Source organism: Apostichopus japonicus, chromosome 11 (assembly GCF_037975245.1).
Source record: "Apostichopus japonicus isolate 1M-3 chromosome 11, ASM3797524v1, whole genome shotgun sequence".
In the NCBI taxonomy this organism is placed as follows: Eukaryota; Metazoa; Echinodermata; class Holothuroidea; order Aspidochirotida; family Stichopodidae; genus Apostichopus; species Apostichopus japonicus.
The window spans coordinates 12,002,110-12,134,916 of NC_092571.1; the positions used below are offsets into that span (position 1 = coordinate 12,002,110).

Consider the following 132,807-nt stretch of genomic DNA (forward strand, 5'->3'; position numbering starts at 1 on the left):
GATCTGAAAGAAAGGTGGCTGGCCTAAAATTAAAAAAGGGTTTAACAACGAAGTAATAAAATAGCAGCAAATGAAAAGGTTGGACTTACGAAGTAGGCCTACGGCTCTTGGCGGTCTTTATATAGGACCGGTCCCGCTGAGACTGGACTCGGGGAAGGTCGACGTGGCCCTACCAATTATTAATGAGCTTGGGCCTATATTGATGTCCAATTCTAGAGAAACTACGAAAGAGTCCATTTGTCCAACCCCCCCCCCCGGTCTCAAAACAGTCAGGGGATAGGAAATTAAGTGGTTGAACTTATTACAGATTGAAAATTAATAAACTTATCAAACATGTTCAAGTTTATATTATCGTAAAGCTTATGCTTTTTTGCGTAATTAAATCCAACCATCATATTTGGCTTATATATAGGCTAACAGCGAACTTTGTTTAAAATAAGCCCTCAAATTGCTAAGAAAAATATTGCTTCCTTTGGCAGATAAACTATAGTATAAAGGCATTGAAGACTCGCCCCAAACCGCGTGCCGCGCTCTGAAAAAGTTAACTATCCGTTGCTTGCAAGTGAAGTTTTTTTCTTGTTGCTACAAAATACAGACAGTAATGAAATGTGATACCTTGTTATTTTTTATCTGGGCCTGAGATGTCCATCGATGCTATGTACACTGTGTTGTGGGCATTGACCGTAGCTGTATATATTGACTGTACACTAGTGTCTAATTACCGACGGTAGCAAGCTGTGTGTGTTTTCTGAGATCGATGGTGGTGTCTAACACTTCTGTTACACCTCATTCGAAACTAGGTCAGATTACCGGCATGAGACGTTTCTTTGTGCGCGAGTCTTCACACCCTTTAAGGGTTGTGTCGGGGAGCTGTCATGGTGTAAATATGTGGTATGTCATAGAGCCACTATAGATCTGAAATCTTTTACTCTCTCTTCATTTTTCTCTTTTCAAGGTAGAATGTTAACAGTGTTAACATTTTGAAACCAATGTCATCATTAGGTCATGAACGTGTAGATGTTCTATATTTTAGATTCAACAACTGTGAAATCCATCTCAAATTACAGAAAATATACATTCTAATGCACTTAAAACATATAAGCATTGAAGTGAGTAACCGCATAACATATTTAGACTTGCTCAAGTATTCTGCCTTGTATACTGTGTAAAATACCCCCATTAAATTTAGAATGTGTCCCAAATGTAATAAGATTTTTCTTAGATGTTTGGGGAATTGGTATGACGATTATCGCTATCACATAGGCCTATACCGTCATTAATGATGTAATCTGTAACACCGGTATCTCTTGAAATGTGGAAATAGCGTCGACGCGAAAATGTCGGATTTCTTAGATAATGCATATATTTGATGCAATTTCATTCGTTCATTTTAGAGGGCATATACTTCAACCAGTTATCCCATAACTGAGACAGCCCAGGCAGGATCGGTAACTGGATGCGCTGTTTTTCGGCCTCCCTCCCGCCGTTTTTTCCCTCAAGTAAGTGGGTCCGCGAGAAAAAACACTGCAGTCATCCATAGGTGATGTTCAGTGGCGTAGCCAAGGGGGCGTGGGGGGGGGGGCGACAGCCCCTCATGAAAGCTTGTCGCCCCCAGTCGCCCCCCACTGGGATTTTGGGTGTCGAAAAAAAATTACATGTGCGAAAATATATCATTGGTCTGAATGGTTTCGAATCTCTATGATGACCACTCATGAACGACCCTTCGACCGCGGACCGGCAGTAGGCTATAGTTTCTGAAAAACCGGACGTGAAATAGCGCATAGGCCGGTTTGTCACTTCTTGGACGTACCCTGATGCTCTTAAAACCGCTAATAAAAACAAATTTTCAAGAAAGGAGACAAAACTGTCGCTGAGAATCAGTCTATCACAACTTTAATAATGTTCAGACGCAATCTTTGATCATGTCAGTTTGACATATTGTTCGGTCATTCAGTATGTTACTTGACTGAAAGCCCAGTCAATCTTTCCTTATTTTCCACGCGCAATTTGCAGATTTGTCGAAAAATGTCAATGCCGGTGTCAAACTCACAATTTTGTGATATGACTCCCAGGACGGCAAGTCGAGAAACTCACATGCAGTCGCGGCGGATAGCTTTCTTCGCCTATAGTATGTCTGGACATTTTGGGGCATCGTTCCTATAGGCCTATATCTGAGTCCCTGGGGTCATTCCTTGACCGACTTGATGCAATATAATGTGCCCATTTCGAAGTAAATGTATTCACAGATGGTTAGTTGCCATTGGTTTGAACAAATGAGGGGTATTCTATCCTGAAACATAGAGCAAAATGGGGTTGGGGTTTCCAGTTCGCCGCATCATTTGTCAACTTGCACTGGGTTCTAATGTAGATGTCAATTGGAATCACTAATAACAGAAATAATCCACCAAAAATTAAGGCCGCATGAACTTTATTGCAGATTTCCTGAGTGACGAATTTGTAATTTTCTCCCGAAATCACGCAACTAGATGGCTGCTATCCAGCCTGGCAAGTGCCATCTCCAGCGATCTGGCAGATATAGAAATCTGAAATTTTCTTGGTACGCTGCTCGCCAACCGATGGTGGCGCTCCGCTTAGATAGTACTTGCGGCCGGAATACTCGAATCGATTACGTCCCCCCCCCCCCACGTTTCAAATCCGATTGACGCCCCTGCTTACAAGGCTTGGGAAGTGTCATTTCCGACGATCTAGGCGGCCTTTTTAGCTAAAAATTTCGGTACGCTGCGCACCAACCCATGGTGGCGCTCTGCTTACATAGTAACAAGACGCCCTCCCAGGAAATGGTCAAGCCCCCCCCCAGCGCCCCCCACTGAAAAAAATCCTGGCTACGCCACTGGTGATGTTTTAAGGGTTAGCTCATCCTGAAGGGGGGGGGGTTCATTCTTGCCAGGTCACGTGGGACAATCCCTATAGGTTCTTAGCTTCGTTTTACGTAGGTCTATATTATCTTTTCGGATGCTGCCTATTGGTGAATTAAGAATCACCGGTAAGAAGTTTAGGCATCTTAGTCCGGACGAATATGACTTTTCTTGATGCTACGATGGCCCAGTGATGAGGATGATGGAAAATTTCCAAATAATATCTAAAAATTTCGCTTACTTTTCCTGACGGTGTCGACTTTTTCCTCATAAATTTGACTATTTTAGTCTTAATTTTCAACGTATTATACCGAATGTTTTATCTCAATTTTAATATTTCGACAATGAAGTACTCCAAATTAAGGCATTCTTATTTCGTCTGTATTTTCCAATTTTGGACTTTGTTCTGGAAACTTCGAACAATTACTGGTATTACTCGCAATTACGGCTTTCATTAACAAAATTTCGACATTTTATCTCGAGCTTTTGGATTATCTCAAAATTCCAACTTTTTCTCAAGACATCTACTATTTCCTCCAATATTATGATATGAATATTTCCATTTATTGATTGAAATTGCAATATTTAATCTCAGAAATTTGATTTTAACATAACAAGAATTATTGCAACTTTCCTTTGCTTCCCGAGCTACCGTAGTTATCCCTTCACCCAAAAGCATCATAACCTACCTAATATTAGTTATGTTACAATATAGGCTATGATATAACCAGTGGCGTACTAAGCGGGGAGTGTAAGGGGTGGGGGTCCGCCCGGGTACCAGTCAGGGTTGGGTGCCATGCCACATATTGATCATACAATTAGTTCAAACATTTGCCAAATATAGCACAATTTTGAATCCAAGCCACCTTACATTAAAAAATATTACCGCCTCCCAGTAGACCCCCCTCTCCTTCCCCAGGACAGCATACTCTTCACGGGGTGACAAAGGAAGGATCCATTCTCAATCCCAGTCCACTTAAATCGAGACTGTGACCGCATAATTATGACGATTTATGTACTACGCATGATCATGTTTTCCACGAGAACTTTTCAAATATGGTTTGAAGGCCACTCCATATATGATTGATATCTAGTTAGCGCTTTGTACTGTGCCCATGGATTAAAATTTGATTTGGAAGCACAATTTTGAAATATCGCCCTCAGTTTCATCTTTTTCGCGCGCTGGCTTTTCGTGAAGTTTTGAAATCACGGACTATGTTCGCTCTTAGTTTAGTATTTTTTTCTTATTCATTTATCGTTATTATGTTAGTTTACATTGTTTACGATAAAACTTTTCACTTCTGCAGCGTTTTTCTTTATTGTATTGTTTTTAAAGTATTTTGTTAAGTTAAATCAAAGAGTAATTTTTTGTTGTTTTGAGAATTTTGTTTCATGTGCTTTAAGTGGATGAATTCTTTCTTCATTACATTTCTTTGCATGAATATGAAAGTGACTTTCTGCTCATAACAGTTGCTTATCGCCGTCTTTTTGCCTCGATGGCCGCCCATAAGTGTTGACACCAAAACGGATGTATGAGGTCTCAACAACGGCATCATTTTAATTGTCAGCATTTGCAAGAAACCGCAAAAAACATCTCTAGAGAAAATAAACATTGTAATAAAATAATATTAAAATTGACTCATATGTGGTTCCATGAGGTTAGATTGGTCTTTATCAAATATACAGTCTCTGTGAGCGGAAGGAACATTACGATTGCGAATCAGGATGGGTTTGTTTTTGCGTAGCTGTTTTGGAACTAATTCATCAGAAGTCTCAACGATGATGGTTGGTTGTAAACACCTGTTAATATTAGTGAAAACAATGAAGTCATATATTTGTGTGTATTTGTGGCGGGAGATCTTGTTACCTTGGAAACACAAAGATCAGCTTTCATTCAGAGATGTCACATATTCCATATTGATGCTCCCTTTTCACATTCTTTGGCAAGAATAGGACAACATATACACAAGGAAACTTAAACAAATGGCTGCTGTGTAGAGTTTCCTATTTTGATAATAAGGATAGCAGTCTCATTTACAAGACTTCAGGTTCTAGGTTCGGATTTATCATGGTCATGAACAAATTCCTGTTTTCACTAGAAAGAAGTGATCGTGTCCAACACGTCGCTGGTGGGAATATTCCACTATTTTATAGGGGTGCTTTGTAATTGTGTACAACACTTCACATTCCCTATTTTAATTTAGTGACTTAATAATATTTACATTATTCATCCTTTCGCCTTTGCCAATCTTTAACCTTTGTTAAACTCAACGACCACCTATTTTCGAATGGTAACGTCCAATAAAACAAGCGTTCGCGAGTGGGACAAGATCTGGATGAAGCCTAGCTATGTAATGTCTGTAAGGTTCTGTAATTCAAAATACAAGTTTAAAGGCATACAAGGTCAACTGCTTTGAAGAGCTAGGGATTTACATCTATCATTCCCCCGTCGGATTCTTCCATTCTGTTTTACAGATTTACTGTAACTAAGAAATGTAAAGTGATATTCTCAATAATAATATTAAAACGAAAAAAGAAACAAAATGCCAGACTACTGTTCATATGTAGATATCTCTAACTAACATTTCATTAAGTAAATGACGGGTTTACGTGAAGATTCGCTCTCAAATTAAACTGCGGATGACAATACATAAAACCATAAATGGAAGAATCCAACCGGTGAAAGATACAACTTGATTCAAGAGTGTACCCTGAAAATGTGTCCACTGTCTCCAAGATGGAGTAAGTTTCCCCCAAATATTAGAGCCTTGTCTGCCAGAGACTTTAAAATGGGGGAGGGAAGGAGAGAGGGGGGGGGGAGGGGACACAGTGCTGCCTACCAAGACTTCCTACAACAATGGTCAGAACTTTCGTTCAGCTTGTTGAAGCTTGAGTAATATTCGGCGAAACTCTCATATTTGAATAATAACGTTTGGTTTGAAAAACAAAGACAAATTCTTCGTACTATTGTAATTCATGATTCTTAATTTGAAAAATTGGTTTATAACTGATTGCTTACTCATTATCAAAACATTTATACCCCCCCCACCCCCTTTCTCTCTCACTGCCATTAAACAAATATGGAACAAAAGCAGTATGGAATTATTGATGACAGTGGTAATATTTGGATTATGAAACATACAAAATGAAAACATAAACATATAAAATTGAAACGTCTAAAAAAAAAAAAAATGATTTTCATTATTACAGCATCAATATCAAATGTTAATTTAAAAAGTAAAAAAAATGGATTTTCCTTATTACAGCATCAATATCAAATGTTAATTTAAATAGTAAAAAAAATGGATTTCATTATTACAGCATCAATATCAATTGTTAATTTAAAAAGTAAAAAAAATGGATTTTCATTATTACAGCATCAATATCAAATGTTAATTTAAAAAGTAAAAAAAAATGGATTTTCATTATTTCAGCATCAGTATCAATTGTTAATTTAAAAAGTAAAAAAAAAATGGATTTTCATTATTACAGCATCAATATCAAATGTTAATTTAAATAGTAAAAAAAATGGATTTTCATTATTACAGCATCAGTATCAATTGTTAATTTAAAAAGTAAAAAAAATGGATTTTCATTATTACAGCATCAATATCAAATGTTAATTTAAAAAGTAAAAAAAATGGATTTTCATTATTTCAGCACCAATATCAATTGTTAATTTAAAAAGTAAAAAAAAAATGATTGTCATTATTTCAGCATCAATATCAAATGTTAATTAAAAAAGTAAAAAAAATGGATTTTCATTATTTCAGCATCAGTATCAATTCTTAATTTAAAAAGTGAGAAAAAATGATTTTCATTATTACAGCATCAATATCAATTGTTAATTTAATAAGTATAAAAAATGGATTTTCATTATTTCAGCATCAGTATCAATTGTTAATTTAAAAAGTGAAAAAAATGATTTTCATTATTACAGCATCAATATCAATTGTTAATTTAATAAGTAAAAAAAATGATTTTCATTATTTCAGCACCAATATCAATTGTTAATTTAAAAAGTAAAAAAAAATGATTTTCATTATTTCAGCATCAATATCAATTGTTAATTTAAAAAGTTAAAAAAAAATTCCCCAAAAGTCATAAAATGACAAGGAACAGAAGGAGAAGAAATATAAAAACCATGATCAGACTACTGTTACATGCATAATTTGTTACTGTTACGATATCATGACTGAAAACTTCAAACAAAAAGAAAATTGATTATGATCATCAACTATCGCCAAATACCTCAAAGTTATAAAACAAATCAATTCCCCCCCACCAAATAAAATTCCAAACAGTGCTTTAGTAACCAGTGGGATTAAACATCCCTCCCCCTCCTACACCCCACTATCTGGTTCATTCACAAACACTGAGGTTGATGAATTTGGGCAGAAGATTAATTAATCGTTTCTGACAAAGTCCAGGATATTTCGGGGCAAGTATCGACAGATAAAACTGTTACCGAAACAGCAGTGCGCAGGAAAACATTCGTAATGAGTAAAGATTGCCTTCTTCAGCGACATTTTGGGATTTTGAAATACACAGAAGACTTTGTCCTTAATAAAAATAGCATTCATCAAAATTACTCTCCTGTACAAAGGACACCCTCTAACATCCATAGAAGACTCAAGGACCTTCCAAGTCCTTTTGTGTTAGTTCCAGAAAACATATCCAAAGATTGCAAAGTTTTTTTCTTTTTGGGTTCCATTGTCATCGTTTGATTAGCGGAATAAACTCATATGTCTGGTCACATGTGGTTCTATATGCAAACCATCCACAACATTTGCTTGAAATTTAATATTAAGCAATAAGAAAGTTAAACCGGTTCTGTTGACAGTGACGTAGGTACCAATATCATAATTTGTCAGGGATACATTTTACGAAAAGTCACCCCAAGAAAGAACCTGGGCACGAAACCCCAAACAACGGAACGACCGATCCGCTGCCCTCAACCCCAGTCCCCCTTGCATAGAGACTGTGACTGTGTGATCATTGTTGGGTGTGTAGTACGATTCCCGTAGAATGTGAACATAATGCTACACATGACAAGTTATCCCAGAGCAGACACACCTTGGAATGTTAAGACTTCACCGAGAAGGAATTTTTCAGCTTAGATCTTTCTAGAGGGCTTAAAATTTTACTCTTTAGCCTTATTTTATTTTTTGGCGATATTTTGTGCGTGCATATTTTGCATGTAGTTTATAGCTTTTTTTTGTGGTAAAATGTAAGGCATGAGGTAAGAAGTAAAACAATAAACCTCAAGCAAACTTAGATACCTCCAAACATCACTAAATAGTTGTTGAATAAACTGAATGAAAATAAAATAAAACTGTTAGCAAACTGCTCATCCACCCACTAGAGGAGCCTGTGTAATAGAATGTGTAAAAGTAAAGTCGGCCTGACGTTTCGATCCTAGCAGGATCTTCTTCAGATGCTAAAGTGAGTGAAAGCGGAAAACTTTTGATAATTGCTGTATAATAAATGAATATTTAAAAAAAAATTGAAATAGAGTTGAAATTTTTGGTTTTGTCCAAATCATTCTTTGTTTTTTTTCCAAAGAATACTGGAGTCTTGACGGACGGATCAACATGAAGATATCCAAAGATGTAACATAGGATAGCTTACGCTCAGTATAATGAAAGAAGAAGTTTTGGCACGACCTTCCTCTCGCCATTCATCGCAGCAGATAATCACCTTTAATCACAAGCTCGTTAACATCTGATCCATTTCCGTCTCGTGGGTCTGACTATGTTTGCTCGATTTTGTTTCCGTTGTCACTGATCCAGGTTTCCGTCCCCAGCAGGTGAACCGACTGGCAAACTTTCTCAAAATTCGGTTTGGGATCACGAAAGCCTACGGGAGGAACGTTAGAGACCGACAGAAAACCGTTAAAACTCGGACATTTATCAAATAACGATAACCGTCTTATCCTTGGATCTTACAAACGATCATTATTGTCACTTTCCCCAGGCATTCGACACTCTGCCATACAGAACTTAACCGAATGGATTTTACTGATGTCAGCAACTCATAACGCAGACAGTCTCCACTGGGAAGAGAATTAACACTACAGAAAAGTGATACAAACTAAAGCAACGTTTTTTTTCCCTACTCGATCTCATCAAATTTTAAACACCGGAATGAAACTACGCGCTGGAGCCCGATACAACACTGAGTAATTCGTCGGAGCTACGTGACGTATTAATGGAGTGTTAGATATAATAATCGAAGAGCGCCTACGTACAGAAAGACAAAATACGTTCACAATTTCCTTTTTGCATAAAGGCAGAGGGCCTGATGTTTCAATCTTCTTCAATGATGAACTGGAACGAAAACGGTTTCAGGACTCGTTCAAATTAGACGAACGGAGAGACAACTAAATTGGACCAGTGAATAGAGTAGAAATAGTCAATGATAGAGATAAAATAACTTGGGTGACGCAAGGGCCACAGAGATAAACTGTGCAGAAGGGTGTCAAAATGTGGGTTAATTAGGGATTAGGTGAATGGGGGGGGGTAAAATGGGGGGATTAGGAAAGAAATAACAAGTGAGTGTTGTGGAAGGGCAGAAAGTGTGATGAAGAGTAGAGGGTGAATGGAGGAAGGCATAGAGGAGGGGGGGGGTGGATTTCTTTATTGGATGTTTGAGACCATCAATGTCAGGCCCTGAAATCATTTACATTTATCTACACAGGCTTTTGGCAGTAGATGAGCAGTCTTTGTTAACAGTTCTTACTCTCTGTCATAAGTCAACTGAAATGATATCATATTTTTGGAGCTACCTTACCTCTATCAAGTAGGAAAGTAAGGCATTCATTCCAGCCAGCAGCAGAAGGGAAGCTCTGAATCTCCAATCTGGAATGGCAACGAGCTGCAAAAAGACAACAATAACAACATAAAGTGTCAACATATGACAACATAAGTAAAAACCTAAAACTGGTAATGATGAATATGTAAGACTGTCAGACTATGCCTCAGTTTATGTAACTATCCTATTTACATGACTTAGATAGCAGTATTACAATGAGTTGGAGGGGGAGGAGTAGGGAGGGAGTGGAGGTGTAGGGATGGAGGGGGAGGAGTAGGAGTAGGGATGGAGGGGAGAAGTAGGAGTAGGGAGGGAGGGGGAGGTATGGAGGGGGAGGAGTAGGGATGGTGGGGAGGAATAGGGATGGAGGGGGAGGAGTAGGGATGGTGGGGAAGAGGAGGGATGGTGGGGAGGAGTAGGGATGGAGGAGGAGGAGTAGGGATGGAGGCGGGAACAGGGATGGAGGGGAGGAGTAGGGAGGGGGAGGAGTAGGGAGGGAGGGGGAGGAGTAGGGAGGAGGGGGAGGAGTAAGGATGGAGGGGGAGGAGTAAAGATGGAGGGGGAGGAGTAGGGATGGAGGGGGGGAGTATGGAGGGAGGGAGAGGAGTAGGGATGGAGGGGAAGGAGTAGGGTGGAGGGGGGGACAGGGATGGAGGGGGGTGGAGTTCTCATCCATGTGATTCCTAATATGACCTTCCACTGAAAAAGAAATAGTTACACAAAAATAATAATAGAAAAAAAAAGATAAAAAAATTAGTACGTACACAAAAATATCAAAATGCTAACAATACAAAGAAATAAGAGAGAGAAAGGAAGAAAAATAAAAAAGAACCTATGATGGGTACTAGATGAACAAAGGTAATTTGTGACAATACATGGTAAGATATGTATTAACACTCATACCGATAGTTCCAGGGGTGGGGGTGCTTTTACGAAGAACAAGTATACATAAAGTTGAGAGAATATTCAAATGTTCTTTGAAATGGTTGTGGAAAACAAAATTAACCTATTGAGGCAATCATCCAGTTTATGCACGGTGGTTCTGAAGGGACAGACGATCTGTAGCCTTTAGCATGTTAGTGTAACGATACAAATCAACAAATTTGTATAGTTCAGTCCAGTCAGTTGAAGAATTACGCCAGTCTTACATCTTGACGAAAATGTGATCAAATTGTCGAGTGGCTGCATCGCACGTAACCTCGACGACTTGTCCAAAAAATATGACAATGAATAATCAAAATTATTTTAGTTGCACTAAACTTGACAACACATTACAAAAATATTCTACAAGATGTCTGTAACTTCAGGACCACCCTATTTGTGGATGGGTCTGCCAACAATATTGATCATAACAAAAAGACAGTTAGTAGTAGTGTCTGTATACCTGAAATACAGTGAGTAGCCACTCAAACGGCCAACAGATCATAACAAAGGACACAGCAATGAGACAGATGACCGCTACCATGTACAGGCCTGTAAAGGAGAAAGTATATGAAAGGTAGGGTATGTATGTATGTATGTATATTGGTATGTATTTTAGATCCTCCGGCAAGCAGGAACTCGCGAAGAAGCCTCATTGGCTTATCAAAGCCGCAAGCTGACCGAAGTCAGTCTCTTACATTCATATTTAACGTCCATGATTATGAATTGTCAACAACTCTGTAACTGGACGACATACATTAACCTTGGAGTGACTCGAACTGGGGACCTTATGATTGGAAGGCACCGGCGTTAACCACTGAGCTAAAACTCCTAGAGCTGACACTCCTAGAGCTAACACTCCTAGCTAACACCAGCTAACACTCCTTGATAACCATATGTAATCTGTAACCATATGTAATCTGTAACCATATGTAATCTGAAGAAAGGTAGATGAGTTGTCATGATCCTTTGGGAAGGGTTTTAGTGGGGGGGGTTCCCCTACCCTTTAAGGGGAAACAATGTTTGCATACAGCTGCAAGAAAATGGTACCAGATTTGAAGTGGAAAAAAAGAAGTTAAAAAGCAATCAGAATTGTTGACTGAAGGTAGGGTATGTATGTATGTATGTATTTTAGATCCTCCTGCAAGCAGGAACTTGCGAAGAAGCCTCATTGGCTTATCAAGGTGGCAAGCTGACCAAAGTCAATCTCTTAGATTTATATTTAACGTCCATCATTATGAATTGTCAATTGTCAACAACTCTGTTACTGGACGACATACATTAATCTTGGGGTGACTGGAACTAGGGACCTTATGATTGGAAGGCACTGGCGTTAACCACTGAGCTAACACTCCTTGATAACCATATGTAATCTGTAACCATATGTAATCTGTAACCATATGTAATCTGTAACCATATGTAATCTGAAGAAAGGTAGATGAATTGTCATGACCTTTGGGAAGGGTTCTAGTGGGGAGGAGGGGAGGGGGTTCCCCTACCCTTTGAGGGAAAACACATTTTTTGCATACAGCTGCGAGAAAATGGTACCAGATTTGAAGTTTAAAAGCAATCAGAATTGTTGAATGACTGTTGCTATTGACAACTTGTGTTTCTGTGCTCAAATCATCATTGAGAAAGTTTTCCACTGTATTTATTACTAACTGTGTCTGAATTCTCTAATAAATCTGGACATATTTTTAAAATTGTCTAGGTCCATCTAAATGCTCACGTAAGATAGAATTAATGAAGACGTGCTACGGAAAATCCAGGCAAACGGTTTCCATGGTGAAAAGGAGATGAGGAAAATCTCTGAGGTAATATTAAACAACCTGGATTATTCAGTGCATATTGTGTATTTCCAGATAGCCATGAGAAATAACATGAAACTGAAGATACGAAGGCATCATAGTTATCTAGCAGAAAAAATGCTATGGAGCTCTCTAGAAATGGTCACCATTATCAATGTTCACAGACGTAAAAATCCATAATGATAGAATATAAAACTAGTGAACTAAAAAAAAAAACCCTACCCCGTTCCCTTAATCCTCTCTTTGTCCCTCCACTGTTTATCTCCTACCTCTCCTCTTCCCCTGTTGCTTTCCTCTCTCCATCCCTTGTCTACTAATCCCCTTATATCTATCTCTTTGTGTTTACCATGCTCATTAACCTGTCTGTATTTTGTGCGTGTTCTTGTCCCTTCTGTTACTTGTCATTTAGCCTCTGAAGAAGATCCTGCTAGGATCGAAACGCCAGGCCAACTTACTTTTACACATTCTAAAAAAACAAAATTCTAAAACAACAGATATAATGACACATCTCTCTGAATTTTACAATTTATAAATTTACAGTTTCCTCTTTTGATGAAAACAGCACTACACAACACTTTACTCTCTTCCTATAACATGCACATGTTTCCATGGAAACAAGTAAGTACAAAAAAAGAACAAAAAAAAAACAAAAATGGAAAAAACAAGAAAAAAAAAGCACATCTTACTATTAGTGTAAATAGGATTTCTGTAAGGAGCACCATTTGAAAAGAGAACAGAATAAATCAGATACTGGAAACAGGATACGGTGAACACCGATGTATTTTCGTAGGAATGTACGGTGTGGCCAGATGGCTCATGAAGTTCCTCTGCACCCAGATACCTATAGTGCAAAAAGAGCAAAATTGAATTTACCGATTATCCGTAAGATACACAAAATTTACTAATATTACAATAATAAAGAGACTTTTAAAGATATACTTTCTTTAGAAACAAATTTCAGAACAAAATGTTTTGAAATTCTCAAAATTCTGTTCCTCAAACACTATCAAGTACTTATGGAAATTGCAAAAGGGCCTATCGGAAAAACTTCCAAAAATGTTCGAATTGTGCTTTCTCATTTGTAATGAAATTTGATTGATCTGCTACTGACCTACATTTCTCTGAGCTTTTTAAGTGAATCTAGCTTCCAGTGAATCTGTACTCGTATTTAGTTCACATAGTTCACTGTACTCCACCCTGGATTTTGTACTCCACCCTGGATTTTGTAATCGCACTAATATTCGGGTATTTGAAAACCTAGTGTAGATACTAGTATAGGATTATGCACTCCTACTCCGGTGTAGGGCTTTGTAAGCCTACTCATAGTCATATTGAGGGAAGTTCTAATTTTTATTGTACTCATGCCGTTGTTCTCTCGTAAATACAAGTGTACTATGAAACAATGCCTACAATACGGCACTACAAACTATGGCCTTTAACATACAGTACCAAGAACTGTTGTACTCTCCTAATACCAGTTTACCATGCTATACATATGCTACTACGAATATAGAGTTAGTCTTTAACATACCAAGAACACTCCTGGACCAATAAGAAAGCTGCTACCTGAATTTTCATACCGAGGGGAATTGTCATTTACTTGTACTCATTCTGTTGTAATCCTATTACAAGTTTACCATGGAAGTATCACTACTAAGAATATAGAGTTAGTCTTCAACATACCAAGAACATTTCTGCACCAATTAGAAAGCTGCAACGTGAATATTCATACCAAGGGGAATTGTCATTTACTTGTACTCATTCTGTTGTACTCGTAGTACAAGTTTACCATGGAAGTATCACTACTAAGAATATAGAGTTACTGTTTAACATACCATGGACACTTCTGAACCAAAAGGAAAGCTGCGATCTGTATGGCTGCTTGGATGGCAACGTGTGATGCAAATGAAACGATGATAGGAGATGACATTAACTTGGTCGGAGGTCTAACCGGAGTTAATCTCGAATTAGCTGGACTCCTTGCGACTGGAGAAAAGGAAAGAAATTTATGCAAAACATGTCGTAAAAATGTATGTATTTGTAACAAAACTTTTCTTTCAGAGTTACAAGTGATTTTTTTTCCAGTAAATTTGAAAAATGTTTGCCTCCCCCCCTTTCCTGATGGTACAGCCTTCGACCTGATGACTTGAAGATGAACGATGGAAAACTGACACACGGTAATTATAAACAATTTTGAAACATAGCTAAGAAAAATTTGCCTGTAATTGAATTCGAAAACCAGTGACCTCAGGACCTATATCATTCACTTTATACTATACTCGAATGAAAAGAACAAAATGTAACACAATGAAAGTATGATGCTAGATAAGTGTAATTTGCAATGATGGAATTAAAACCAAATAAACCATGACTATACAGGAAGCGGATTAAGGAGCAAAGAATGGATTACATATGCTTGTAGAACTGATAGTTGTTAAGGGGTCCCAAGTCTTTGTTGAGGCCGGAGATGTGAGACTTAATACGAAAGATCCAATCGATTTCTTTACATTTACATTCATTAGCAGATTTGAAGTTCAAGGCTATTAAAATACATTTTACGTTTTTGAGAGAATGACTATGAAGATTGAAATGTTTCGGAAATGGGGAATCCTGCAAAATTATCACAAATAGAATTTTTGTGATTATTAAAATGTAAGGTATTTACATTTTTGATAGTTTTCACTCACATAATCTCAAAGGTTCTATTGTTACAGCCAATGCCTTAGACTTAAATGCATTTGCTCCCACCCACATGATTATGAACACCAGGTATCCATTTTAACTGGTTATATCTCAGATTCAAGGCACCAGGGGTGCACTCTGTACAATCATAATACTTGGGTAATACGCCCTCACTGACTTTTATACAAAGCCAGTTTATACGCATTCACACACCAGTAGAATCACTGTGGTCGAGTGGTACGGACTTCGGTCTGTGACACAAGATCCGGGGTTAGATTCCTACCTTCGCCTGATGAGTCCCAAAAGAACGCCAGATGCAATCATTCAAATTCAGCGAGTTAACTGCAATATTTTATAGCCAGGAATTTATGGATGTGTTTCATTCCACAAGCGCTATATTTTTGCGTATTTTTTTAATCTCAGACGTTGCCACTTTTCAAAGGTTATGATAGTATTCAAGTTTTAAAGGTGGGAGGGAAGGGGAGGGGGTTATGTTTGCATACTCTATGTATGGCGTCACAGATTTTTCTTACCAGGAAATGACAACAAACAACATAACATTATAAACACAATCAAAGCTGTTTGTTCTCACAAAATATTAACATTCAATGTGAATATGTATTAAGCTGTGTTATCACATTTTTTAAAGCAATTAACACACCAAAATCAAGAAACTCAAAGAAAAAATCTACTTACAGCACATTACCAGGACGATGCTGAGGAAAATATCAATGTACAGAAACTGGAAATCCCCCAGGTACAGTACGACCTATCAGAGGTAACAAATGGAACCATTGGAAAAATAAATTATTAAGGAAAAACAACTTTATTATTAAACGCAGACATGTTAGCATCAATCTGGAGAACTGTTTCATTTGCTGTGCTCTTACTATGTAAAGTAATCTGACAGGTTGTGACCTACTGTGTTAAGTATTATGACAGGCTGTGACTTGCTGTGTTAAGTATTATGACAGGCTGTGATCTACTGTGTTACGTATTATGACGGGCTGTGACTTACTGTGTAAAGTATTATGATGGGCTGTGCCTTACTGCGTTAAGTATTATGATAGGCTGTGACTTGCTGTGTTAAGTATTATGACAGAGGCTGTGACTTACTGTGTTAAGTATTATGACAGGCTGAGACTTACTGTGTTAAGTATTATGACAGGCTGTGACTTGCTGTGTTAAGTATTATACAGGCTGTGCCTTACTGTGTTAAGTATTATGATGGGCTGTGACTTACTGTTAAGTATTATGACAGGCTGTGACTAACTGTGTTAATGAATTATGACAGGCTGTGCCTTGCTGTGCTAAGTATTAAGACAGGCTGTCACTTACTGTGTTAAGTATTATGATAGGCTGTGACTTACTGTGTTAAGTATTATGACAGGCTGTGACTTGCTGTGTTAAGTATTATGACAGGCTGTGCCTTACTGTGTTAAGTATTATGACAGGCTGTGATCTACTGTGTTAAGTATTATGACAGGCTGTGACTTGCTGTGTTAAGTATTATGATGGGCTGTGCCTTACTGTGTTAAGTATTATGATGGGCTGTGACTTACTGTGTTAAGTATTAAGACAGGCTGTCACTTACTGTGTTAAGTATTATGATGGGCTGTGCCTTACTGTGTTAAGTATTATGACAGGCTGTGATCTACTGTGTTAAGTATTATGACAGGCTGAGACTTACTGTGTTAAGTATTATGACAGGCTGTGACTTACTGTGTTCAGTATTATGACCGATGTAAACTGAATCATACTGTACAGAGCCATGAACTTGAAAGCTGCGAATGAAGTAGTCAGAGCTGCACGGCCCTCCCTTCAAAAACGAAAAGAAAAGACAATATCAAAAAATGATGAGAAAGTATCATGATTTGTTTCCTCTGGTTGTTTTATATAGGCATCTCACCCACAACCCACCCGCTCCTCCCAGCATGACAACATTTACTAGGGTTCAGAACTAAAAGTGGGGCTGGATGGTGCAGTCATTAGAGCACAAGACCTGTAAGACATATAACACTCACCTAATCAAGGTCGGTATGCAAGAAATGTTCTGGACTTTGGACGTGAAAGGGGCCGCGACCGATGCCTCTTCCTCAGAGAGGGCGACGCCGACATGAGCCGTCTTGAGGGCGCCACAATCGTTAGCTCCATCTCCACACATCCCGACGACCATCCCCTTCTGCTGCAGGAGGACGACGAACTGCATCTTCTGAGTCGGAGTCATGCGGGCGAAGACGACCCCACTCTCCAGCAGCTTTGTTGGTATAAAAAACGGGAAAAAAGAATACATTGAGTTTATCATCGCTAAACCAAAAACTGACTGTGAGGTTGTCTAAGGTACATATAGCTATCACATTCAGAAAAAGAAATCTTGCGTTGTTGAGTCGAGCAGAGCGAGTCCCATTTCTTGGTCCGATCTGTCGAGATTTCCCTTTGGATATTACGGAGCCGATTATCCCTTGACTATCGCCCTCTAATTGTTAATGATGTACTCCTCATTTCGATTTTTCGTATTATATCGTCTAGTTTCATTCAATGCTTTACTTTTGCTCTTTGGACAATGTGAATAGGCAAGTTCAGGTTAGCTCCAGGAGCAGAAAGTCAACTATCTTAAAAATCAGCCTGGGTAAAAATGATAAAAGTTGGAGTTTGAACTTTTAAGGTGAAATCCTTTTGTCATCTCACTTTCAAAAATATCCTAGATGTTGTCTGAGACACAACAAGTCCATTGGCCCCAACAGGAGCTACCATTTTAGGTTACAAATCTTTGAAGGACAATCAAAGTTTTCCAGTATTCCAGGAGCAAAATTAATGCTCAGCATCTGTTTACATAGAGCAGATTCATAATAAACTCTCTTGCACACATAAATGTCGCAAATAGCTTTCCTAAAGTATGTAAGCATATATATAAATATTTAAATATATATATATATATATATATATACACACATATATATATATATATATACACACATATATATATATATATATATATGTTATTGGAATTGTAGTGAGTGGGAAAATCCACAACAGTGAAAAAACTTCCAGCCTCCACCGGGATTCGAACCCGGGCCTCCCGCTTTATATGCGGACACCCTAAATATATATGTATATATACACATATATATATACAGGTAGGAGAATTATAGGTAGGAGAATCACAAAAAAACTGTCGACTTGAGAAAAAAAAATGAGCACCTCTTCTAGAATGTGTGGGTGATGCTCCTTTATGATGTCAAAACTGGGGCCATCAGTCACAAAACCTTTAAAGGATGGTGGCATCAGTAAGGGATCTCCCAGAGCCTGCAAGGGACATGGACAGGATAGAACACGCAAAGTAAGATTGCTTCAAAAAGTAATCAAAGATAAGCATACATATATTGAGGGGAAAATACAATTCATGAAAAGCTAATAAAATATCAGCTTTAGTTTAATCACACGTCTTCTTTGTGGGATCAATCAAAAGTAATTGTTTCCTAGGCTCCCAGTTCATGATGTAAGAACAACGAACATAGATACAACATACATAAATAAAACAACACACATCATTGGCAAATATATATTTAATAAAAAAAATACATAAATACTTGCAAATTGCTAAAATCTGCTATGACATATAAACTTCATTCTATTTAGCAAAATTTTGGATAAAAACGTAAGTTCAGAGATTATAATCATGTGGAAATAATGATCGAAAAACGTTTTTTTATGATTTACTTTTTCACAAAATTCACACTTGGTGATGATTGTCACTCAGTATCAACTAGTCTGGTTCAGCAAAAATAAAATCTCTAAAATAATTGTCACAAAGAATAGAAAAAAAAGTACCGATTTTTCTTTTTTGGATTTTGATTGGTCCAGGAGGTCATATCTAACTTCTTTATGCACGGTGGTGCCATTATTTTGATTTTCTGTGAGTATCCTGTACACATTCGCACACTGTTGAAACATGCCGCTCTCTTGGGCTATGTGTATGGCAGTTAAGATGTTGTCACCTGTAAAATTGTAATTATTTAAGCTAAAATGATGATAAAAAAATACATCTTCTCAATATGTGTAACTGCACAGAATTTCATAGCTCTAGGTATTAATTAAAAACTTTAAAATAGAGTAAACAAATTGTAAGCATTCCTCTTTAGATGTTGATTTCAACATCCGATTTCCATAACCAACGGGTCAGTTTTAAATTAAAGCAAAACATGATATTATGATGTTCTGATTTTTTAATTTTCATTAAATTTTTGTTTATTACAGATTTTGTTACTTATTCAAGGTATCCATACAACCGTAGCTAACTTTTCACTATTTGCAAGCTTCTACAAAATGAATTAAAACAGTTGCATGAGCACAAAATGTTTATTAGAGGGGGGTATCCACCCCATAAGGTGATGTAGTCAAACTATTACCAGGAATATGCTAACACTGCCGATCATACAAATATACATATTAAAACCTATCACACATTTGTTGACTTCATGCAAGGACTTGTGCATGTCACGCAAACCAATTAGTGTCTATATGCTAACCTAGTATTGCATACAATTTATTAAAGAGAGTTTGTGTACATTCCTGTGCCCAAAGCAAACCACAATTAGTACTAGATATGACTAGACTTCACAGATTCATAGATAACAAAGATGTTCTTCCACCCACCTCCCCCCCCCCCCCAAAAAAAAGAGAGAAAACAAATTGGTAAAAAATATCTGCTTTATGCCAAATATATGGATAGAACAACAAACAAATGCTAAATGTATCACCTGTTACCATGACGAGCCTCTGAACACAAAAGATGTGATTAATTTCGGCACACAAAATCCTAGACATCCTAATTCCACACCTACTCACTGTGCCCAGCCCCAAATTGAGTCCTACGTAATGCCATTAACAGCCAAGGATACCACAAAGAGTTTACACAGAGCAACTGTAAATGTTTCAACCAAACCGTTACGATTATGTGTTTGCAATGGAGCGATTGATCAGTGACAAAGAATAATTTATCCTGAATTTGGCAGAGCGAATATTTTCGTACAGTGAGTCATACCATTTCCGGTATGTTATGTGAATTTAATTCATAAATGTGAAAATTGCTGTCCAAAATGTGAATAATAAATTAGTTACTCTGTGCTTTATGGTACAATAATGTGAGATGATGCAGACTATTAGAGTCACCCAATCCCAACCCCCCCCCCAACCCCGTCTCCACTTCCCCTCTTTTCAACAGAACAATGTCCGGTTAAATGCCTCACAGGAAATTATTTTCAATGGAATCATCCAAGAAGTTAATGTAAGATGGCTTACCTGTTAACATGTTAACCTATCCTAACCTTACCTGTTAACATGATTGTCCTCTTCTCAGCATAGTGAAGCTGATGGAAGACTTTCACAGTTTCCGGTTTGAGTTGATTCTGCATCACCAGCAGCCCGACAAAACTCAGCCCTGACTCTAATTTGGTCCTGTTATAATAAAAAATAGAAAGTTCAATGATTTCATTAGAGAAGAAGGTTCAAATCCAACGTAATGCACACTAACATGCAATGGGCATTAAAAAATTTATGTGCACCCAGCCATAACAATAACCTTTATTATAGAGATACGGATGGTATCAACAAACGTCCCCAAAACTGCTAAGCAAACTTTTCTGCCTCCGAAGAAGATCCTGGTAGGATAGAAACCATAAGACCTACAGGCTTTGAGCAGTAGTGAAGCAGTTTGTTCACACTTTCTTCTTACCTGTTTCAAGCAAACTTTCCTTTTTCTGGTATATATCAGAGTAATGACTATATAATGCCTATATATAATAACACACTACTTCAAATTGCCTTTATGTGTTATGTTTCCATGATAGGAAAAATCATGTCAATTTTATCAAGAAAAGTAAAATCATTTTTTTCTTCTAAAATTGCAGTTCTGACATTTCATTAACTTGGCTGTTGCCTACAGATAATTTCCATAAACTTTGTAGAGCAGTTAACTTCGGTATTAAGCGTAACATCCCTTCAAGAACAAATCTGTTTTCTTAGCTTCCTAGGTACACAACATGTTACATACAACATGCTTGTTTTTGGGGGTCCCATAGTCCTAAATTATCACACACAAATGGCTCTTAATTGGTGGACATAATTTCGAGATGCATTAGTCTGATACCTGTTCGTCTGGTCTGCCTCTGTAAACGTAACATCTGTAGCTAACACTTTGGTGGCGAGTCCAATCACCCGAAAACCTTTCCTGGTATGGCTTTCCAATATTCCCTTGAAATTGTGTGGAACTATATTAAAGCAAGAAAGAATAAATATAAATAAATAAATATAAATAGTAAATATAAATAAATAAATAAAAATAACTACAAATAAATATAAATAAATAATAAACAAATAAATATAAATAATAATAAATAATAAACAAATAAATATAAATAATAATAAATAATAAACAAATAAATACATAACTAAATATATACATAAATAAATGAACAAACAAACAAACACAGTGTTATGGTGACAAGTGTCAGTGTGTTGCAATGTTTACTAATTTCCAAGAACTTAGCACTGCTCACTCCAAACTGTGTTTTTTTTGGGGGGGGAAAATCCCTTAAATCTGATTAATAGAAGAACAATATGGTCACAACAATATGCTATATGTTTTGCAAACTGATGCTTTATGTCATCAGTGTTATGGTCGAGTGGATAACAGTGGTGACATTAGAAGCAATGAGACCTAGCATCATAGGGACGCTGTGGATTGGATCACTAGTTGCAAGTTTTCATTCAGGAGAGATTAACGGTTTTCCATCTGAAATGGTCTTCCACATAGCGGGAAATGAACAAATTCCAAAATGCACTAAAACTGTGCATAGGATGGACCATCGACATGAAGTGTCTGTAACAAAACCAAATTTGGATTCTGCCTACATTAATGTGTGTCTGCTTAGTGTTGTATAATAACTGCCTTCTAGGCAGCGTTTTGTTTGCATGCTATAAAACAGTTGTTAGGTACAAATATCAGGTATAATAGGAACCAAACATCAGGTAAAAATTATTACCATTATCATTCCTTTTTTTTTTTGGCATGTGGGTAGCCCAAACATTTTAGCAGGAAAGCTGTTATATGTGAATGGCCTTTGCAAGTTCTAATTAACTGTTTCCATTCCACAGGATAGAAACTGTCAGTGATCCATTCAGCTTTTCTGATTTGGTAAATTCTCTCTTTCACTAAAATATTATATTTTTGCATGATGTACAGAACAATGTTACTAGGTGCATATGGTTGAAACCTACCAGTTTCAGGGTCACACAAGGAGGCTATTTTCTCTGGTGCACCCTTCGTATAGACAGTGATTGGTGATGTTGCATCCGTCCTGGCTAAAACACTCATTCGCTGAAGAGATGATACAAATGGGAATAACTTTACCACTTCCAGGGTTCCCTGATGAAGAGAAAAACGAGAGATTATCGTAGACAAAGGAAAAAAAATTAACAATAAAAAAGAAGAGAAGGGATGCAGGCATTCCAACGGATAATTAAAAGAATGATATATATTATATTGCACATCATTACTGGATCAAACAAAGTGGGCAGGCATTCCTTTCTCATACGAAAAGAAAATGACAATATTAATAAATCGCACACATCATATTCGGATGAAACGAAGCATGCAGGCATTCTTTCCAACAATTAAAACATAATTACAAGACATGTTACACATCATAAATGTTTACAGCTCTATAAAGCGTGAATAGAAGCATAACACCTGTGGCGCATGAGTCATACATTGCTGCAGACAGACTTGTATAGAATTCTCCTCTTAGCAACCACCTGATGATCACTATGATCAGTATCCATATGTTAAGTACTACCTAACACAGCAAGGGACTACTGTGTATTGTGTAATAGTTTCCCTGTTAAAGACTATGCACTGTTAAGGCCAACGATTGCTACCCATCCCGAATGTATCTATAGATAATTTGGGTTAGGGGTTGTAAACATTATACCTTCCTACAGATTTGAAGAGGCTGGGAACACTTTTGTTGGGAAATTTATTGTGTTTTTGTGTCTCTGTGAGAGCCCAAGTACTGAAAAGGGGTCAAAAGTGACACATCTCCAAAAACACTTCACACCTACACATAACTTGGGTCAGGCACTGATTTGAATGGGGAGGAAAGATTGTGATAAGGTAAATGATGGCATCGGCCTGAAATATGCCCATCTATGCCTTTAGATGGTATGTTGAAAGATTTTTAAAGCATTGCATGTTTAGCTTACTTCAGGTAAATTTATAGACCGACTTCATTCGATATGAATATCAGATACATCGTTTCAGAGTTCTAGAAAGATAAATATACATATGGGATTGACTACAGAAGGACTCATTAAAACAGGACTATAAATACCTCATGAACTTTGTGATTTCGGACAAGAAGTCTCTTATTGGCGGCGTCTGATTCGCTATTCTCTCCAGTTGGCTCCATCAGCGCCTGTCAGATGTAATCATTCAAGACATTTTTAAAAAATAAATCAAAACATTTCTGCCCAAAATGTTGGATCAAATAAGGCTCACTATTAAGGCAATACTGCCTGTTCTTTCTCTACTACATAAATAAGAAAGCATAAAGTTCATGTAACATTTATACACTCCTTAAAAATTAATCTGTAAAAGAGATTGTAAACAAGAAATTGGTTCCTGCTAGGGACGAGAGATTCTTAAGTGTTCAGCTATAAATAACGTCACTATCATGTTGGTAAGCTTGCAGCCATCGTCATGCCAACACATACCTCTTTTGTTTTTAACTTAGCACCTTCGGACAGATGATTGCACCATTTGTTTCCCTACTTTAAAACAGTTTCACAATTTTGCAATTTTAGCAAATCCACTGATTAATTGTGATGGATTCATCTCACCGTTCTGTTAGTCTTACGACAGCAATGTTACCAAATGTAACACACACCTTAAAAATTGCAAATTGATAAAACCATGACACCTTTCGAGAGTTCTTCCACCACAGGAAACCTTTATGAACCCCCCCCCCCCACTTTCTCGTATCAATAAAAAAAACTTCTCATAACATGTAATATAAAGAAAAGCTGACTTTTCTCTCCATTTTAAAGAACCATAACTTTACCAGTCAAGCTCAATAAACTGCATTTGCTATTTTTCTATAATTTACCATAAAATCTTGTTGAAAATATACCAAAATCAATACGAAAAACAATCATGCTTTTGATACCAATTCGTCAGAAAAATATACAGCTAGCTGTATAAACAGGTCTATATCTGTGACATACAACTAATTGACACATAACTGTGTGTGTAGATATATCCGTCTCTCTGTCTGTCATCCTATACCCTTCCCTATCATGAGGATCTTGAATAAATTGCAAATAAGAATGTCTTCAGAGAAAGATTGAGCCTTCCCAACACTCTCCCCCATCCCCACCCTACTAGATGAGTTAGCTTAGGAGTGTTAGCTTAGGAGTGTTAGCTTAGGAGTGTTAGGAGCTAAGGAGTGTTAGCTCAGTAATTAACGCCGGTGCCTTTCAATCATAAGGTCCTGAGTTCGAGTCACTCCAAGGTTAATGTATGTCGTCCAGTTACAGAGTTGTTGAAAATTTACAATTCATCATCATGGACGTTAAATATGAATCTAAGAGACTGACTTCTGTCAGCTTGCAGCTTTGATAAGCCAATGATGGCTTCTTTGCGAGTTCCTGCTTGCAGGAGGATCTAATATACATACATACTATCTTGAGTGAAGACTTTGTAGAAATGACACTAATAACAACAAATGAACATCTAAAAACACTCCTCCCATTCTTCCCCTGTTTCTTCAATCTGAATTCAACGATGTCAAGCACTCACCCAGTCGGTAGCGAGAAACATCTTTATGTCCAACGGATCTCCAACCAGTTCTCCTTTGATGTGTGTCAGAGTGTGACAAGAAGCCAGTACCGATAAGGCAGGACCAGTGGCTATGTCTTGTAGGGTTGTCAGCAAACCCGAAAGACTGGTGAAAGAACGGCCAGAAAAAGGGGGGGGGGGGGGAAGGGGTGGAACAAACAAAACAGAACTACCATAAAATATAGAAGGTTTTAAATACCTCCAGATGATGGCATTTTCACTGTAAGTTGTTGGGATAAACATATAACTTACGATTTATAAACAAGTAACAGTATATAAACTTTTCAAGGGTAATATCTGGCATTAAAAGCAGAGTTAAACATAGGCTTAAGCTCCTTTAAAGGCATTGAAGACTCGCCCCAAACAGCATGCCGCCATCTTTAAAAAGTTAGCTTTCCGTTGCTTGCAAGTGAAGTTTTTCTCTTGTTGCTACAAAATGCAGACAGTAATGAAACATGATACCTTGTTATCTTTAGCTGGACCTGAGATGTCCATCGCTGTACTGTTTGTACACTATGTTGTGGGTATTGACAGCAGCTGTATGTACTGACTATACACTAGTGTCTAATTACCGACAGTAGCAAGCTGTGTGTGTATTTTTTGGGATCGATGGTGGTGTTTAACACTTCTGTTACATCTCATTCAAAACTAGGTCAGATTACCGGCATTAGACGTTTCTTTTTGCGCGAGTCTTCACACCTTTTAAGCTTGCATTTTGTGCTACACTGACATAATCTGCTATCCAAAATTCTCAATAATTTTGCTCTTTCTTATTGTCCCTTTTGGCCGTCTGTCCAATTTAGCTGTGTCCATCTGTCTCCTTGTAAATTTGTCTTTAATCCATTTTTGTTTCAGTTAACCTCTATTAGAATTAAGATCTTGCCAGGATCGAAAATCATGCCCTCTAACTTGTCTATCTTTACCTCTACGGATTCTTTTTTGCAGTACATAAGCAGTTTGTTAACAGTTTTGTTTTTCTCTCTCCTGGTAACCACACTTGATGGTAAAATGTATGTTTGGTACATGAAAAGATAATGTGTTAATACTCCAACAGGCTAACAATCACCAAATATCTGAACATGGACAATACATAAATTCAAATTAGTTTTTAATTTATATTACAACACCTACCGAAGAACTTTTATTTTGCATTGCTTAGGAGTTTCAATAAAAAATTAAAAAATAAATAAATATAGAACATAAAGCACAGTGCACCCTTGCTTACATGCACCTGCACTCTACTAATATTACAAACTCAACCTAGTTATTCCTCGCTTGGTTTATACCCGGAAAAAACGATGATTTTCCGGGTATCACTTGATCTACGAAGAAACCAATGCTGTCTTCCTTTATCTTCTTCCTCAAAGCTCTTCATTAGCTAAGATAAAGAAGATAGCCTTGGTTACCTCGTAGATCACGTGATACCCGGAAAATGGCCGTTTTTTTTTTCTGGGTATAAACCAAGCGAGGGCTAAACCAGGTTGAACATCATAATGAATTAAGAATAGCAAACAAAGTGAGATAAAGCCAATAAGTATATTACCTTCCACCTATAACTTGATGAATGCCAAAGAAATCTAAACCGTCTTCCGTCAGTGTGCCAGTCTGTGCAAAAAAATAAATAATTGTGCTTGGCAAAGTGATTGGTAATTTAAGTCAAATGTGCAAAACCTAATATTTGAAATTTTTAGATATACTAACAAATATTTAAGGCATTGCATGCAGCTCCACAAGCAATGCCTTTAAATCTTTGCTAGTATAACTAAAAAAAGAATAAAATACTTGCAAATGATGAAAATTAAAGCAAATCTACCATTGATTATATTATATATTATATTATACATTAGATAATATAGGTCTGCAAGTAGGTATTTGTCACCAAATAAATGTTGATTAATATAATTATATAAATTATTAAATATTGAGTCCCTTCTCTTTTGAGATGTTTGTTAGCTAAACACCTTTTATCAAGTAGCATTGATCGCAAGAAAAATGCTGACAAAGTTACCAAGAAAAATATCACAGAGAATTAAGACTGCACAAAGGGATTACCCAAATTCTTAACAGAAAACCATGAAAGCTAAAAACCTCCCCACTCAGAATCGGAAACTGATTTGCCACTCACAGAGAGAATGGGAATTGTTCCATTTCTCTTGGGTGTCAGATAATTGGATTTACCTTATCAAAGCAGATAACATCCATCATACCGCATAGATTGATTTTCGGTGGATTTATGCAGAAAATGCCAGCGGCTTTCAGACGTAGTTGAGCGTATACCATGCCAATGGTGAGGGCAGCTGGCAGGGCTGGGGCAACTGCTATGGTGATGACATCAGCCGAACTAAAGATGATATCTCTCACACTAGCCTATAGGGCAGCAAGAAAAGACATTTGTTTCTGAGAAATTTTGACGATGTCATTTAAATTCAACTCTGTCGTAGAAATATTATTTTGCTCTGTGGATAATGAATGACTGAAATGTTATGAAAAAAAGTGAACATATTTTCAGCTCAATTGTTTTGATGATATCATTCACTCTGCTGTTGCCAGAAACCTTTGCAAAAATATCACCAAATATTAGTATTTCATATCTCCGCAATACAATTTGCTATCATGATGTGGTTTTACAGAATGATGCAGGAAATTTCCAGCAATTTGCTACGCAATCGTTTCAAGCCACCGGAATATCCATTCAATACTCATGTGAAGAGTGTCACGGTGATAAAATGTTGAGAAGTTAATCAAATTCATTAAGCACCTTACCGTTTGTCTTTAACTTTGTTGCAAAATCTATGAAAGTATCTTTGTTTCAATCAATTACAATCTTACTTTGGGTAATACTTGGTAGATATGATAAAATCAGGGGTGGATCCAGGATTTTAAAAAGGAGGTGATGGTCGTTGGTCAGGGTGATCGTTGAAATCAGATTTTCCCCAGGAAGAAAAAAAAACTTTAAATGTTAAAAAGTGCATACTAAGGAATATTTAGGCTATCAAGTTAGGTCTATAATTAGGTCTACATGCAAGGTTGTGCTAATAATTTCTGTTTAAAGTTTTATGTGGATTGAAAGAGTGAAAAAGGGGGGGGGGGGAAGGTGGGGCTGTGCACCCTCCTCATCCTCCCTGGATCAATGCCTGAACATTGTTGACTAGACATAGGAAGGATGTTTAAGGATGAATATCTTGCAAACCAAATTAGATATAAAAAGATAATTTCCACTGAAACTTTTCTAGCTTGTTGGTTTTATAACATTCCCACACTAAACAAAACTATCCTACACCAGCCGTATCTTAGAACAAACAATTTTGAAAAATAGGGAAATATTCGGTAAAAACATTTTGGTGGAAGATAAGTCAGATGTATCACCTCGTGCATCGTAGACAAGATGATAGCATCGTAGATAAACCCAACAGCAGCTGAAGAAGAAGAAGAACAAGAAAAACAATTAATGTATTGCAATTCTCTTCAGAATCTGACACATATCATCACAGTCAAGTAATTTCTTGTTCAACAGACAAATTCATTGTTCTTGGGAAGTAATGTTTCTCAACATGCATGCACACTCTGAACGAGATAAACTGCAAATGTGTCTGACAGTGAAACGTCAAAAAATGACTCACTATTCCAACCCACATACATACGTAAAAGCAGCTACACAAGTCTGTAATGTAACTGAACCTTCTGTTAAATGAACTTTGACCTCCAGCAGAGCATACAAAGTTCCTGGAGGGTAGAGTGTATGAGGGGCAGGGGGATGGGGAGAGAAGGGAAAAAGGAGAGGGGAAGGAGTGAGGTGATGGGGAAGGGTTGAGGTGATGGTGAAGGGGTGAGGTGATGGGGAAGGGGTGAGGTGATGGGGAAGGGGTGAGGTGATGGGGAAGGGGTGAGGTGATGGGGAAGGGGTGAGGTGATGGGGAATGGGTGATGGGGGAAGGGGTGAGGTGATGGGAAAGGGGTCAGGTGATGGGGAAGAGGTGAGGTGATGGGTAAGGAGTGAGGTGATGATGATTGAAGTTGAGAAAAAGGGAGGTGCAGTGAAGGGGAGAGGGTGGAAAGGTGATGGAGGTGATAAGTAGAAGGGAAGGCAGAGAAGGGGAAGGGAGAGGTGATGGGGAAGGGAGGAGAAGGAAAGGGTGGCATCTACATTTTAAGTCTGAGACACTACTGTTTTCCTCCTGCAGATACCATGCATATGAGTTCTACACATTATGATCGATGCTGACCTCAAACAAACTTTGTCTTGCATCAAATAATTTTGTTTCTGAGCATCTGTATCTTTGAGGATATATTTCTATGAGAATTGTAAATGTCATGTAAGTTCAGAGAAAAAATCATTTGAATGTAAAATATACAACAAAACTATTACTAGACATCATAATATTTTGCTATATGAGTGTGTTCGTGCCTCGAACAGGAAGAAACAGCTGCTAGTTGGGCTACTTACCGACACAGGATAACAACAAGACAAAGTGCACTGCATCCCGATAAAGCTTAATAGTTGAAGGAACCGGATATAAAATGGAATGAACCAGCTTGCCCTTCATAGTCGCAAAACCTAGGACAAAAACAAATTGAAATCTTGAATTTTTGTCAAACACATTCAAAGAAGAAAAAAAGGGACGTTTGAATACAGTTAAGGAAACTGTCAGTCGCTTCAAAGTTTATCCTTTCGAACAGAATTAAATAGTATGAACAAGTGGCAGGGCTAGTACTATTTAAAGGGATACGATTGTGGCACACAATGTCAGACTCATTTCGAAGAGACAACATCTCAATATCTTGTCTGTCCCTATTAAACCTGAGAGATGGTTGATTGAATGAAACCTATTTTGTCTGGCTCAACCTTCAACCATTCAGGAAGTTCTGGGCAAATGATCTTCAAAAGCTTTACTTCAGGCTAATATGATCATGTTGATTTATCCTTGTAACCTTATTATTTCTAATCTTTGCTCGACTGTCAATGTTCTCAGCATTAAGAATTGCATCAAAATGCATTTCTTTTGTAGAAATTTTATTTTCCCTCTTTGGATAAATGATTGCATTATAATAAAGAAATCTAAGATCATTTTCAGATGAATTGCCCTGATGACATCATTCCTTCTGCTGTTGCCAGATGCATTAATTCGGGGAATAATTTATCCAGTATCGCATCGCAAAATGCTATGTAAACTGGGCAATGTGCTACACCAGTGCAAAGATGTATAGTATGTAGGCCTATAGAGTGCAAGCTCAGTGGTTAACGCTGGTGCCTTCCAATCATAAGGTCCCCGGTTCGAGTCACTCCAAGATTAATGTATGTCGTCCAGTTACAGAGTTGTTGACAATTCATAATCATGGACGTTAAATATGAATCTAAGAGACTGACTTCGGTCAGCTCGGCTTTGATAAGCCAATGGGGCTTCTTCGCGAGTTCCTGCTTGCAGGAGGATCTAAAATACATACATGTGTTGTTGTACACAGAAACCATAGTTTTTTTAAGAGACAAATTCAGAGCCTCCAATACTGCTACACAAACATTGAACCCTAAATTATTTCCTGTTTACAAAGTATCACAAAATTTGAAAATTAATTTCTTTGCAGTACAAAATGTTATGAGGATGTGGTTTTCCCTATAAACATGCAGACCATTTCTTCCAGCAAGTTTTTAACTTCAGCTACCAGAAAATCCCTTTTAAAGGGTGTGAAGACTCGCGCAAAAAGAAACATCTAATGCCGGTAATTTGACCTAGTTTCGAATGAGGTGTAACAGAAGTGTTAAACACCACCATCAATCCCAGAAAATACACACACAGTTTACTACCGTCGGTAATTAGACACTAGTGTACAGTCAGTACATACAGCTGCGGTCAATACCCACAGCACAGTATACAAACGATACAGCGATGGACATCTCAGGTCCAGCTAAAGATAACAATTAAGGTATCACGTTTCATTACTGTCTGCATTTTGTAGCGACACAAACAAAACGTCACTTGCAAGCAACAGAAAGTTAACTTTTTCAGATGGCCGCATGCGGTTTGGGGCGAGTCTTCAATGCCTTTAAATGAGGAGTAAATATGGCATTGGACAGCTCTCTACTGAAGAGAAGTTAGTTGCTACTAAAGAGAAGTTAGTTGCCGTTAATAGACCCACCTGTGTTCGTGACAACTGCCAGTAACTGTTCTTGGCTTCTCGTCTGTATGACTTTAGTTCCACAGAGGAGGGTGTGTCTGAGGTGAGAGGCAGTATTGTACATCTCGTTGGAATCCTTACTGTGAGGTATATAGGTTTTTGTCACAGGAACACTCTCACCTAGTGTTTTTGGAAAGACAAAAAACAGATTCACACAACTCTTTGAGAGGAATATTAACATGAGCACATGACAAGTTTTTTGTTATGATATGGTGCTCTGCTCACGGCACTGTCTATATTTGGTAACCTTTGACCGGGTGGCATATCAATCTTTGAAGTTACAATAGGTGACATCATAATACAACAACTTTAAAGGGACAATAAAGTGAAGATTGCCTTGTATTGTTTATGTTACCATGGGAACTTATCAATACAAAATTGTAAACAAAATTTATGAATGTTTGGCAAAAAAGACAATCAATTACAAATCAAAAGTGCTTAAACATGTGTTGGTAGATTTTGAAGCTTCGTGTCCATTAAAATCTAGCATTTTTGGAGACAGTATCTTAATCCCTTCAAGAACGATATCACTACTATGGAATTGTGTTTTATTATATGATGTAAAATGCTTAATAACCATCAAACCTTAGGTGACCAAAAAGCTAGATGGCTTTATAGTTATTTTCTTGCCACATTTTGCATGGAAATATTAAACAGTAACACAAAAAAAAAGATTCTTATGTGTTGACCATTCCTGATTTCAAACTAGATTCTTGCACAAATGGGGACCAACCAATATATCAAGTAAGACATTTATCACTCAAGCTTTACTTTTGTGGTTATCATGTCTACACAGTTATCAGACTTATATTAACCTAGAATGAACTTCAAGATAGATGTACCTGTTGAGTTATCACGCTTTCAAGGTTTTCAGGCTGTGACCTCAAATGACCTTTGGCCCTTCACAGAAAAGAATAGCGTTCTTGTATTCAAGCATGAAGTTAAATCCACTATAAACTTTTTGAATTTACAGTGTTTACAAGCAGGTGAAACATAAACACACACACACATACACTATCACATAGATTCCCTTTGCCTTACATGGAGTAGGTTACAAAAATCCCTTTGTATTCTTTGATTATAAAAAGTATTTTTACATTTATTCAAGATGTAACATATTTTGACACAAGAGGATATTGAAGCAGTCCTCCAAATTTAATCTCAGTTGACATTTTGACAACTTTAGAGGGCACTTAAATTCAAAGGTAGCTTTCATTGCTGTTGACATTAATTTTATGCTCCACGCTTTGTCACCCAAACATCTACTAAGGTTGAATTGGAAAATCACAAATTGGACCTTGCGCTACTGGAATGATATGTCAGTTATTAGAGGTACGTTAGGGGGAAGTATCTCTTGCAGTGGAAGTCAGTCCGAGCTCTTACCAGTAAGCATGCTCTCATTGACTACACAGTTGCCTGTTAGTAGCACTGCGTCACAGGTGAGGGTGCACCCACCCCACGGAATCACCATAACATCACCAGGGACAATCTCACTTTCTGGTATATCAATCTCTGAAAGTGACAAAAATAGAATTATGAAAATACAATGAAAACTTTAAGTAATGGTTTGCCAACCCAACCCTGCCTGCACACCAACTCTGCTAGCAATTTCTAGCAATCAGAAAATTCTCTGTTCTGGTTAGTCTCTGTTAATGATTTGCTTAAATAGCATAAAAAACTGAATTCATAGAGAACTTCCCACCAGCAGAATAATGGTTAATGCCAGCATTACAAACAGTAGCTGTTTGCATTTTGTGTTAATTTTAATGAAATCTGTGGTAATAATATCAATACTAAAAATTATGTTACAAATAATTTCATTGGCTCGACTAATCATACTTTCCTTTTCAAATAATGAAGGAAAATATCACAACTTTTGAAATTTCTGATTTGACTTTTGTATGTGGCTTATAGTGTTAATGTATACACCTAATGTTAATTTACAAGGGACATTCTTGGGGGGTATGTTCTCGTTAATATTGTCTTGTATCATTGTGTTATGTAAGACTTTGGTAGCATTGTATGGGCAGGGGTGCAACCACCTATAGTGCTTGGGAGGGAGGGGGGCTTAGCATAAAGCATCTAAGCGCCCTCCCCTATATGATATAACATTTTAGCTCCCAACCCCCAAAGACAAACAAGATGAAATATTTATTGTGCTATGCAGTTTCACAGAATAGACATTACACAATAAAAGGTGGGTAGGTGGAAGTGGCAATTTGTTTCAAAATTCAAGGTTGGAGAACTTTGGATGAGAATTTTCCCTCCCAAAGAACCAAAGCCCACATACCCCCCAGCCCCCATCACAAACTGAACTTTGACACTTAGGGTAGGTTGTAACACAATTTCAATTGGCGAATGGTCTCCCATATTAATTCATACACGAATGAAACAAGTGTAACAAGTAAAACGACTGATCTATTCGGTTAACACTATTTTGTTTATCAATGAGAATATTAAACTGCCATACATTCCAGGCAGTTTAACAGTAGCCAAATGAGTGCAGCTAACTACAGAATATTTTCTTTTTCTTCATAGAAGGGGTTCCACACTATAATTTCACCTCAGTGTAGGAGTAGAGCACTGAAGTCCCACCCCTACCCCACCCCCTGACTATATAATATGTCTGCTCCATCAAGATATTGGTTGATAATTTCCAAGTCAGGTTTTCTTTGTACCAAAAGTTAACACATGTATGTAAATATGATAACAAGATCCTAAAAAAATTTGTACTTACAAGAAGGGCTGAAGCATTTGGGAGTGGGTTTAAAGAAAAACTAATTACACAGAAAAACAGACCACATGAGGATTTCTTTTTATCACTCACGTTTCCCTCCACGAAGTACCGTGACCGACATGTGAGATGCTACCATCTTTTTCAGTGTTGTCAGTTGCTAGAAAAGAGAAAATGAAATTGACCTTCTGAATAAATGGATGGCATTTCGCTCTCGGAGTAAGGAAACAATAATAATAATAATACATAATTTTTATATAGCGCCAAACAAACTATGAAATAATTCTCGTAGCGCTTACATAATAATAACAATTATAACATATATGCTTTGGTGAAAAGATACGTTTTGAGAGCTGATTTGAAACCGTTCACAGTATTGCACATTTTTACATGTTCTGAAAACAATAGAACTATATTTCCATAAGATTTCCATACAAATAAAGTAAACACGTTCTATGTTTTTACAGGTTTTACATTTATAGCTATGATCATTACTTGCTATGGGGTTAGTTTATGTTGCTATGCAGCCAGGTAAACAGAGAACTAAGGTTTTCACTAAGGTCGGCAGCGATCCGATTTGCAATGTTGAGCAATGTTCTGCTCCCTAATCTTCTAGTATGTGAAACTTGTCTTCACTGCCTTCAACTGTTTATTCAAACCATATTTGGCAGCTAGTTCTATCGTTTTATATTTAATTCATATTTCCACATGAAGGAACTATGCCTTGCATAGCTCCAACACAATTCGACCACGCCCCTTCCCCACTGTTTACACTGATTGTAACATCTTTTTGATTTCCTAACATTCCAAAAGTTTGTTAGGCCACAAAAGTTGACTTAGATCGTTTCATGACTGTTGACAGCAATAATACAATCCAAGCAAAATATATAGAGCGATTCAGTGGCATGTTTGCCGGTTACCTTATTATGCATTATTAAACAAACCCTTGTGTTTCTTTACAATGCTATAAATTCTCTTATACTCAGTATGAAAGCAAGGAGCTTTTCTATTTCAAGCTAAGGTAATTCAGTTCCTTTGTGAGTCTTGTATATGAACACCAAAATGCAACTCTGTTTCTATACTTTTATGGTCGGACCTTGCAGTTTGCTTCTCACGTTATATACTGTGTCTGAGTCAACAAAGAATTAAACAAGTCTATGGGAACCATTTTAAGAGGTGCATGTGTTGTCTTTTGCCTTACTGTACTTTGACAGTGCATAACAATGAAGTTACATTATTATCCTTAAAACTAAACCACCCTGCTGTACTCCTTAACAACCAGCTCAAAATCCAAATGCCATCACAAGAGTTGAAAATACAGTGCATTTCTTGGTTGGAAGTGTAATTTTTTCACATTAGACTACTTTAAGTGCAGGAAAGAGATTACTTCTATTCTAATATAACTACACTTACTGTCCTGAATTTTCATTTGATCCACATTTTTTAAGACTACTTTAATCTCAGGAAAGAGATTAACTTCTCTTTTAATATAACTACACTTACTGTCCTGAAGTTTAATTTGATCGAGTAAAACACCTACTCTTTGAGTTTTTTTAAGACACTCACCGTTCTGGTTGTATAGAGAGATATTGAGATGGAGAGAACTGAGATGACCACTATAACAACGGAGTAGATAACGTATTCATTGAGACACCACACTGTCACCGAGAAAGCTTGGAACACATAGAACGGATGAAGAGCCTGAAAAGAAGATAAACAGACGTAATCTTCAGTTTGTCGTCTGTCGCCAGTGTTGCTGCCCTCAACATGCCGTGACACTTCCATTAAAACCATCTACCATTAAATCCGATCGCAACAAAAAAAAACGGGGGTATTGAGAGCTTCTTAAATGCATACTCATGCTGTTACTATTTCAGAGTAGCATAACGAATGTCTCACAAACGTGTTCTTCTGACGATATTTTGAAAACATTTCCACTGCCGTTTATAGGAATAATCACAAAAAGTTAAATAGTAACAACCATTTATTTCTGACAATTAGGCAAACAAAAAATAAAACAAAAAAGCAATGAGAAATTTTGGTGACAATTGGATTTGAACCAGTTACCTCTGGAAGTACAAGTCCTGTGCTTTTATCAAATCAGCTATTTAGTCCTTAGTTGATGGCAATTTCCCCAACAGCAAAATAAGCCCATTTCTTGGTTAGGGGATAGAGGAGGGGGTGGGGTTGTGCCACTCAAAATGCCATAGTACCTTGCATACCATATGACAAGCATTCACACACCAATTTCATGAAATAACTGGTAGCAATCCAATTCTAGAAAATATTTCTAGTGCTCTTTTCAAATTTATTCATAATTTCCCAATTTTCCATGAATTTGTTCATCGACATACAATTAGGTAAATTATGATGAAATTTTAAAGGAAAGGTCTGGTTGTCTACTAAAGATGCTAAGTTACTGAAAGTACTTTAAAGGGTGTGAAGACTCGCGCAAAAAGAACGTCTAATGCCAGTAGTTTGACCTAGCTTAGAATGAGGTGTAACAGAAGTGTTAAACACCACCATCAATCCCAGAAAATAGTCAAAATACGCACACAGCTTGCTACCGTCAGTAATTAGACATTAGTGTACAGTCAGTACAAACAGTTGAAGGTGCATAGTAGTCTCAAAGAATGAAACCCAGGGATAACAGAAGGTAAGTTATTATGATAACATTGATAGTTTTATAGCTACTTATTACTTCTAAAGGATTAACAGGTGATATGACAAAACAGTGACATGCATTAATAAAATGATGAGATGTGTCTGATGTTAAAGAAGTGTAAATTATTACAAAAAGTCTACAAAGAAAGCCAGTGACCTGGACAGTATTTCAATGGTAGGGAGTTCAAAATGTCAATTTCCCCCAGACTGATTTTGGTGGTGACACAAACCTTTATGGAAGGGCCAGAGGAAAATCAAAGGATTTATGAAAGAGAGAGTGGGGTTGTTGAAGCTAACTCCCCAGAAGGGGGGGGGGGTCTGGGAGATATCCCCCCAAAAAATTAAAATTTCAAACATTGAATTCTGAGGTATATTTACACCATCAGTTGGCCTATAAGTAGCTCTTGTGATAATATATAGGCTTCTCTTGGGTCTTTTTTGTGTGAGGTTGGAAAAGGGAGTGTCTAATTTTTTAATCTCTCCACTGAACCTACTTCCTCGCCTAACAATAAAAATAAAAAAAAGGAAAAAAGAAAGAAATCAGGCAGGGCCAGTGCAGATAACAGCATACATGTGGATGAAGGTATACTTACCAGGGATCCTGGGTGGACTGCAGGGCATGAGATAAAAAAGGGTTGCCTTTTGACAAAATCTCACAATATTTGCATATAATGTGATGTTTATTTACAATACAATTTTTATCACAGATCTGCATTATAATATCAGTTTTATTTAGAATGAAAAAAATCCCCCCTAAAAATCTTCTATAAATATCCTAAATCCAACTACTTCCCATTAATAGTAGCATCATCATGCTTAACAAGTTTCTGTGTTAAAATGAGATTCTATATGCATTTTATCGCTTTTTAAAATTTCATTGTTTCCAAAATTTGATTTGCTCAGTTCTGGTTGTTCAAATTCTAGATGCTCAAATTTTTTGATTTGATTTTTTCCTTTGTTCAATTATCTTATCTTTCAAATTCAAAAAATGTTACTTTTTTTTAAGAATACTAACTCGTAATTTGGAACTTAACTCTGGCACCACTATCCCTGATGGCAGCAAATTTACATATGATCCAATTAATCCACTTCAAGAAACTTTCTCCGAGTACATACCTCTTGAAAGAGCATCACTAAAATCGGCTTCACTTTAACCACAATCTCGTTCTTGCCAAAAAACTTGAGCCTATTTGGAAAATTATTAAACCAAATGTTGTAATAAAACATAGTACAAAGATTATACAAGATAGTTGACTGACACTTTCAGACATCCTTCAAAATGTGAAATTGAAACGTCACAACAATGAAGAAGTAAAAATCTTTGATATCATTACCAAAAATTAAAAAGAGAAGCGATTTAAGATGAAACATAGGACAGCACTTAATGGCAAAAATGCAGTTATTACATTTTTGCTGTCTTTGTAAGCATTACCTTAGAGTATCGCTCATTTCTTTATTCGTTCCGAAAGCGTAGGTTATCAGTTAAAGAAGAATATCACCGGTTCGTAATATTTAGGCAAACTTACGTCGTTTAACAGTTTCAACGAGTACAAGTACTACACGTTTTCACTCGCTTTGCTGCTATTTTGATCTCGGGTCATGGAAAAAAGCCACCAGATTGCAGACCAACAGAACAGCACTTTACTTCAGACAATAGCTTCTACGTGTGATTGCTTGCACAGTCAGTTCTTAAACATATAAAAATGTAACCATAGACAAAAAATAGATAGATAAAAACAAACCTTTCTCTGACATCGTCCTCCTCCAGACCTTGTTTGTATTCCTCGTGAAACTCTGAACATTGGACGTCTTTACTCATTCCCCTTCATAAAAGGAGGGAAAAAAGGGCTATTATAGCTATAATATATATATTGTTTGTTTCTGAGCACATACTTAAGATTGCAATGTAATATACATGAAAGACAAATAATTCCATAAGATGAAAAGAACAGGAAGCAAAGGGTGGGTAACAGGAGGGTACTTATGTACTGACAAAGAGCTGTATTGTGACGTTACATGTATTCTTGAATTAATTACTTCTTGTACCATCCCATTGGTTGTTTTCTCATTACAATTGTTGGCTTGGCAACAAGAATTTATTGAACTTAGAAATCCCACTTTCTTGTTCTTCCTCTTTTGATTTCATTTTGCTCTTTCAAGATTCGCTTATAATTTCCGACAAGTGAGTCTTTTGTTTTTCTGTTGATCCATTTTGCTCGCATAAATTATTTCAGGACAAAACTTACCTGAGGATGAAAAACTCCTGTTTGGTGTTGTTCCAAATGTACTTGATCTTCTGAAGGTGAAAGTACACGAGCATACCGTCCACGGTAACGACCTCTGACCCCGCAACGACTGACGAAGAGCTGGTTAACAGGCTGTGGTTTGGAATAGGGATATAACACTTCTAGTAGGCAGAAACTATATTGTTTTTTTGTGAGTCATGTTTCCATATATATTTTATTTTATAAAGCTTTAGTTTCCCATTCTTTGTAGTGAAGAAGTTATTTTTTCATTTTGTCATCTAAATTTCTCTTTCTTTCTTTGAAAGCTGAAGCTTAACAACTTGACTGACTCCCAAACCACATACATTGATCTACCAATGAAATACATTACATATACAAAGTTTGGACCAGGCGCGTAACAAGGAATTTGCCAAGGGAGGGGTGAAACTGTGGGCAAACTATCAGGAGACGTAGATACGGCATTGAAAACTATCTAAGCGTAGAGAAAATTTTGGCTGAAAATGCCTCCCAGATCGCTGGAAATGGCACTTCCTAGGCCTTGTAAGGTGCATCTTAGCATTTTCTCTTTTGAAATATCATAAAAACCTTTGCCCCCCCCCCCTTGGCTACGCGCCTGGTTTGGACTAGTCAAACCAGTAGCACTAAATCAAGACAGGTGAACGCAAACAACGCTGCGTTCGCTACACTTGATATAAGAAACTGAAAAAAGTGAAACGGAAGAGTAAGAAACGAAAGAAAAGAGAGAGACTCTTAAATGTAAATACCTCTTCTCATCTGCACCATATACTTCCTTAACCAAATGTGAGACATACTTCATTCCATCAGCAGTCTATAAAAGAAAGAAAAAGTAAGACATTGAAATAATCCAAGTATCTTGGAAAAGGAATTTAAAATAAAAAGAGTCTACCTCCTCTAATTGGTATCTATTTTTCTATATATCTTCTCTCATCACTAGCTGAGATTGATATATTGATTGACCTTGCTTATGTGGTAGATAGTCTGAACTCTGAATCCTAGCTTAACATACAGTACTGATTTCGCTTAACTCCCGTTAAAATTCGTTGAAAGAAAAATAACCGAAATTCTTCGTTTTTCATCGAAATTCGGCGATTTTTATCGATTTTTGTCGTTTTTTATCGAATTTTATCGATTGGTTATCTCAGTCATTTCCTTCGTGGAATTTTCAACGGTACGTTGAAATTCTTTTTTAAACGAAATAGAAGGTCAATTTGTGGTTACAAGAAATGTCGGAAAACGCGTAACTTCGTTTATTAATATCAGTTAGACTTTAGTTCAGTCGTTTGAAAGAGGGAATGTTTTCGAAAGCATTATCATGCTTATATGAGTAGTAACACTCAAAGAAACGTGTAATTAAACTGACGGGGGACGTTTTCTGACTGTGAACCCCAAACACAGTGACATAAGTCTTAACTTCGCCAGGCCTTTAAAGAGGTTGCAGTCAAAGCTATGTACCACGAGGCACCCTTCCAAATAAGTTGAAGTTCTGTTTAACCATTTAAATAACAGTGAATGGACATATAAACTTGGTTTACTTGCAGAATACAAAAAATAGTTATTTCTAAGAGATGTAAATTTGTTTTTTTATGAGAGTTGAAGTATGAAACTTTGTTTCCGAGCGAAAACATGTTACTTGAAGCAAAATAAAGATGCCCCGCCCATTCTGCGAGGACGCTTCCATTTTTCAAAAAGGCGTTTTCTCTTTTTATTTTTTCTATTTTGTTTACATTTTAAACATGAAAATTATTTAAAAATATGTGAAGAACTTAGTAATGTACTGCAAACTATCTATAAAAAAACAGAAAAACGATGTTTTAGGCATGAATAATGTGTTCAATATAACTCAAGTAGTAGGCCAATAGTCATAAGCTCATGAAAGTGTCGTCAATTCGTTTTCCCAGTTAATATTTGTGACATATATCACCCGTGTACATCGATCAATGGCATGTTGAAATCCCGTGTGAAAATATGTTGACCCCAAAAGACGCAAATGGTCGTTCTAGAAAGTACCGTCATAACATTAACAACACAAGGCCAGTTTGCTCTCTCAGGTCTGCACGTGTACAGCCATTTTTTTCACACATGGTATTATGCTGTGCATGCGTTGCGGGCGGGATTGCGGCAAACATAAAAGAAAATGAATGAAAATGAAAAACTTACGATATTTTTCACAAATATTGATGCTTAGATAAGTGCTTCCTCACAATCAACGGCCGCCTTAAAATTCGCTCCGCTTACGTAAAACTTCTATATATATAACACATGGAAAAACCCGAGATTTTACACACATAATTCCCACTGACATTGGTCACAGAACATAAGTAGGTCATTGAACTTTGCCCAAGTTCATCGCACCATGGGAACAACACAACAGATTGAACATGATGTTATATCTCCCGCCATCTGGACGCCGAGTGTAAATTTTGATGTTATATGCAAAATATGAATGGTACCGCGCAGCGCGATTAAAACTTAACCTATTGCGACACAAATTTTGGCTGTTGTTGAATTAACTTTGTATCTAATGTAAGGTACTGTATCATGTATGTGACACAAGAGAAAGAAAATGAAATCGGAGGCTGCTCAAACCAGTTTCAACTTGATTTTTACAACCCATCGCACAACACGTGCGTGCGTAATTTGTTTTCTTAACATGACTTTTAATAAGTAAGCAGGAAAGGTGGGTAAGTTTACTAATTTAGGCGAGTTTTTGTTAAAAATCTTGTGATAGATAGACAAATATATTGTTTTTTTCTTCAAAAGTTACGATGTTGCCGAAGGCCGAGTGATATAAATTCAGTGATCTGAACTTCTGAACACCACGAATACTGATCATGTGTGTTATTCTTTTCAGCAATTATTACACGAAAGGTTCGCAATATTATTGGGCCTAATTAGTAATTAACATACATTGATCGAGTGTCTTGTTGCATGAATTGCTACCTGCTGGGGGAAAAACCTTAATTATTGTACTCATTATGTCCTATTTTCATTAAAAGTCGAGTGACCGTGCGTCGAAAAAAACCGCGATCGGGAAACGGCGTTTAAACGTTAAACCGACCGGCAGGCGATACGGTGAAACGGTTAGCGAAATATCTGTTGGGTCACACCCTTACTTAAACACACACAAAAACGACCTTATTGAATGAAAATATACTAAAAACCATATCGCAAAAACACAAAATCGCATATAACTCGAAAACGGAAGGAGATATCGACTTTTGTCGGCTGTATAGGGATTTCCTAAACCGAATTTTGATGCGCTCTATCCACCTGTGTCATTTATGAGCTTCTCTGACGTAAGCTGCAGTACGTAATTTCTCTATACCAGTTCCGCGAAATTTATTTACTGTACGCAATAAGCATCGTTCGCTATGTTTTCTTTCACAACGAATATTCAAAGTTGTGCTCCACACGCTTCACAGATATTGTTTTATGTCGTTCATTTTCAATTCTACTTTAAAATTACCATTTTCGAACGATGCATTGCATGCTTTATTAAACATTCCTGATTAGTAAAACTAAGGAAGGATATTCAAATATGTATTATTTTCATTTGATATGATTTTATGAGCTGTTCCACTTGAAAAACGATGATAAAACCGAAAAACAAAAACATTTACTTCTCATGTGACGCATACCGGGAGACTCATAAAAACTCCCCCTTCTCATTAAATTAAATGTACATGCCGTCAGGCCAGTTGAAAGCCGTCAGGCCAGTTGAAAGCCCTCCCTACTAATGTTTGATCAGCTCTTCCCAATATACAATACTCAAATAAGCAATGAAAATGTATTCATTTTCCACAGATTTCTACCCAACGTGGGCCCCAAGTCACTGCTTTATTTTCTTAGTAGTCATGGATACAATTGTTTGCAACTCTCTTGCTGGCCAGGTGTTTCAAGTTTTATTAATAGCACGACTTCTGATTGGTTCATTCAAGATAAACTTTCTATCCCTGCTGGATTGTTCTACTTATAATATGAATGAATATTTGGTTTTCAGGTAACATCCATTCCATTACGAACAGTAGGGGTAAAATAATGTTTGCTTCTAGAGGCAGCCAGCCAAAGGTTCAGATAAATACTATGCTAATTAACAGATGGTAGGCGTGAATTTGACAAAGCCAGGTTTATGATTGGACTAAGCCTCTCAAAAAAAGTTTGGTGGTGGGGATATCCAGGGTAGGGAATACACATGTTAGCAGCAAACTGCAGGTGGCCCAGACCCAGGCTGCGACCTAAATACCAGGGCAGTCCATCTGCATTCGCGGGCAACTTACAGTAACGGGTTAGGGGGAAAATAACAGGATGTTTTTTATTTTTGCGTGCATTGAAGCTGGGGGAGATTTTTTGTACGGAATGCGCTCTCAGAAAAGTTTGTTTAGTGAGTGATGTTCTGTAGTAAACGGTACTGTAGTACGTCAAGTAACACAGGAATTTATTGGAAATAAAGATCTCTTTGATATCCAGCTACGACTGTTTCATTGTGGATATTTTTTTTATTTCTAGTTTTTCTGACGCTGCGTTCCTTGGTGAGCTAACCTAAACTTATCTTAGTTTAATACTAGCCTATACCTTAAGAGTCGTAGAATGTGCTTATTACGATCGATCAAGACTAGTTTTTACTATCCTAGCCAAATCATTTTTCAAACACCTAGTAAAGAACTTACTCTATCTACAATCAAACTTTTGTAACATTTGTAATATTCCTCTACAACTTCTGGTAGAGTCTGAAAACGGCTGTAGTTAAACTAAGGATTCAACGCAAGTCACAACCTTGATATGTCTAGAATAGCCTTTGCGGTTTTTGATCGCGATAACTTTCGTGGAATTTTCGTTGAAACTTCATTGACAACCCGTGCCCGCAGTAGTCTAAATCTTGTCAACGAAATTATTCGTTTTTAACCGATTTTCAACTTTTTTTATCGATTTTCAACGTTTTTTATCGATCGTTGATTTTTTTTCAACGGGAGTTAAGCGAAATCAGTACTGTAAGGAGGATCCAAAAGAGAAACAGATGTGCCACAGCACTTCAGTGAAAGCATGTGCGCTAGGTTATTACAGCTTCATTAGGAGTATGGTACACTGACACTTGCTGTAAACCCACACCAACTCCTCGGTTTCCAGGTTTCAGATCACCTCTTGCTTACCTATCTCCACAAAAGTTGACTACCGAGTGACCTACGAACAGGGAAACCTCAAAGATTAGAAAATGGCAGGAACAGCAGACAGGACATGTCCCTTGGAACCCTCGTGGTTAAATAACCGGGATTTCTTGCGTATCCTTAATTATGACCGGTCAAAACCACTTCCCGCAACACTGATAAATGTGAGAAAGATCATTTTCTTTGTCCAGTAATGTCATCGTTACACGCTCAGACCAAAGTTGCCAAAATTACCTTGACCAGAACGCTTGTGGCTGTGTCGATGCCTCCGATGAGGTCATGGGTCATCAGAAGCTTCCAGTCCTTCCTCCAGAAAAATATTAGGTAGAGAAGGCCTGCCGAGAGAAATCCGAGGGTATACCAGAAGATCTGCTTGATGAGGTTTGCCCGGTAAAAGTAGCACTCCTAGATAAAAATGAAGAAGGATAGCGTGTAATTCATATAAGGCAAAACAGGGTTTGATACCAGCATGGATGTGCCCACGCTGGGCGGCAGTGGGTGGCCCCGCCCAGCACTAAAAATGACCGCCCAGCACTGACTTAAAAATCATGAATTCCGCCCAGCACTATTTTCATCTAAAATCCCGACATTCCTAACAATATATTCAACATAAATTGGGCCTAGCCTATGCCAAAATCATACAGACTAATAATGCATCAGTAATGCATGAGAGAAACATAACTTACGGCTCTCAATCGGTCCCTTCTCTCTGAAACAAACTAATAACTTTTACTAGGTACGTAATATATTTCACTAAAAAAAAATTAAGAAAGGAAATTCTTAGCAAAACTAGTACTTGTGTACAGTATGTGCTTAAAAAGCTACACAAGTGCCAGCATTTTGGCATCTGAGCACCTTCAAAAATCAAAAAATTTCTCAAAGGGGAGGGGACACCCCCTCCCCCTTTTACCCCTCCCCCAGGACGGCGATCAGTATACCCGGCACTCAGGATATCCTGGGCACATCCCTGTACCAGTCATAGAGGAAATAAAGGTTCAGTCACTTAATTTATGTCATTTTCAATGTAAACTCCTGCTTTTTTTAAGTGATGTAACATACTTGGGTTTCCATGACGACAATTTTACCTTCAAAGTAGAAGCAAGCCAAGACTGGCAGTCTTTACAAGTTCTGTTTTGTGACAGAAATGCTTTCAACTGATGTTCAACTAAAAACCTAAATATCTAGGAGAGTTTCCTGAAATTTCTTATTCTGTCTGTCCATATATATACTTTTGTCGTCCTTTTTTTAAAACATGGAAGAGAAAAGACTTGGGCCGGACTGCAGACTTCATTTCCGAGCTCGGTTTCTTGGTATTTTTTGGTTGATAGTGCTTTAACATTGCCCAAAGCTACACTGATCTCACATGACCTTTCATAGACCGAGTTGGATCCTTCATGAATCTGAACACACAGAGGACAGCGTGCACATGGAGCCAAAGTAAGGTTTGGTAATGTCAGTCACAGATGACATTTCAGTCCTGCTTAATTTTTACCTGGTATGAGATCTGTCTCACTTTTCACTTCTTACAGTAGTTCTGTTATGACATTTGACCTCCTAACACAGACTAAATGCAAAAAATCCCATATATTCTACTACATGGGTGTATTATTCAGTATGGTACAGTTAGGCCCTTCTTTATCATACAATCTCATACTTGGACTGTATCATACTGTACAACTGTACATACTGTACAACAATCTATTTAAATATATCTCATTCTCTGTGGGCTTTGGGGGGGGGGGGAGTTGCATTTTACCTGAATTCATACAGTTCCAATGACCTAATCTGATCTTCAGATATATATCGAAACTCAGCAGCTTTACACTGTTCTACAGGCAGTTTCAGCTAGGAAATCTCTGGGTAAACATTCATAGGGTTTAAGGTTCACTCAAATATCAACCACAATCCTATAATGCAATTGTTTATAAAACTTATCTGACAAGTTCCTTATCACAATCAACAGATCTATCTAACCTTTAGGAGTAACCTCTTTCATTGGAACCTATTTGATCTACCTTTTAAGAATGTTCAGAGCATCCAGTCTTCATCAATCATACATATGACACAAAAGTTATTCTCAAAGCTATTAAAGTTTTGTTAGCATCATAATAAAGGCAGTGAATGGCTTTAATATTACTTTACATCACAGTTTACATAACACTATAATGAACACTAACAAATGCACCTAACTGAACAACAAAATTATTGCCATCATGTGCATACAGATGTATAGTGTATACATGCTTTCAGAAATTCTGCAGTATCAATAAATTAAATAACTGTAGGGTAGAATTGTATGTACATTCAAATACAAAAGTATGCATTGAAGGGTTTGACATGCACTCAACAGACATCTCTATGGTAACAGAATAATAACTTGAAACTAACTTTGCATACTGGAATTTTTTCTTCTTTCTTGTTTACCTTTTGGGGGAGTGGGTCTACTCGTTAAGCACATTAAGTTTTTTTTCTCTTTGTACATTAAAATTATATTTATTGTAAAAAAGCATACATATTCAACTAACATTGTACATTGTCTTATTGTACTATTGTTTCTCATGCTTATTTATATTTAATTATTGACTATGATTTAACCTTTTGTGTATTCTTTGTTAAAAACTATTTTACTATAATTTACATATTTCTGAATTTGTTTTGGACTATATGCATTTAGGGCTTTAATTATTATCGTATAGTCCGGGTGTTTTTTTATATTGTTGCTTCTAGGCTTTTACATTTTATGCCTTATTGGTTCTATATAATATTTGGGTTTTTGTTATCATTTGTTATTAGGTCTACATTTGTAAAGCGCTTTGAGCAGCTTTGCTGATTATGCGCTATATAAATTTTACTTATTATTATTACATTAAGAAAAACAAAATGAATGAAACGAAATGAAATTGAATCACGAATTAACAAATTACAACATGATCAGGGATATTCTAGCATCAACTGGCTTTTATTACAAACTGGCTTCCACCAGTCACGATGGGTTTAACGATAAAATGTTCGCCAAAAGAAAGCGCAATTGATCTAACTCCCAGCAGTCTCAAATGAGATATAACATATTGAGATTTCTTTATTTGGACTATTACATTAAACACAATAAATTACAGTATGATGCCACAGACACAGAGTAAATTAACATTGGACAAACATTGTGAGTACTGTTGGTGGTAATAATGAGGAGATAGGTAAGTGAGAAAACAAAGTATTTAGGGAGGGAGGGAGGGAGGGAGGGAGGGAGGGAGGGAGGGAGGGAGGGAGGGAGGGAGGGAGGGAGGGAGGGAGGGAGGGAGGGAGGGAGGGAGGGAGGGAGGGAGGGAGGGAGGGAGGGAGGGAGGGAGGGAGGGAGGGAGGGAGGGAGGGAGGGAGGGAGGGAGGGAGGGAGGGAGGGAGGGAGGGAGGGAGGGAGGGAGGGAGGGAGGGAGGGAGGGAGGGAGGGAGGGAGGGAGGGAGGGAGGGAGGGAGGGAGGGAGGGAGGGAGGGAGGGAGGGAGGGAGGGAGGGAGGGAGGGAGGGAGGGAGGGAGGGAGGGAGGGAGGGAGGGAGGGAGGGAGGGAGGGAGGGAGGGAGGGAGGGAGGGAGGGAGGGAGGGAGGGAGGGAGGGAGGGAGGGAGGGAGGGAGGGAGGGAGGGAGGGAGGGAGGGAGGGAGGGAGGGAGGGAGGGAGGGAGGGAGGGAGGGAGGGAGGGAGGGAGGGAGGGAGGGAAAGGGGACACATTCTTTAATGCCCTGATTGATTTACTGTAGGTCAAGGGAAGGGTGAGAGGCAGATCCAGAATTTGATTAAGATGTTGGTGTGGCCCCTGGGGGTTACGATGAATGAAGAGGACTCCCATGTATATGAGGTATGACATGTAATAATAATAATGATAATAATAATTTATTTTATAAAGCGTAAAATCCACAATGTGCCCTAAAACGCTAAGTGGTGAGGAATATTTATACTACTAACTACTGCAGATTTAAAATTATAATACAGTTCAAAACAAAGAAGTGGCTCTAATTCTTCCCTCTCTATAAAATGTAGAGCATCCCCACCCTCCTTCTTTCCCCTGCCCTTACTGATGTTGGAGGTGTAGGCCATGGCCACCCCTCCCCTGCCCCCTTTGTGCAAACATTCCACTGATTCTGCATTGTTAGTCTCATGACTGCATGTGATAAAATTCAAGTCTAGAATAGAGGTCGTCTGCACTTACCCACGGTGATTCATTCTCATCCCTTAACACCCGTCTTGGACTTTTTGCACCCGTCATAGTGTCGCCTGTCATCTAAACTGCATACTCGGTTATAAGTCTGTACAGCCTCTGGAATTCTGAAATTAATAAAATAGTACTTAAATAATAGCACCTTACAAAATCATGGAATGATCAGAAAGAGACATCACTTGATGAAATTTACTCAGTACTGGGCGAGTGTCTAGACAAATAACCAGCATAAAAATACTGCACTTTTAAACTGATTTCATTAATCAGCAATCAATAATGTGTAGAGATAATCTGGGAATGTCGGTAATCATGTAAAACGAGTGTCGAGACAAAATGCCAGGATAAAATACTGTACTTAAAATTGATTATTGGACCGTTAAATGATGTCTAGATATGTTGTGAATGTCGGCAATCAAGTAAAACGAGTGACAGTAATATTACTAGAGACAAATGTTTTCGTCCCGATCGAACAATTGCGTTTTTTATATGACCTTTAACTAGTGTAGTTGTGAAGATGCGATATTATCACTGCCTGTACTTTGTAAATGCTCTACACAATATATATGGCGGATGCCATCCAGTGCCCTAGGTTCGCTGTTTTACAGGGGCGGCCGTCCGACCTTTATTTCGCCTGCCTTGCCACTCTTTCCTTCTCGCCAACTCCGTATATAGTACGTTGATGCTTTGACCTGCAGCGATTTCACCAGCTACCCCAACTCTTCAAATATCCTCGCACATGTAGTGTGCATATCTCACTAAATTCCACGCAATTTGTATTAGGCCTGTTCAAATTTCGGAGTTTCAAACTGCATCATATCACCGTACCTACAACACATATAGCCCTAGTCAAACCTTGAGAGTATCTTGGATGATTTATTTCTGGCATAACATGTTAGCGGTCTTTATGGTCTAACAATTCTTAACAATGCTGAGCGAGGTTTGTGTACATATTCCATTAACAACACAATCCCTTTCGCAAATTGAAACTCCGAACTGGATTGGTGTTATGAATGAACTTGATTGGCGGGTTAAGTAAACTATATATAGTTCAGTGAGTGTATTGCCTACGTACTTCAATATTGTACCCTTCTTGTTACTCACGAGGTGCAGACTACATCCAACCATAGAGCAACTGATCCAAAATTTACCCTGGATGCTTTGCAGTATTTGGAAACAACCAACTCCACGAAAATTATAGTATTTAAATAACATTTTTACGCATTGTCGAAACTTCAATGACTACTTTTGACGATGTATGAATACAGTAGTTTATACACACGAATCAGTGTTGCACCAGAATCATAACTTGAAGCACCTGGTCAAAGGGATCGCGAAAATTTACGTAAATTTGCAACGAAGAAAAAATTAAACTGTGGTATAAATGCACATTTTACATTATCAATTCTCAATACGGAGAGAACCAAACATATTGTGAGATGAAAAGTCCTTTTCAGTATCAGAGATGTTGTGGTAGCTTCCCGCAAAATTCATAGATTGTCTCAACTCATAACTTTCTGTGATAAACCAGTTATTCAAATATTACGTTAACAACGTCCTCTGAGTTTTATCAACTATCTTGTAAATATCATTAACAACGTGATTTTGTTAGACAAATCAAGTTGGTAACGATATTTACATGGCTGTTACTACAAATCAGGAGGTTAATGATTTGTTTCCCCTTTTTCGTGTTACATAGTTTAACCATCATGCTTTGCGTTCATTGAGCACTGAAGATGCAAGCATGTTTGGACACAATGGGTAAGGGACTATTAGCCAGACAAATCGCGGGAAATTTGAGAAAGCATCATTGGCTGTATTTAGCATGAAAATCTCTGTAATAGATATGTTGAACATTAGCTCTGCACGGAAGCAACTTGCGGTTGATTGTTATATTTTTTTGAAAAGAAAGAATGATGTTCGTTCACAATGTGTTAAAACATCGGAACTTTAGATAGCAACGAAAGTATAGACATCAAGGTGAGTTTAGACATCAACGTGAGTTAAGATATCAACGAACAACTGCAACATGGTAAAATAGCGGCAACAACTGTAGTTTAGACAGCAACAAACTTAGTTTAAACAACGAAATAAGGTTGCCCTTTTCGCGTTCCATACAGGAGAGCCATTAGGAACGTGAAAAGAGCACAAAAGGAACTGATTGAGTTTGATACTGTTAACCCGAGAGAAGCATGGGCGAACATCGGGAGATTACCAACTACAAAGGGGTGAAGAGGTCAGCAGATAGTGATGACGCAGAGCTGCCAGAAAAGCTGAACGAATTTTATACGCGGTTTGACAAAGATAATAACAGCCAACCATCTCCATCCAACAACACAGATGTCACCACGCCATTTGTCATAGATGTGACCTCGGTGAGGAACAATTTCAAACGACTCAACGAACGGAAAGCTCCGGGACTCGATGGCATCACCCCAAAACTGCTCAAAATATGCGCCGAACAACTTGCTGGCGTCTACACTGACATATTCAATTGGTCGCTGAGCACGTCAGTAGTACCCCGGTTATTCAAAGATGCCATCATAGTACCCATCCCAAAGAAGGGCAAAGTATCTGGCTTGAACGACTATCGACCGGTTGCGCTTACATCTGTACCGATGAAAACATTTGATCGTTTTATCCTGTCTTTTATCAAATCACTTTTACCCGAAGGTTTTGATCGCTCGCAATTCGCCTGTCGCACGAACAGATCGGTTGAAGACGCTATTTCTATATGGTTACATGGGACCCTGGCTCACCTGGAAAGGAAGTGTTCCTACGCCCGCGTACTTTTTATCGATTATAGCTCAGCTTTTAACACTATTATTCCTTGACAGTTACAATTTAAATTATTGGAACATTTGAAATTCCCTCCTTCAATTTGTAATTGGATCCTGGATTTCCTTCTGGAACGCAAACAGACTGTGAGGGTCGGTAACAATTATTCAGCGGCTGTTGTTCTCAACACGGGCACCCCAAAGGGGTGTGTACTATCGCCACTGCTGTACTCCCTGTTCACACATGATTGTGCAGCCGTCCACCCAAACTCGCGGATCATCAAATTTGCAGACGACACCACAGTGACTGGCCTGATCACAGATGACGATGAAAGCCACTACCGTGATGAGGTAAACCTTCTGGTGAACTGGTGCCACGATAACAACTTAACTCTTAATGTGGACAAAACTAAGGAACTGATTGTGGACTTCAGGCAGAACAAAAACACAAAGGACCCTCTGATCATAAATGGTTCTGCTGTAGAGCAGGTGCACACATTCAAATTATTAGGCACATTCATTATGGACAATTTGTCTTGGAATGAAAATTCAGATGAAATATTGAAGAAGGGACGTCAGAGACTATTCTCTTTACAGACTCTTAAATCTTATGGTGTTAGTGATCTTATTTTAGTGAATTTCTATCATGCAATTATAGAGAGTAATTTAACAACAAACATTTTAGTCTGGTTTAGTCGTGTGAGTCAGAGGGATCTAGGGAAACTACAGTCAGTTATCAGGAGTGCTGAGCGTATAATTGGCACTAGTCTACCATCCCTCCATTCACTGTATCAGGAGCGAGCACCGAGGCGTGTAGATTGTAGTATGAAAGATCATTCCCACCCAGCATTTGTGCATTTCAATTTCCTCCCCTCAGGAAATAGATTACTAGCTTTTAGAGGTTTGAAGCGTTTTACCAACAGTTTTTATCCATCTGCAGTGAAGATTTTCAATGCGCATCATAGTCGCTAACTTATTTTTCACTCCCTGTATCTTATGTCTTATATGTTCTGAATTCTGTTTTATATGAATTAGCGCTCTGTTTATCGTACTAGTGTACATGTTATGGTTCATGCCGTACATATTTCTCATCATTCGTACTTTTTTACATCGTCACTTTTATCGCAATGTTTTTATACCATTGTCGATAGCCTACCGGTATTTATTACTCATGCAATATCACTTCTATATGCGTTTCATCGTTATGCGTTTTCAATTTCATGTCTGTTTTAGAGCTCTTGTGTTTGAACAATTTCCATTGTAATGCATGTGGCTGAATAAATCATCTATCTATAGACATAACAACAAAAGATGAAAAGTGTGTTGTCAAACTGTGTGACCATTTTGACACATCTAGCAGTTTTTTGGCGTTGCTATGGGTAACCAGTATATAATACCTTTCAATCGTAATGGAATGCACTGACTGAATACACTTACGGTGCCATAATTCGAATAATGAATAGACGTCACAGATACATTGGCTTTACTATACACAATGTATCCAACTAGTTTATCCTCTGATGCATATCATGAGTCACAAACTACTATTCTATTTCTACCATAAAAATGAAAAAAAAAGTCCACATAATTATCTGAGATTTTAATAAAATTATCAGATGCGTGAGAAAATCATTGTTGATACCTATTGTAACAACATTGATAATATTATACAATAGTATACCCTGTATAGGCAATGCGATAAAAGCAATAAATATGAAAAAGTGGAATTATGCCTGTTTGGCTTTCCATACGTATGTGTGGCACCCTCTATTTTTTTTCCTTTCATTTCTTTGTATTCTGTTCTACTGTATTTGTGTGTAAAAGTAAGTGGGCCTGACGTTTCGATCCTAGCAGGTTCTTCTGAAGAGGCTAAATGACAATTTAGCTATTTTCTACATATCAGGACCCATGATGCTGGGCTGCAGTCACCCAGTTTGGGACCATATCTATTTTCTAACATTGAGAAAGCGATGTTGGTATCATAGGATTGGACACAAAACTCATAATGTTAATCCTCGTCACATTTTTGTCAAGTTAACGGTCTATAGGAACCCACGTGGCGAGTTAATTACCTAACTAACATATTTGATATCAACTATTTTGGGGAATGATTGATAACTCTCTGCTCTATTCCGGATATTACAAGTTCCTGCAGAACGCGTGTGACCTTCAAAAGTTCTGTGATTGTTACATGTTCGCCCAACTGTGGATGAATAGATGTTGATCAAGTTCTGCTGAGTTAATTGTCAACCACTCACAAAAAGTTTAATCAAATATGATATGATATACATGCATGGATGATATACTGTATCGACATAGGTGGTATCTGTCGAATTAAATTGAGATGTATTGATTTATAAATACTGTGGTTTATCAAAGATAGAACAAACTGGTGACAAACTTGGTGACGGACAGACAGTAAAATTAGACAAATGAGCAATGAATAGAGTAAAAACTACACAAATCAACAAAGGAAAGGTAAGATCAAAGGAAAGAGTCATGGAAGGATTAAGGGCTGTGGAGATAAACCTCTGAGGGATGTAACAATTAATGGGATTAAGGACTGAGGTGATAAACTCTGTTGTGTCCCTGAGATGCAAATGTTGAAAGTCCCAATAAGAGTACTGAGACATCAGTTTCATCAAATTTTATTTTAAAAAATGGCCTTCATGGAGGTATGCGGAAGAATTGAATGGGAAGAGCAAGTTATGAAAAACTTGGAGAATTCATTGAACAATGAGTAAAGCTATCACTTAAAAATCTTCCAGTGCATCATCATTATCCCACTATGCTATAATTTCCATCAATATCATTAATTTTTATTGTTCAATATGCCTTTGCAATCCTGGTAGTTACTAAGGAGATGAATTTGAAGAAAGACTAGACTAGTTGGACTAGATTGACAGCCTACAGGCTTTGTCGCTTAGTTGTGCAGGCCTGGCTTTGTTACTGTTGGACCCTAGCCGTTATTTCTGACAGCCAAACCTAACCTAAGTTACTATTTACTAATACTAGCTTTGGCCTGTGTCATGTTGTTCCTTAAAGTAAAACAACTGTCAATGTACAGTTGTTAGGCCTTTGAGTTTGAGCTGACCGGCGGAAGTTTCTTTTGCTGAATCAGCAGTTACGCACGTGAAGTTAATGGTTCAGTTCAGCCTCCCTGACTGTTAACCCTAGCCAAACTAAGAGTAAGACCTATACTAAGGAATGCCGATATACACAACTAAGGTCTGCGTGAGACACCCTAGGGGCCTAGGCCTGTCGGCTGCAGGACTGACTAGGCTAGAAAAAATATAGGCCTCACGTTAGGACTAAGCCAGAATGTCGAGACGAACATGTTCCTTTCATAACAATGTCTCTCTTTAACAGTATTTAAGTCATTAACTCAATTGATTTACCATGTGAAAGGTACCCAATCACTCATCCATTTCCTTCCATCTGCGCAAATGGATCTGAAGGTGTTCTGTGTGAGTGAAGCTATAACCAGGTGAATGAGACACAGATACCAAACAACTGGTTCCCGAGCACGCAACTGTTTACAATTTTTCACGTTCAAGTGTTTACACCTTCACCCTTGTGCTAGCACTACCAAGACCATTTTCCTGCGGATCATTGGTGCACATTGGTCGAAGCGTACGCTTACGCATGTGAGGTGAAAGGGAAATTTCCCCAAAACAAACTTTTGTAATTCATGCAACAATCATGGGTCTGACGCAAGTATTATATTAAACTTTAATCGCTTTTAGCTCGTCTAAACGCAACCTAGCCAACAGACTTTTGGCGGTTACAAATTTAAACGAAATTATTACTCACCAGTTCGTTTTGCACAGCAAAAAATAAACTCCGGTCCACTGGGCGATTGGTCCGTTGCGAAATAACTTAATAGGAAACACAGGATCCAACCATAATGAAAAGTATGTTCAGATCCTTCACAAAATACGAGAAGTTTATGTAACGAAATAAAGAACGCGGTTCCAATAAAGCAAATCTATAGCGGTCGCATAGGAACGTTTCCCAACTTGATGAGAATTATCCGATCGAAAGTAATAATGATTATTATTATAATTATCGCCTTCAGGCGATTAATGTAGGCGATTAATGTAGTTGGTAGCTCGTCGTGTTGAGCGGTCGAAGTCGAAAGTGGTGTAAGTTCGAACTAGCAATACCACAAGGGTTATTGAGGGCGTTATCAGTGACGGACACAGTAGCGGTGTCCAATTACGCCGCTACATACCCACGTGGGGCCCAAGTGGGTTATCCATTTGCATGGTGGGTTATTCATGGATCTGGGCTAACTTTGGGATACAGCTGCACCCATATGGGCAGTCAATGGGTTTTATGTAGGCAAGAGTGAATGGGCTATAATACTGATAGGATAAAAAGAGGGCCGACATGCAGGGTTCTGGAAGTGTTTTATATTGAGCCTATGTTTTAATAATGGCGGGTTCTGTATGGGGCCAAACTGAGACCCATGAATGGTATCCCTTAGGGAGCCCATGTGAACACCATGGACAAATCCACATGGGCAGTCCAGCTATTTTCCCATATATTCCCATAGTTATCCCATATTGAGCCCACGTGGAACCCAATACTTTGCCCATAAAGGCCCTACCAATGTTTAAAAAAAAATCAATGGTGGGTTCTTTGTGAGGCCAATTTGGGACCCATTAATGTTAGCCCATAGGAGGCCCTTGTTGGCAACACGGACAAATCCACATGGTGCCTACATGTGCAGTCTTCATGGGACCCATGAATCTGTCCAGACTTAGCCCATATAGGGCCCACAACAAATTGTTGGCTGGGAAGCTTCCAAACCCATGATTCGGCAAGCTTTAACAGTGGGTCGCGAATCGCGTAACAGAAACCCTAAAGATAGGGATGGATAAGTTACGTGTATCATAATGCGCTATACTTGCTTGTACAGGACTTTGAGCGTACTTTTCTTACTACCTTCAATTTCAGCGTGTGTCATGCACTTCGGTTAGAATCTAAACCCTATATATTGCTGTTTATTATTCTGTGACAATGTCTGCCCCGCCAAGGGCGTAGGAACCGGGGGGGCTGGGGGGTGCCAGCCCCCCCAGTGAAAAATGTGGAGGGGCGGAAGTATCATTCCGCCCCCCCGCTTCGCAAGTCAGAAAACCCCTTTTTCATTTTCAAATGAGAAAAAAATCTCATTTGGAGCACCAAATTGCATCTAAGGCCAGGTGAAAATGCAAAATTATATACAAAATGGAGTGGGTGGGTTGAAGTGTGCTTTATTGCACCAAATTGCATCTGAGGCCACCTGGAAATGCAAAAAATTTCCAGTCTTCAGCCCCCCCCCCACTCAAAAGTACCTTCCTACGCCACTGTGCCCCCTATTTGGAATAAGCATCAATAAACTTCGAAAGCAAAGATATTTGAAAGAGTCATACGGATACATCTTGGAGGTTACCACTTTTCAATGAAATTTCAGGGCCCGGTCCAAGAGTGACAGCTAGGGTTCTTCACCAAGTAGGTTACTCTCATCCAAACTGCAGTTGACACAATGCACGATAGTTCACAGAATGTGCATGCCTGAAGTGATTACAAAGCACAAAAATTACAGAAATAACCCAAAAAGACTTTTCCCGAGCGGATATCCAAAATACCCGAACAGGTTTTTACAATATTCACTTTTAATTGTAAAAAAAAAACAATAAAAAATTGAGAGAGAATGTGAAGAAGCACATTTTTGTTGACACCTCGTTAATGCCGCTATAAAAGACTGCACAAATTCACCAAAGCATTAATTTCCATAACGTTAAAGATAACCGAATGATAGCCTACATAAAGGCGGCTGACAAAACATTTCTTTCTCTCGATGCCACGGTCCACATTGACCTGTGAGTTGTTAATGAATTCAAGACAGACCCATAGGAATGTAAGCACAACATGTTCAAATATATAACTGGCAGTTGGGACTCTTTAAACTGAACTGAAAAACCTGATGTCGGAAGCAACCCGGCCTTGGGAACCCCTGGACATTGGGGACCCTGGTTCAAAGGACTGCTTGAACCGCAAATTGCTACGCCTGTAGTCTGTAACCGTCAAACTTGTTCTCAAATATTTAGCAATATTAACTTAAGAAAATTGATTTTCATGGCAAAGGCATCATCGATCTGTTTTCTGGAAGTTGGAGAGGTAAACTTAACCGATAGAAGTGCTTCATGAACGCAAATGCCGCCCTCTTCTGGACGTCTCATTTTCATAGTAATGGCTAAATTTGCTTGTTGTAGTCTGAATTCTAGTAAGCTGCCATTAGCCTTTTTGCAATGTATTATTTTTCGATTTTATGTTAAAGCAGACCCTTAAGTAGGATACCTCAGTATTGTGAATTAGGGTGTACCTCAGTATTAAGGCATGGGTACCTCAGTACTGTGAAGGAGGGGTATCTCAGTATTATGAGGTATGATACCTAAGTATTGTGAGGTACAGTACCTCGGTATATTGAGGTATGGGTACCTTAGTATTGTGAGGTATGGATACCTCAATATTGTGAGGTTTGGTACCTTAGTATTGTGAGGTATGGGTACCTCAGTACTGTGAGTTATGGGTACCTCAGTATTGTGAGGTATTGGTATCTCAGTATTGTGAGGTATGGTAACTAAGTTATGTGAGGTACAGTACCTCAGTATTTTGAGGTATGTGTACCTCAGTATTTTGAGGTATGGTACCTCAGTATTACCAGTCAAATCTGGTCAACATGTACAATTGCCCCTCAAAGTCCCCCAAACTGAACCAGTCATCCCCTTATGCTTTTCACAGAAATGCTATAAAATATGCCTTATGTATTTAACAAAACAAGGCAGAAATTCCATCTCTTAAGATGGTATCCCATGGTTCCAAGGGTTTGTTCTTTACTTACCGATCCTCCAGCCAGTGGACATACCCAAGTCTTCACCTAAATTTGAACACAAAAGCCAACAAAAAGGAAAGAGAATCTAAATTGATGACATTTGCAGTATTTGTATTTAGTCCTTAATCAATATTACATAGCAATATTCTCATGTATTATCTTTTCTTTTTGTTTTCCACAACAATTTCAATAAATCATTACCGAATCTAAAGAATAACCTTTTTACGAAGGTACTTTAGACCAGAACCGTGGTATGAAAAACCAAATCAAAGATGTTCATTGTTAAGTATACTGATAGGCTCAAGGCTTCCAAATTCTTTCTATTTTACTCGCTAAATGCCAATGGATTTTTCAAATTGCCAGAAGAGGAAAAAAGAAACTGGCATTATTTTGCCAGTTGACATAAAGAACATAAACACATGAAAAGTTTGGTAAAAAGGCCTCAGTCCAAAAACTTAGCATGAGTTCCATACCTCACATAGACCAGTAATTACTGCTTAATATCAGACAATATTATTGGGCTTCTCTCAAATGCCTGTATAGTCACAGGCATGTCATTCGGGAGAACACCAACGAGAACTTGATTTCATCCAGTTGATTTATTTACGTATACATATAAAATGTATGGCGTTTCAGTTTTGACATTTTCTCATGATTCTAGTTATATGGCCCTTCCAGAGTATGTAAATCATATTGTAAGACCAATTCAAACATAACGTGAGAAAATGACTGGAAGAAAAAAAACGCTTACAATTTTTTAAATTCTTTTATATATGAAGTTTTACCTGCATGCAATAAATTAAACTTCTAACAGTCATTTAAGGCATGTGATTACACACTCGCACGCATCAAAGACGAGGCCTGATTAAATCTGCTTTTTTAAGGGCAAGTACAGTCGAGGAAAGGCAGTTTTATAATTTCTGTTCACCAAAACGCACCAGAAAATATTAGGCAGAAAAAGATAAGAAAAAAAAGGAAAACAACAGAATTAAACTTTTCAGAGTGCAATGTACCTAGTAGTGTGTGAGGATTATCTGACAACCAGGACCCAACACAAAAGGTAGCTTTGAAATGATGTTACAATAGTTTCAAAATCCTGTGAGGGCCTTGCTCAGCCTGTGACTTCATTATAATAGTGAACTATTCTTAATAAAACAAAGAAATATACATCACTGATTCTTATGCAGGAAGGGAGCTGTATGTTTCTGTGGGTGGGGGGATGGTGGTTGGTATGTAAGGTCTACTCTCCTCTACATTTAATGGTCATCTTCCTACAATGCTCATTCCAATCAATAGGGGGTGGGGTGGGTAAGACAATACTGGTGAAGGGTACTAAGGTGGGGGGGGGGTGTAGAGAGTGGGTGTTTTTTCCACATTCCCTGACTGATAATGTCACTCTAAACAAGTCATGTCAAAAGATGGTTTCCCCAACATCTATGACAAATAAAGTAATGACTGATAGACCAAGCTGCTGCATTTTCTGGAAATTTAACTGAAATATGTCAAGAACATTTTTTTTTATTTTCACAGTTTCCCATAAACCTGCTCCTACATAATTTTAACATCCGTAAGGCAGTTCATCTCCACACAAACAATTCTTGTAATTTCCTCAATGTTTACGACCACAGCCCTGAATCACATTGAGTTTTACAACCTGACGACATCGTACAAGTGCGTAGTGATCCGATAATGTTGTTGGAACACAATGTCCGATGCTGAATTTTTAATGCAACAGTTGCGACGGGTAGAAGCATACTGTCATCCTTGAGAGCATATTTCCCTCTGTCCTTCATCGAATCAAGTTATATTCTAACCTGACATATATCCCTTTGTCCTTCATTGGATCAAGTTACATTCTGACCTGACATACTAACAACTGGATCCATGGAATCGAAGCTCGCCAGCTCAGACCCGACGGGGCGCTGTCCGATTAGCCAACTGGAGTCGTTTCTCCGTGCCGATCAATCTTCCCTCATCAGAGGGAGTCTTCGTGTCTCAGGTATTCGCCGATGTCCGCCTGATGGAAGACTACTATCTGTAAAGGATCTGTATGTCTGCATTCCTGAGTGGTCTTAGCCGCAACTCCAAAACCCTGAGGAGGTCAAAGAAAAGATTTAAGATTTTAATTTAAGAATGAATTTCAAGAGCAGCATTTATATCATACTACAAGCCTGCTGTTCTAAATGATGAAGTTCTCTCAGAGGATGAAATTTTGGGAAGAATTGTATTTCTGATGATGTACCATTCTTTCAAATTGTAGAATACTTGAGTAGTGCTGGTCTAACTTTCGTCTGTCTGAGATGTGAGATATTCACCCATCTTGGAATTGACTTTCCAGCAATCACTTGATGATGACATTATCTCCTCATTTCAGGTGGCCTACTTGTTTGTTTGTTTAACACATTACTTTAATGCCTCATCATGCATCCCATTCCAAACATAAACAAACCGATCTCTCCCTCTACATTCTTGTTTTTGGTACCAAAATGTAGTTAATAAATAACTCGCATAATGAAGTGACGTCAGACAGTTGCACCCCCTACACCCAACATCAATTAATCAATTTATCAAATTAATGTTTTTTTTTAAATTAGCCATGTCTTACCAGAGGCACATCACTCATATAATAAAGTGACGTCAGACAGTGACACTGCCTACCCCCAAACATCACTTAAACAATTTATCAAATTAATATGTTTTTTATTGTTAATTATCCATGTCTTACCAGAGGCACATCACTCATGGAATGAATGACCACTCCTTGGTATTTTGCTGTATTCTCTGTGATCCTGGCTAGTCCAGACTTTAAGACATGGTTTCCATATAGGAAGGATTGCTCAGAGCCGGGCTTAACCCACACTTTGAACTGCAGAGGGAAGAAAATCAATTGTAGCAGTAAAGTCTGATGATGGCATTCAAAATAAAAAACTCATACATGATTACTCCTCCTTACAGCATGATATCACCAACAGAAATTAGCCTACATCACATCCTTATCAAGTGGTAATTTTCATCAATTCTTTGCTCATTTTTGAAAAGAATGAGCAAAGTTTGAGAGATTGAAAGTCACAAATGTTGACATACGCATGGTTTCTCTCAATATAAACACATTCAAGTGAACTCAAGACTTTATACTGCAATAGTAGTAACAAATCGTGAGCTACTGTCTGATTGGATGAGCTGAAACTGTTGTTTCATTCAAGGCCAATGATCATAACAAATTAACAATTAACAGTTCATTGGCGCTTCTTCCAGTATTCAGTAGAATTACTCATATCTTATTGCTCAATAATTCACATGGTTTTGTGTTTCACTTAAATCCTATCATAGTTATGGTATTCAAGGAGAATTTTTCAAAGACAAATTTGATTCAATAAATGCAAGGAAATCAGGAAGATGATACTTTCTTAAGAAGAAGATGAAACAGAAAAGGAAAGAAAAAAAGTCCTAGGCATCTTGTGCAATCAACTCTCTTTAATTCTTTGTCAGCCTCCAATGGGGAATAGGCCTCTGGGGACTTATTCATAAACTTATATTTGGGGACTTAATATGAAATACAACCTTAACATGGACAGAAAGGTGTTATGATATTTTACACTGGTTATGTATACAATTATGTCACCAGTTTAAATTTTTTGGGTGAGGGGAATGGGGGGGGGGGGGGAGGGGGGATGGCTTGGCAGTAGCTGTAACCAACACCTGTCATTTTATACCAATTCTCTGTACCCTCATTTGACTGCAGATGCAATACAGAAGTACAACTACGGACATAAAATATAATTAAATATTATACAGATATTATGCAAATATTATGCAAAAGTCACACCTACCTTTGCATATGGAGCTAAAAATTCTAAGCATGTTATGTGAAGTCTAAACTTCTTGGTCTTTGTGATCTTGCCAAAACATGTTCCAAAGGACACCAAACCCTTCTGAGGCATAGTTCCGGCCAGTTTCATAATTTCCTCACTGCAAATAAATAACACAACAGTTCAAGTCACTACATATATTCCTTTATATTATATTGTTAAGATTACATATCGATGATTGCTACTTGAGCTAAAGTTTCCCTGTTTCGTAGATCTATCTACAGTTGCACCAACGTTTCACACCCACCTTTCCAACTAGCAAAAGGCTTTCTGCATGCCTCATAGGCGAGACGTAAAACCTGACAATCAACTGTTGTTTATATGATAGAGGTCTTTGAGTAAAACAACTCCCTCACACATCTAAGACAAATCTTTCACCATCTGGGAGATATTGTGCTTTTAAAGTTTGTTTCTTGTTGTTTTTCTTTTCCATACTTTCAAAGTAGAATGTTAACAGAGGTCAGGAAGTGAGCTTCAATAATTTAGATACAATATTTGCAAAACCCATGTCCATTGCAGAAAATAAACATTGTCAGAAATGAGGGAGAAAACGGTAAAACTTGAAACACATGAGGATCGATGATGTCATATTTAGACTTGATCAAGTCTCCAGCCTTCTGTGTGAAGCAACATTAAATCCATGATATCTTCCAAATGAAAAGAAAAAGACTGATTTTAGCTGATTGGAAAAGACAAATTCAATGTGTTTCCTACTCAAGAATGGTGGCATGTGGCAGCCATGTGCAAAGTTATTTCAGTTGGAAAAAACACTGAGATCCAACTAAACAAGTTATCTAGAAATTCTTCAAATGTATCTTTACATCAGTATTGCTAGTAATATCATCACAGAATTTCTCAAAGTCCATAAACTATACACTTTGGAGTTTGACTGCTGTAGTTGATAACTACAAACAAAACCCAGAATGAAAACATTTCATGGTTCCTTGCTGCTGCTCATCGACATGATTAATAGGGAACACTCCAAGTACGTAATGATGAAGCAAGATCAATAATTTCCTTTTGAAGTTACTAACCATACAAACTTGTAACCTTAATAATGCAAAGCCACACCTCCTCATAAGTACAGATGTTATCAATTGCAAGGCACATCAGCATGTATCTAGTGGTCTACCAATATCACCATACCAAGTTGAAGAATCTCCAACTTGTTCAAATTAAACTTTGCAATTTGAAGATTTTGATGTTTGACCATATGAACTCATTAATATTCATGATATGAGCACCAAAATCAATAGGGTCTATCAACTTGTTATGGACCACGCACCCACCAAGTATGGCATTGATCAATCATTCCCTTGTCGAGTTATCGTGCATACAAACGAAAGTGTCACACACATACACACCGACCTGACTACAAAGGTACCTTTGCTTTCAGCAAGGAAACAATTATAATAATAATACAATAATGATAATAATTATACAAAAACAAAGAATTTGGGCTTACCTTGCATAGTATATTCTGTCTTGATGTAGCCTAAAGCAGTATTTCCCATCTGGTCGGTCAATCAATAGTTGAATATTTTCACCAATGCTGCAGGAGAAAAGAAAGAAGATGTTAAACCTATTGCAATGACTCTATGATGGGCTAATCTTATTACTATAAATTGCATTGAGTACAACTACAAGGTATCCTTGCAATGTTGAGAGATTTATGGCTTTGTTTGATACGATGAACAACCATAAGACAGTACTTAAGCAATGACAAATTAACAGTTCTTTTTGTGTACGGACAGGTTACCAACAACTTGGGTTCTCTATAGCCATATTATCAGAAGAAAAACATGAAATCTAAAAGACTTTTGCATTGGCTTACTTTGGGTCACTAATAGTATGTCTTGACACAGAGATCTCTCACCTTGCCTTCCCAGGTAGTGACAGATTGACAATTGGCTACATAAATTCATGCACTTCTAAAATAATTCTAGCTTCAGTTGGGTTCTTTCTTAAAAGCTAATGAGATACCTATATTAATCTCTTTCTTTGCCGAACCCATGACTGAGTTACACTTACTGGTACAATTATAGAATACAGGGCCATTCATTAACTCTTCCCAGCATCCGGATGCGCGGATGCGCGGTGTGTCTGTACATGTCCGTACACGTATGACGCCCTCTAAAATTCCATCACGTATTTCATTTTGACTCCGTATCCGCGCATCCACCCTGGGAGTACTAGGAAAGGACTTAGATAATTTTCGAAAGTTTCCCCATATACGATACACCATCACGTATTTCATTTTGACTCCGCATCCGCGCATCCGCGCATCCACTCCGGGAGTACTAGGAATGGACTTAAATAATTTTCGAAAAGTTTCGACACATACCATCACGTATTTCCAATACTGAAAGTCACGTATGTACGAAGATATTCCACATCAAGAGTGTGTCGTTCTTAAAAGGCATCCGTACATGTGTGACGCCCTCTAAAATTCCACCACAGAAGTACTAGGAAAGGACTTAAGAAATTTTTGACTCCGCATCCACGCATCCGCGCATCCACTCAAAAAGAAAGAACTGGGACTTTGACATTTTATACTCACATACGTACTGGGGTGAGACTGAGCATCCGGATGCTCAGATAGTATCATCGAGTGGCCCTGTATTCTATAATTACTCCCACTTACTTAGCCTAGGCCTAAGAGTCTGATCGATAGACCTATTCTGTGTTATCCTTACACCATTTGCCTTTTCTTAACTATTGGTGTTAAATAAATCAATCAAGTCTTATCGTTATCCCCATCAGGCCGAAGTAGCACTTTTCAATGCTGAGCATATGTGCGCTAATTTTAATATCGGTAGGATAGCCTAAACCTGTACCAGGATAACATAAGCCTAACCAGTATAGTCGGCAACGTCAACGGATTAGACTTATGTCAATTTCCTTGTCTGAAGTGGTTTAAGGATTTGAAAATTTAGTAATGTACTGTTCACGTACTATTTTGATAGCTTCTCAAACAGAATTGTGGTTTCTTCTTCTGTCAAAGGCCTCATCTTGAAGGAACGATGTAAACTTTCGTTGTACTTAATTCGTGTTGAGTATTTTCACGTGTATCTCACGGTATCACCACAGACTTGCGTAATAGCACACGAGTGGATGCGTTTTGTTCTCTAAAACGACTGGTTTTTGAACACTAGTTGCTTTCAATGACATTGAACCTTGACCGGGTACCATGGTATCTAGACGCTTTGTTTATATGTCAGTTGCTATACGGAAGTGTATTGACGATATATGCGATGTGAATCTTCTCGTTGCCCAATCATGTAATCATTTCGTACTCAGAACTTGATTGGAGATTTTATTTGGTTGAATATACGAAAGCGGCACTCTAATTGAACAATGGTTGCTGAGCTAAAAGACGGTACCAGTTTTTGAGGCATCTTATTCAGACATTTATAGCTGAAACGCCAATACTCATCAGAATGTGGCTCTAGGCCAGTACAGTAGTACTAAGTACTATACTACTAGCCTACTACTTACTGCTATATCGAAATTGAGATCGTGAGGAAATTTGGCGAGCAACCCTACTGTAGGCCTAACTCAGGCGTCTCCAATGCAGCAGCCTAACTGACTTGACAAGCTATTTAGATTACAAAAGCCCTGCAGGTTACCAAGTGGGCCATCTTTGCAAGACAACTTAAGTCAAATAGCAGATCAGGTTATTATTGAACTTCAGGCTGATTTTGGGAAGATTGTACGACTGATGAAAGCCTCTCGGCTTGAATAATTTCTTGATGTTATTGTACCCAAAGGGTCAGGCCAGCATTCAATATGTAGAGTTTGATCATCAAGCCCGTCTGAGGTATTTTCACCTCAACAATGGCAGGTGCATCAGTAATACACAGGGAAGCGACAATGTCCGCTGTTTCCATCAGTCGACCCATTGTGTTTGCTCCTCGACCTTACAGTAGCAGGGTTCAAAGTGCAAGATTGCTTATTTCTCAAAATAATGACTATTCCACAAATAGAGGATGCCTTACAAACGAGCCGTTCCCAGATATTCAGAGGTTAAATATTTCACAGGCAACGGGCAGTTCTAGCTTCTCTAATGGAGTTACAGAGTCTACGATGAAGGAGAGCAATTTCACAAACTGTAGGTTGCTCCAGCGACTTGCGGCTAGTGCGAAAGCGAGAATATCAAACAACTCCATCAATAGTCAAACAAACCTTGCCAGTCCGGAAGCCAAGAAATCTAAGTGGACGAATCCTCATCTGCATATTTCACAAGGAGACATTGCCACCGATGCTGCGTATGCAACAGTACCACCCTTAACTGAGCTTCAGCGGTTGCCACCAGCTAAAGGGGTCAAAGGTCAGTATACATCCTGTACCATTCTGCATGCAGGGTTTTCAAAGAGTCAGTACAGTTGAAGATCGACTCAATTCTCGGTTAATTGTAACCATCTAGGTTTCAGACCTAGTCACGTTCTAGGAGACAAATTTATTGAGTAATTTCTTCAATGGAGGAAGTATGCCTTGATTAATATTTGATTAACGTCTCAATTTAGTTCAAATAGATTATTAAGCAGTTGTTTTGTGTCAACTGCTCTTCAGATCAACCGTAGGCCTGAAAATAATGACTTTTGATTTCATCACTGTTACAGGTTTGACAATTGTTCATTTCACATTTTTTGTTTATTTTTAGACTTCCTGTTAACCTGTTTCTTGTTTCAAAATACTTGGAAAAACTTGAAAATGAGTGTTTTATGATTAAATTTATTAGTATCAGTAAAATAAAAAGATGGTGTATTTTCATTTTGTCTCTTTAACAGACACAAACAGAACTTACAAAGCCAAGAGGTCAAGATCGCGGAAACGTCGTTCGAAATTCAAAGCTCGACCATCTACAAAACAGTCAATATCAAGCAACGATGAAACAGCATCCGATCATCTCCAACCAGCTACCAGTAAAGTTATTCCTACATTTAGCCATCGATTTACCAAACAGAGGAGACGGCAGCAGAACACACGCCTTCCCGAATCATCGAACGAGACGGAGCAGATACAGTTCAGCCTCGCCGGTCATTCCGAATATTTCAATAAACCAAACTTAAATATTAATTCAACTTCCAGTTCGAAACACACCCTCAGGAAGGGGAGTGACGACAGGGTCAATGGTAACGTTATGCAAGAAGCCAAACTACGTGCCATCTATGAATCGTCAAAGGATTCTAATTCTTCCACTACCGATGGTGCCATCAAGATAAAATTACGGAAAATCTTCCAATCTGAGAAACAATCCGGTTACATCACTCAGTGTGGACGCATGTTACCGTGTGCGCCACCGACGTCCCCTACTCCGTTGGTCTTGGACAGATATGAAATAGTTCCAAGTCTTGCAGATCTCACGGTACGTTTACTTTAACCTTTCAGAAATTGTAGTCACTAGTAATGCACCGGTTATGTAAATATACCAGCATCAGAGTTTGGTCTGTGTAGGTTAACCAAACCTTATGACATATAATATATATATATATAATTGAAAATCCTAATGAGTTGGAAAATCAAGAACAGTGAAAAACTTCCAGCCTCCACCGGGATTCGAACTCGGGCCTCCCGCTCTGTATGCGGCCCCCCTTTATATCTTGATAGATTAAAAACAAATTTACAAAGTGTCAGAGTTATTAGATTGTTGTAACAAAGTTGTAACAAAAATACAATCAGAAAACTTTCTTGACCATGATTTGGTCTTTTCAGATCAGAGCATGTACTAGTTCATTCTGGATACCAAGAACAACTAATGAAACCCAATTTGTCATGACTTTTAAAGGAATTAAAATTAAACTGCTAATAATCATTAAAGAATCTGTCTCATTACCTGAAGTTTAACGTTTACAACTTACTTCTTGCTTCCCAAATCTCTCGCCATATTTAAGAAAATTTTAAAAACACATCTTTTTAGATTCTCTACGTGATTTTGTCACGTTTATTTACTTGTGGTTTTATCTAGACTGTTACTTTTGTATAACTCTATTTAATGTGCTTATCCTTTGTTTTTTATAGGTTTTTGTCTGTTTTATGGCCTTCTCATGTTTTAAGATTTTTGTGTTCGTATTTTACATACTGTTTGATTTTCGTTTATGTGTTTTCTAGACTTCTTATTCCTTTGATTTCTCTGTCTGTTTGTTTTAGGTTTTGTAAAGCGCCTAGAGGCCTTTTGGTATTTGGCACTATATTAAGAACTTATTTATTATTATTATTCCCATCTGTTACTTCAGAGCAAGATGCTACACATTCCTATTCGATGACATTTTAGAACAGTCTTTTTGCAGACACAGCGTGCAGTAGCTATTATTACTTTAGGAGTTTTCTGCAAATACTGTGCAACTTGTCGAGATACACAATACATACAAAGACAATTACATTAATGACATTTAAGTTATATTCATCATTTGAAACCTTATTATGAGAATTGCCCTAATTATGTCATTTTTAACCTCATTTCTTTTCTACTGCAGAGCCAGCAGTCGATTAAACAACGCCTCGCCGCTTTGGAGAAGGAGAACAAGAAGAAAAGACAAGTTCAGGACCAGGAAAAGAAACAAAAAGAAAAGAACGTCATTCAGACCCAATTTGAGATTCAGAGGGCTCGCACGCGCCAGGAAATCTACGCTCTCAATAAAATTATGACTAAGCTTGAAAAGGAACATTTTAAGAGATTCCATGAGAAAATGAAGAATAGATAAAATGTCCAGGAAGTGATTATGAAGACAAAACTACTGTAGCAGCTAATGTGCAATAGAGGAATCGTTTCTATGGTTACCAAAACAGTTCTTTCAGTCCTTGATCATGTTTTTTTGTAAATATAATTTTTATAAAAAAGAAGTAAGATTATGTCAAGTTATGACTATTATAATTATTATTTTTATCATGGGTCATTCATATTTATTTTGGTCCTTCCCAAAGGCGTGACAAAAAGGTTGATCCTCTTATAAATAATTTTCTGCAAAAGTTGTTTACATTGACCAACATTATTATGATTTATTAATTATACATAATAAACTCTTTCATCATTTTCCCTTGAGCACCTGCATGTGATAGCTTGGGGTCGGGTCATGTGACAGTCAAGCTAGTGTCCCGTTAGCTTATATCTTGGTGCAGTCCCATAAGGTATTGAGATGATTCATGCTTATATCAATCATCTCCATTCAGTGTTTTATATTTGCTTGACTTCAGATCTGAATTGGTAGTGTCTAGGATATATTATGCAACTACAATATCAAGTCATTTACTAATTTTTTTTACAAGTTCATGTCAAGGTCTGAACCTAATGTTCATAACAAGTACTTGTGTTGCTGTGTTGTAGATCTCTATGGCGGAAAACTTGACAGACTTATTATCTGAGTAACTTCACTTTTGAAATTAAGTAACTTGCATCATGACTTGTTACAATACTGTATGATAGTGACTTGCTACAATGCAATGACTTGTTAAAAACTGTGCGATGACTCGTTAAAAAAACTATGATAATGACTCGTTACATTAGTGTATGATTATGACTAGTCACAATACTGTACAATAATGACTTGTCACAGTACTGTACGAAGATGACTCGTTACAATACTGTACGATAGTGACTCTTTACAATACTGTACGAAGATGACTCTTTACAATACTGTACGACAATGACTCGTTACAATACTGTACGATAATAAATCGTTTAAAATACTGTTGTGAGACGTGAACACATATATTTAATGAATAATGTGAGAACTAATTAACCAAAATGTGTTGGTAGATTTCTTGTTCATCTCGCCAATGATTTTGCTTTGCACATATCCAGTTGCACTCATGAAGTGGCCCACTGACTGTTGCTTTAAGAAATGGAAAAGGGTGTTGAGGTGGAGGGGTGTCAAGCTACTTGATCTTTTTACACGTCATCAAGCATTCCAAACCTTGCAATTGTAGAACATATATGCATAAATTATGAAGTAAATCCGCTGAAAAAATTCTCCATTATCAAGATTTCCATCAATTCACCAATCCTTTTGTTTTCTTCGATCATAGTCTTACGATTAAATGATATCACAGGTAATTTGTCTTGACTCAGTGATGCGAGTCTCATTTATCCATAAATTACGATCCGCAATTCTTTTCGAACTCGACATAAGTGTGATGAGAACATGGAGAAGACCAAGTGATTATACTTTTGGTTTGGCATCAGGACTGAACCTTGCCTTTTAAAATAGATTAGTTGTTACTATATATTGACATAACATTCCACTGTAAAGTCTTTCCACATATCCAAAAGTATTATTCAAATTATGCAATCATGAAATTCAAACATTTTATCATGAGTTATGAATATTACAGAATTTCATAATTTAGTCATTTTATGTAAAAATCAAATCCTTACCTAACATGATTTCTACATTTTTCAATGAGTTTATGTGAATATAAATTTTGCTCGCTTTTGACTTTTAGATTCATAATTCACTTTACGATGCTAAGAGATTTGAAACTATAAGACACATCTTAAGATTATTTTGTTTTCGGACAGCAGTGTGTACAAAGGTTAGTCCATTAATTAGAGGTCAAACCTTTAAGACAGTTTTGGTGCTGTTGTCTTCAAGATAAACGAAAATAAAAGAAAATATTAAAAGTATTTTTCTCTTCTGTATTATTTTGAGTTTGTTTCATCACACCCCCTGAAACAAATCCCCTCTAATTTGATATGTTAAATCCCAGATGTATTTCTCATCTCTTCTTGCCATCTTCCACCCCCCTTCCCCCCATATCAGGCGACCCTCCTGCGCATGTTAATGATTTAATTCCGACTTTATTTGACTTCACTGTAAAACTGCTGTTAGCAGATTAGGATGTAACTTATTCGCCAGTTGAAAGCATCACTTATATCCCAATGTACACCTCATGTGTGTATGTGTAGGCCTATATATACCTTTCTGTACAAACATATATACATAAACACACACACATATATATATATATATATATATATATATATATATAAACATATATATATATATTTATATATATATATATTATATAGATATATATATAACTATATATATATATATAACTATATATATCTATATATATATCTATATAATATATATATATATATATAGATAGATATATATAGTTATTCCCCCTTGTACGTGGCCTCTCTCTCAAGCAGCTCCTCTGCCCATGAATTTAGTACAATGAAGGTGTCACTTGGGCACTAACAATATATGAACAAGACTATTTGCCAAGGATGACATCCCATGCCTGTGGTGACAAAGGAAGGAGCTGCCTCTGGTGCCAACCATTCTTGGTACACCACTTGACAGAAGAATTGTAGTATCGATGTGACACATTAACAAACTAATACTTCCAATTGTTAGGTTTTTTTTTCCTTTCAGTATTATTAACATAAAGAACATTATTAATATTGGACATGGAGTGATAAGGCCAAAAAGAAAAGAAAAAAGTATAACATGTTTCTCATCCCCGACCGCATCCTTGTTTGGCCCCATGCACTTACTTTTGGTTTTGCAAACGGTCGAAAAATGCATGATTTTAACATCATATGAAGGTATCACCTTAGAACTACCCCTATGTGAGTGTGTGGATTGTACTCAAAATACTCAACAAAGAAAAAGTTCCAAAGACAGAAAAAAATACAATAATATTTGGACTGTCGGCTGCAGTCCATGTATACAAATTGATACTCTAAAAAAGAAATATGGCCCTTCCTCCTTCCTTTTTGGAAAAAATATTCCTTTTCACTCAGCCTTTTGCACTTGAGTCAGCATCGAAGAAATAACAGTTGACACATAAATTACCAGTTTCTATGACCACAGATATAGGAAAATGACCCTTCAAAATGTCATTACAAGAGAAAGGCAGTACCGATTGTACGCCAAGTCCTATTATCATGGAATCGCAGAGTCCAGCATACAGAAGAATGAATAACATTGGTCTCTTTCAAACCATCAAAATGTATTTCATTTTCTTAAAGCAATATATTGCATTTGATTGCCTGGTTTCATACACTTTTTAACGAAATCGTGTTTACAGAATTTTGTTTAACATATAATTATCATATTGATGAAGCTAACTGTAAACAAGTTCAAACAATTTCTGACAAACTTTGTCACTCAGACAACTTTTCTATTTCCATAGCATATAAATGTCATACAAGTCTAAGCAAATACTAACAACAAAAAGTCTTAAAGTTTCACATATGCTGCATTGCTATTGTACAAGGACAAGGATTTTCATGTTAAATGCAAACTGCTGCCTCGTAGCAAGATTCTGGGATCGGGTTACAACAATGTCCAATCACCTGGCTAATTCTTCTGCATGATTGGAAAAGATCTCATGTAACAAACAATTATGGTGTATATCATTTCACTTCAGCTGTTTTATTGTGCGGAAAAAAATTCAGAAAAAACCCACCTTCTGATACAGTTGTCAATGGGAACCCCTGTTGAACCCCCTAATTGATCCAGGGCCATTAGAAATGCTGGACATACATGTGTCCGGTGAGTGGTCATGCTGGATGGAAGACAGCTGTGCTCTAAATTGCCGGACTGTCTGGCCTAATGCGGGTAAACCTAGTACAGTACCAAGCTGTATATAAAATATGCTGAGCCAACTGGTTAGGCTCAATAGTCCGAATTACTATTGACTGTTAGGCAACATATTGATATACTTCTGTCTTTGGCACGATTCTAGAAGCCAAAATCAAACTTGATACCTGCTTGAAGCTACGAAACTTCATTGTAATGTGATGATGAAGGCTTTGAAAAAGCTCTAGATTCTATCCACAAATGCTGCTTAATGTGACCATTGACAAGCTTAAGGAATATAAAATATGCTCCACCAACTGGTTAGGCTTAATAGTCTGTATTACTATTGGCTGTTAGGCAACATAAAGCATCTTAAAATTGCATTATTGAAAAGGCACTGAAAACTTATTACTACGCTTTTCTTATAGAACACTTGAAATATTTTATTCATAACAGCTCAGAGAACAGCATGCCTATCGCTTATCAAAATATTACACAAAGTATTTGCAAATTACCCCACTCACGACTGCAAATATGTATAGCAGTTCTGTGCAGAGTACAACCATCATCATTCTAATGAAACTCGATCCAAACAAAGATTATTGATATTAAACCAAGATATTCCCCTCTGCATAGTGCTGTTTTTTGCTTCTCGCTTTACTGATACAAAATGAGCAAACTTGGACCAACTATGACAATGTGGCTAGATCTTGACAAAACAAAATGGTGTCCCATACACGCAATGATATTAAACAAATCGCACTATATACCATCTTTTCATTCCCATTTCTAATTAAATCAGTGGGGTTTTATTAATAATTTCAAATGCATGCTACCAGAGGTGTGCCTTATATTTTCGGTGTGGTGGTTCAAGATTGAGCATTGTGGCCCTTTCCCATTTCCTAAGGTGACCAGACATCCCCGATTTCTGGGGACAGTCCCCAACTTTCGGGACAGTCCCCGATTCCAATGTTTAGTCCCCGATTAACAAGTAGCCCCAAAAATGTCCCAATCACAGAAATTTGCAAAAATACAAGTTTATTCACAACAAATTTAGAAACGTTGCATGATCAACCTTCCTGCCTGTTATACTTTTAATTACACGTATATTAGAAAACAAAATAGATGTACACAAATGCCTCGCACAGATAATCGAAGCAAGAACTACTATAATGTAGGGTAGGCCTATCCAGGTACTCTACCAGACTAGCACTTTTTTTCTCAAAGGGGAGGGGGACAGCCCCACCCCTTAGACTCCATCCCCAGGCCAAACATTCCACCTTCAACATTTTGTGCCAGATTCAAAATATGGTCACCTCACCCCTTACCTGCATCTAATCTGCACTGGATGCAAAGGCATAAATGTAACATTACAGACACTGCATCATGCTATATATGACATTGAACTGCCAACAAGAAACACCACTAGTTTATGAAATAAAACAGACTAAGGCATAGGTATGTTGTTACTCATTCCTTTATTCGTGCAAACGAATGACTGGCAGTTGTGATCCGTTTGCACCAAACTTAAGTACAAACCCTAGTGGGGCCAACAGACATTAGGGGGCCTAGGCCCTGGTTCTATGAACCACCTAATGCTATGCCTCTTAAATTGGCAACATATGAGTCAATTCAAAGTTGGTATATTCATAATTTTCTCCTTATCACATAATTTTCCTAAATTTTGATAAATGTGTAAAGTATAACAAGTCGACTTCACTGTCAACATCCTGGTGAATTTATTTATTTTTATTTCAAAACCTTTCCTTAATTTGACAATTCTTGATTATTTTCATAATTACTTTTATTTTGTGACACCTTTGTTAGCTTGTCTATACTAAACATGACAATTACAGAGATACATTAACATGCAATCAAAACCGCTCGTCTCAACTATTTTCACTTTTTGTTTTGGCAACTCAAAATATACTTTATTTCTTGTATAGATATACGTATAAATAGCTATATACATGTATGTACTATTTTACACTTTTACTTACGAAACTGATTGTTTTTACAAGACTTTCTCTTTATCTTTTTACAAGAAAAGCAGATCTTACTCAACATCACAGAGATCAGAGACTTCACCTTCCAGCAGAAGAAAAAAAACTTCACATCAATATGACGAAATGTTTCCTTCTTGCTGTGTTACCATCACTACTTTACATATTATTTGCATATGCAATAGCCTTCCCCCACCCCCCTGTCCCGGCCCCACTCCATGAAAAATAAGACTTAGAGATAGAAAAGAGAAGCATAACTTTGCATCAACAACATAATTAAACAGAGAGAGTTGTTTGATAGCAGACAGCGGTTTCATATAATGCACATTTGTGATTACCGTGTTTATCGATACCAGCCTGATTATGTTGTACAGACAACAGACAGAGGTGTTGTATAATGCACATTTGTGATTACCGTATTTATCGATACCAGCCTGATTATGTTGTCCAGACAGCAGACAGAGGTTTTATATGATGCACATTTGTGATTACAGTGTTTATCGATACCAGCCTGATTATGTTGTCCAGACAGCAGACAGAGGTGTTGTATAATGCACATTTGTGATTACAGTGTTTATCGATACCAGCCTGATTATGTTGTCCAGACAAAAGACAGAGGTTTTATATGATGCACATTTGTGATTACCGTGTTTACTGTGTTTATTGATACCGTGTTTATCAATACCAGCCTGATTATGTTGTCCAGACAGCAGACAGAGGTGTTGTATAATGCACATTTGTGATTACAGTGTTTATCGATACCAGCCTGATTATGTTGTCCAGACAACAGACAGAGGTTTTATATGATGCACATTTGTGATTACCGTGTTTACTGTGTTTATTGATACCGTGTTTATCAATACCAGCCTGATTATGTTGTCCAGACAGCAGACAGAGGTGTTGTATAATGCACATTTGTGATTACAGTGTTTATCGATACCAGCCTGATTATGTTGTCCAGACAGCAGACAGAGGTGTTGTATAATGCACATTTGTGATTACAGTGTTTATCGATACCAGCCTGATAATGTTGTCCAGACAGCAGACAGAGGTTTCATATAATGCACATTTGTGATTACCGTGTTTATCAATACCAGTCTGATTACGGAGAAAACATCATGTTTATTTCATATGATACATATTTCACAAGTATTATCTTACATAGTATAAACCAGACAAGTTCTACACACTAAAAGCTAGTAATTGTCTAAATCCTGACAAATTCAAGCCAAGCAACGTGAGTTCTTCCTTTACGTATAATCACCAGAGTGCCTTTTCCAATCGAAGCTAAATATCATCTTTTGCTCTTTTCAAATTTCTTTATAAATTCCACATATATATATAAATTATTATTTCCTTTGGTCATTTACGTATATAGAATGAGACAACAAACAAACTTTTTATGACATCTATGATGCCACGTTAGTCTCACCATTGACCACTGTATCCATGCTTAGTCTTGCTTTCAAAATGCTATATTTTTGCTCCTTTGAGCTGAAAAGGCTTGCTGCTCATACATATATATACAACATATGAGTGTGTGTGTCTATACATAATTCTGCACACACGTTTGTAGTTTATGTGATCACCCTCTTAGGGTAATCAGCACTTCTGAAAATGAGTTGATGTCCACATTAAATGTTGTTAAAAAGAGATTGCATTTAGACGAAAAAGAGATGTTTAAGTGAATTTTTGGTATTTAGTTTTCAAAACTTGTGCTTTTGTACATCTTTATTAAGTCTATAGAGATTTTGTACACTTATAGGTTTACTTAATATCAAGATTTCTAGGTTAATCCCTTTAAAGTTAACCCACAAGAAACAGATAATCCCCCCACCCAGGAAACCCACACTTTACCCCCCTTCCTTCTTCCTACTTCCCTCAACCTTGAACACTCTTTTATGCACAAAACTATCACCCCTCACCTCTCCCCCACCCCCCCCCCCAGAAAAAATAATAATAAAACTTCCAATCCCAAAGAAAAATGCAAGTCTTTTTGATTGATGCAACATACAGTACAGCTTCCAGTTAGAGATTGCACAGAGCTTGATGAAGATGAAGGGTTGATTTCACGTCAAAGAAGTTTTTTAACCGATCACAAATATGAGAGTAGTATTGAAATCTTTCTTTCTTCTGAAGAAGTTTGCTGATGTTATGACAGAAGCCCTGTCCCTGAGAAAAGATAGAAGAACAAAACCAACACTGTAATGATTGTCACGAGTATGCTTGACGCAAGTCTAACGACTATCGTGCAGTTGGATAAATTTACTGATGAATATTCATTTGTTGTCTGTTTTGCTCATGAAGTTCAAATTAGTAACATACGACATTCTAGTATATGCTTTGTTTAATTCACTGATTGCTCTACGGGCATCAATGGAATTTTGTGCAAGTCTTTGTTTAGATTAATTTGCATAAAATGCAGGTAAAGCAGGTCAGGGCGTGGTATTCGTGTTTGGTTATACAATATTTGTTTATACAATGCGTACATTTTACGTTTTGTTTCAGGGTTTTTGCCCCTGGTTAAGAGGACTAAATAAAGCTCATAAAAAAGACACACGCCATCCGAGTATTTACGTTGTCCAGTCGAATAGTTTTACCTTACCCGTGACAATGATAAGTTACTTGTTTAAAGAGGAATCAATATAACTGCAAGAGTATTCGAGGATCTTATTCGTTTACTGATGCAGAGATTTCGAAGGAAGATCTTTTTCCACCATATAGACTTTCAAGAAATAAAATGTTTACCAATGCAAGAGCAAAACAAAAGGTACTGTTTTCCAGCTCAGTAATGTTGATGACGTCAGCCACTCAGTTGTGGCTAGATGAGTTATAGGGATCATACAGTGACCCCAAAAATGCTAGATATGCTAAAGATAATTTGAAATTTTTTTTTTTGAAAATGAAGAGACCAGAAATGACCTTACCCTTAAAGCCAGACTCTGGAGCATCATTTGAACTATCTGAGGAACAGAAAACGGAAGTAAATTCATGGCATTGTAATAGTAGTAATAATGTAGGTATATATATATTTATATATATACACATTGACATGGCGATATTAGACGGTTAAATGCTGAAGTAAACATTACTTTAAACAGATTGATGGAAACTTCTTCTCTCACAAATATGGTAAGACTTCACATTGTCACAAAAAAATAAATAAAAAAAATAAAATAAAATGTAAATGCAACTTTGGTGAAATACGAAACAGTGTGACTTTTCTTTATCCAGTCACTTGGTAAACAAATTAATATCTTGAGTTTCAATGGTTTTACATCAAATACCACACATTGTTACTATATATATATACATGTATATATATATATATATATATATATACATGAATCTATATATATATTTATGTATATCTACATACATATATCTATATATATACATACATATAAACACATGACATTATGAGATAATGAACACTGATGTAAACACCTAGTCCCTTAAGGTGAAAGGAAACCTCTGTCCTATTAAATACAATTTGGCAAGGGTAGACTTGAATGACAGTGCAACTTTTCTGAAAGATAATGACTTCTTTTTATCATATAACTTAGAAAGAAAACAAAATAGCATCTTTTGTAGTTAAATATCCAGTTTCCATGGATCTACATACTTTGAAAAACCCCAAAAACTATTTACCTGTTCTGAGAATATTCTGAAGGTTCAGAGCATCTTCGCTCATGTTGGTGTCGACTTTTAAGCAGATGACACTCTCTGGTTCCACTTGAAGAGCGTCTAAGGTGGCCTCGTCGGGACCCAGGACTCTCCCGTTGAGGACCAGGGTCTGGTCGAATGGAGGTACACTGAATGCATGCATTACCTGTCACAGAGAGGAGATGACTTTGATATGAGAAGAACTCCTGAATATTACCTTATCAGATTTTTGAAAGTAAATGTAATAAAAGGGGTAAACACTAGATCAAATTACATAATGGCTATGCAAGGCAGTTGGCCATGGAGCATAAATACAATACATACGTTTTATATATCCTATCCTATCATCTTAACTTTTTACTTTTCCTTTTATATTAGTTATTTTCCTGTTAAAGTATTTTATGACTCCTCTTTATAAATTTCATATTTTATACTGGAATGAAGAAATGAAAATAAAAATGACTTTTATGACAACTTAACAGTTATTCCATTTGTATAGGGATCCTCATTGCATTAGTGAAAAATGATGGATAAAAAAGAAAAAGAAAACAAAAGGCAGTGTGTGGTGTTGTCCATGTATGACATCACAAAGTATTGTGCAATTGATTTTTCTGAAATAAAATGAATAAACTTCATATCTCAGCAATGGAATGAGTAATCAAGATGGGAGTTCAACCAATGAATTTGTTTGAAATTTTAGACTTCCTTAATCCCCTAAATGTTGGACAGTAATCTATCCATTCTTTTGGCACCCTTGTGGATTTCTAGAATGAAGAAAACATCTGCAGATAAAAGTGTAAACTGCTCCTGGTCCAAAACCTTTCAAAAATCTGGCAGCTTTTTTAGTGGTGAGGACTTTGGCTCACGATCTCTCAAATACTGGATTCTTATTCCCTCAAATCTAATATGATATATAATTAAATATTATTATATGCAGTTCATATAACAGCACTGACAATATTTTGACATCCAGTAATGTAAAAAAACAATGGTTAAATAAAAATGTTTGAATTCTGAAAATATTCCGACATCTAACCATCTAACAAATGCTGCATTTGCAGTAGATTCCTACAATTGTACCATTCTGGCTAAGGCTATGCAAAATTTAAGTTTATCAGGGAATAATTTTACCGGTATCGCATCGTAAAATGCTTTACAGAATGGTCAAGTTGCTTTACAATTGTAAAGATGGGTAGCAGTTTTCTACACAGGAAGTATAGCACTGTACTCAATAAGAGAAAACAAATTCAATGCCTTCAAAAAAGCGACACTAAATTTTACCACTTACTTCATTCCCTGTATATACTGCTCGATATGTTCACGAGATCTAAGCCGTTAAAATGTCTGTTTGACTCATCCACGAAACCAATTTGCTAATGTTTACATTCATAAAAATGTATTCAAACCTTTGAAGTTATTGTTCATTTCATTGTGTATGATGCAAGTTTCGGTAGATTCAAAGTATAAATAGGTTTATATGTTTTCAGGGTATTTGACTTTTCCTTTTAATGGACAAGTATGCTCCCACCAGACAGTAGGAACTAGGAAAGTTTTATTGCAATTGATTTATTTATTCATTCCAGTATAAACATAAATTTTTTTAAAGACCAGTCATAAAATATGTTAACAGAAAGAACAACTCATATAAAAGGGGGAGGGGGAAAGAAGAAGAAGAATAAAAATAAGGTTAAGTTGTGTTTCTCACTTTAATCTTAAGTTCCTTTAAAGTATTTGTGGATGAAGCTATCACTTCCTTCTCCCCTCGCACCCTCCGGTGTCTCGAGCTTCTTCTTTGTCCGTCAAAGATTTCAAGACTCTCCGACAACTTTTGTTTCTTTGGAGCATGATCCTGTTGATTAAAAGAAAAAATCATAATGGTATAGATTGTAGTACAACACCAGCAGCTCACATCGTCGAACAGGAAAGAACTCCATTGAAGTTTAATGCAGTTGTTTACTATAACCTTGTACTTACTGGAACAAAGCAACACTAAGCAAAAAAATTGCAAGGAATTCAACAATTTTATAAAGTGACAATACCTTACAAAGCATCCAAGATGTTTAAACTCTCTATTTTTTGGGGCATTAAATCGACAAAAGTTTTAGGAAATGAGTATTTCTGGGCGAGGTCATCCACTTGACGAAACAGAACTTTTCTCCACAAAGTGTTTTGTTGAATCAGTGTCTATGAACTAGAAATACAAATCAAGAGCCATATCCCAATAATTGCTATTCATAGAGGTCGTAAAACTACGAATACTCCAAAGACCAGTTTGATATTCTTCCATTTGCAAGACCAAAGGCTTGAAACAAGTTTGGAACAAATTTCTGGTTATTTTCATATCGGCCTCATTGGCAAATACAAACTTAAATTTAACCACTTATTGTCATGACAAGGATGTTTGGAGAAATTTATGTGTCATGGTAGTTTTAAATTTCTTTCCACCCATTCCAAGATTGGATGGGTGGGTCTTTGTCCTTACATGGTAATCTGGATCTTGTTTGGATTCTTTCAGGACCTCGGCTTCCAGGTCGTCCCGGGTGAGTTTCCGTACGTATAGCTTTGCGCCGTTGAACACGTACTTGCCACTCTGCCAGCTCTCTTGAATGACCTGCAGACACTTCTGGCAAACCTCTGTTAGGAATGAGGATAAAAAAATAAAGAAATGTGAGATTTTAATGATGTAACAGAAGAATGTCTGCAATAACTGAGGTATGTACTGCCTGATTCTATGTTGGATGAAACTAGTTTAAATGTGGATAATGATGATGACTTACTTACCTTGTGGAGGACTGAGTCTGATATTATGATACTGAACCAGTGGTGTGCACAGGATATAAAAGTTGGGGGGGGGAGGGGAGGGAGGTTGTGCTAGAGTGATTTAGGTAGGAACATTAAACTCTATGGAGACATCAGAGGCAAATCAAGTATGCTGCCTGTATGAGTTTTACATGGTGGTACTGAACCATCATATTGAAAATATGGAACCTGATGTTTAGTCTGACATACCTGGTTCAGTCTGTTACTGAACTATCTTTACCTTAAATAACCTGATTGTTTAGTCTGATATACCTGGTTCAGTCTGGTACTCAACAATCTCTCTTTTGTAATTACCTGCTGGTATAGTCTGACGTACCTGGTTGAGTATGATACTGTGGTACAGAACCATCTTTACTCTGGAATAATCTGATGGTATAGTCTACTGTAAACTGATCTTTCAGGATGTCCCATTCTGAATGCCACAGTAAGAAAAAACTGCAAAATAAGACAGAATAATACCACTGTGCAACATCTAACTGAAACTGTAATGATACTTTGATTCTTTCACTGTAGTGAACCGTATTGAACGTATTTATTTAATTTGCTTCATAATCTTTGAACCTGTGAAATTTTCGCCTCAACTTCACCTTCCATGACGTAATGTTTTTGGAATAAAATCACAGATTATGTCATCAGCAATCATTCTTATAAATAGTCCAGCACGATATGAACAGATTGTGGAAAATTGAAAATATGCAGCATTTACGGTACGGTTAAACACACCTTGCTCTTTTCACATCTCTGGTCTATTATTTTGTACAGGATTTATACATATTAACGTTTTGCAGACCGTAAATGGAAACCTGTGTATGGAATACAACATCCCATTACATTAATTTATTTCGCTTCTAAAGCATCCGTGAGCAATCACCATCCTGTAGAGTTGAACGGAGTCACTCTAGGCCCAGTGGAGTCACTACCCCCAGTACTTTTCCTGACTCGTGTTGGCAACTCAAGTCAGTGACTTGGGTCAGTGACTCTGGTCAGTGACTCCAGAGAGTGACTCGGGTCAGTGTTAGGGACTCGAATCAGTGACTCGTATCAGCCACTCGAGTCAGTCACTCTGGTCAGTCACTCAAGTCAGTGACTTGAGTCACTCTACAATTTCTACGAGGAAGATATGTCAAAACACTTTTCAAGTCTCCTCAAAGTTAGAGGAATGGTGTGACTCAACTGATGACTCAATACAACACTGCATTCTTCAATAACTGACCGTGGCCAAAAAATCAGCAGATACGTCGACAAACATTTGCAAACTTTTATGCGTCCACAAATTTCCAAACCGCCTTCGATCTATTTAAAACAACCCGAGACATGTAAAAAATTTGAAGAAAATAATTCTGCCCACCTGGAAACATTAGGGTCATTGTTACTCCATGGTTCCACCATAAGGCCCCTGTGCTCACACATGAGTGCGATATTTTCCACTTTAGTCGGTGCTGGGTGGACGTTGGGGTTACGCATGAAATTCTGCAGGTTGGTGATGAAAGACTGGCTCACGACGATGAGCTCCTCCCACTCCTGGCAAATATAAATATTCATATGATGGGTGAAGGTTCGTTTAACGATACTATAACCAACCGATTATCCACACACCTATCACATTTTTTTCTTTTTTTGTTCTTGTTTGTGAAAGGATAAAATATATGCAACCTATTAAAGTGAATTACTTGTACACATATTCAATACCCAGGTGCAGATCCAGGGTGGTGGGGGGGGGGAAGCAAACCTCCCCACCTTTTATAACCTCACACCAATAATAAATAGCAGTTATTAGCACAACTTTTTGGTAGACTTAATTATATGCCTCATTTACAGCCTCAGCATTCACCATATCACATCGTAAAGTTTAATGTTTGGGGGGGGGGTGGGGGGGGGAGGACAACAAGGCTTTTCTTCTTGGAATGTAAATATACATAAAAATGTTTCTGATTTAGAAATTAGACTCATGTTTGAATGGAACAAGGCTTTCTTTTTTGAAATGTTATTAAATATATCAAACGTATCCGATTTAGATTTTAGACTCACTTTTGAATGGACCGGAGAATTCTTGGAATGTATTAATTTACATCAAGACATCTCTGATTTAGAAATTTAGACTCACCTTTGAGTGGACCAGGGGTCTCTTTCTCGGAATGTAAATGTAAGTCAAGACATCCTTGAGGCTGGCTGCCCTGGAACACCTGAGATCTATCTCTTCCCTCCTAACACTGTCTGATCTCTGAAAACAAGATAGTGTTATTATAATAAATAGGAGGCTGGTCAAATGCAAAGGTTAGTAAACAACCATTAAATAATATAGTAACTTGTTGATGTTTGGTTGATTCTATTATACTTGGTAAAATAAAACCGTTGACCAGAAGGCAGTGATTGCAGAGTGGATAAATAACCAAATGATTATAATTTCTTTGGGTACCAAAAAAAAAAAAAAAAAATTGTGGAGAATGCTTTGATGTGACTAGCTGCTTCAACAATTTCACTATTTAATCAACTATTATGTCAAGGTTTTCCAATAAAATGGTTTTATACGATTCCGTAAAGGAAAATTCAATTTTATATATATTTTAATATGATAATAAGCTTCTATCATCAAGAAGTGAAGAAGTCTCAAAATTCTTTTAACTGGCTCCTGTCTTCTCATTCTAACTTCTCATTATTGGTGTTTCTTTCTTCCCTTCATTTTTAACACCAGAGCTCCCTAAAAGAGTTACATATCTGACAGACTTGTTATTAAATAAAATGTAAATCTAACCTGGCACAAGTCACAAGGCGGCAAAGTTTCAGGAAATTCTGGACAAAGACTAAAGTGGTTACGGAGTCTCCTCCACACCCCCAGTGTGACGATCCGCCTCTTGCTGGTATCTGTTGATAGATTACCTGGAGGAGGAAGAGGAGGATGAGCAGCAGGAGGAGGGGAAAGAGATAAGGAGAAGGAAGAGGAGGTGGAGAAGGAGTAGTAGAAGAAGGAGCAGCAGTAGCAGGAGGAGGAGAAAGAGATGAAGAGGAGGAGCAGCAGCAGGAGGAGAAAGAGATGAGGAGAAGGAGAAGGAAGAGGAGATGGAGAAAGAGTAGTAGAAGGAGAAGGAGCAGCAGCAGCAGGAGGAGAAAGAGATGAGGAAGAGCAGCAGCAGGAGGAGGAGAAAGCGATGAGGAGAAGGAGAAGGAAGACGAGATGGAGAAGGAGTAATAGAAAGAGAAGGAGGAGAAAGAGAAAGAGATGAGGAGGAGGAGAAAATCAGAAAAAGCAGAAGGAAAAGGAGGAGAGTAAAAGGGAGGAGGAGATGGAAGGGAGGAGGAGGTGGAGGAGGAGAGGGAGGAGGAGGAGAAGGAGGGAGAGAAAATTAAAAAAGTTGATTTGATGGAGGAATCATCAAATTGAAAAGGAAATTGTAACAAAACTTTTAAACAAAATTGTAAAGATTTGTGGAAAAAAAAGAAATGTTTGATATCACAGAATCCTTTTGGCTTCCTGAAAATTTGAAATGTCTGTTGAGACATAAGAGCAAGAAACATAACATATTTTTATGTCCAGGTGTACTCTGCATGGCAAGAGATGATATCCTTACAAACCACGGCCAATTCTCCATCAAACATCAAAATTTGTAAACAGATTACCGTGTTGACACTGAATTTCTGAGTTGAATGACGTGAGTTCTTCTCCAACATCGTCGCCTTCTTCTTTCGACTTTGCATCTTGAATGAAAGAGAAAAGAAAGGATGGAAAACAATTTTATGGGCCCAAAGGTGTTTCTTATCTCACTCAAACATGATAGCTTTAATATTTCAAGAATGATCTTTACTTTTAGTTTAAAATTCAAGAAAAATCTTGACCAAAATTTAACCTTCTGATTTTACGACCACTTTTCCTGGAATACTTTTTTGACTGAATTCCACCTTTGATTGACTTAACCTGTGATTGGTTGATATGAGGTCTCTCCATATTAAAAGTATATTTTTCCCCTTCAAAATCCAGAAAGATGATTCCACTATTCAGGTTTGCCTCTGGTTCACTAGCAAGTTGCCTTTTTTTCCGTATAATCAATAATGATTTTCATGTATAACAGAAACATATATATATATATATATATATATATATATATATATATATACACACATACATATATATATATATATATATGTATATTTTTGTTTTTCAACACATATCCATTTGCCCAGTTGTGATTTTAACTTTGCATCTAATAAAGGTTTACGTCTCAAGAATATCTTCCCAGATCCAACTTTAAAATTTGCAGTTTAAAGTTTGATTGGCACCATGACTTACCATCTCTAGAGTGAGGCAAATACATCACAAAATAGGACTGGCATTTGTTAGATAAAATTAGATGACAGAGGAAATACGAATGGCCTGCACTAGCTCCGCATCATCGGGCAACATTCAGTGTGCATAGCCGGTAGGTTAGTACATCCAAATATACAGGGGGAGGGGGGGGGGGGCTGAGTTCCAATCCTGGAGGCTGGGTGGAGGCTAAGGTAGATTTGTCACTATCTTATACTCTAGCTCATTGTCATTTCAACGTATATAATAGGTATTTATTACATGTATTCGGGAATAGCAATGAGTTGGAAAACTTCAAACATTTTTAACAGAGTTAGCCTTGAATTCTCTGGTTTTACAGCAAATAAACTCAGAGTTTGCCCTTAAATTCTCTGGTTTTACAGCTCATAAACTCACCTTCAGATGAAGGTGTTCCATTCATCCCCTCTTTCTCTTCGGTTACTTCGGCCTGAGCCTGCGCAAGCCTCTTCCAACATCTTAAGGACATCTTACCAACCCAGTAACCGCTCTGACTACACAATAACAAAATAGAAAAGAAACAAAGAACCTTACAATATATCATTTATTTACTGCATATTATATACTGCAAATTTTGGTCGTTCTTATATTGCCTAAGCTGTATTTTTTCTTGAATTTTATCACAATCAGGCAGTACTATACATAACCATTAAGGAAGCCAAGGCAATCGAAATCATCATTTTTTTCATTGTTACAGGAACAGTGAAATGAGTAAATATGTTCGGAAATTGCAAAATCCTTTCAAATTCTACCATTACAAAAAAAAAAATGATAAAAGTTAGTCCAATGAAAAGTTACTGTATCACATGTCAAGTGCACTAAATTTGTTATCAGTTTTAATGTTGAAAGACAACCAGGTACTTTTTAGTCGGGCATGACTTTGACGATTTGTGTTTTACGTTTGTCGATATTTCATTTTTAAAAATACAGAGACACAGGAAGGTTAAAGTCAACAATATATATCAGTACTGTTACACTGTTAAGTGAGAAGTGTCGGGGTGGGGTGGGGTATCACTGTGTGTGTGGGGAGGGGGAGGGGGTGAATTGAGGATTATTACACTTATATTTATTATAATTATGTTTTTCTTTTGTATACTGATGTTTCTTTTTGTACAAGGGAGTGTGTTACTTTATAGTTGAGTCCAACAGGGGCTTCCCTTCACAGCTTGTAATTCATTTTGTTTATATACTTTGTTCTTATCTTGTAAAGTTGTGAAGAAACAAATAAATAAATGAAATGAAATTAGGACACAAGCAAATTGATATTTTGCTTGAGAAGTGATAATTTTCGTCTACATATTTAGACAAATATCCTTCAATTTTTCAGTTTGTCCACAAAACAAGGTCAACATCTATTCCAAAATACAATCTTGCCAAGGAATACAAGAGAGATACTTTAGCTACGAGGATCTTTCGTAAAATATGGAAACAATTCTCGCTCTTTTGGTACGGATGTATCTTACCCATCGACTTTAGACTTGAGACCGAGTGCGATGTGTTTGCTGTCCTCTTGCAGACACGACTGCAGCCTCATGGACACCGCTCTAGATCGGACGCAGGCTTCACAGAGGCTCGTCTCCGTGATCCGAGGTCCGCCACCAAAAGTGGAATAAATCGTGTCTGCCTGTCACAAAAATAAACTTGGTCACGAGTAACTTCTCACATTCGGTAGAAGATGAGGCATTTCTTAGATTCCTGACATATTTCTACAATATTTATTCGATTTTGGTAAATATATAAGAAAAGAAATATTAGGAATATTATATGAATCAAGCATATTTAAACAATAATTTATTATACGTTATTTATTTCAAGTTAGGGACAAGATAATGAGATTTTGAGTTTTCAGCAAAACGTGAATATTTTTTCTTTGACCTATTGTGCTCTGTGGTTTGACACAATAGACACTATTAGTCCGCAGATATAATCTCTATTGTTTGATATTAATTTATCCCAGCTGAGCAGGATTCTGCAGATTTTTGTTTTTTGACACTGTGCCTTAAGGGTGATGAACCACATCCTCCCCCCCCCCCCCTTCCCACAACCCTCCACTATTATCTACGTAACATGACAAATTCTTCATGTACTTACTGCTTCCCTTCGAATCCGTTTGGCAAGGTGTATTTTACCAGGGTCCATCTTCTTATGGCTGCATAAGAGGTCTGCATTATCGGCCTTGGTGATGTCCGAGATTTTGTTCTTCGGGTTCATCCACTCCTTTAGCCACGAGACTTCCATAAAGTCGTACACAGGTTCTAATACGATCAAAACAAGAAGCAAGAAGGATTATGTAATAGACGAGTGTGGTACCATCAGGTGGAAGCAGATTTGATGCAAAAGTACAGCTTTTACAAACTGTTGAATATTCTTTTACAGTAGGCTTTGTTGTATGCACTGAGTAAGGTGGAAATATTCTGAATGGTCAGAGGGAATTCACTCACAGTTTTCTGAGCTCTTTTAAAGAGAATTTATCTCATGCTGTTACAGAAGGAGAAAAAATGATCCCACAGAAGACAGAAAGAAAATGGAAAGATAGTTGGTTACTGTCATCTTATTAAAAGTAATATTTGCTGTTAGCAAATGATCAGGGGCAGAGCCACCATGTTTGTTCCAGGGTGGGGGTGAGGGGGAGTCATCCAGGGGAATGTACCCCCTCTCCTTTGAGAAATTTTGTTAAAAATGGAAGTTGCTTTATAGATAAAAATAATGCTATATTTTGCAACTTTTGTAACAATGTTGAGGGAGTTTCAACTGTTAAGGTTGTATGGCACATACGTGTTGTGCATTTATGTACTGTATGTTAGGATTTTTCGTAACAATCGGTCTGCCGCTTGGGGAAGTTTGGGGTTTGACCTCATTAATTTCATTCTGGAGGGGGGGGGGGGGAAGGGCAATGATAACACAATGTGCCATCATACAACTTTCAATGAACTTTGTCACTGCATGGTATATATTTCTATTAGTTCTACCCACTGTTATAACCAACACAGCAATTTGTCTTTTTATGAATTTGTTGGTTCAGGAATAAACGAACGTTGGTTCAGTAATAAACTTTTAAAGAATTTACCTTTCCTGGCTGGTAACAAGGAGTAGATATCAATGACCTGCTTATGCCTCTGTAGTCCCTTCTCCACATTACTCCTCCTCATATCTACCAGTTCCTTGATCCACCGTTGTAACTTTTCGTTGTCGCGCCTGACCAGCTCCTGTAGGTAACCGGGCAGCGACTCCCAAGTTGGTTCCACGGCTGGCGTGTCTACTGTGAAAGACAAGAGCGATGCAGGTTTGTTTCTATAAGATGGGTGTTAAAAAATCACACAATTTTGTTTTATTTTTGTTTGTTTCATTCTTTTGTTTTGATCTTCAATTTGCAGACGGCTCCAACGTTTACATGCATTGTAAGTTTATAGAGCTACTTATGAACTTAATGTAGAACTTAATAATCGATCAACTGCAGACGTAATGTTACCAGATGCCTCCATATCCCGACAACTATGAGAATAGACCTTAAGTAGTCGTATTCCCATTCTGATGCATCAAATTTGAAAACAGAAATTGAATTCAAAATTTTTGAAGAAAAAATAAAGTAAGGGAAAACATTTTCAAATTCTATTAAAAACAGGGATCAGAGTTTGACTCAGCTCCACGCATCATGCTGAAAGGAATACATTATGGTGACAGTAACACAGAAAAAAACTTGATTGTGTATTGTAATGACAGAAGTCTGCACGACATACAAAGAATTATATAACTACGAAGTTCAGTTTTGTCGGATTTCTAAATTTGAAAAAGAAAAAAAAGTACACTATTTTCTAACTTTTCTTCTTCACAGAAGAGACCTGTGAAGCTTAAGAATGGAAGATACCAAATTATCTTTGTCAAATTTTTTTGCTTTTTATGGCATTCATGAGGAATTAAATATCACAAATGTATTTAAATATTTTAATCTAATATATATATTTTGTGTATATATATTAAATATTTTTATTGATCATGGATGTGTGAGTGAGGGGAAGGGGTGGGAGGGGGAGTACTGTAGACCTTACCTTGCTTCTCCCGTTGATGATACACCAACATGTAAGCATTCTTGGAGGAGTGACTCCCTTTCACTGCTTTTGTCTTCTTTCCTTTGCTAGGATCTGATCGGCACATGGAAAAACAACCCAAAAACATTTAGCACATGGAGGGCGATGTTTACCTTGAAACGTAACATGACATTTGGATGTTGGTGTACAATTAAAAAGACAAAAAACAATTGGCAATATTTGGCTATTGAGACTTTTGACCATTACAGTTCTCCTCTGATGAGGGTGTTTTTTACGATGACAACTACCCAGGGACCTACGCACCATATAAATGCTTTTATGATGACACCTATCCAGGGGCCTACGCACCATATCAATGCTTTTATGATGACACCTACTCAGGGGCCTACGCACCATATCAACGCATTTACGATGACACCTATTTAGGGACCTACGCTCCATATCAATGCTTTAACAATGACACCTACCCAGGAACCTACGTACCATATCAATGCTTTTACAATGACACCTGCCCAGGTGCCTACGCACCATATTAATGCTTTTTTTTATGACACCTTCCCGCCATATCAATGCTTTTACGATGACACCTACGCACCATATCAATGCTTTTACAATGACACCTAACAGGGGCCTACACACAATATCAATGCTTTTATGATGACACCTACCCAGGGACCTATGCACCATACCAATGCTTTAAAGATGACACCTACCCAGGGGCCTATGCACCACACCAATGCTTTTACGATGACGCCTACCCAGGGGCCTACGCACCATATCTATGCTTATGATGACACCTACCCAGGGACCTACGCACCATATCAACGCATTTACGATGACACCTATTTAGGGACCTACGCTCCATATCAATGCTTTAACAATGACACCTATCCAGGAACCTACGTACCATATCAATGCTTTTACAATGACACCTGCCCAGGTGCCTACGCACCATATTAATGCTTTTTTTATGACACCTTCCCGCCATATCAATGCTTTTACGATGACACCTACGCACCATATCAATGCTTTTACAATGACACCTAACAGGGGCCTACACACAATATCAATGCTTTTATGATGACACCTACCCAGGGACCTATGCACCATACCAATGCTTTAAAGATGACACCTACCCAGGGGCCTATGCACCACACCAATGCTTTTACAATGACACCTACCCAGGGGCTTACGCACCATATCTATGCTTATGATGACACCTACCCAGGGACCTATGCACCATATCAACGCATTTACGATGACACCTATTTAGGGACCTACGCTCCATATCAATGCTTTGACAATGACACCTACCCAGGAACCTACGTACCATATCAATGCTTTTACAATGACACCTGCCCAGGTGCCTACGCACCATATTCATGCTTTTTTTTATGACACCTTCCCGCCATATCAATGCTTTTACGATGACACCTACGCACCATATCAATGCTTTTACAATGACACCTAACAGGGGCCTACACACAATATCAATGCTTTAATGATGACACCTACCCAAGGACCTATGCACCATACCAATGCTTTAAAGATGACACCTACCCAGGGGCCTATGCACCACACCAATGCTTTTACGATGACACCTACCCAGGGGCTTACACACCATAACGATGCTTAAGATGACACCTACCCAGGGACCTATGCACCATATCAATGCTTTCATAGGATGACACCTATCCAGGGGCCTACGCACCATATCAATGCTGTTACAATGACACCTGCCCAGGTGCCTACGCACCATATCAATGCTTTTTTTGATGACACCTTCCAGCCATATCAATGCTTTTACGATGACACCTACGCACCATATCAATGCTTTTACAATGACACCTAACAGGGGCCTACACACAATATCAATGCTTTTATGATGACACCTACCCAGGGACCTATGCACCATAACAATGCTTTTACGATGACACCTACCCAGGGGCTTACACACCATATAAATGATGCTTAAGATGACACCTACCCAGGGACCTATGCACCATATCAATGCATTTCTAGGATGACACCTACCCAGGGGATCTTCTTCCAGGCCTAGCTTGAGAGTCTTCCCCTTGATCTGTTGTACCTCCTCATCGTTAAACTTGTACCAGTCGCCGGCCACCTGGTCAAAGATGTGGGCCACGTAGTGACCAGAGTTAGCCGATGGACCCCTGTGAATCAACACCGCCTTCAGTTCGTAGATTAACTCCTGTCTGTCATGACCTGTGGGATGAGAAGAGAGGATAACGATGAAAGAAGAAGAGAAAATTAACATAGAGGAACCAGAATGAACAAATCAGGCTGGAAATACAAAACAAGAATATTTCTTTCACTTTGCAGCCTCCTCCAGCACTTACGGTGCTTCCTCCCTTGAAGAGCAGAAGCCCAAATACAATTTCATCATGAAATTTGGCATTTCTACCCACATTGCTTTGTTTTATCACACCTGAAGCAACATCCCATCTTTAAGCCAAGCGTATATTCTTCCTATACCATTACTCCGTGAAGTTCTGAATATATGTTAATTATTCTATATTTTGTACAGCATTGTCAGTGCCTCTTCTCTCTCTCTCCACATCCCCGCACCTCCCGCCGCCCCCCCCCCCCCGTCCCCATCTTCCTACCTAGTAAGAATAAAAATGGGATTCTTCCTTTGACCAAATCACAATTAATAACATCTGTGTCAAGAAAGTCATTCATATTATCAAATTTTAAAAACTGAACAGAAATAACACAGAATGTCTTCTTTAACACATAACAAAAAACTGCTACTCATTTCAGACTCATTTTATACAACACAAATTTAAATAATATATACTTGATTTGTTTACGTTTCATATTTTCTCGTTGTTCATCGTGATGATGACAACAATTAAAGCGATGACCCAGTTGCTAATGTAAGCGAAGCAACGCCAAATGGATCTGTTATATACGAATGTGTGTTTGACTCGTCACTTCTCAATATACTCTCTCTCCACAGTCCCTACCCCCCCACCCCCCCGGACCGTCCTCAATGGCAAGAAGTAAAGGTGTGCCGACAAAAGCTTAACATCTGAACAGAAATAGCAAGAGAAAGTCTACTATAACACATAATGCAAAATTGCTTCTCATTCCAGATTCCTTTCATATCACAGATATAAATTATATTTAATTTGTTTCTGTTTGACATTTAATTTTGTTGTTTATGATGATGATGACAACAGTGAATGGAAAGTCATAGCTGTGAATGAAAGCAAAGCAACACTAAATGGATCTGTAATATATGATTGTTTGTTAGACTCGTCACCGCTCACTTGATTCTACAAACACCGTAATCAATCTTCCACCTCCATTATTGATAGATAACATCATTTCACCAGAATGAGATCCAGGTTTGTCAACTTCATCTCTTGTTTAAAGGCTCCCTCCCATCTTGGATAAGATGTTATCGCAAGTCCGATTTATAACTGACCACGAAATGGTGCGCCCCTTCCTTACCCCTCCCCCTGATGCAAGCCTATCCTGGATTTAAAATGACAACAGCTACATAGACTGGGTGAGATTGGGAAATGTTTTATAAGTTGATAACCCTGATCCATGCACTCAAGACAAAAATTATTGTTTTAAAATTGTGAAATGTTTTTCAATCTTGTACATGACCTCACCTGCCAGGTTGACGTATGGAGTCATATCGAGCACTTCTGGGAATGATATAAACGTGTTCAGCTTCTGTTTATTTCCAGTTTGCCTGCGTAAATGAAAAAACAAAAACGGGGAATAATAAGCGGCCTGGAAAACAGCTATATTACCATGCTTTGTAGACACATAGCATTTTGGTTTTGGAGAAACAGACATGATTTAAAGGATTGGTTCAGTTGTCATACATTTTTATGTTATATGAAAGAGGACAATAAAAGAAACACAATGGTGAAAAAACTGTTCGAATATCTTTTTCGGTTAAAGAGATATTCAAGTGTAAAGTTTTATCAGATTGTGTAGAAACTGCTGAAATCTGACTAGCTGTGATGTCACATCCTCACATTCCTGAAAAGTCTTTGTTTTTTTCTCTAAATATTTTGTGAGATTTCATGACTTTCAACCAAAAGATATGTCAGGAGATCTCATATTTGTCAAAGGAAGTATTTGAGATTAAACATCTGAAGAATTTTTGATTATATTATTTTTAAATGTGTTAAAAAATGTAAATAATTTTTAAAGAAATATTTTCACAAATGTTAAGGAAGTGAGGATGTGACATCACACCCTCACAGTAAGTCTTTCTACACCAGTCATTTTCAAAGAAATTTTGATATCTTCAAAGTGTCATATCTCCTTAACAGAGCATGCTATCATGGTAGTTTCTTCACTGTTCTTTTGGTCTTTTTGTGATCTTTCATACAAAATAGACATGTCAAACACCTGAACCAATCCTTTAATGCTTACACTTTACTTCAGGTTGGTATCTTCTTTACAGTTTAACCTTAATTTTGGAATTTTTTCCTTTACAACTTGGAAGACCATTGCCGTAGGAAAATTGGGGATTCTCAATACATTGACCAGCCAGTGATTTGAGCCCATGACCACCCAGATGCTAGCTTTTCAATGGTTGTAATGCCACTGTACTTATCCACTCGACCATGTGAACACTCTTATAATTCATCTGGTATCCCATGGCAACATGCTACGCAAAGAGGCAACACTGCTACAAAAATGCAAAATATGTACGGCAGTTTCAGGTACACTCAAGCATACTATTTTGCAGTATCTGATGAGAGACATAATTCACAAACCTGCAAAACACTCACACAAAGTGTGAATGCTAAATTAGTCCAGGTAACATTAAATGAATATTCATTACCTATAGTTTTACACATACACCGTGCATGCCTTCTGAAGTAGTTTTAGTGGAGCCATATCTGTGTAATGTTATATTCACTTCATTAATACACACTCACTATAGCTTTGTGGGCATCAACGGTTCCTAACTATTTGAATAAGTTGATTTCTTACCTGTAACAAACAAACCTGGGGAGTTGAATATTCAGTATGGGCGGTACACTATTTGTAACACTAGATTCACCTTTGATCTTACATAAAATACATAAATGTGAGCAGATGAATATTTTTTAAGAAAAGTCACCAGGAAAGAACCTGGGCACGAAAACCAAACTACCGAACGACTGATCCGCTCTCAACCCCAGTCCCCTTGCATCAAGACTGTGACTGTGTGATCATCGTTGGGTGTGTATCACCATTCCCCTCGAAAGGGAACAGATACTACATATGATCTTAGCCAGAGGCAGAGAAGATGAATATTCAGTGTGTACAAGGTACAAAAATTGGATACAGATGAATATTCAGTATGTGTAAGGTGATGATGTTTCCTTACATGCAATAAACAAATCTGAGTAGTTGAATATTCAGTATGGGCGGGACCCTGTTTGCAACACTAGATTCACTTTTTATCTTACATACAATACATAAATTTGAGCAGAAGATATTCAGTATGTGTAAGGTGATGATGTTTCCTTACATGCAATAAACAAATCTGAGTAGTTGAATATTCAGTATGGGCGGGACCCTGATTGTAACACTAGATTCACTTTTTATCTTACATACAATACATAAATTTGAGCAGATGAATATGCAGTATGTGTAAGGTGATGATGTTTCCTTACATGCAATAAACAAATCTGAGTAGTTGAATATTCAGTATGGGTGGGACCCTGTTTGTAACACTAGATTCACTTTTTATCTTACATACAATACATAAATGTGAGCATATGAATATTCAGTATGTGTAAGGTGACACTTACATGCAATAAACAAATCTGAGTAGTTGAATATTCAGTATGGGGGGGACCCTGTTTATTTGTATCTGCCTCACAGCATCACATTTCCGTCTGCAATAATCACAGTGGTACTGGTTACTCTTCTCCAACTTTTCTTCCTAAAATGAGGAAAAAAAGATATTGCTTTAAGTTTCAGAAAACAGGTTACGATGGGTTCGAAACGTCATCAGCACACTGCCTCCAATTTACTGCGACCCTCGGAGCATTCGTTAATCTCTTAGACAATCGACTGTCTAAGTGTGCCCCTCTCCTACCTCTGGAGGGCCAGAACCTCCAAATTATTTCTGAAAAGCCTTTTTTAAGCAAATTTTGGCCAGCGGCATTGACAACCTTCAAAATAAATGGGTAGGAAGAAAAGGCTCATGTATGTTAGCCTTGTGGGTAAAATCATACATTGTGTATATTGATCTTAGGAAAGATTCATTCATTCATTTATTTGTTTCTTCACAATCTAAATACAGAGAAGTTAACTAAGTGACAAAAAATATCAACAACAGAGAATATTGTGAAAGGAAGCACTCCAAAATATCTAGAGGGCTTGTCTAGTAGAGCGCTCCCATAAGTAAATAGAGAGAACAATACAAGAAAACAGTAACACTTATATCCACCCACACACCAACCCAACATGTGTAACCCACCCACCCCTACCACCTGCAATACATAAATATACACATATACATACATACACAATTGAATACAAATACACACATGCATATATATATATATATATATATTATTAGAGAAAACCAGAGAAATAAGATATGACTCATAATTGACAAATAAGGAGTAAGTTTTAGAAAATATATTGGAATTTTCGGTCCCCCTGGGACCTTCGTCAGCAATACTTGGCAATTTAATGGGGTAAATCTTTTGGAGTAAACGTGGATTTTTGTTATATATTATATATATATATATATATATATATATATATGCATATATGCATATATATGCATATACATACATATTTACACATACACCCATGTCAATATAAACATGTATGCTTACTTACACAAACACATACATACAATCATAATTGGTTAACTACTGATCCTTCATAACATGTTCATATTGTAACTGTACAACAAAAGTCACTTTCATGCCATTGTGCTGCATATTCTTTTGCAAAAAATATATATATTTTCAATTTTGAGGTAGAAAATTTTCCCACAGGACAGGGCATTAAGACTTTTCTCACAATTCAGGACTGGATCAGCGGGTATGCAAAGTTTTCCTTCTCAACTCTCAACTATTAAGGTTCTGTGAACTTTTCATATAATAAATGCAAAATGTTCATACTATTGCAATATGGAATTTTTAAACATTGGGCAAATTAATTGGAAAAAATGATAAATTTCGATGCCAGCTTTTAACTTACCTTGAGAAATTCTCCAATGCAGGAATCTAAAGTTTTATGCATTTTGATGCTAAGGTCCAACTCGTAGAAACTTGCTGGAGTTTCCGACGTCTTACCACAACGAAGACATCTGAAAATGTAGATATGATAATGATAGATCAATTTAAGTCAGGAAAATATTCACATTTTGATGAGCCACATATGTTGAAATCAATCAAACATCAATCAATAATGATGATGATAATAATAAATCATCATCATCATCATCATCATCATCATCATCATCATCATCATCATCATCATCATCATCATCATCATCATCATCATCATCATCATCATCATCATCATCACCACCACCTTGCCACCACCACCACCACCATCATCACCACCACTATCATCATCACCACCACCACGACCATCACATCACCATCACGACCACCATCATTATCACCACCACCACCATCAACACCACCACCATCATCACCACCACCACCATCGTCACCACCACCACCACTATCATCACCACCACCACCACCACCACTATCATCATCACCACCACCACGACCATCATCATCACCATCACGACCACCATCATTATCACCACCACCACCATCAACACCACCACCATCATCACCACCACCACCATCGTCACCACCACCACCACTATCATCACCACCACCACCACCACTATCATCATCACCACCACCACGACCATCATCATCACCATCACGACCACCATCATTATCACCACCACCACCAACACCACCATCATCACCACCACCACCACCACCATTGCCACCACCATCATCATCATCACCACCATCATCACCACCACCACCATCATTATCACCATCATCCTCAGCACCACCACCATCATCATCATGACTGGAAGGCAGTTAGTTAAGGATGCTAAGTCATCACATTCGAATGCGGTAGAGGAGAAATGGCTTACTACTTACACTTCATGCTATCCTATTTACAGTTTCAACTCATGTTTGATTTTGACAATTTGGAAGACCATTTCAGATGGGAAAATCAGTGGATTTCTCCCGAATGAATGAAACCCGGTCTTACTTTGACTGGCCGGGAATGAATCCCATAACCTCCCAGATGCTAGCTAGGTTTAATTGCTTCTTTTTCCAACGCCCTTTATTAACACACCCACGTACCACAGTAACTTAAAGGACTTCACGATAAGGACGAGGCAACAAGTAAATTGGACAAACCTCACGGAAATGTAGATGGAATGATCAATCACAAATGTAAATCATGAAGAAGTTAATAAAGAAGAGGGAGGGGAGTTTATTGGGATGATGTAAACACAAATATATGGCACACACTAGACAGGTATCAAGAAATCTAGAAATGTTATAAGGTAGTTCATTCAAGGTCACATACCTTGTGAGTCCACTCCCATGCCCACTTTCAACCCCCCTCACCCTCCCCCTCCCCCCAAACACACACACTAGACAGGTATCAAGAAATCTTGAAGTGTTATAAGTAATTCATTCAAGGTCACAATACCTTGTGAGTCCACTCCTACCCCCATTTTCAACCCCCATCCCCCCACCCCCTCCCCCAAACACACACACTAGACAGGTATCAAGAAATCTAGAAGTGTTATAAAGTATTTCATTCAAGGTCACAATACCTTGTGAGTCCACTCGAGAGTCCTCTCCCATCCCCACTCACACTCCCCCCCCACACACACACTCACAAACCATTACCAAGATTTCATCTTTCAAATGCTACGGATACTACTTGGTCTGTATCTTGTCTCACCTTGTCACATAGGTGTATTGACCGCGGAACTGGCTCGGGATGAGGCTAGCTGTCTCCGGATCTGATTGGTCAGCGAATTTTTCCTCCAGGAGAGACAGGAAGAGTTTTCCAAATTCTTGGGCGTCCTATGGACAGACAACAACGTTTAATTCCCATTTAGATATATGCCTTAGAAACGTACACCAATGATCAGGGATGTGCTCACAATGGGCGGCACCGGGCGGCTGCGTCCAGCAGTTCTGAATGCCGCCCAGCACAAACAGTATTTTAAACATTTCGGCCCGGCACTTTTTTGATGATAATTTAACAAATTTTACCATAACCAAAATCTGGGAGGATACATGGCACAGAGAAGGAAAATAGCACCACCTAAGCATACTTCATGTGCAAAATTTGTCCAGTGGGGAGGGGGTACCCAACCCATGAGATCCCTCTCCCAGGGTGTGGATCACACTACCACACAATCTGCCGTCACTCAAATATTCCAGAGCACATCCCTGAATGTTATTTAAATTTTTTTTCTATATTAACGGTCATATTTGTGAAGGGAAAGGGAGCATAAAGGGGAGGGGATTGGGTGGGGTGGGTGGTGGGAGAATGGGAAGAGGGAGGTGGGATGGGCAGGAGAGACACAAGGAGGAAAACTGTTTGCCTGCTTGATAAAAGTGTTACAAACTGTTTTCTCAAATCCAGAGATATTTGTGGCAAATTATACACACACAAAAGCATGTGCAGTGTAATGAGAAGCATTCCAATTTAAATCTGTAAAATTCATTATTTTCATAATTGCAAACTTTTCAATTTTAAAGCTCAATTTCCCCCTTACTGTGGGGTTTCGATGGGACTTAAGTTGTACAACATGAGCTCAGGAACCTCTACCTTTCCAGACTCTGACAAATATTAATGAAGAAAAAAAGAAAAGAAAAAAAAAAGAATCAATTATTGAAGGGTTTGTCTTTTCTTACTTGTTGTTGAGCAGCATCTAAGCCAAGTGATTGGACAAAGCTGGACGGATCCATGTAACTGAAACAAGGGCAGAGATGAATTGAATTGAATTTGAAATTATTGTACACAATCGCAAATTCGGTTTACACAGGTGGTAAACGAAAAAAGAAAAAAAAAAAAAAAAGCAATAGTAAAAGTATCAATAGACTGCGATACACATACAGTAATACAACAAATATACAGCAAGTCCTACAAATAAGAAACTTATGTAAGCTTATGCAAGCGTTATTGACTGTAAAATGGATTACTGATTGCACACGACGTGATTCATATATATTGGCAAAGAAAACTATTCCCCCACTTATGGATAAAAGAGGCATCTCGATATCTTGTTCCGAACTCGAGATATGGTTGCTTGAACGTAATTTTGACTGGGCTAAGTCCCTCGATTCTTCCAGGAAATTGGATCGTGGTAGGAGTTCTGTGATGTCATAACATCAGATGCTCTTGGCCAGCTCTATTTAGGCTATTTATAATCTTCCTTGGTCTTGTCCACCATTGAAAATTGATACATATCTGGAATGTTGACCAGCTGTCAATGATGCTCTGTGATACGACCTTATACGATATTGATACGATCAAAATTCAACAATTTCTTTTATAAATACATTTACCGGTTTGTTTTTAAGATAAAATTGATGAGTTTCAAAGACATTATGCACTATGTTCTTTGTCCAGCCAGTTGGGACAGTTTCCAATGCTATTAAATATCACTGTTAACTGTACTCCAATATCATGCTTCAAAGCACTCGTACTGACAGTATGAACAGTTTCTAACCTTTATCTATTCTAATGCTAATACCACTCTATACTGTCCTCCCGATTTCATGCTTCAAAGCACTCGTATTGACAGTACAAACAGTTCTTAACCTTAACCTGACAGAAACACGATATTCATACTGCTCATACTGACAATACGAGTGCTTCGAATCGGAACATGACATTACAGTACAGCAAAAAATTGTCCTAACTGGGTGCATTGCAAGATGGGAACTTAAAGGGAATGTGTCACTTCAGGAAATGACTCCAATATTAGTATTGGTTTTTTTTCTATCCTCTGGCCACCCACCACAACTTGCCAAAGAGTTGCTCTACCCTTTTTGGTAGAGAACACTGCTTTTAGTAGCAGTTTCATCAGTAGCAGATAAAGGGAAAAGTCAGAAAGTGAAATACTTTACAAGAATCATCACAAACCTCCTTTCACTGAACTGAAGCAATGCAAACAGAAGTTGCAGGTGACCGCAAACGCACGAGGGTTCGAGATCTTTCTCCGAGAGACTCGACCAGTCAAATCTGTCGTGACTGGTAAGGGCTGCAAGGAGGGGAGGGGGGGGGGCAGGAGAGAGAGTGAACAATGAAACAGTGAGTAATAATAATGAATCTGATACAGTTTTCTGCAATGAGGGTAAAGCAGGACCAGTTTACGCCTTATCAAAACTAAAAGAGGAGACAATTTTCCCATTGCCCCCACCCTTGCCTTCATTTTGCAAGTGAAAGGGAAACAAATCTAGACTGTTTAAACTTCCTCTTGTGTAAACAACTTTTTGAGCTACTGACAATTTAATTTCCATTGTGTGTGTTCGCTGTCATGACAAAGGCATGTTGATGTCACTATATTTGCATGGTCTTTAGCTTTACAATACACTTCAAAAATAATGTTTTTTTTCCTATCGTTTGTTCACGATTGCATAAAGGCATAACAAATTCATATTTCCTTGTGTCAAGAATAAACAGTACATGTGAGTCCTCCAGCAATTTTTCATGTTCTGATGACTCAACCTTAGAACATGGAAAGCAGGATATCTCTAAAAAGGGAAGAAAAAAAATAAAGTTTGAAAGAAGCTCTCACCCCAGAGTTGACCTTGAGGAATCCATTTGTATACTGCCTGTCTAATTTTCAAAGAATGGAACCAAACCTGTCAAGATCAACAACAAACAAACAAACAATGAATATGCAAAGGGTCTTTAACATATTATTTTGTCATGAAAGTTATCAATGGCAGGATTATGGATTTTAAGATTTTAATTTGCTCAAACAAGGTAAACACAGTCACTTCATAAAAAAAGTCAATTTTGTACAGAAAACTGTAAATTTATTTCCTGTCACTGCAAAGGAAGTTAATCTTGTAAAGTTATTTGGACTGTGTTTGCACAGTATCTAACAGAGGTGCAACCACATATAATTCTGGAGAGAGGGGAAGGGGAGGGGGGGCAGAATACAACACGAAATCGTAATGTACAGTACATTAGCATATTACATGCATGTGCAGTACAACCTTAATGATCAAAAATTTTCAAAAGTGCTTCAATAGTTGCAAAATATAGCCCCAATTTGCAACTAAAACATTCCATTTTACAAACAATTCCTCAAAGTCAAGAGGCCATCCCTCTCCAGAACAACATAACATCTTAGCCTCCCTTCCCCCTACAAAAATGGTGGTTGCCCCCCTGATATCTACCCATCAAGTTTGAGCTGTGGTTCAGTATAAAAATGTACGATTTTGTTGAAACAAAGGAGATGAGAGGATAGAATAGGAAAGGGGGGATGGGAGGGGAGAGAGAGGAGGGGATGGGAGGGGAAAGGATAGGAGGGGAGGGGATGGGAGGGGAGAGGAGAGGAGAGGAGGGGATTGGATTGGAGGGGAGGGGAGGGGAGGGGAGGGGAGAAGAAATCATGTAATAATGTTGTTATCACCTGTAGAAATGTATTAATGTAGCAGGTGGCTCCAAGGTTCTTCAAACCAATGCAGCTGCCCTGAAACAGAAAAAAAACCCATATATTTACAAATGATGAAAGGTTGTTATTATTATTCATGTGATAACTGAATATTCTCTAGTCTTGAACAATAATTACCCAGCTGGGACAAATTTAAAAAAATTATAAATGATAACAAGTGATGTTTAACAGAGACACAAGCCCTGCCATCCTCGCCATTCCATGTGACTAAAAATATATTTGTCATGAACAACTCAACCCCCCCCCCCCTCACCCGACTCTCTACAGCCAGGAGACACAAATCCATTGGTCTGTGTGGTGGAGATAAGTGTCATATTCCAACTATTCCAAACAGCTTTAAAGGAAAAGCTGATTCCATTTGGGAGATATCACAGATTTAATCTTCCTTCACAAACACAAGGCTGAAGACTTGATCCAAGGTCAAAACAACACAGTAAAAAATTTAAAAAGAACAAAATTTATTTGCTATCAGTGTGCAACTATGACATCACACCTGTTTGCTTCAAGTTCACCTATGGTATAATTGTGACAGTTTCCAACTATCAGTATCTTGATATTAACACTATGCAGGAATTGCTTGCCAAATTTCAGGATGATACTTTCTTAAGAATATGATACTCTTTAATCAATCAAAAAAAAAAAAAAATTCCTCTTGAAAAATTCTTTTTTAACAATCAGATTGTGGGGAAAATTCAACTCTTAAGTTATATACTGTAGCTTTGACCTTCAAGGCTTCTACTCCTGAATTTTCAGCCACTTCTAGGGCCTGGAAATATCACAATCTAAGCAGCAAACAGGGAAACTTAATTTATATTCTACAGTAAAAACAAGTACAAGTACAAGACCAAACAAAATTAAATTTGCATTTTACACTGAAACTGGAATTTGCCCTCTGACCTTTGGCAGGTAAGAGACTGTGCTCTCAGGGCACAGAGTTATATTATATAGTGATAGAATAGCACTACTCACTGCTTCCCTGATTATATAATATAGTGATAGGTTAGCACTACTCACTGCTTCCCTGATTATATTATATAGTGATAGGTTAGCACTACTCACTGCTTCCCTGATTATATTATATAGTGATAGGTTAGCACTACTCACTGCTTCCCTGATTATATTACATAGTGATAGAATAGCACGGCTCACTGCTTCCCTGATTATATTATATAGTGATAGGTTAGCACTACTCACTGCTTCCCTGATTATATTATATAGTGATAGGTTAGCACTACTCACTGCTTCCCTGATTATATTACATAGTGATAGAATAGCACTACTCACTGCTTCCCTGATTATATTATATAGTGATAGAATAGCACTACTCACTGCTTCCCTGATTATATTATATAGTGATAGGTTAGCACTACTCACTGCTTCCCTGATTATATTATATAGTGATAGGTTAGCACTACTCACTGCTTCCCTGATTTCTTCTTTTGGATCGTCTATGTCATACCATTCGTCTTCTCGGAATCCGTCTAGCCAGGCCGATTCTCCGAGCCTTACCAAACAGTTTGGATTGCTGGTGCAGTTTTTCCTAGGATGCAAAAACAAAATAAATATTCATATAAATATATAAATATATACATATATAAAATATATATTTATATTATATATATATATATATATATATATATATATTTATAAATATATATATACATACATACACGTTTATATATATTACGTTTTCAATGATATATAGGGTAACAGATGGGGTATTAGACCAGGAGGTTAATTTAGACCACATTTTTGTATTGATCAATTAAATACATTTTGCTATGAAAATGATACTTAATTAGCAACATTAGCTCATTCAAGAGTTTCTTCATCTTGATATCATTATCGTGCACATTTAATCAAATTTTGGCTGAAAAATAAATAAGAAACCTTGAATAAGTCACCCTATATTTGGTTGCTTTTAAGAGACAGACGCACATTATTAAAAGTTGCATATGAAAAACTTGTTATCCTTAGCAAATAGAAATTTCTGCTGTAATCTTAAAACCCATGGAGAGTCAACACATCTATCTATAGTTTATAACTTCAATTGGCAACAAGTAAACAGATGTTTAATAAGTTTTACAACTCTTGTTTGTCAGGTGGTCGAAAACCCTCATGCATCTATAGGCCCTGTGATAAGCAGTAATCGACTACTTTCAAATACAAAATTAAACACAGGCTCTGCATATTAACTTTAAGTACTATGAACACATTGACCAAAACTTGTCATAGAAATCTATTTATTTTGGGTAACATGACCAAACATATATTAATATGTTTGTAACAATTAAAATATGCCATGAGGTTGTCTGTGTAAGGTAAACTGTAACCATGTTCAGTATGTGCTCTAATGCATCACTTAATATTCTGTACTATTTTAAAACATTTTGCAAATGTTTAACAGGATTTTCATACCTAAACTACTTTCAGAGAAAAAGATGTGATTTTGGTTGGAATTATTTTATTTAGAAGGATATCAATGGGCAAAACCACTTGATATAAATTTGGAATGTTGAAATATCTCCCGATGGTCGAAAATCCCTCCTGTATGTCTAAATTTATGTGGCAGACTTCACTATTTGACTAAAATATCAAAATTCTTTGGAAATGTTTTATATAAAAATAATACTTTACAAGAAATAGATTAATATTGTCAGCATTTTTTAACCAAAATTGACACTGTACTTATCTTGATTTTTATTTTGTGACCCATTACCATTAAATGGTTGAAAACCCCCTCTTTCACAATATATGAGACTTACTGTAGCTAAGAATAAACCACCTTACATTTTATCTTTTCTTGTTAAACGACATTGTATAGTTCAAAGTCAATTTTGTCAACCATTTTAATCCATAGTTGAGTAAAAAAAAAGAAAACAAAATGAACCCTGACAGATTACCATGTATATGGTGGTTGATGAAAATGTGGCTTTCTTTCAACAAGGAAGAGAACTTCCTTGGGAGTGTTAGCTCAGTGGTTAATGCCGGTGCCTTTCAATCATAAGGTCCCGAGTTCCAGTCACTCCAAGATTAATGTATGTTGTCCAGTTACAGAGTTGTTGACAATTGACAATTCATAATCATGGACGTTAAATATGAATCTAAGAGACTGACTTCGGTCAGCTTGCGGCTTTGATCAGCCAATGATGGCTTCTTCGCGAGTTCCTGCTTGCAGGAGGATTTAAAATACATACACACATACATACACACAACTTGTAATACCACGAACCTATGCTTTGATTTATCTCGAGCGCATGAAGCCCTCGAGACACCGTACGCTGTGTTGATGTGTGCATCGTTGATGTTCTCCGGTGGAGTTGCGTACACCCACTGCCAACTCTCACGGTCCCATTTCTGCTTGGCAGCCATCCTGGAAGAGACAGTGCAGTCATTGAGAAGAAAAGTAAAATAATTTGTTGGTACTGTAGACTTCTGTAAATTCTTCGTCACATCAGAACCAGAGTTGTACATGAAAAGGGTGAAATTAAGGTTATCTTCACATGTATTCTTTCCGACTACTGTTGGCTGAACAGGGGTGATTTAGCAGAATTTTCTAATCAATCGTTTCTTTTGATATACACTTCTTTTAAATGTAATGCAAAATGATGACATGCCATGTCAAGGTTGTTCATAGAAAAACTTAATTTTTGTTGTCTTTATTTACTTTGAAGAAAATTGTGTTAGAGATTGGTTGATTGGCTGGGCACTACTAAGCATAAAGAATAGGATTCTACCACATTTTCTCAGGGATCTACTGGGGCTATTTGGCAAGTCATGGGAGCCCTTCATAACACACATCAACATTGCTGCAAGATACTGTCTAAACTTTCCTTCCAGAAATGTTGATTGAGAATATAAAGAAATTTGGAAACCATCAAAACTGCAAGACTCCAACTCAATAAAGAAATTCTCTACACAATTTGATAATTCACAGCTTACCACAGGACTGCCAAAATTTTTCAACTTAAAATCAGTTAATTCCGTTTCAATAAAAGCCAATTCACCCACTGTCCGATGAAATTCGCAAGGAAAATGTGCAAAATTGTCTACAAAAGTCATACGTTTCTTCCCACGCCATATGTGGGCCCAAGTAGACTCAGTAGGGATACTAGGTCAAGAATAACAACATTTGCCATGATTAAATGCTAAAATTAGACTCTGCAAAAATTTGTTGATAGGTGAAAATTAAACAAAGCCAGTTTTTGTTGTGAAATTTTGCACAATACATTTTGTACAATAATCCTTTTACACTTTTATCAGGTTCATTGATGCCGGCTACATTTATAAGTCACTCATCCACCAAATGTGGAAAGATGCTAAGCCTACTGGTACTAGCTTAATGCTAAGATGGGCTACGTTGATCAACGCTAACCCACAAAGTTTACACATTGTGTTGTACTAGGGATGTGATACAAGGTATATACAAATCCTATCCTGAACACTCTTTTGGACACCTACAATACCTACTGTTTACAAGATCTAGTATATAGCTTTACCTGGCAAGAAATAGTAAGTCCTATTGACTTGAGTTGATAGGAATTAGGCCTAGGCCTACACTTATTATCTCCATAAAATGCACAAACTTGTCTTAAGTTGAACATGTTATTATCAATTTACAATCATCTGAATTTCTTGCGTAGAAAAGAGAAAGAAAGTTGTGTAGATGCATTCCAAGTCAAAGAATAATGTAAACGCGATCACTAACACCCCAAGTTATTTGCATAAACTATTACTTACAAGGCTAGGCCAAGATGGGTGGTGAGATCAAGTCAAGGTTCCACTGTAGTGTATAGGCTAGGCCTACACAGTCTACAGTGTAAAAACTGTAATATTGAAAAACATATTTTAGAAAACAAAAGTCAAAGGTGCTATAAACAATTGGATTCCCTCAAAAGTTTTGAAATTTTGTAATTGCTATCCTTTCCAATAATTTTGAAAGAACTTGTGGTCAGTAATTTAGCTTAATAATGTTAGGCTTACAGTGGGCATAGGCTAGAACCATACCTTGTCTTACTTAGGCCTAAGCTAGGCTGGGTAGCCTTAGTCGTAAAACTTAGGCCTCACGTTAATACGGTACACTAACTGGGCAAGGCTAAATTAGGAAAAAAAGTTACACACATCCAGAGTTCCGAAAAAAAGAGAAAAAAATAATACCGTGAAGTTGTGATAGACAAACTCCGTTACAATGATCTCAGATAAGCAGAGAGGATAACTGACATGAGTATATGAATCGCAGTTCTATCTTCGTGCCAAAAAATATAGAATCATGACAGACGAAATATTTTTAGACACGGCGGGCAAAGAAAGAGGGCGATCGTTCACTTTATCCTCCGACAAATTTTCTGTTTTGAAAATGGAATGTATACTTTCAACGGTCGTCAACTTGGTTTATGTCCGGCGAAACGTTCAGTCATTAAATAATTTCTTTCTTTCTTTCTTTCTTTCTTTCTTTCTTTCTTTCTTTCTTTCTTTCTTTCTTTCTTTCTTTCTTTCTTTCTTTCTTTCTTTCTTTCTTTCTTTCTTTCTTTCTTTCTTTCTTTCTTTCTTTCTTTCTTTCTTTCTTTCTTTCTTTCTTTCTTTCTTTCTTTCTTTCTTTCTTTCTTTCTTTCTTTCTTTCTTTCTTTCTTTCTTTCTTTCTTTCTTTCTTTCTTTCTTTCTTTCTTTCTTTCTTTCTTTCTTTCTTTCTTTCTTTCTTTCTTTCTTTCTTTCTTTCTTTCTTTCTTTCTTTCTTTCTTTCTTTCTTTCTTTCTTTCTTTCTTTCTTTCTTTCTTTCTTTCTTACGTATAAAACCACCCCTTATGAATCATAGTATATCACTGCAATTCTAAATTTCAAGAAAAAGCGGTTGATAATTTGAGACGTGTTTGCTGATGAATTTCGGAAAACAAACTTCCGAAGTAGATTCAATGTTTCTTATTCTAAATGCACTCTGACCAGGCGGGTTTAATGAAGAAAAGCTGTCGCAATCGAAAGAAAGAAATTTATTTTCTGCTGCCCTTATGGGGCGAACGATTTACCGTAAATTCACTGCGACCGCCACGGCCCTGTCAAATGTAAACAAAATAGTCTACACATGCGGCCCGAACAAAATTATAACGCAGTCCTACACTCGTATCAACCACTTTTTACAATTCCACGGAGGAAAGGTATGAAAACATATATGTTTATTCATTGCAATTGAAGGATATGACACAATTTCGCAAGCTACATCGGTAAGAACGAGAGAAAGAAACAAGAACAGGGACCAAAAGCAGGCTACACGAAAGTAAAAGTAAGCCTAGTAAACCGTCGTAAATTACAAAAAAGAGAGATTTGATTGGCGCATGATCTGTTAGGCAGGGCTTGCAAATTCTGATTGAATTTTGTAGAATCTACGGACTCGTTAATAAATCTGGCGAATTTTATTCACCTCAACATTTTTAACAACAGATAGGCCCTAACTCAATAAATATAATGAATATTGATATGAAAATTGCATCGAACGGTGTCATTTTCAATGAAATGTTAGTGCAGTAAGCTGGAAAGTCCGAAGTTTAAATTTGACAAACGTGAACTGAGACTTTAAAACGACAAAGTATAACCATATGAGTTCACACGACTCAATCACTGACGTGAGTGTTGACCGTCACGTTACCAAACTAAATACTATTTACCGTAGCTTTAGCTACTACGTGATACCATACGCTAATATACCTTGCATGGAACTGAACTTAGCCAACACAATATATTACATAGTTATACAATCGTATTTTCGATGCAGTCATGTCTTTCCGCTGTATGCGTCTGTATATTGGCTATAAATTACATTTACCATGGGAATAAATAATTTTGTTTTTTATTTCCCTTCAGATTCACTCATGTAATTATAGCGACCTTTCCATCCGAGCGACACCAAGGTGATTTCTTGTCAACCAAAGGGTAATGAACAATTAAAGTTTGTAATAAATTGAAGCCAAATGACAACCGGCCTCAATTGTAGAAACCGTATAGTAATCAACTTCACATTGTGCATTGTTTATACTTTATGAACGGTTCTACGTATATGGAGGCTGTGTCACACAGTCACAGTACATCTTTATATATACAATGATATACTTGGCATGGTTTCATGGTGCATGTCTCAATTGATGCTCCAACTTGACAAGTGTTTTTCTGTTCGTCCAACTGTCTGTGTGTCTGCCTGTTTGTTTCTCTGATAAGACCAGTTATAGCTGCATGAGAAGTCTCTCGACCGTCAATTCACAGATACAGAAGTATTGATATGACTATATATATTACTATATAATATATAACAATATAACTGAAACAATATATAACTATATACTATACAATATATACTATAAAACTATATATGACTATATAATATATAAATTATATATGACTTCATATATAGAACTATACCGTATATAACAATATATAAGACTACACAATATATAACTTTATAACTATAACTATATAGCTGTAACTATATATAACTTTATATAACTGTATATGATATAACTGCATGTATACGGCATAACTATCAGTGTCTTTAACTCTGTATAAGATAGCTGTCATTAACTTTGCTCATGTGTCGTATATGTATTGCAGGGTACATTGCCCGCACTTTAATTTATGTTCTGCATGGAATCTTGTAATGGGCGAATAAGTGAGGGGAGAGGGGGGGGGGAGGTCGGGAGTGGGGGTGAGGTGTCTCAAAGGTAACGCGACTGCGACTGTGATATGTTAATTAAATGATACAGTGTAAGGGGAGGAAAGAATTCTCACTCGGTATGTATACCGTATCGAAAATGGGGTCCCCAAAGCCAGATAAAACCAATCACAAAAGTTGATGACTGCCATAGCAAGTCAGGTAATTCAATCATCTTCGAGCTATTCAAGTGCGCGTACAGGAATTAATGAGACAAATCTTTTGAGGATTTGGTGATTAAACGAATTATCAAAAATAGTTAGAAATTTAAATTTTAAGTTTATCACGTATAGGTATAAAGTTGTGGAAGACGGAATTTAAACAACATTGAATTCATTTAACTTGACCAAAGTTAAGTTTTAATTCATGTTTAAAACTTAATATCAAAAGTCCTTAATTCTTCATTGTCAAGAAAGAGTCATTTTCCATCGCCTGTTAATGTTCTGCATGAAATCCAGACCCACAGAATATTAGCGTTCATTAGGGCCTACACATCCTGGTCAGTGACAAATGCACGCCCTCACTCAGCTGACCGGGAACCAACTTTAAACGCACCTGTTGCAACATAAATAATTGTTTGAACAATTGTTATAGGCGTTGCCGAACGAGAATGTTTTTAATGTGTTAGGCCTTTAGCCTATACCGATCAAGGAGATTTACATAATTTCCCGAGCCTAACCATTGATATTAAGGCTATGGTTTCTTTGGACAAGAACTTTTGTATTAAGGAAACTCACTCAGACATTGGGAAACTTGACCAAGAAGATGCAAACAATGCACTGACCCAGGGCATTTAATAATCTTATCAGAAAGTGTCACCATAGATCCCTGTTCAATTAGTGATTATGCATCGATCTGTAATTATGAAACTGTTATAATTATGGAATAGAACGATTTAATGTTTATAAGACCAATTTTTTGGGTCATTTTTGGAAAAACTTGAGGAAAACTGTCACCTTTCTCGGCCGCCGTCTGACGAGAGCATCTAAATGGAGTAATTGTGTCTCACTCAATTAACACGAAAAATGGTGCCAGTAATATTTAAGGCCTGATATTAATGATAGGCTATAGTTGCTAAGGACTGTAGAAATTCAGTGTAACCCTTAAGCGCCACGGAAGATGTAGTTCGGGTGAAATATGGTACTTACGAGAACCTTTAAGTGCCATGTAACATTATTCACTTTGGTGTTACAAACTATGAATTTGTAATGTCAATAAAATTAATACCTTCATAATAGTACTATACCAATTATACGCCTACCTTCATTTCAAGATAATCAGAAAAAAATATTTACCTACTTTTTGAGTGTTTTAAATATTTGATATATTAAATATTTAAACAAATGTTTACCTACTTTTATTCATATATTTTTTTTGTTGAAGTAGATAGACAGTTTAACAGCAGTTTTTTTAAAAAATCTATTTGCGGATTTGCAGTTATAGTTAACGTCAGATACCGCGATAACGTCTGTATAAAATTGCACCGCTTATGTACTTTCTGAAAGACTTCTTATTTATATAACGCCGATATACGTGCAATAAACATGCTTCATTGATCGAAGCCACAGTCATGTAAATGAAACGGACACCTCTATATAACAAACATGCAAATAGGTTCACAAAAAGACTCCGTAAAATAATCAAGTTACCAACGATACCTACATGAATGTCTGACAACTTGCAGTTCGACACGCAGTGCTCTTAATTGAATGTTTATTAAATAGTGTTTTTCCATATTATTATTAACAGAGAAAAGAAGTTAAACGAATTACGAAAAGTATGGCGACCTGCATAACATTTGTCAGTTTTATTGATTTTAGTTGCATGTGCCCAGTTGTTATGGGATATAATGTAATATTCCAACACAGTATGAGACTATTTTGGTTTTTGGGAACAGTATTTTTCTTTGCCTTTTGCCCTTTTTTTGGCTTATAGTATTTTTAAACTAAATATAAAATTGCAAATGAATTATATCTGCCCCAGAAATCCATTCTTGGATTGCTCTCAATAAGGTGTTTCGTTGCATGCAACCTGGGTACGTCTGACGCCAAATAGTAAAGAAAAGCCTATATACAGTGACGTAATCCTTCCATGAACGAGAATTGGAAAACAAAGAACAATAAATCCGTCTATTTAAGTCACATAATGCGTTCCATACATTTAACAGCATTTGTGCAAAATGAATCGAATAAATGACACTATAAGAAAGAAAACGAAAGAGAAGAAGAAGAAGAAGAAGAAGAAAAACTCGACTAATATTTCCTGCGTTACGTGTTACAGTTTATGAATGGGGGCACGAAAAATGAGTTTATAATTTTGATCATATAGTAAGCTACACAATGGACAAATGTTTTAGGCAAACTTCGCCCGGGTATAATTTCACCTATGCTTTCTTACGCACCTCTGATTTTGAAAATAAATATGATTATCTACCAATAAATGTCACATACTCCAACAACCCTTTCGAAAATTCTGGATCGACAAATGGATAAGCTTATTGTACAGGATTATCCATCACTTCAGTTTACCAAAATTCATATTTTTATATTTTGTATAGGAATGATGAAATAAGGCACAAATAAAAAAACACCAAAAAAAGACCCCCCCCCCAAAAAAAAAAACAGGATTGTAAATTAATAAAATATTCCAAAAGTGATTCGTATTATGCTATAGAAGGTATTCAAAGCCTCAATCACTTTTTGAAATGTAAAATTAATTTGAAAGATGCAGTAAAGGCTATTCAAATAAGTAAATCCATCAATGATGTTGGGCGATATTTAATTACCGCAAACACCTGTTCAAAAATGCTAAAAGCAAACATAAAAATAAATAAATACATAAAGAAGCTTGACGCTAGTTGCTGTTGGTTATTACAGTTGTTCGTCTTTGAACATCCTGTTCGGTTTACATGCAGAAAAAGAAGAAAACAAATATAAAATGGGAGTGTAGCCTACATCATTTCCCGTCATTTTCGTTGCTCATGGCCTTCCATTTAGGCAACCGATGCCTTTAAGAGACATTAGTTCGCGTTTGAGTTATCCTTCTGAAAACATTTCTAAATAATTAAATCGATTTAATAGTAAAAATGTTTGGAAACCATTTCCGTAAAGTTTGTCACGTTTCCAGTGTCGACAGTGTGAGACGAAGGAGAAGAAGAAGGAGAAGGAGATGGAGGAGGAGAAGGAGAAGAAGGAGAAGGAGAAAAGGAGAAGGAGAAAAGGAGAAGGAGAAAAGGAGAAGGAGGAAAGGAGAAAAGGAGGAAAGGAGAAATAATAACAGTTGGAATTAGAAATACCCTTACAAATGTCGTAAGTTACTATTCGTGCAAGTACGGTGACGTAATAATCAAACGTAATAATAGTAATAACTTTTGCAGTAAAACTCCATCCTCTATCCTGAACTCATGACCTTTGACATTTTCCTAATAATATAGACGTGCATTCCGAACAGTATTAATTCAAACAGCCGTTGCATCCTAAACATGGGTATGACATTTTCAGCTATTTGGTCATTTTGACGAGTTCCTAATAGCTAAAAGACAAGTTTATCTTTCCCATTAATTTTGTTGAGCAACGTGTTTCAGTCACAGGAAAATCCCTTTTAAACATTTAAGAGAAATTCGCGACTCGTTATCCGCTATGGTGAGCATACATATATAGATTTGCCAGAAAAACGTTTAATTTTGTTGATAGTTAACTATACGATGATAACGTTCGTGTGATCATATCAATCATAACTGACATATGAAAGACATAAATTTAAGTACTTTGAGAAAATTATTCAAAATGATTGCTTACATAGGCTATACCGGCAAATCATTACTTTTGTGAATTTTTCCACGAGCATCTTGTTTTCGATCATAATTTATGGTGTGTCAGTTTGAAAGATTAAACAGTCAGATAATGATACAAGAGACAGGCAATCACGTAACGGAGATGTAGATATCATCCCCAATTTTAAGGTATATATCTATGTATATGTATGTATGCGTGGGTGTATGTATGTATGTATTATGTATTGCCACTATGCATAATTTCATCACATTGGAGTTACATCGATAAATCATATAACCCACCTAGTTTGAAATACATGAGCTTTGGTCTCACAAATCGCATGACCTTTGACACTTTACATTAAATAATACACTCTAAACATTCATTCAACACAATACGGTATTCAAACATTCATGTGTGTGACATTGGCATCTCGCCATCTTTATCATCTGATATAACATCATAGTGGTTTATGCTGTAACATCATCATCTAATGTTATATATAGCATCATCATTGTATGTTGTAGCATATATAGCATCATCATTTAATGTTATATATAGCATCATCGTTGTATGTTGTAGCATATATAGTATGATCATCTAATGTTATGTATAGCATCATCATTGTATGATGTAGCATATACAGCATCATCATCTAATCTTATATATAGCATCATCATTGTATGTTGTAGCATATATAGCATCATCATTTAATGTTATATATAGCATCAGCATTGTATGTTGTAGCATATATAGCATCATCATCTAATGTTATATATAGCATCATCGTTGTATGTTGTAGCATATATAGCATCATCATTTAATGTTATATATAGCATCATCATTGTATGATGTAGCATATATAGCATCTTCATCATCTAATGTTATATATAGCATCATCATTGTATGTTGCAGCATATACAGCATCATCATTTAATGTTATATATAGCATCATCATTGTATGTTGTAGCATATATAGCATCATCTAATGTTATATATAATATCATCATTGTATGATGTAGCATATATAGCATCATCATCTAATGTTATATATATCATCATCATTGTATGATGTAGCATATATAGCATCATCATCTAATCTTATATATAGCATCATCATTGTATGATGTAGCATATATAGCATCATCATCTAATCTTATATATAGCATCATCATTGTATGATGTAGCATATATAGCATCATCATTTAATGTTATATATAGCATCATCATTGTATTTTGTAGCATATATAGCATCATCATCTAATGTTATATATAGCATCATCATTGTATGTTGTAGCATATATAGCATCATCATTTAATGTTATGTATAGCATCATCATTGTATGATGTAGCATATATAGCATCTTCATCATCTAATGTTATATATAGCATCATCATTGTATGATGTAGCATATATAGCATCATCATCTAATCATCATTGTATGTTGTAGCATATATAGCATCATCATTTAATGTTATATATAGCATCATCATTGTATGATGTAGCATATATAGCATCATCATCTAATGTTATATATAATATCATCATTGCATGATGTAGCATATATAGCATCATCATCTAATGTTATATATAGCATCATCATTGTATGTTGTAGCATATATAGCATCATCATCTAATGTTATATATAGCATCATCATTGTATGATGTAGCATATATAGCATCATCATCTAATGTTATATATAGCATCATCATTGTATGTTGTAGCATATATAGCATCATCATTGTATGTTGTAGCATATACAGCATCATCATTTAATGTTATATATAGCATCATCGTTGTATGATGTAGCATATATAGCATCATCATCTAATGTTATATATAGCATCATCATTGTATGTTGTAGCATATATAGCATCATCATCTAATGTTATATATAGCATCATCATTGTATGATGTAGCATATATAGCATCATCATCTAATGTTATATATAGCATCATCATTGTATGTTGTAGCACATATAGCATCATCATCATCTAATTTTGTAGCATATATATCATCATCATTGTATGTTGTTGCATAATCGTCGCAAGTTGATAGATCATTTTGAAATGTCATCTCATCTTTATGGTATGCTGTATATCATTGTATATGTAACATCATCATCATATACGCTATAGCATCATCATCCTCTTTGCTAACATCACCATTATGTGTCACAACATCATCATCAATGTACGTTTTAACATCATCATCGTATATACTAACATCATCACCGTTTATCCCTATAGCATCATCATCCTCTTTGCTAACATCACCATTATGTGTCACAACATCATCATCAATGTACGTTTTAACATCATCATCGTATATACTAACATCATCACCGTTTATCCCTATAGAATTATCATCCTCTTTGATAACATCAGCAGTAAATGTTACAACATTATCATCATCATATGCTATGTGTTCACAACATGATCGTATGTTACAATATCATCATGGTACATCCCTATAGCATCATCCTCTTTGATAACATCATCATTACGTGCTACAACATCATCTTTATCATATGTGTCTTACAATGCCATGCCACACCACGTCACACCACACCACGCCACCCCACCACACCCCAAACCATACCATACCGTGGTATTACAAACACAAATCCTAGTGAACGGTTCTGTATATCATGTATATAGCGGTACAATTTTAAACAGTCGAAAATTCAACATCTTTTTAAAAGTTTTTACCATTAATATTATCAAAATTGGAGGGCCACTTTAGATCCCCTGGACGATATAACGTCTTAGCCTGCGCCCCCTCCTCCCCCACATGAAAATGGTGATTGCGACCCCGATTTATACTACACCGTGTTCACTCCAGCGACATGACGTAATGTAACTTTTTGTCTTAACCAACAAAATAACTGTCATTGGTCAATATTATCATTAAGGGTCTTTCGAATTGATTCGTACAACTAATCTAATTCATTTTACAAATGACAACAGAACCCAAATATTCGTTGTGTATTAATGCCATCTCGGAGAGGCTTAGTGGTCTCATGCCATATAATTGACACATTGAGTATTCTTAGAGAGTGTGGCACGTGTACTGACACGCAGCTTTTTGCTGTTGTATACAACGAAGATACTTTAACTTGTATCCTTTTCATTGAATGCCTGTCATAGGTGGTTCAAACCATTACAGCATACGTGAAGATTATGAAATAATAAAGAAACACGCGGTCATGCAGAAACAGTAATATTACATGAAGATAGCCTTTTTGCACATGCAATTGTTTTGTTTTATTACAATGCGTATTCAATGTTACGTTCGAGTACACATGAATTGGATTATAAACAAGTAAACAGTTATTAGATATTTATCTAAGAGGCATAATGTAGATAGTTGGCAAACGCTATCTTATACAGACTGTTGTTACATTGAATAATACACAAGTTGATTTATATTAATATAATTGGAGATATGAGCAATGTATATTTTCTGCTGAAGAACTGCTGAAGAAGACATTATACTTAACGATTTTTTCATGTCATTTGAAGAACTAAAACTAAATTATGCATAAGATTAATTTTCGTGTACAACAAATTAATGACACGTATACACACACACCCACACACACATATATATATATATATATATATGTATATATACATATATTCTCTCTTTATTCTTCAGTCGGTTTATTTCCCTGGCTAGCATGGTGGAATGTACATTTTTAACTTTTTTTAATGAAGTTTGTAACATAACATAGGCTGGTTGTATAAAGTTCAGATTGCATTAATAACACCTTTGTTGCTGGTAGGTATATATATATATATAAATGAAAATCGTAATGAGTTGGAAAATCAAGAACAGTGAAAAAACTTTCATATATATATATATATATATATATATATGTACATATAATGTAATGTGCTTTTACGCATTAACCATTCTTTGTACTGGCCATGATGTTGGGCTTTGTGGCAGTTAATGTTCAACAGACAACCTGCATCTTATTCAATATAAATGTTGATAGAAACGAACATGCGTTGCCTACGGAAGCTTAAAAGTACCATCAATTTATATAAAACTTTGCTCCATAAGTTGACATTTTCCAGTCAATTGTTTAGATAACAAGATAATTTCTTATCACAAATCAGAAAAATGTTGGATTGCTCAGTTGCTTTAACTGAGCAATTGAACATTTTTCTGCAAAATGTTTAATTGTTCACTTCATTCCAACTGAGCAATTGAGCAATTTTCTGCAAAATGTTTAATTGACAACTATTGACATTATATTGATTTCTTTGTGAAGTTTAGAGTGATGTTTAGGATTATCATGAAAAAGTAGAAAACTTTGAACACAAAACTTAATAAACTGAGACAGTGTTATATTTGGCAATATTTTTGAAACCCAACTTACTTTCCTATCTGGTCCCCGAGCTGAATCAATCGGTCACTACTAACATAGGCTAACTTTGAGGTCCAAAACCGTTTAATACCCCCCCCCCCCCCGTCCTTTCCCGACGAAATCTCTATCAATATAAATGGATGTGTAGTCATAATGGAGTTAAGAATCTTACGTGGTACAGGTTGCAATAATGAAGAATTTTCTACAGTTTAGGTTGTACCGATTACACATGTTATATATTTTACACATGCTATATATTTATGTACTGCAGTACACAATAATTCTGTTGGTAATATTCTGTTGTAAATTGTAGGTATCCGTATCTGAAGTATACGTAGTTGTGCCCCGGATCTTATGAAACAAACTTATTCAACTTTGCACCCAAATGAAGGCTTACTATAGACTTATGACACAATTTAAACTGGTATATGTCGATTTGTCAAGATGGTAGAAATGGCAAAAGGGTATTTTTTGTTTTTGTTGCGTTTTGCAATGTAAGACGTCAATGTGATGCCCCTTCTACGCTTCTGTCAATAATCACGTATAACTAATAGGCTCTGACTAGATTTAAACCATTATAGCATACAAACAATCATATAAAAAATTATGTGATATAGACTGAGTTTTCAATGTACCCTGCAGCTAGCTTGGAAATAATTGTAAGGCTATAATAACCAAGTATACGGTATATGTCCAACTGGCAGTAACATATACTAACATGACCAGGCAAGCAAACCTTTCCGATCTGATCTTTCAGCCTTTTTCAAAAAAGTTCGCAGCCAATCTTACTCGTTTCCATCGTCGAGAGCTTTTCAACTATCGTACTATCTTAATGGAGATAGCTAAGGCACCTTTCTCCTACTTCTTCATTGGGATTCTCAGTGTTATCTTGTGGTCAACGTCTTTAGCAAGTATCCCGATAGCTATTGTTACAGCCACTATTACAACCGGTATATGAGTATCGTGAAAGTGCGTATCATTTACCATGATGGTTTCGATGGTACTGTTTACCCACAAAGAATCGTAAACAGTTACAAAGGACGGTACATCCTTGTTCTAGATACAATGCAAGACCCAACTGAGATTTTCGGCACGATTGCAATCGAACCAAACACGGATAACAACACAGGGCTTCTGACACGGTATTGCGTGAAGAGCGATTATCGCGGAATCGGTATAGGTAAACGGCTCCTGTCAATGGCTTTGGAACATTGCGATAATGTTGGATTCCACAGGGTGGAAGCGGAATGTTGGCAAGCATGTTCTCTCAACCCAGTCTTCGAAATTTTCAAAAGAGCGGGATTTGGAGTGGAATATATGTATAACTGGCCTCGATTCTTTCCGGTGTATAGGGTCTGGGGATTGAATCTAACGAAAGTTACATATGGCAATAAGACAGAACTGAACACATGATCAGACTTTAATAGACTGGAACTGTGATCACTTGAACTGTGATCACAATTTAGGCTGATGCATTTGCTTAATTGCCTTTCATTTACAATAAAGGGACTTCATACTTTACCATGGCAAGAAAAATTACTAGGCACCTGGCAACATAATTCGTTAATACTAGGCTACATATATCAGTTTATGTTAATGCACTTTTAAATTGGCTTTCATCTACAATATAGTTATATCATACTTTACCATGGCAAGAAAAATTGCTAGGCACCTGGCCACATAATTCGTTAATACTAGGCTACATAGGCCTATATCAGTTTTATGCTAATGCATTTTTAAATTGGCTTTCATCTACAATATAGTTATATCAAACTTTACCATGGCAAGAAAAATGGTTAGGCACCTGGCAACATAATTTGTTAATACTAGGCTACATATATCAGTTTATGCTAATGCATTTTTTAAATTGGCTTTCATCTACAATATAGTATCATCAAACTTTACCATGGCAAGAAAAATAGTTAGGCACCTGGCAACATAATTTGTTTATACTAGGCTACATATATCAGTGTATGCTAATGCATTATTTAAATTGGCTTTCATCTACAATAAAGTTATATCATACTTTACCATGGCAAGAAAAATAGTTAGGCACCTGGCCACATAATTTGTTTATACTAGGCTACATATATTAATTTAGACTGATGCCTTTTTTTAAATTGTCTTTCAGCTACACTATAGTGATATCATACTCTGCCATTGCCAGAAAATATTTAGGCACCTGGCCACATCATTCGTTAATACCTCGGATGATATTAGCCTAGATGTAGAAGTTTAAGAAAAGAAGACGTAAATAAGAAATATATAAATAAATCAATTCAAAAAGATAACCCAACTGGAGTTGGACGCGAAATTGATCTGCTAGTCACAGTGAAAAGGGTATCAAATCCTCTGAGCTCTGTATGAACCAACTACCGAGACAAACATCATTTACTTTACAGTTTAAGCGAAATAAATTTGGCATGGGCATTTTGAAATATTCTATCAAAAGTAGGCCCGATAAAAACAGGCCCAAAAGTTTCATGTTTTTATCTTTGGATATTCCAGAGAGTCCATTGTTGTATTTGATTAATGGTTGAATAAAATAAATGCTTTGGTAATAAAAGGTTCCGCTGATTTTTGTGGCTAACAATGCAAGAATTTTTTTTTTTAAAGAAGCATATCCCACATGCAACTGTTAATTGAAAACCCGATCTCAATACATTGTCCCTAACTCGAGTAGATCAGCTAGCCTTTTGACTGGCTAAACCAGGGGTTCCCTAACTGGGGTGCATGAATCCACATGGGGTGCGTGAGTCCATCCCAGGGGGTTAGTGAGACGTTTCTGAAAGTCAAAACTAGAGTACTTTTTGTTGAACTAGAATCTGATATAATCATATAATTTAGTAATGCACAAAAGTCGTACCTATCGACAAACTCTTTTCGCGTTCCATAAGCATATGTTGCCATAGTGATACAATTCGTGATCTGATCTTGAAATTTCCAAATAAATATTTGTTCATTTCTTGTTTTGCTTTTCATTACAATATTACACTATGAACTTGATCTTTTACGATGCACTTTTATGCGTATTATAGTATTATAATGACTCAGATCGTGTCTCGAAAAGTTGAGGGTTCGTGGACAACTCTGACATCCACAGGGGGTTCGTGGGGGGATAAAGTTAGGGAAACTGGGCTAAACCCTCTCTTACTCCAATAAGTAAAGACCATGCACATTTGGTTGCCTGTAAACGTATCAATACAGATGTGCTCTAACAGCTTTACCTATATAGGCTATTATCATGTTTGATTGATTGATTCTTAAGGCATGATACGTTTTTAGCTGTCAATGTTCTTCGTATTAGAATTCTCATCAGCATACAATGATCTAGTGTGAAATACTATTGTCCTCTGCAGATGTGAATGAATGATTTTAATTATTGTAAATAAACACAAAGCTATTTTCAGCTCAATAGCCCTGTATGATGAAGTTAAAATTGATCATCTTTGCGATAAAAAATGACTACGAGAAATATTGCTTTGGATCTCAATATGTATAAATGAATATTCAGCAATTTCGCTAAACCAATCAGATTTCAGCCAACAGACGATCCCTTAAATAGGGTTGTGAAAACCTCGCGGACAAAACGGTTTTTAAAAATGCTTTTTAAAGAAGAAAAAAAAAACGGTTCGTTTAAGTTGCAACCGCAAATAATTCTTAGATGGATGTTAGGGAATATATGTGTGAGAATTGATTAGACAACGTTACAGCAAACTATACAGCCTGAATTTCGTTTTCACTGTCCCAATTTTTTTTTCAATTTCTTTGGTATATAGTTTTGATCTATTGGCGAGTTTATTTAAGATAATGTTTCGTTAATTACGTTCTTTAGCGAAGATAACAAGTTTATAATGAAGTAGTTTTTTTTTAAGTAAAATGTTTCGCTTCTCTTGTATATATTCTATCTCTCTCTTGAGAAAAACTAATTTCACGTTCCAGTATGCAATTTTTTCACACTGCAATGAATTTTGTTTGAGAACGAAAGTAATAAATGTCTTAGAACTGATGTCAGGAAATCAAAAGTGACTCGTTTCTAACAGTAGAGCGGACAAAAATAAATATCAAATGTAGTATTTGTGATTGAACTGACTAAAAATTAGAAATTATTTTCTCATTGCATGAGAACATGAAACGCTTGAATGAGATTTTTCTAAATTTTATTTTCTTCTTTCTTGTCACGATTAAGTATGTGTTTGTCTTTTGTTCATTTTAAGAATATCGATTTCAGTGCTGGTAAAGGCATGTAACAGCTGCTAGGCGCCATGAATTTTATTCATAGATTGCTCAGAATTCTTACGATTTTGTTCCACTGAATATTTATCTGTGTTTATTCCTGTTACATATAGAATGTAAAACTTAAAATAGCCCCAGAACGAAATGCATGTCGTCCTTTTTTTAAATTTGTATGTGTGTGTGTGTGCGTGGGTGTGTGTATGAAATGGCAATGAGTTGGAAAATTAAGAATATTGCAAAAATTCCAGCCTCCACCGTGATTCGAACCTGGGCCTCCCAATATATTGGCGAACACCCTAACCAACTAGACTAATGGCACCGATGTTATGTCCACGCAGAGGTGCGAAATATCGGCATTTTATATTATGAAATTAAAGGGGGGTGTATCGAAATATTCAAGAAAACCTGAAATTTCGCTAAACACAGTTTAAGCTATATAGGTCCCACTGATCGATCGCTGCTTTAATCGCTACGTTAATGAATCATAGAGATATTATGATAAGTAGACTGTACTTCTACGTGTCAACAACCTTATTACATTTTTCTATTTTACGCACAAGTCTCAGGAAACATATTCTATAATCACGTCAAACCTTGTCAAAATGTTCGTATATTAATTTGTCGGTAAATTAACGTTTAAAAGGGTTATAATTATATCATAAAGAGAACGGTGCCTTTGTTTTGCTTCTGTTTTGGCTTCTGTTTTTTTCTGTCATACGCTATTCCGCATGCTATGTGAAATTAGCTCTGCCATTCGACCGGGCATGAAATATTTTAAATGTATAATATCTTAGGTTTTAATTCATTTTCATGAACCACTTACATGTTGAAAGTACGGTAAATGGCTAGTTGCATTGCTACTAGTGCAAATTTGATTTTACTTCGGTAAATTTTATTTGTACCATATTTAATACAAGTTCGGCTTTGAAACAGATTCGACTCTTTAGACCCAATAACGTAGTATATTATTACCTAATTTGCAAAAACCCGGTCAAAAAAAAGAGTAATATTTCTAACTAAACATTCGGTTAAATTGATCTTGTTTTCTTTTCGTAAATAAATCTGTGTAAATCTAAAATAAAAGTGTGTCATTCGTCTCAATTTATATATAAAATCTTGCTGCTCCGAACTTCCACTATATGAGAATGAACTGTAGACATGATTTTCGTCATCCAACTGTCATTATCATAACCATAATCATAATCATCGTCGTCATCGTTGTCGTAGTCGTCATCGTCATCGTCACCGTCATCATCGTCACCGTCATCGTCATCGTCACTGTCATCATCGTCATCGTCATCGTCATCGTCATCATCGTCGTCGTCATCATCATCATCATCATCATCATCATCATCATCATCATCATCATCATCATCATCATCATCATCATCATCATCATCATCATCATCATCATCATCATCATCATCATCATCATCATCATCATCATCATCATCATCATCATCATCATCATCATCATCATCATCATAATAATCATCATAATAATCATCAAAATAATAATCATAATTATAATCATAATTATAATCATAATTATAATAATAAGGGAATCTTCCATCAGTTTAGTCGTAAAGTTTTTAACTACATCCTACTTTCACGATATTAACGTAATTTTTCTTACAATTTGTTTACATATACTGACAAGTACATGCAAGCAAAGTTTACGATAACAAACCGATCATCGATTAAGGAGAACTAATTGGTAAAGATTTTCGTAATCAAACGATGTCTAATTAAATCTTATTATTACCCTGTTTCGATATTTCGTTCATCGTTCATCCTTTAATCCATTTTGTTAGTGCACACATATTTTGTTTAGATCAGATGTTACGCACTGCTCGAGTATCTAGGTCAATTCTCCAGAAGAGGACACGAGTGTGATCCATCGTTTCTAATGGACACAAACAATTTTTTTCTCTCCTTCATCGCAAATAACGAAGAGAGAGACACAGCAACAGAACGAGAGTTTAGAATAATTCGAAAGGAAAACAAATGATTTCATTGCTAGCGGTCAAGATATTGAATTGAAATACGGAATCTTGTAAATTTCTGTATCTACTTTTCATATACTACAGTCAAGACCTGAAGTGTTTATACTTGATACCGTAAACGCATTGGAAATAATGCGTCACGTTAATATGTCATCGCTTCTTAAGATTACGTTACCTTGGGGAAGGGGGAGACGGGGGGGGCGTGGATATCACTCTTAATTTTTTAAATTCTAAAAATCAGTAATATGAGGGTTGTAATACCATTGTTCGGCATACTAAATTTGGGTCCTCAACTCAGGATCTTTCGAAAGGAAAGAACCAAGACCCACCTGCAGTCAGTTCCCCAGCCATCAGAATCGTCTCTGATTGGGTGAAGGACTCGTAGGTCCAGGGCAACTCCGCTCCTTTGAAAAATCGTTCATTCGCACTGGCCTTTTCATAAAGGTTCAGAACCACAGGATAACCTTCTCCCTGCCCCCCGTCCCTCCCACCTTTGATATCATGTGTACGCCATGGGTGTATAATGTGAAGTGATCGGTAACTAAGACACCCTTTGGTGGTACGGGCTATATAATACGTACTAGCCATTTAAAGTCAGGTGTTTCTTTAAGTTGAATTGTCACGTTCGAATGGCTTACCATTCTAGACCGTTACAGGAAAGATGAGCTATATCTGAGAACAAATTCTCTCATTTAGATGCATCAGTTGTGATAATTAAGGCATAATTTGGCATCAAAGCGAAAAAAACCTTAACATTAATTTTGTGGATAAAACGGTTTATAACTCTAGAAGTATATGTACGAGCAGCCATAGATTGTTAACACTTCTCATAACAAATACTCTGCATCTCTGCCGGCTTACAATTAATAACACACATTGAAAATGAAAGCTTGTAGTTCACAAAGGTAGTTAACATTATATGCAAACGATAGCACCATTTTGCATCTAAGCAATCTTAACAAATCAAAAACATCCCTCCCATCACACCCATCCCCATGTTCGACATCAGCAAACACTTGTGCCCTACCGTAAACAAATATCAAACTCTGGCTACGGGCCTGATCCAATTATTAAATTTCTCCAAAAAGTCACCATCAAAAACTAAGCAAAAAAAGTCGGAAGTGTTGTAAACAGCCAATAATATATAAGGTAAAAACCAAACAAGTTTATTTACAATTAGTCAGTTTTGATGTCGTCTACAGGCCACTGCACTGACAAAGTGCAATATATGAACGTCATAGATCAATTTACAACGGAAATGTATTGAAGAATATTCATAGAAATTGAAGAAATTGGTTAGGGAATTCGAAATTAAACAAAGCTGAATTTATGAAGAAAAAAAATTGAAGAATATAAGTTTAACTTGTGGTTAATTTAGTGTAAAGTACCCAGAATGTCTGATTCGATATTTTATAAACAAATTTTAAAAAATGTCAGCAGTTTATATGTAAAGTCGGCAGGTGTTAGATTGTTGGATGTATAACTTAAGAAGAAATTGATTTGTGTAGGTTTAAAGGAAATCTTTACGCGAATAAAAATACAAAATTGAAAAAAAAATCTCCAGTTATTCATTCACGTTTAGTTAATTTGTTTATTCTGCTTGCGTGATAGCAACGAGATTTTTGTCGGTGTGTTGGTTATCCTGTTGGTATAATTTGATCGGTATTAAGGATTAAAATATCTGAATAAATTATAATATTATTTCTTATATTATCCTTCTTATACATGACTTGATTTCAATGATCAAATTGATAGATGCAGTTTTGGTGTGTTTTGCTTTTTTATGGCAGTTAAAATAAAAACTAAATAAAAAAAAAACGGATTTCAACTTGTAAAATATGCTACCGATGAAACATTGCCTTTGAATATAAAGATCCAATATTAAACTTTCCTTATCTAGAACTACATATTGCAAGCACGAGGGATGTTAAATTATGTTTCAGAAAAAACTACGCGCGATCATATGTGGCCTGTAGTTCGCATGAGAAAGGGGATAACAAACCGGGGATAAATCATTAACGACGTCATGCATATTCATAAGGTGGCAACCAATATTTAAATTACACGCTGATCATATCTTCTTTCATTATAATTTCATATATATATATATATATTTCATATATATATATTTAAATATATATATATATATATATATATATATATATAATGGACTATAGAAACACCGTTGTGTATTGACAATATTGGACATTTAGTATCCTATATACGTCCTGACGAAGTGGTTCTCGGTTTCAGTCTATAGAATTGTTTGTCGCGATCAATCAGGACCTTCGAATTGGGAGGAGGTGACATAAAATTGTTGTATCAGCACCATGTCTTCCATTCCATCGATGTCTATGTATATGTACCATGTATAAATAGGTACCATATATACAATATACATTGTACTATGTATGATGTATATTGTATAGCATAAAATATAAACTGTACCATGTGTGATGTATAATAATAATAATAATATTTGATTTTTATATAGCGCTTTATACCAGCAATAGGTCTTAAAGCGCTTATATAATGTAAAACGTATAATGTTTCAAAAAGCATATATTATATTTAAAATATAATGAATCACAAAAAATAATATCTGTAATTTAATAAACAATAAATATGTCATGTAGCATATAACGCACAGCATACATAACGCATAATGTATTAAATGTAACGTATAACATATAATGTATAACGTATAATATACAAGGTATAATGTATCATGTATCGTGTATCGTTTACAGAAACTATATGTTATAAAGCTATTTAATATATCAACTGGTCAACATACAGCTTTTGTAACCATATACTATGCAACTAATCACGCCATTCTTCAAGTGTGGAACTTATGCACACACAAAAAAACAGTAATTTATAACGTTTTCGTACAAAATTCAAAGACAGATGGAAATGTGGATGAAGTAATCAGATCTTTAACGATAAAACTAAATAGACATCCGTCAATGTAAGGTTTTAATGTACATTAACTTTGTAAACTTTGAATTTCCATTATAAAGTATAAATTTCATAGTCCGAAAAATCTTCCAAATTCACTCCATATTTCCTTCATGCATGAAATGTTAAGTTTGAACTGTAGTTACCGCCTAAATCAAATATTACAAAACAAAAGAAAACTATATGTATAAAATTTACACATTATTTTTATCTTTATCGCTATATTTATATCATATCTATACCCACCAAGGCATCCGTAATATGTACTCTTGTATAACTACTGTCACGGTAAAGGCTACCGTAGATATTAAATTCTTGTTATATTACGCTGGTATTCTTGAACAAGACCAGTCCATCGTTGATGTTTTACGAGAGTTAACCACGTTGTTGTTGTTGATGTTTTTGCTTGTTTTTTTGGCATTTGATGGATTCTGCGATGCTGGCTTACATCAGAAATGCTGGCAACCTAGAGTATATTTATAACAGCAACTGTCTTTTCAAGAGGACGAAGAAAGAAGACATATATTTAAGTTTGTTTTTTGTTATTTATTGAGGAACAGAAATGGGATTATCGAAAAAGGTAATCGCGAAATTCGAAAATTGGGAAGAATGATCGGAACATATCGATAGTATTAAAACTGAGAGTTTTACGATAAATATTGTCGTGGAAGAAGAAGAAACCAAAAATACAAAACCATAAAAAAGAAAGAGTATTCGTCGTCGTTCTTGATCAATTTGGTTTCATTTTCGGTAAAGTCGATTGGTTTCTTGAAGAAAAAGAGAGCTATTTTTTTTACGGTTTCCTTCAAAAGTATTAATTACTGGTTTTCTATGAAATCGAAGAGGCAAATGTTTTCTTGATAAAAAAAAGTTCATTCTTTTGGATTATCTTTCAAAGTGAAACTTTGACGCCAGAATTGTTACAACAACATACACGAGCTTCGCGTTACCGTATACACAAAATTTGCTAACCAAAATTAACACCGGAGACCATTGACGGAAATAGGTTTAATTTCATATTATTTCATTTGTGGATCGTATTATTTCGTGAATATTAACAGCCTCGTGATATTGCTGTAATCTTGGAGAGATTTTTTGTTTTACTTTTACGATTGATTTTACATGTGCATATATATATAGATATTATACAGCAATTACCTTATGATACGCCAATATCTTATATATATATATATATATATATATATATATATATATATATATATATATATATATATATATATATATATATATATATGTGTGTGTGTACACGACATAGCCTACTTCGATATAAACACCCGTAAGATTTGTATGGTCAATTCCATACTTGATTAAATGACACACTATTAAAAAAAAAGGAAGAGCTTCTTTTCTTCTCGTGTGCTACTTCTCCAAACCATTTTCAGAGATAAGGTTTCTTTAGATGGCTGTAAACAAGGTTTTTTTTCTTAGTGTTTTATATTTTTAAGCATCAATTCACTTCGCTTTTCTTTCTTAAATTTTATTTGATGGGTTTCCTAACTCTGAAGATGATAAGGAGGCCAGTTGAAGGTTAAATGCTAAGAGAGTATTTGTCAATTTCGTAAGGATTATTTAACAATTTGTGGGGGAGGAGGCTTGGAAATTTGAAGCTCAACTGTTTATCTTCAAAGATCGCTGGAGGGATGCACAGATTTTCGAATAACTCCTATTATTGAACAGATCGTGTTTTCATGTTTTCGCTTATCTTGGATATAGTTCAGAATCGGAAGCACCGTGTTAGTTTGGAGTCTTTTTTCTCTTTGTCATATTATATAATATCATATCACAAACACACACACCATGCTAGCATAGCTCATCATAATCTTTGATATACAGTACAAGTTAATGGTGCTTTTATTTTAATTTAATTTTTTTACAAATTAACCAAAAAAAAAATGAGTGATACGGGTACGAAAGTTCATCTCAGTTGTCTTCTAAATGAAGTTGATAACGTCAGCAACGTCGAGCATGCTGTTACTCCAACCAAAGTGAAGACTGGTCTGTGTCACGTGAACCCTAGGTCAGACAAAGGCCGCTGCATCCAGATGTGCCAGATGCTGACGATTCCGCTGATACCGTCGGCGTTTCTCGCGCTGCTCGCGGCCGTCAGCCTCTTTCAAGCTATCCAAGTGAGGAGCCAACTCTCTCAGACTGAGGAGAATAACGATAAAGGCCACGACATCGCAGGATTAATCCATCAACTTCAACAGGAGAGGAACGAAGTCAGTTTCGCAATTATCAAAAATAACTCGGTCGACGATCTGACCGAAATCTTCCTCCTTACCGATCATGCAATCAATTCGTTAGAATGGCCGGGGGACACACCCGGTGGTGGTGTTGGTGGTGTTGGTGGTGGTGTTGGTGGTGGTTCTCCGATGAATGGATTATTATCGAGAGAGACCTTCGTGCGAACACTCACCTCTGGCCGTTACTCGAATGATTTCCAGCTGGAATTAAAAATCTATTCTGAGTTGAACGCAGCAGCCATCTTGTGGTTGATTCAAACGGTACAGAATAACAACGATGACTCCTTTTGGGAGGATATGCTTTTGGGAGGATATGATAGCGTACATCTTATTAATCAGAGCTAAGGAAAACATCGGTATATATGCTCCACTTGGTTCTGAATATTTTGTCTTGGGACATTTGTCCGAAAGAGAGTTTGTCACTTACATACAAAACCTTGAACTCTCCAAAGACCATCTCGACATATCGTTACAATATTCGAGCTTTCTCGCGGAGCGTTATAACCAGACTATAGAAAGGAACGTCGAGACATTTTCTCGTTTTCAACAGCTGCAAGAGGTCGCAGTCCTCAAAGATGACGGTTTCATGTGGAATCAAACCGTAGATTATTCACAGCTCTGGGTCACCACCGTCGAAGAGATTCTTGATCATCTCAAGGAACTTGAGGACATGCTTGAAGATCACATTTTGGAATTAGTCGCTGAAGGATTGGCAGTGGCGTCTCAGCAAATCAACCTCTACGTATTGGCCATTGCATGTGTCGCTGTCATCGTACCGCTCATCTCGTATATCTCCTGGCGGGTCACCACCAATATGCAACGGTTTGCGAGAGGTCTGGAGGATAAAACACAACTTTTACATCAGGAGAAGAAGAGAAGTGATTCGTTGTTGTACCGGATGCTGCCGAGAAGTGTGGCGATACAACTCAAAGGTGACCACGAAGTGAGGGCGGAAAATTACGAGGCAGTCACGATTTACTTCAGCGACATCGTGGGCTTTACCGTACTGAGCTCAAACAGTTCACCAATGCAGGTATTTATAAATATCCAACTGTCACCAAAAACTGATGAATCTTTGAAGTCTCCCTCCACCCCCTATCATCTTGAAAGCTTTTTTTAGTAACATTTATTTTGTTTTGTGCGGCTCCCGCGGCTCTCCCGCGGCTCCCGCGGCTTCCGCGGCTACCTCGGCTACCGCGGCACCCGCGGCTCTGGTCCAACGGTAGAAGAGGGGGATTGGCTCGGTGTCAAGCATCACAAAATATGGCCATCAATCGGTTGAAGACAAGTTTTAAAACCAGAAGATTTTAATAATTATTTTTCTGGATTAAATACTGTTCTGTAAAGTACTTAAAGTTCTCTCCCGATGCCCACCAAGATTGGGAAATCAAACGAAACCATGTCCTCAACTAAAACGATAAAAGCTTGATATTATCATAACTAGAGTTTCTATAGATACCAAATTTTCAAACATCCGGCCCCCAAAACGAAACAACGGTTTGTATATACTTGGGTGAATTTGGATTCTCCTTTGGTGCATGGGCCGCATTTAGATTACTGCACCACGTCTTGCAGCGCGACTGCCTTGAACATAATTTGAACAATATGATAATATATATAATATTATTAACATACTTTTCCATTGATCTATTGACAGGTGGTGTCTTTGTTAAATGCCCTTTACAATCTCTTTGACTCACGTATTGAGGTATATGACGTTTACAAAGTCGAGACGATCGGCGACTCTTACATGGTCGCTAGTGGACTCCCCAATCGTAACGGTGATAAACACGCAGGCGAGATAGCTACACTAGCCTTAGATCTTATGGATCGTCTGCGATACTTCCAGGTTCCACATCGACCTGAGGAAAAACTACAGTTACGTGTCGGTTTACACACAGGTACGTTCAGGGACAATCCATACAAAATAACGATAACGTCCCCCTTTTAAGACCTCCCCCTCCCCGAACACCTCTATTAGGCCTAGTCTGCTCTGCGAAATCCGAATAAATCGCTTAGAAGTTAAAGTTACCATTCTGTTCTTTCAGAGGGTAACCGCTCCCATCCCTTTCTGTAAATAATATCCCACCAAGTAAGGAGTACGGAATGGGTCAGTGTGGGGTTCCATGCGTGCATCGTATAGTCACGCGGTAAGGCTATGTGAAAGACAAACGCGAACTCAGATTTAACGGCTGGGGCAAAACCTAGCAAATTACAAAGGAACAAGAAAAAAAAAACTCTCCTAGCCTAACAAAGTCACGTGATTTAAGTTACAGCTAGGTTTGTGACCGTCTAAGAAGGTCGCGTGATGTGTAGGGCTTCTTCTTACTCTTATATACCCGTTTCACTGGTATTCGATTATTTGAAAAAAAAAATGAAAAAAAAAAATTTGTTTTGTCAACACTGTATATTAAAATTATAACAACCTAAAAGTAAAAATTATTGATCGTTGAAACGGATTTTTGGTAAGCAAAAAATAATTGTAGATATAATATTAAATATTAGTGCAAAGACTCTAACATTTTGTTGCAAAACGTCTGGCAATTTCTACCAAACCTTGGTGTGTGGAACTGTTCTTTCCCAAATAAGCCTGTAACAGTACTAGACAATCTAAGACAAGTATATTTCCTAGATGACTCACAACAAATTATCGTTGATTTGGGAGTATACATAATATCTTTAATTTTTGCCTGAAATTTCGTCGTTCAGACACCTTTTCACTTTTTAGTATTTACCACACACATAATAGAAGTAAAAATATGCTAACATTATTCCAAAGATGCAAATGAGTTTTTTTATAAATATAACTTAATCAATATTGTTACGGAATTGTAATATCGAAAATTTGACAAAATCTCTACGCAACATGTTGTTTTATATAAATATGTTAATTGAATCGACGAGAGAGTTTGGTATAAGGACACAGCTGGATTTTATTTCCCAATGGTGGTATGTTGCATATATTACGGGCACCATGTGAATGGATATTCCTGAAAATTACGCTTTTTTGTTGTTCGGGCATCAACAGACGCACAAACGCATCAACAAACGCACAAGTTGAACCTCAAATGCTATTTCATGTGTATCAAAAACGAGACCCGCTTACTTCTTAAAACATTGTAGTTAACTTAACTAGTTAGCTAACACAAGATAGTTCATTTAACCAGTTAACTAGACTACGTAAGTAGTAAACAGGCCCCACCACGAAAAGAGATTCCTTAATGCCAATTTGATTCCAATTTTCCAAGATTAGTAAGCCCCCCCCCCCCCCCCTTAGCGACGTAGGCTTATATGCCTATAAGGCATAAACTAAACGTAAGCGTCAAGTGGAACGGCATGGCTAACCCTGTCTAAATTTAAACTAGAAAACTACGTTTTGTCAATAGGATATTGTGAGAGCTATTAACAGTTTTGTAATTTTTTGTTGTTGTATAATGTTAAATTTACGTCAGAAATGTTATAGCACATCATTTTTCGCCGCTTGCGAGGAACGCAGATGAAAAGTAGAATGGAAAATCAAGGCGAAGGGAATGTGAAGAAATGTAAGTCAAATTATGTCCAATTAAAACGCATGAAAGGCAGAAGGACGAATGACAACTGCATCTCTATAGTAAACAAGAGGGGGGGGGAGGGGGGGGGGGGGTCGTGTCATTGCTTATTATCTAGTCACA

At 36.9% G+C, this 132,807-nt stretch overlaps 4 protein-coding genes and 1 pseudogene across 7 annotated transcripts; 2 read left to right on the plus strand and 3 right to left on the minus strand.

Annotated features, from left to right (window-relative positions):
* Window positions 1-5,582: 5,582 nt before the first annotated feature.
* Window positions 5,583-54,975, minus strand: LOC139975596 (polyamine-transporting ATPase 13A3-like). 3 transcript variants are annotated; one of them, XM_071983627.1, is made up of 30 exons: window positions 54,790-54,975; window positions 48,194-48,309; window positions 44,228-44,398; window positions 39,575-39,639; window positions 38,811-38,942; window positions 38,307-38,387; window positions 37,681-37,750; window positions 35,467-35,601; window positions 33,994-34,060; window positions 32,550-32,678; window positions 31,128-31,286; window positions 29,440-29,550; window positions 28,362-28,411; window positions 27,174-27,362; window positions 26,539-26,600; window positions 24,957-25,101; window positions 23,491-23,574; window positions 22,379-22,526; window positions 21,249-21,369; window positions 20,433-20,557; window positions 18,932-19,098; window positions 18,302-18,406; window positions 17,125-17,357; window positions 16,823-16,919; window positions 15,797-15,869; window positions 14,254-14,404; window positions 13,105-13,259; window positions 11,074-11,162; window positions 9,669-9,752; window positions 5,583-8,735 (listed from the first exon to the last, which is right to left on the minus strand). In XM_071983627.1, the coding sequence occupies exons 2-30, from the start codon at window positions 48,263-48,265 to the stop codon at window positions 8,583-8,585; spliced, it is 3,423 nt and encodes a 1,140-aa protein (XP_071839728.1). In that variant the 5' UTR covers window positions 48,266-48,309; window positions 54,790-54,975; the 3' UTR covers window positions 5,583-8,582. The 3 variants fall into 3 exon arrangements, with proteins under 3 accessions (XP_071839728.1, XP_071839727.1, XP_071839729.1); XM_071983626.1 differs by lacking the exon at window positions 54,790-54,975 and adding an exon at window positions 54,375-54,592; XM_071983628.1 differs by lacking the exons at window positions 5,583-8,735; window positions 9,669-9,752; window positions 11,074-11,162; ... (1 more) ...; window positions 16,823-16,919; window positions 54,790-54,975 and adding an exon at window positions 54,375-54,624 and having other exon boundaries at window positions 14,264-14,404.
* Window positions 54,976-57,950: 2,975 nt separating this feature from the next.
* Window positions 57,951-64,840, minus strand: LOC139975960 (60S ribosome subunit biogenesis protein NIP7 homolog). The gene is made up of 5 exons (XM_071984269.1): window positions 64,681-64,840; window positions 63,191-63,277; window positions 61,687-61,825; window positions 60,582-60,722; window positions 57,951-59,948 (listed from the first exon to the last, which is right to left on the minus strand). Exons 1-5 carry the CDS (start codon window positions 64,734-64,736, stop codon window positions 59,832-59,834), a joined length of 540 nt encoding a protein of 179 aa, XP_071840370.1. The 5' UTR covers window positions 64,737-64,840; the 3' UTR covers window positions 57,951-59,831.
* Window positions 64,841-64,963: 123 nt separating this feature from the next.
* On the plus strand, window positions 64,964-70,348 carry LOC139975959 (uncharacterized). The gene is made up of 3 exons (XM_071984268.1): window positions 64,964-66,055; window positions 66,516-67,093; window positions 68,202-70,348. Exons 1-3 carry the CDS (start codon window positions 65,563-65,565, stop codon window positions 68,427-68,429), a joined length of 1,299 nt encoding a protein of 432 aa, XP_071840369.1. The 5' UTR covers window positions 64,964-65,562; the 3' UTR covers window positions 68,430-70,348.
* Window positions 70,349-76,206: 5,858 nt separating this feature from the next.
* LOC139976110 (ubiquitin carboxyl-terminal hydrolase 48-like) lies at window positions 76,207-107,151 on the minus strand. Of its 2 annotated transcripts, none has more exons than XM_071984550.1 (27): window positions 106,980-107,151; window positions 105,055-105,195; window positions 103,242-103,362; window positions 101,781-101,840; window positions 100,935-101,001; window positions 100,280-100,397; window positions 99,046-99,103; window positions 98,081-98,205; window positions 96,320-96,428; window positions 94,909-95,042; window positions 92,758-92,840; window positions 91,145-91,336; window positions 89,111-89,203; window positions 88,132-88,320; window positions 87,156-87,319; window positions 86,528-86,688; window positions 85,443-85,558; window positions 84,365-84,442; window positions 83,502-83,626; window positions 82,854-82,970; window positions 82,098-82,270; window positions 81,066-81,184; window positions 80,412-80,563; window positions 79,635-79,778; window positions 77,915-78,095; window positions 77,191-77,226; window positions 76,207-76,435 (listed from the first exon to the last, which is right to left on the minus strand). In XM_071984550.1, exons 2-27 carry the CDS (start codon window positions 105,192-105,194, stop codon window positions 76,416-76,418), a joined length of 3,075 nt encoding a protein of 1,024 aa, XP_071840651.1. In that variant the 5' UTR covers window position 105,195; window positions 106,980-107,151; the 3' UTR covers window positions 76,207-76,415. The 2 variants fall into 2 exon arrangements, with proteins under 2 accessions (XP_071840651.1, XP_071840650.1); XM_071984549.1 differs by having other exon boundaries at window positions 88,132-88,323; window positions 106,980-107,150.
* A 20,956-nt stretch (window positions 107,152-128,107) lies between these two features.
* Window positions 128,108-132,807, plus strand: part of LOC139976334 (uncharacterized) — a 15,795-nt pseudogene continuing 11,095 nt past the window's right edge.

What these genes read in the sequence shown, in the direction of transcription:
- LOC139975596 (XM_071983627.1), bottom strand. Translation starts at nt 48,265, where the DNA reads ATGACAGGCGACACTATGACGGGTGCAAAAAGTCCAAGACGGGTGTTA. An exon ending in GAAATCACAAAGTTCATGAG is followed by an intron (nt 22,527 to 23,490) that starts GTATTTATAGTC and finishes TCTCTTCATCAG; the next exon opens with GGAACCCTGGAAGTGGTAAA. An exon ending in GAGGACAATCATGTTAACAG is followed by an intron (nt 19,099 to 20,432) that starts GTAAGGTTAGGA and finishes ACAATTTTACAG; the next exon opens with GTGACAACATCTTAACTGCC.
- LOC139975960 (XM_071984269.1), bottom strand. Translation starts at nt 64,736, where the DNA reads ATGAGGCCTTTGACAGAAGAAGAAACCACAATTCTGTTTGAGAAGCTA. An exon ending in TTTGAGAAGCTATCAAAATA is followed by an intron (nt 63,278 to 64,680) that starts GTACGTGAACAG and finishes TTTCTCCTGCAG; the next exon opens with CATTGGTGAAAATATTCAAC. An exon ending in CCATGAGTGATGTGCCTCTG is followed by an intron (nt 59,949 to 60,581) that starts GTAAGACATGGA and finishes TGACCTCCTCAG; the next exon opens with GGTTTTGGAGTTGCGGCTAA.
- LOC139975959 (XM_071984268.1), top strand. Translation starts at nt 65,563, where the DNA reads ATGGCAGGTGCATCAGTAATACACAGGGAAGCGACAATGTCCGCTGTT. An exon ending in ACCAGCTAAAGGGGTCAAAG is followed by an intron (nt 66,056 to 66,515) that starts GTCAGTATACAT and finishes TCTCTTTAACAG; the next exon opens with ACACAAACAGAACTTACAAA. An exon ending in CAAGTCTTGCAGATCTCACG is followed by an intron (nt 67,094 to 68,201) that starts GTACGTTTACTT and finishes TTTCTACTGCAG; the next exon opens with AGCCAGCAGTCGATTAAACA.
- LOC139976110 (XM_071984549.1), bottom strand. Translation starts at nt 105,194, where the DNA reads ATGGCTGCCAAGCAGAAATGGGACCGTGAGAGTTGGCAGTGGGTGTAC. An exon ending in AACGGATTCGAAGGGAAGCA is followed by an intron (nt 86,689 to 87,155) that starts GTAAGTACATGA and finishes TTTTTGTGACAG; the next exon opens with GCAGACACGATTTATTCCAC. An exon ending in TAAAGGAACTTAAGATTAAA is followed by an intron (nt 78,096 to 79,634) that starts GTGAGAAACACA and finishes TCTCTGTGACAG; the next exon opens with GTAATGCATGCATTCAGTGT.